At 49.1% G+C, this 144,179-nt stretch overlaps 1 protein-coding gene across 1 annotated transcript; it reads left to right on the top strand.

The window, feature by feature from the left end:
* Window positions 1-22,858: 22,858 nt before the first annotated feature.
* Window positions 22,859-123,659, top strand: LOC119107977 (gamma-aminobutyric acid type B receptor subunit 2). Its single transcript, XM_037231565.1, has 19 exons — window positions 22,859-22,933; window positions 23,414-23,629; window positions 31,146-31,289; window positions 39,779-39,949; window positions 50,339-50,443; window positions 64,846-64,911; window positions 77,802-77,882; window positions 92,877-93,107; window positions 96,975-97,035; window positions 97,352-97,592; window positions 99,011-99,146; window positions 101,023-101,139; window positions 108,278-108,439; window positions 110,782-110,885; window positions 111,476-111,668; window positions 118,358-118,437; window positions 120,490-120,646; window positions 123,086-123,282; window positions 123,521-123,659. The coding sequence occupies exons 1-19, from the start codon at window positions 22,859-22,861 to the stop codon at window positions 123,657-123,659; spliced, it is 2,676 nt and encodes an 891-aa protein (XP_037087460.1).
* The last annotated feature ends 20,520 nt before the right edge of the window (window positions 123,660-144,179 follow it).

Genomic DNA, 144,179 nt, shown 5'->3' with positions numbered 1-144,179 from the left:
CCTCTCCCCCCTCTCTCTCTCTCTCTACCTCGCTCTCTCTCTCCCTTCCTCTCTCTCTTGCTCTTCCTCTCCCTCCCTCTCTCTCTTTCCCTCTCCCCTTTCCTCCCTCCCCCTCCCCCTCTCTCTCCTCTCTTTCCCTCTCCCCTTTCCTCCCTCCCCCTCACATCTCTCTCTCTCTCGTTCTCTCTCTCTCTCCCTCGCTCTCTCTCTCTCCCCCCCCCCCTCTCTCTCGTTCTCTCTCTCTCCCCTCGCTCTCTCTCCCTTCCTCTCTCTCTCTCTCTCGTTCTCTCTCTCTCTCTCTCTCTCTCTCTCTCTCTCTCTCTCTCTCTCTCTCTCTCTCTATCTCTCTCTCTCTCTCTCTCTCTCTCTCTCTCTCTCTCTGCGCCGCCGCGCCGGGTCGGCCGGCTGAGCCCCGGGTCCCGGCCTAGTGTGTGTGCTCGGCTGCCGCGTGACGGAGGCGCGCTGCATTCGATCCGCGCTGGTAGACACACGGAGGGGCGCCGCCGAGGGGCACCACCGAGAGCGACCGCCACAGGCAGGTGGGTATCAGCCGCCGGTGTCGCCATCGACTAAGCGAGGTCGTTAACCGACTAAGCAAGATCATTAATGTGACGAGTGGTGATAAGACAATGTGAGAGTGGTGATGGGACCAGAGCATGGTTCAGGCATACACTACCACGCCGCGCGAACCTGATCTTTCTGGAAAATGTCGGGGAGCGTCGGGTGGATGATATGGGCCGCAGGAGACTACCGGCGTCAGTATATTTCATCAGCTTATTCCTACTGTGCATGGCGTATGCATTCACACGGGAAAACGTGACTCCACTAGGTGGATTGCAATAACATTTATTATATTATTCGTCATTTAATAGTTCCATTCCATTAAAATATCGTGTACCGGGTATGGAAACGGAATCCATTTGCATCAGCGCCTATGTTTACAGAAACAACGTGACTGAGTTGAAGAGCGATGGAAAAACTTGCTGTAGACTTTAATTATCTGCCTCCCGCCCCCCAAATAAAAAACAACTGAGTAACAACTGCATCGTTTATGAAAATTTCAACTGCCAAAGCAATCATCGCGAATGTGCAGGGCGTGCGTCCACTTCCGTGAGTTGACGCATTGGTCGGGAGGTCTTGGTTCACGTGACGATGAAGGAGGGTCGCATTTCTTTTATTGTGCGCAAGTCCTGTAAGCAGCCCTCATCAGATCAATCAGCACTCACCAACATCGTCTGAATGCGGGGTTCACCTTATCCAGGTATCTTATGATTCTCAGCGTAAATCACGGCCGGATACAGTACTTAGTATTCGGCTTTATATCCGAACATGATTTTGGACGCCCTAGAAGACGAATCGTGTCGACCATGGTTTAATGTTTGGAAACATTTCAAACAGCCCGCACTATACCCGAGTGCGAAGATATGGCCGCTCGACAGCAATTTGTACTAGACTACCATGGTTGATGTGGCGCCCTAGAAGCCCAATAGGAAGAGTGTTTTCGCTACCACATTGACGTCTTTATAATCTGCAGATGTCTTAACTCGACGCTGATTGGTTGAAAGATGCAGCGAGGCTGTTAACTGAACGCGGACTGGTTCGCATGGACACGGAGTCATGGAGCGCATGCAGACGCGGTATTTTCAAGCCCTGACCTACGCAATACTCGCGCAGAGAGGAACGACGGCAGTGCGGTAACGGATGTCTATTGAATTGCGGTTGTGGCTGGTAGGCTGAGGCGTTGTTGGGAAGGTTTCGCTTTCTTAAGGCATGGACGTGGAAACAGGGGGGGGGGGAGGGCAGGGGGCCACGCCCCCCACTTTTTGCGGGGGGGGGACAGCAGTGTTAGCTAGCCCGCCACTTTTCAGTTTAAGGCTGTCTTTGGCTTACGTTTAACATGTATCACTACACATATGGCACTACATTAAACACATCATATGTATATATATATATATATATATATATATATATATATATATATATATATATATATATATAAGCACTACATTAAACATATCAACCAATCTACGTAGTTCACCAGCTATCTTCCTCAAGATGCGTCATCGTTTTCGGTTTCTCATTGGCCGCCGCTCAATGTTACAACCGCAGGGCCGACGCCGCGCGGCCTATGGAGACTGTAACGCCGGGTATCGAGGCTGTTGTTGCCATGACTTGCGAGTGCGTATGTTCAAACCAAGTTACATAGTTTTTATCCGTCATAAATTCTGACTGAATCTTGAACATTTTAAGACGAACATGGATTAGCTGCGCTAATACAAATTTGGGAACCCCATTTCATCTATTATCTACGTTCCGGGAGTCCTCAATATCTCTGAAGAACACAAAAAGCATGAAACAGGGATCTATGTGACAACTTTTGGACCACCTGCGGCGATCAGGGATTTTGTTGCGTCAGTCAGGGTTTCTATGCTGATCCAAGGCCAACTGTGCGGGTCAGATGGTCTCCCGTGTCAGGGAGGTCTTCTGAACAATGTGATATGATATATCCTTCTTCTGGTCTCCGTATGGACCAGGAGATACTGCTCCCTGTCGCCAGAACGACAGCCAGAAGGCAATGCGATGGGGCGGAATGGCCATTCAGCCCCTGACCGGAAACGGCAATGTACCCCTGGTGTTCTACTTAATGGGCCCCTTACTCGGAAGGAAATGAGGGGTCTCATCATTGTTGAGTAGAGTAGGAGCCTCATTATTGCTGAGTGAAGTGGGTCGAAATGAGCCTAGAAAAAACAAGGCCATCCCATGTTTGCCTGAGAACGTTCATTTTTTAGAATGAATTAGTGAAACAAATAACATCAAAATGTTTGAACGTGCCCGCCCACAGCCTTGAGAGCAAGGACATCGACGACCTGGGCCGCAGCCTCGGCAAAACCGAATGGCTTCGGTTACTGCGAGTACCACCAGGCGGGCGTCGTATTAATTTGTCTTCTGGACGAGTTCATAATTACAGAAACACGAAGCATAGAGATTCTACCTTTACTATTCCTGTTCAACCACCAGATACCAGCCGCACTGCGCGGTGCTTTAAAGGCCAGTCCGTTCTTATGATCGGTTTAAAAATTGCACACGTGAAATATGAGCCCAGAGTGCCTGCTAGATGCAAAATTTAATGTCATGAAGCGTTTAAAAATGCTGCTTTCAGAAGCGTCATCATTTTCATCCACACGTTGGCCACAACCCAGTACTAGCTGCTGGGCCAACGCTGCGCGGCCTACGGAGACTGCAACGCCTGGGGTCGAGGTTTTTGTTTCTAAGATTTTCGGGTGCGCATGCTCAAAATTACGTCACATAACTTGTATTATTAATCGGTTAATGTGTTAAAAGGCAATTATTTCAGAAGTGTCATCGTTTTCGTCCACCGGTGGGCCAAGGCTACAAATAAGCCGCTGGCCTAACGCTCCGTGGACCATGGAGACTGGAACGCCTGGTGTGGAGATTTTTGTTGCTGCGATTTGAGGGCGCGCATGTTAAAAAAATGTGACATAAGTTGTATCACTAATCGATTTTGACGGAATAGTGAACATTTCCAGACAAGCATGGCTTGGCGACGTTAATACACATTGTTGACCACTGGATCTGCGATCAAATTTTTATCTTCAAATTTTGATCAGACATATCGATCTACTTAACCTTCGCGATGTCCTTAATGTCTGTAGAACCCAGATAAAAATTATGACAAAGGGTCTGCATTCTGTCGGTTTACAAAATTGTCTACGTTGAATGATGGGCAAAGAAATGTTCGTTGGCCCGATTCATACCTAAAGTAGGCAGATTCCCGGAGGCTATTTTTCTGCTGTGGTGTGCTGTGAGGGAAGATGATTCGGAGAAAGATTCTGTTACAGGTGTTCAGTAAATGTTTCACACACCAATTGGTAGTAATGCTGGTCCAGAAATATGCAACAAAGCAGCCATGCGATCAGTTCACAGTCAGGCATGTGGGAGACGGTCGGGCCAGGGCCTTGGCCGATGACGGTGGACGAGAGCAGGGTCCAGAAAAGAAACATATGACAGACAGGCCTTCATTATGTGGCTTTGTTCCTAAAAGAGGATCTCCAGTTTTACGGTTTTTGTTACATTGTTTTTGGTATTTCAAGCACCCATATTTGTTTCCGCCTAGAATACTGCGATAAGTCATATCTTTTGACAAGAAGCCAGCGAAATCAAGGCGCATGAATAATCTGTCACTGTGTAAGCCATCGATTGACTTTCGAAATTCTTACCAGCCTATGTCCAGGCCGTATTTTAGCATCTACCATGTGGAGGCAGATGCCTCCTTAATGACCCAAATGATTTCCCGCTAGTCGAATTTTGCCTCCCCAGAAACGACAATGTGAGAAGCTCATTGGCTTTATTTGCCGAATGGCGTAGACGCGTGTAATGGGCAAGATTGTACACCAGTAAGAAACAGCTTTAGATGTAGATCTAGCATAGCATAGCAACCATGACACTTGAATAAAGAATGATAGCAAACTCCATCTCTACCCCCCCCTCCCCCCGGTCATCGGGCTTGCTTTCCAGAAGTTCCTGAAGTACACCCTGATTTCGGCCCCCCCCCCACTTTTTGAGACGTTCCTACACCTATGTCCTAAGGCATGCAGAAACGACGTGAGTAAGTTGTAGCTTGCGTTTATTGAGCACATCGTCCCGTTTGGGACGTGTTAACGCCGGACGGCGTGCGTGTTTTGCCAAGGTTCGTGGCAGTCTGGCAACCTTCTTAATATGCTATGTAAACGCGACTCATGTTTGATGCGCATGGTATTGTGTCGGAAGCAAGAACAAAGGGAATTGCTACCAACTCTATCACTTAAAGGGGATGTTCCACATTTGTAAGGCGTTTTGAACTGAAACAACCATCTTGAGGACTTTTTGATGCAATTCACGGTCATGTCTTTTTTAAGACTCAAAACGCTTTTGTTGCTGAGTTACAGTCTACAGTCCGCAAAAGTGCGAAAAGGTTTATTGGGAACCTATTTCAAAGTTGTCTCGGCATTAATGACCTCATAGAAACGTCATGCGATCACGGTCATACTACAGGCTGTTTTCTGCTTATGATCAAAACAGCATGGCCGTTGGTACATTCGCAAAAGCGAAGATGCGGCACGTATGATACAATGCGTGGAAGATGATTGGCTATTATCAAGATTTCGCTACGGAATGCGTGTCGCGAACGTAAGCGTGAGCACTTTCGGGTTGCGCGGCATTCGTCGTGAATTTCTAGGCCACAGGTCAATGTTATAAAAAAAGAACGCGAAGGTCTGCAAAAAAGTGCGTCGCCCAAAAAACGAGCACTCTCCCGTAAGTTATAACCAAGAAGACACAACGGCAGATCTGTCTTTTGTCCCCCGCTGGCGTTTTTTTTCTTCTACTGACGTATTTCTTACAGACAGCTCGGTTAGCGCCTTGTGTAACGCAGTACAGAACCTTGCACGGGTTTATTGGTTGGCAAAACATTATAAAACTAGGGAAACACTACCATGATTGTATATGTATATATATATATATATATATACATAAATATATATATACATATATATACATAAATATATATATATATATTTTATATATATATATATATATATATATATATATATATATATATATATATATATATATATATATATGCATCACTAGATATTTCACACATGTTGTACCACAAATGTAAAATTGGAACAAAACAACTGTGCTCTACAGGTACAACCCCTTGAGCCGCATTACCATGAACCCCCGTTGGGACTTTGTTTTGAAAGGAGGTCATAGTGAAATGTTGTGTTGTGACTGAAAATCTGTGCGGTAATTGCGAAAAACCTTCAATTTGATAGTCACGCGAGTTGTGCAAGTGCGAGACAAAATTTATTAGATAAAAGAGTGTTAATTAATAATTTGACAAAAGAGTGTTAATTAATAATTTGACAAAAGAGTGTGAATCGGGGCTTGAACTTTGTGTGATCACTGATGGAGTGTGCCAGTGGCTTGTATTGATCTTGATGTGATGGGGAGTGCACGCGTGAGGTCTGTACTTCTGCGAGAGGACATTGTTTTGATATTTTTAACTCCACTGATTCCCAATAAAATGTGATATATTAATACCTGCCTCTACCTTTATGTTTGTGTTTGAACATGATAAAGGCCTGCTGGCAAACTAAGGGAAACCCTAGCACTTATGTTGCAGGGGTGTACAAAGGCAAGCTGGTATTTCAGTATGCTCTTGCCAATATTTTGAACCTATTGAGGTAAAACAACATGTATTTAATCCATTGCATGTCATTATATCAGCAATTCATTTTGGCAGTTGGGGCTGGTGTGTGCAGCTTATTAATGGACATGCTCAGTATAGTATCACATTATATGGCTTTGCAAAATTGTCTTTCCCTTTAGAATTCTGAACATATAGAGCTGTATCATTACTGATGCACATTGTGCTGTCTTCACATTTTTTATACAGCCGAGCATTGCTCGTTAGTCATCAATGACATAGCCACTGCAACTTGCGTGAGACGCTGGGTGCTGAGAAAGGTGGAAAAGCATTGCTGTTGGTGCTTTGGATAACACTTTATAACATGCTTATCATGAGCCTGGTATACACTGACAGCTTCATCACTGCGTTGCATTTTGCCCATCCAACGACAATTGCATGTACTTGTCATGTCTCCAGCCTTGTGCAAGGTCAGCATGCTTGCAGTGTCATTTCACCACGTGTAAAATTTTCCTGTTGTTTTTAGTAAACCATCCTGATGGCTGGAGCATGTTACATGACTGTGGAAGTGAAAGATGTGCTTGTACCTTTCTCGCCTACGTTTTGTGGATTATCAAAGCAGGCTGAGCAAGTGACACTACTTATTGGTTTCCTGCTTTGCTGAAAGTGGCTTGTATATTGTATCATGTGTTTTTAGTCAGTCATATGCCAGATGGGGAGCTAACACTAGAGAGCGTACTCCACCCATCTTTTCATGATGAAATTTATTATGAAAGCAGCGTGGATTGCAGTACAGAAACCATATCGTTGTTCATTATGTCATGCCACAGTACAGCATTGAAGAAGTGCCAAAATGAAGCTGTAAACCCGTGTCATTACACAATATACCACATTGGTGGATTACTTGATGTCAAGCCTATGAAACGGCAGCTTGTAATTTATGAATGACTGGTAACAACTGATTCAACAATGCCAAAGGATTATCAACAGGAAGAATGTCATTGCACCACAATAGTTATATCAGCGTTAACTTTTAATTGCATGAACAATCCTAAGCAAAAAAAAAACGTTATTGGTAGCCTAACCTTACCATGTTTACCAGAGCAACAGCAATGCTGTGGCAATCAATCCATAGCAAAGTTACAAATTTATTAAGTTTCGCATGACACTGCATTTCCAGTTACAAATAATGCAGAAAGTAACTACTGTGCACATCACATGATATCAATGTCAGGACTACAGCACTGTATGCAACGATGGGTCGGCAATAAAGTATTGGCAATCATCAACATAGCGGCAGCAGCAGCAGCACAGCATATCGCGCTATGATATTAATAATCTGCCATAAAAGCTGGCGATCGCTACGTTGCGTATGTCATACAGCCCTCCAAAGTTTTTCCTACGGCCAACAGCAAGACAAAAAATCCGCAAACAAGCCCCCCACTAATCCGCCACCCCACACAGCCCCCGCGACGAGGATGATCGGTTGGCGTCAGGTTTCGTGTGTTTCAAAGTATTCTTTAGGTCTGGTTGCCAGATGCTGCCGGTAATTGCTGTCGTCACAAAGTCATTCCATGACGCCATCGAACAATGACGCAATGGGTGCATCTTTACAAAATTTGAAATTGTGGTACTTAGGGTCACTTTTGAACCTTGAAAGCTTACCAACAGTTATAAGCCTTTCCCGTCATATCTGATACCTGCCTCATTACATTCAACTGTGGAACATTTCCTTTAAGCTTCGAGCAAAATTATGTGCAAATCGCTCCCGACACTTTGAACAAGGAGGCAACCTTTAGTTACCAGCAGGTGAAGTTTCGATGTTGCGCCGATTGGCGACCCTGTCAGAAGGCGCACCTGGGCGTTGCTCACGTGTCCCTTTCCAAAGTCCTGCGAGTGTACACACGAGTAATGTCAATGGGAGCCCAAAAGTTTGGGCGACCGAGACCCAATGCAAGCCCTTTTCATTTTTGGTCAGTCACAAATATGTGTTGGCAATTTTTCAGACGCACGTGTGATGAATGCCTTCTTTTTTAACATTTAAAATATAGTTACTGCCTATCGTTTAAATCAGTCATCATATCATCAAATCAGTCATAATGCGCCAGTTTCGTGCCCCACCAGTTATTCGACTCATAGCATACACTTCTCACTGTGACTGGTTTGAGACTCACAGCAACACCTGGTGAGTTCAAGTAGCAAAGTGTGGCACATGCTCATCAATCACTGGCACAGTTTAACATGAGTCATGTTGCCAAGCAAGGTCAGTATTAAAACGATGTCATCTGTAACTACAGAGCTGAAAAACTTTTGCATATTCCATGAACGAAACGTTATGCCGCTTCAGTCAAGCGTTACGGTAGGGCAACAAGTAGAAACTGCTGGACGTTTGGAATGTACAGCATTGTCCGCAGGTGCTGGTTTAGTACGTGTTAAGATATTGTTTCAGATGTAAACACACAAGCAAATTATGACGGCCATAACATAATAGGCCAATGCACTAGAGCACATCTGTCAGATGACGTGAGCTGACATTCATGAACATTTTAGATCACGTTTGCACAAGTAACAACTTAGCGTATGCCTACCAAACTTGAGTGTATCATGTTTCGAAAAAGAAGAAGGTGCAGATAACTGCCACTACAGCGGGCAGAGCTGTCAACACTAATTATTGTATTTCAGATATTTTTGCCTGTTTCTACCATACACTTAACTGACCTCTAACAGCGTAGAGCAACGGTTAACCCGGCTGACTCACGTCGCGATCCGTAGATGTTCGGGTACGGGAAAGCTCGCCTGCACCGCACGGATGGGGCTGCTTAAAGATTGGAGTTGAAGGCAAAAGGCAGGCAAAACAAGATTAAAGAACAGTTTAATTGGTTTCGTTGCTTAATACATCAGTGTTCAGTTTGATCAAAGTACGGAAGAATGGCTAAGAAAACAATTTTTATCCGTCCTTGGCACCAAACTTTTCAGAAATTGCACTTCATTTACTACATTTTTATTTCAGTAAATGGTAAGTATCAACAGCATTGCGGTTATTAACGTTATCTCATCTTTCCAGGTGAAAAGCTTCTCTGTATTTATGGTGAATGCGTTTATGAAGTAGCATTACGTATTGTGGCTCACAACAGATTTCGTGTGTCTTCACTTACTTTGCCTTTCTTTGTGTCGCATGGTAACTGAAGTAGTGCACAATATATATATACTGCGTACCGAATAATAGGTATGCTGGCTCAGTGACGGATTATGACTACAAGTTTTCCTATGTATGGCTTGCGTACTTTTTATGTACTCACTGCGTCATATTCATATCTTGCTTGTAGTGAACAGACATCTCGTCTTAGCTAGCCGAAGCCATTGACCTCTTGCACTGGAAACCTTACCGTTTTGAACAGGTTGTTAACCCCCCCCCCCCCATCCTACGAAAGTGATCCAAGCCCCCCGTCCCCAATGTGTTTTCCGAATGACTGTTGCTTGTCTCAGTGAGATGTTGAAACTTTGGACAGCTGAGTTTACGTTTTTTTTTTGCACATGATTTGAAGATTGACATATCCGACCTCAATGGCTTATGATATATGATGTATTTTTATATCATGTAGTTGACCTTCTACCCAAAGTGTCAAAACGCGTATTTCTTTCACGAAATGCCTTCAAAGAGGTTTTGTAGCGCGATATACTAAACTTAATTACCAGGAAGTTTATTATTAAGGTCTTGCTGCTTTTGAGAAAAAAACGAGGTATCCATAAAAAGTTAGATTGCAATTGGAAATGTTACCAGGCTTGACCTTTAAAATGTCACACGATTTAATCGTAATAACGCTTATCTCACGACTTTGGAAGGCTTCATAATATTGTAAGTTGAGAGTTTTACGCTGACCTTAATGTACCCTTCATATGCCAGGCAGAACTGAGTAAACGACAGTATCAAACAAGCATTGGTTGCATTGATAAATATGACCAATTCTGACTTTATAGCGCCGTCTGACCGGTACCTCATGGCATACTGATGTTGAACTAAAATCTGCATGTCTCGGCATTCAGCATCGCTCACATTTTATAATACCAAAAAGTCAGGAGCTTACCGAATGCTGAAAAAACAAAGGTCATCTTATTCATATAAACGATTCATAACACTGATATGGCTTAATGAGCTTTCCATATAGCTGGACCGGCCAGTGCAGCAGCAATCTTCACCCAGACTTAACAATAGCAATAGCCTTTGCATATATATATATATATATATATATATATATATATATATATATATATATATATATATATATGTGTATATATATATATATGTGTGTATACATATACAACAAAAAACACTTTTTTGTTTTTCGTTTCTCTTCCGAGTGTGGTGCGCAATAATCTAATGTAACAAATCTTAGCCGTACAATGTTTGCCTCCACGTTATCGCTGTATACGACGCATACAACGATTGCTCGCAGTGTGGCCGGTATGGCGCGGTTACTCATATGTCCGATAGGTCTGCTGTGCCCACTGTGCCACGAGGCCCACAAGATCTGTTCCGTCTGCGGCTCGTCCCCCGTCACCACCGAGAGCAGAGGCAGCGTTGGCGAACATGGACCCTAAGCCTCAGATAATGACCATAACGCTCAGGGCAGTAGAACACCGGGCACTCCGAAGTTTTGACTGGTACGTATCAAAACATACTACAAGCGTACCCAAATCGGGACCAAAACCAGATTTGGTAGGTTGTGCCACAAGCTGGCGATGCTGTGTCAGCGGCATCTTTGGTGTGGTTATGGCAATTAAGTGTAATCGCGTTTATCAACCGTAAGACGCGCTGAGTGTAGTAGGACTGGGGCTGTAGGATCGGGCTGCTTTTAAGCATTTTCACATGCATCTAGGTTGAACTGGTATACCTCATTTTGTTGCCAAATCACACAATCTCACAGCTTGCACATGATGACTCATTTTAAGCGTTCTGCGTTATAATTGATCACGAAGTGATTCAGTTACTGCACAGCGAGTCAGCTACGAAGAGTGTGGCATAGGCTACCGGCTGTTGAGTGCTGCGGGATCAGTGACTAGCCACCGTGTTCTCAGGTTTGTTTGGTGTTGATGCTGGAAACCTTGCTGTTTTTCATTGCGGGAGTACTTGCATTGCTGTGGTCCAACTGTGGTATTGAAATATTCAACATATATAAGCATAACATTGCTAAATTATCTGGGGAGCTGGTACCACCATAAAATAGCCCAAACAGCAATTATGTTAGTTCAGCACTGCTACATGATCCCGCAGGTGTTTTTTTTGAGAAACGAATGGTAATACAGGAAAATGGAGATGTATGCTATGATGCTGTATTGCTCAGACGTCTGTTATGATATTTCACCGAAGGAATTTATCATTATGCAATGGTAAGAGTACGTTATCCGACGTAACAGGAAAGATAAGTTGCAAAATGTGCGGCGTTGTCACCATAGTTCATACCAGACTTCAGACCCCCGCCCCCCCCCCCCCCCCCATCCCGGCCAGCCCATCCTCTCGGAGGACGCGGAGCGGGCGGCCAGCCACAGACGTGCGCTGTGCGCAGGCACACACGGATAATGGTTTGTCAGAACCAGACCAGGCGAGATTAGCGGCTCAGGTCTGTGGCCGGCGTGGCCGCGACAGACCATCAACTCCCGCGGACCTTTCGGCAACACGACGTAGCTCTATGTGGAGCACAGCCAGTGCGTGCGCGAGACGGGGATAGTGGGACCACAAGAACAGGGGTTGTGAATTTCGCCCGCTTTTTTGCTGACGGGATTTCTACAATCAGGTCCAGTCTGTGTCTGGCTAATCTAGAACCCCATCTCCCCCAAACCCTCTGTCCAAAATGCTTTCATCTCACCGATTCCATCCGTTTCAGGAACAAATTGACCATGTGAATCCCTGATGATCGGCTGTCACTTTACATAGTCTTACAACGTGTGAACTAAACGTGATACTTTTGGTGTGCCTTAATTTATTTAAGGATTTACTTTCATTGAACAAATGGTGTAATCTCAGTGGGTTCTAAGAATGCATTTGACTTCTCTGGAATATGGCTTGGCGTTAACAACAGACGCATGTGCATGACATTAGTAAGATATCCCAGTAGTATAGGCTCAAGTATTACATACACCACCGACATGGAAAAAAACACTAATCACACTTGGCTGAGATAACTTAATGACATCAGAACATTGCCTCTTTCTCCTTTTTTTACCTTTCAAGACTCGCAATAAGGCACAGCATGGATAAATGTGATAGGTCCGGTATCAGCAACAGTGTGAGCTCAGTTCCTCTGCAGTGATGCGAACCAATAAGAAAAAATACTGTTAAGCGGATTATCAGAAACTTGAGATCCCATTAAAATAATACAAGACCATGTACTTGTAGCATAAATTCGGTAGAAATGGGGTCGGTACCTAACTTGAACTATGATTCAGCAAGCGTATTTTCCTTCTTGGACACTTAATTGAAGGAATTAAGCTCATCGTTTAAACATTTTATGGGCTCAGAAGTTAAAAATGGTAATGTCAGGCAGGTGACGAAAACAAATACATTCGGCTACTAGACTTCCTCAGTTTAAGAGAAAACTCCTATGGCCAAAAACCATCACCAGCTCTACCACGTTTATTGATTGTGTGTATTTTCAACTTAAGTAGATATACAGGTAGTTATGTTGACACTTTTATCACGGATTTACACACCCATGCCCATTTATAGGCACTAAAGACCGGCCTTTTTACTGCACATTCAAAGGAGTATTTCACATTTGTATGATGTTTTGAACAGAACTTGCCACATTGAAGATTATTCGGCACAATTCACAGCCCAGTCCTTCTTAATGGGAGCGTTCCACATTTATATGAAGTCTTAAACCAAAATAGCCATATTGAAGGTCATTCGGTGCAGTTCACGGTCTTGCCCTTATAAAGGCCTAAACTCCCCTAGTTTCGGAATTACACGCTCGTGGAGATGTGAAGACTATTTCGGGAGCTACTTCAAGGTCACCCGAGTATCCATAATGCAATAATGAGGTTACCGCAGTCCTGCCATTCCACTAGCCATGCGGCGATCAAGGCCAATACAAATTTAACAGTCGAGTCGCTTATAGCTGGCGCTCGTGAGCAAGATTTTCAGATATAGCAGCTCTGAATTGGCTTCCGACCAATGTTGTACAAGGTGAGATGGCACAATCAAACAATGTCGCACTGAGGAACGTATTTACTAGTTTGAGAGGCCGTATTGTCTGTTGCAGTCTTTTCCACTTAAAAGTATATTCACGGTTATAAGTCAGTTTAATTCACCATATATGACATTTGCTTCAACATCTTCAAACGTGGAACATTTCCTTTAACGCGTAGGCCTCCTTATACACGTTTGACATATTCAGTTCAGAAATTCCATGTTTTCTCATTCGGCTATCACACTCAGGAATTCCAGCTAAGATAACTATAAACGCCGCCCTAAACTAGACGCGTTGCCACAACCCTGGCATAGCAAACCCCGTACAGGTTTGCGATGTTTTGTGGATTGCGGATGCCATGCCAGCTGGCAGGCGGCAAGCTCAGCATGGTGCTGAATCATAGCGAACACAAACCCAGTTCACGCAGTATTTACGTGTCTCTATCCCACCTGTCAACGTGGGAAGCATAATGAGCAGACATGATGCGCATCGTCCAGTAGAGAATCGTTCGCGACAAATAGAAAACTGTCAGCTGCACCGGTAACTTTCTTCAGCCCACGCCCCTGTGCAGAGCAAGACTAGGGTGTAAACGTACACCCCAGTACGCGCGCTGCCAACTGGCTGGTTGTGGCTAATTGGCCGGGACCTAGCGCATTTGCGTTGGCAGTGCTGATCCAATCAGAAACATCTTTACCGCAACAGTGCCGACCAATACTTAAAGGGAGAAACACGTATTTGCGGCAGGGGCAGATTGCGTAGTCCGAAATGGCTTGTATGGTAGACTATGTTTTGGAATCCAATGCAGCTTTAACTTGAATTTGTATTGATTTGGGGCGTTTCAGGTCGTTCAGACCATTTCATGTCTTGCAAATTACTTCAAACTAACAGTGCAACTCTACTAGTGACAACATAAATAAGAATACGTATCATTATGGATACTCACACTGCTTGACGCAGACGAGTAACTCGGAGAAAGTTGGAAAGAAGTTTGAGTTAATGTGGAGGTAGGATGGTGACGCGTTAGCTCTTTGTAGTGTGTATGCATCCCTTATAAGTGACCATGTTTAACGTATAATTATTTGATGTTTCGTTCAAAGCTATGATGAAATGGCTTTGCAGCATTGGAAGAAGAACGCTGTTTAAAGCTGAACCCATTGAAAGTTAAAACTGACAGGCTTGTATCTTATCAGCGTAAACACCGGTGGGAGTATCGAAGAGCTGGTGGACGGAAACGAAGTCAGCTTTAAGATTCGCGATCAAAGTTCGAGTGACAGTAGGAAGGCGGTGCTATATTTTGGAATAAGATGTTCGCAGAGAACTGTCCTTCGCGGAAGGTTGTGAAGAACATTGCAGCAGAAAAGCAAGCGTTGTAAAAGTCTCTAAACGCGTCGAAAGTCAGGTAAGCTTTTGTATGGAAGCAAAGTGATCGGAAGCGTCCAAAAAGGTGACGGTGGCCCGGCCTCACGTCACCGAGCCGCCGACCGAAGTGCGGCGTCGCGTCGCGGCTGCCGGCGGGCCGGTTCGCCAATGTGGCGGGTTACGCGGGAGTGGCACGCGACATGGAGGTCGAGCGAGGCGGCGACATGGTGGACTGCTGTCCACCTTCGTCGCAGTCACCCTGCTGGCAGCCTTGAGGCGCTTGCTGACCCGGCGGAAGGTTGATCGACCAGACAGACCCTGGTTCAAAATCAGTGGCGAGAGCACGAATTACCGAGAGGTCGGGTACGTCAACATCGCCGTGGAACTGGTCCGTCCACTGCCCGTCCAACGGTCGGTGAGCGCCGTGGCCTGCGCCAAACGTGACGAGGACGACGAGAATCCCGAGCTGGTAGCCGTTCTGATGCGGATCGACAAGGAGCTTGGGGACCTGCGCGACATCAACGGCATTACCGCCCAATTCTACCGGGGCGCTGACCTCAAGTTCGTCTTGATGGTGCTCGGTATGGTCGGAGCTGTGGGTGATTTTTTATGTCCGCACCTAACCGTCCACAAGACCAGAAAGCACACCGAACAGGGGAGCCGCGCATCATCGACCCCATTGTCGCCCTGAGCCAGACACCGAGGAATCGAAAATGAAGGCAGCAGATTGACAAGACATGAAGGGCTGCACGCTGCTAAGCCAAATCGCCACCCGCTGGGTCATTGCCGGCGAGATGCACCTGATGCTGTGTGCCTTCGGCCGGATATTCCTGAAGATGAACATCCACGTGACAAAATCTGGCAGGCCACCACAGCTGGAAGAGCAGCTGAAGAAGATCTTGAGACGGAAGGTCAAAATCAGCAACAACCTGCTCGTCTCAACTAGATTCGACCTGCAGCACCGAGACCTGTCCCTGAACACCCTGAACATGGGACTGCCTGTGGAGGAGTGTGAGCGGTAGTCCACTTACATGAGAGAAAATAGCTTTGAAATGTCAACAATTTATGTGGTGTCATAGGAAAAAAATTGGCAACTATCCCACTTCACGGATAATGTGACGTTATCCTAATGGGTGCTTTCAAGTAATGTATGGAGTGAAATTGCAGTAGCTGCTTTAAACACCCACTTTGATACATTCAGGGAATTTTCTGCGAACAGACACCTCAAAATTTCATTCATTACCATCTTTGCTACCCATCGTAATCATTGCACTAGTCATTGATAAGCTTCGCGAAAAACCACATGATTTAGATCTCTCCGTAAGGGCAAACGAATAACGGCGGTTCTAATCCACCCACGACAAAAGAAAGGTATGTCCACGTTTCTTCGTTTTTACTTGCATATCTCGCTACCGCGTGGTGGCTCGTCCGGCACGAGTGTCATGCAAAAACATCACACAACAATGTGGGAAATCTGGTTTTTCATTCAAGAAGATCATGGGTCGCTTATTACGCACCAGGCACAAACATCTGCGAAAAGGTTGGTATCCCTCAAAATGCTGGGTCCAGTCATGAAAATGCACCTGATGCGTGTACGAAAAGCGCGTAACATGTCTGAAGACCTGCGCGTGGAAGGCCGCGTGATTAAAGCGAGGCAATGACAGTAGTACCCATAGCTTTTTTCGGACAATCTAGGTAACTGTTCGGCGGTCCAGATAGCACGTCATGAACCTGGTAGGCGCCTTTCAACAACAGCCGTTTCAAAAAGCCGTGCCCCAACAAGTAAGTTGCCTTGGAATTTGTTAATCACTTTACATCACGCTGTTAGTTCTTCCCCAACAACAAAGTCGCCCCGACAGGAGGGGAAGGGTGGTGCGACGCCCCCCTCCCCTAAGGATTTCTGAGGATACAAGACCGACATATTTTGTTGGCTCGCTCACATTTTAAGTGGCCTCTGGGGCATTCATTGCGTGTATTTTTAGACCCGAAACGTGCCCCTTGCAATTTCGGTTTCGGAGTGGCAATGCCTTTTAAGAGCACTGCAAGACAGTCCAACCCGGCATGCGATGATTTTGTGAACCCCGCGCTGCGGTCTGGCACTTTTACAGTCACGAAGCCCTGCATGATAAATGAAGACACGAAACAGATAAAACTACGCACAGTTGCACTCATAATCGAACAAGAAATACGCTTCCTTTTCGTGCAATGTCTCTACGCGTCCTGGTTTCGTAAATATGAGCATGCAAGCTGAAATAGATTGATTTTCAGGCAAATTTTATCTTGGACCTGGTCTAGAAGGGTCAGTTAACAAAAAGACAATTCTTACCAATTGTAAGATCTCGACAATAACAGCTCACTTTTACATGTTTCTATCCGTCTTAATTTGCAAACGGCAGGAAATGGCATAATGCAAGCAAAAATGGCATAAATATGCACCTCAGAACCAATAGCGCCTCCAGCCACTCCCTTTCATAAGGAGTGTGCCATCAGACTTCAGCATCGCATCCATGGCTCATTTCAGAGGGAGGAAGGCCGGTCGCTTGTGACTGCTAAAGTGTCAACAGCCTTTTTAGTGTCTTGAAAAGGCGGTTTGGATAATCATAAGGCAATTTCTACCCTGATCGGATCATCTCGCCGGCTTACCCTAAACTGTCAATGCCTCTCGTCGCTGAGGGCAGTATGCTGAATCGCGGCACCGCCAACGAAGTAAACAAGGCCCAACAAATCAAATCCTAGGCAGGCAGTTATAACACTGCAATGCGAATGCCGCTTGTGAAGTCGCGGTGCATTGAAAGTCGCCGCTCACCTCATGTCAGTCACATCGTAACAACTGAAACACACCCTTGCGGCCAAATGAATCCCAATATCTAGACCTTTTTCAGCACTCTTTACTGTCTATTTGGGACCTTGTGAGTCGGCTTGTAAAAAATCGAGTTGGCCGACCCGCCGTGCCATGAGAAATACACTGCTTTGTTGCCGACCTGTTATCAAAGCGAGCGACCAACTGAAAACCATGGTGTAATTTTGTCCCTGGGTTGAGATGAAACCTAGAAAGGCATCATGTTGCCGTCGGGTACGGTAAAGGGACTCCACGAAAAGGTTTGCTCGTGTTGCGTGACGAAATATGTACGTGTATGGAGACCTCATTATAGTTTTTCAGATAATTCAGTTTTATTCGGTCGTGGCTGTCAGTTAAATTTCCTGCCCAAAATTTGTTGACGCCAAGCTTCCCCTGAATGAATACATTTTTTCGCCGGTCTTATCCACCAAGTTGGAAGATTTTACCACCTCTACTCGTATTCTTTCTGTCTGTGCTGGCGGTTTCTGTGTTCTGTACATTTAGCGAAAAGCGGGTACGCCAGCCGGTCGCCAGGCGCAGGCGGAGCAGCCAACGGAGCACGACCTGTCGCCGATCCGGCTCGGTGTCCAGCCGGTCCAGGCGCGCCATCACTAGGTCACACAAAGCAACAACGCAGTCTGGCCGGCGCAGCACGGCGTGCTGAACCGCTGTGTCCTCGTCGGTGAGCAACTGGCTGTGAAGCATCCGGTCCACCTGCAGACATGTCAGATTGAGACCCAGCCATCAGCGCACGCGCTTAGATGGCACCAGCGGCCCAGACAGCAGACGGGTAGGTGCTGTCACTGGCAGGCTGCTGGGTCTGACAGAGTACGCCCACCGACTATGGAGCAGCCAGGCGAAAGCTCTGTCTTCGGCCGCGTTCCGGATGACCAGGCCAACGGCGCGTGGGGACTAGCCAAAGGCACAGTTTTAATCGCGGCCCTCCAAACGCCTGTACACGCTTAAGCGCCTGACCGGACGTCCTTTAACAGCCCGTGGCCAGGCAATCTAGGTACTGCGAGTAAAATAATCTGTAGTTATGTATGGCTCCAACGCTTCGGTTTTGCTGTCATTCCCGGTCCTCTGCACCGCAGCGTCGGCGACGGGCGCAGGACACACGCGGTGGGCACCGGACTCACGACCGGCGACAAAATTGCCGCGCTAAGACGGGACATGATCCAAAACCTATCCACGCAAGGCGTGGTTCACCTTCATCTGTGTCGGGCAAGGAGGGGAGGAGGCTGATCTCCAGCAGCCCCAGGCCTCCCGACTGGGCAGACCGGACGTGACGGGCCGACGCTCTCCTCGTTGGCCGCCGTTTCCAGGTGCTGGGCGGCGTCGTTGGCGGTGATGTCGGCGGCTTCTGATAGCTCAGGTCGTAGCTGCGGCAGTGCGGCTCTCAGCAGTGCCCAGAGCCACACCTGTTGCGGGTGAGGGTGAGTGTGCGGGTACAGACGCACGGCCACCCTCAGCGCGAGCATTGCGCCGGGACCGTCGCCTCACGCCGACGGCAGGCACGTCTCCAGCAGAATCCGGTCGGCGGCCGACGCTGGGCGTCAGATCGCCCCGCAGGCCATAACCGCGTCGTCGCAGCACAGTCTCAGCAGGTCGCGTTTCTAAGGCTGACTTCAGATGAAAGCTCTTAAGCAGCTGTGTGAGTGCATTCTAGATGTCGTCGAAATGACGCAGAAGGCGGCAGGCGCGAGTGTGCGTGACCGGTTTGAGTCGGCGTTTAGAGCCAGTTCAGTACTGCCATGTACAGCCAGCACCAGGACGTAATGTGAGCGGAAACTGGCCTCCGACAGCCGGCCGCAGCCGGCGACCGCCTCCGGACAGCAGTCTGCCGCACTCGGCGCAGGCAGGCGTCGGGCATGGCGCGCCGATGGCCCTGTCGCTCGACCAGCGGGCTAGTGTTGTTCCAGGCGGCCGTATCGGCGGCGCAGCGGCCGCGTGTTATGACCAGCGCGTCGCTTCCCATCGCCAAAGCCTGCATGCACCCGATGTCGATGTGCTGCGTGTGGTGCAGCTCAGGCTGGGACCCGGCCCAGCGGGTCTTCACGTCCGGCCTGTTCTCTATCGGGGCCATCAGCAAGCAGCGTCACGTTTAGCGAGTGCTCACCGCGCCGCCGGCAGAGGCCGCTGACCACGAGTTGGCGCGGTTCCGCGGCCGCTCGCCGCGGTCACCATCACACACGCACACACGTACACGCACACACGCACGCGCACACACACACACACACACACACACGCACACGCACACACGCACGCGCACGCACACGCACACACACACACGCACACACACACACACACGCACACACACACACACACACACACACACACACACACACACACACACACACACACACACACACACACACACACACACACACACACACACACACACACACAGCGCAAGTCCATCCCTCTAGCTCGGTGCCAACACCGGGTGGCGTCCGGTTACGACCGATTCAGAGAAATTCTATGGTGAACGGGAGTGCGGGAGCCGCCACCGACCGCGAGGTACTCGGGCTCCGTCAGGATGACTTTGACTGATGCGGGGCTCCGTGGCGCACGCATTCTTCAGGTATTCGCGAATGGCCACAGTGCAAGTGTCACCCTCGGTCGATCGGCACCATGCCGCCCGCCGCTGGCCTTTCGTTTGTGACCGGTACTCCCCTCCCCGCTGTTTCGGAGCACGAGTACGGAGCACGGCCACTGCGAATGCGGTCGCAGGACGCAGCAGTGGCGGTGCTCTCACCGCTTCAGAACGCGGCGCCGGCGGGACTTTAGCCGCCCAGTCAAGTGCTCAGCGATCACTCTGACCGCTCCGCAGCGGCTGTTGAAGAGCGCCCTCGGATTGTTTTCCTGCTGGCCCGTTTACGCCTTGATGCACCAGATCTGCAGGAGATAAACGCGTCCGCCGCCGCCGACTGACTTCCACAGTGCTCTGGGGAGATCAGGACGTTTGTAATTAATTCGCAGCAGCGCCCTCCCATTGTGGTTCCCTGTAGTGCATCTGCTGAACCCTGCAAGACGCAGAGTCGTTTGGTACGTTTTAGTTTCTACACAGTACGTTTTATTTTCGAAGGAAAATTATGGTTTAATTGCAATAGCAGGCATGTCTCATCTGACGCAAGCATGGAAATGATGATGACCACCCGGTGTGACAATTGTTGGTTAATAAATGATATAACTACTGCACAATCCAACATATTATATAGTGCTGTGCTCAGTTATACAGATTGAGCACAGCACTATGATTGCTGCTGTGCTATAATTGGGGAGGCACCACAAAATCGCCAACCTTACCTGAAAATGGCTCTAGCATTGGGCAGGAAGTCCTCGTTCTTCTTGGATGGTGTGCACAAGCTAAAGGCGTTGCCAGTTCTCGTACAACTTTTCTGCTTCTCATCATGTTCCTGACTCTACCTTGATATAAGTTCACATTTGTCATCTCATAACAAAATTGCCAAAAAAAGGACCGCCCTTGTATTCATGTGTCTGTAAGTTACCCATCCCTTTGGAGCAGAATCAGCCATTTCATCTTGATTCCTGGTTTTGGGGAACAATTTTGTTGTGTCCTGTAGTAAAAAATTAAAGTAGGCACAGCATGGCAGTGTCAATTTTGAACATACTGTTCCACTTTTGTTGGCCCTCCAAATGAGAGCATTGTAAAAACTTAAAATTTTCCCCACAATTTATAGCACTCAAAGACCCCGACAAAAATAATGCAACACAATATCCGCGATATTCTAGCTCCATACAAGGTTTCAATAGCAAATCATAAAAAACTGCGAGTCTTCTGGTGAGCTGAGACTTCGGAAATGTCTTCCTAACTTTAAGAGAGACTTCTCCTTCGAACACCAACCAACTCCCATTTGAGCACCAAGGGATGCCATTACTACATAAATTGCCAGCCACCATCCTCTGTTTATGTGACCAAAAGTCTGACAGCAATATCAGCGCAGCGGACGATTAATTGAGGCAAGCAAGGTACCGATGAATTGAAAATTATCGCTGAATTGTGTACCACACGATCGCATGGAATCACGTCGCAAAGCAAATCATACCTTACAACACAATCAAACATCGATCCTCCTGTTTCATAACCAGCGCTCTCGCCAGCTTTCGTAACAAGATATCATAAGATACACGCAATGCTTTTTCCGCTTCATCCGCAGTGGATCGCATTCTTCGAGCTACCTTTTCATTTTCCTCAAAGATCGATTGAAAACGTGACCCACCTAGGCAGCTTACAATCTGGCCACTTTTGGGCTACGGTGGCCAGTGCAGACGCGCGGGGGCGGAAGAAGGCCCATGCTGGTTGTCAGAGTGGAAGTCAGGGTAGTTCGCGCAGCAAATTTTGCTGGACAAGTACTACGGAACAACACCTGAACATTTTAGTTGGGCAATGAAGAAAACATGCTATGAAACGAATTGTATCGCATTACTACACTTATCAGTAACACAAACCTGGGATCACCCATGAAAGTCACCTAGGTGGCTTATTCCGGTTGTGCGTTGTGAACAGGGTTTCGGACGCGTCATTGTCACACGCTCAGGTCGAGACAGTTCCGTTCCGCTGACTGGTGCAATAGTCTTCTTAAAGAGCTGCGTTCGCACTCGTTCAGCGCTTACAACCATCGATACCGTAGATGAGAAGAGTCATTTTATTAAATTATCGTTGTTCTAAGCCATAAATTAACTTTTCAATGCTACCAACAAATGAAGGCTGGTCGAAAAGCATGCAGGCGTTTTTTTGAAAACCAAAAAAGGGTCTGACGCCCTTTTAAAACAACCGAAGGTAATTCTATGATGAGAAGCCGCAGTTAGAGTAACCGAATGTAATTGCATAATTATAAACTAATATTAAGAGTGACATTAGGGCATATGCTACGTTGAACCACAACAATTTCGGTGTAAACAGTACACAGCACGTTGAGTGGGTTCCATCGCAAACTGTCGATGAAAAGCAACCATCACCACCTGTAATCTCCCTACAATGATGTTACGCAGCTCTCGAAGACAGACGACGATCGCGGCAATCTACCCGTCGTCCACAATGTGGTAAATGCATGTTGAAGTGTGACTGCCAAGCGCGCGCCTCACATCATCTCCTTGTGAGGGGTCACCACACCGCGTCACCGGTGGCGGCGGGCGGTGCGTGGTGGTGACGCCGGGCACCGCCTCTGTCTCGACTGCGCTACGTCCGTCACGGCCCGATGTTTGCCGGCGCTGCGGGTGTCGTTTGGCCCGGGATCGATGAACAGACGCGAGACGAATGCGACGTGGCTCTCGTGGGGCGGCAATGGCCGCGGCACAGGTGGACGCGCCGTGGTTTGCCGCCCCAGCGACCAGAGTCCGGCGCCAGAAGACTTGAATTCAAGTCACACTCGGCACCATGGCTCATTTAATGGCAACCGGCGTCATTCATTGCGTGGCAGTCGTCATCGGCTTTCAGCATACGTTATCCTATGTGGATCACCACATGCTCTCATCAGCAGCTGCGGCTCCTATCTATGGAGCGCCAGCGACTACGGCGGTGCATTAAACCTGCGGACGTAACATCCTCCGGGAATCAAACTCAGGATTCTCCCGCTAAAGTCCGCTGCGCTGCCAAACTGAGCAGATGTGATCACCCCTACCACTACCATATGCGTTTCGTCTCCTCTTCTCGTTAGGAATGACGGGCTCTCCATGTTGCAGGTGGGACTGAGGCCGGGCGACCTTCTCTTGGTATGGGCGGCCGCTATGACCGTGCCGCCGCCGCTGCTGCTGTTGCTGCCGTTGCGGCTGCTGCTGCTGACGCTGTTGCAGACCGCTGGGGGCGCCGCCGAGCTGGGCCGCCCACGACACCCGCTTTCCGTGCTCGGCCTGTTCGACCTGGACGCGCCGCGGTGCGCGACGGCTTGCGGTCGCGGCCCGCTGGAAGGGCGCGCCGATCTGGCGGCGGCGCGGCTGGCGCTGCAGCACGTCAACCGGCGCCGCCTGGTGCCCGGCTACCGGTTACGGCTGATCACCAACAACACCAAGGTAAGCAGCGCATCGAGGCACCGCCTAGTATCCGGCTACCGGCTACGGCTGATCACCAACAACACCAAGGTAAGCAGCGCATCGAGGCACCGCCTGGTACCCGGCTACCGGCTACGGCTGATCACCAACAACACCAAGGTAAGCAGCGCATCGAGGCACCGCCTGGTGCCCAGCTACCGGCTACGGCTGATCACCAATAACCCCAAGGTAAGCAGTTAAGCTCAGTTAAGCTAAGCTAGTGAGTGTTCCAGTCTTTCAGGCAAGAAGCCCTAGGTAGGGCATGCCAAGACCAAAAGATAAAGCAAAACTGCGTGGTCAAGGAGCTTCCTTTGCAAGAACATCAGAATACATCACAATTGAGAGAAATTTGTGTGGCAGCCACAATACTTGTTATGTATACCATACATTCCATGTCCATGCAAGTTGTATTCCAGACACTTTGAAAGTGAGACATGTGCAGCAGCATCGCCTGTAGTGCCTACCCTGGTTGGGGACATTATGTGCAATAAATGCTATCAAAATAGCACAGCATGACACAAGGATTATTCTCTAAAATTGAGTTCATTTGGATAACATAGCTGCACACATCTTGTGCATCGCTATGCCATACAGCAGCAGCTAGCCTGCATAAAATCATATCATAGAAACATACTCTCAATGATCAGCCATATAGAGAGCCTGTTCCCAATGACAAGTACAGCAGGCTGCTTATGATTGGATCCATGAATGGCCCTTTTTCAGTGTTCAATGATAGTTCGTGTTTACTTCACATGTTCCCTTAAGCTCTGAAGGCTAAGGTCTGACAGTCCCACCTTCAATGCCCAGGATATGCTTAATAAGCACAGGCATTATGTACTTACTATTCACATGATCTCGTCCACAATCGCTATGCAAAATAAAGCCTCCTTCAATGGAACATTTTAGGATGAACCTGAACAAGGAAGGAGCTGATGAATGGAAGAAAGCTTCCTTCACCGAATTTATCAATTATGGACAACATTGCCACCAAAACCAGCCCTACTTTCTGCCGTATCTCCACAAGCGCCACAAGCCCACACATATACACAAAACGTGTTTGCTCTGTTTATTACGTAGCCCGGAGACTTACAAACACAGCGCGGTCGATGGGCAAAAAAACGCGCAGCTGGTCGACACAACTAAATGGTGTTGCTGAAAAGTTGGTGCCGCACTACCATAGCCAGTCGACGAGAAATGGTCACACACAATCTTCTTGCGGACGGGGGAGCTGTCTCTCTCTCCTCTCCTCTCTCTCTCTCTCTCTTCTCTCCCTCTCTCTCTCTCTCTCTCTCTCTCTCTCTCTCTCTCTCTCTCTCTCTCTCTCTCTCTCTCTCTCTCTCTCTCTCTCTCTCTCTCTCTCTCTCTCTCCTCTCTCTCTCTCTCTCTCTCTCTTCTCTCTCTCTCTCTCTTCTCTCTCTCTCTCTCCTCTCTCTCTCTCTCTCTCTCTCTCTCTCTCTCTCTCTCTCTCTCTCTCTCTCTCTCTCTCTCTCTCTCTCTCTCTCTCTCTCTATCCTTGAGCACTGCCAAGCGTACTCTTCCTTTGTTCATGGTCGTCATTGGGGATTTAGAGCGCACTCAGCTGCCTCGGTTAGGTGGCGTCAACTGCCTCTCATCCTGGCGGAAACGCGGGCACCACGGGTGACCAAACCCCGCACCCAGACGCGTTAGCCACTGCACCGCCGGCACGTGTCCCTTTGCTTTCATATCCTGATAAGCGTTGCATTTCAACCAAAGCGTCATAATTGTAGCTGCAGATAATATCCCCCAAACAGTAAGCTTACGTGGCTGGTTTGATGTCGACCCAGGCAACTGAAAACTTATATATTATTTTGTCTTAATCGATGGCAGTTTGGGTGAAGGTTAACACATACTCAAAACATAAGACGTCTGTTTATGGCTGCTAGAATTATTTCAAGTTTGGTGGTCGTTGTCTTGGCAACGGGACGCACAAATCTACGCCACTGCCAAATGTACAAACTACGACAAAGGTCACGTGACGGCTTTGAGAAACTGGTTCAATGCGTAGTTTGTAAAATCGAAAGTACACATTAATACTTGGCGTAAGATTGTACTTCCGCTTTGAGAAACTGGCTATTGGCGGGGTTTATGTTCGTATGCGTTCTAATCAGGTCCGCGACGTGTTATATTTCATCAGTAACAGTCTACCTGTCCTATAAATTGTGAACAAAGTCTGCCCAAAACCTTCAAAACACAGACTTCTCGCAATTATATTCGTTTTAGACGGTTTAACGTTTCAAGCAGGCAAACAGCGCAATGCTTAATATGCTACAAAATGACCTATTTCGCGCGTCAAAATTTGTGTAGAGTATTCATTTCATTTCATGTGACATATACATATACATATATATATATATATATATATATATATATATATATATATATATATATCTCAATTAATGAGTCATCACCAGCGTAAGCTCCTCACTTGCGGTGGTGCCGATGTGCGCAAACAACATTCCTGATCAGCTGTCCCTGCGAGCTGACGAGGGATCCCTGATAACATCGGTGACGTATAGCCTATATCGTGTCCACCTTCGCTGACGCTGGGCCAAGTGTCTGGTAGCGTCTCCTTGATCTGGATGACCATGAAGCTACACGCCAATGTAGTTTCGACGACAATTCGTTCGGGTTAGGTAGTAAGTGACTGGGTGGCAGCTTACAAATTTTCTGCCGCTTATTTTGCTCGTTAGCTAAATTTTTCACAAGCACACATGTGCTACATTGGCTCAACCACGGAATACTGGGTTGTAGCTTATCAGAATATTTTCGCCCATATCCGACCTCTGTCTTTAATTGAGCCCAGAAAGGCCAATGCTTTGTTCAGTTGAGAGAATAAGCTAATGCTGCAGCTGAGTGAATATGTCGCCTAACCGTATGCGTGTGCATATGCGTGCCCTGCATAACCCTTTGTCTGTGTAAATGCCCATCGGGTACAAGCGTAGTTTCAACTACTGTGGTTTTTGCACTTGCAAGAACCATGGTAGTCTTCCGACCCCCAAATATATAACGGTTTTGTTCTCGGAGTATCGGTTTTGCTTTTTCAAAAACATTACCAAATACCAACCGCTCGATCCATCGGCCTTTTAACGCAGAGGACATTTGTAATGCATAAATTTGCAATAACAAGATTATGTCCCGCTTTCGTGTCACCATAGCTGGCGCTAGACTGCCAGCCCGTTTCATTGGAGGCGCTAGCAGCCGCAGCTCACCAACCGGTGCCGGAAGCAAGCGGCCGCCGGTCGGATGGCGGCTAATGGCCGGCGTTTCGTGACGCCGTGACTGTTGGCAGGCGGCGGGGTCCGGAGCTGTGTCGCACCTCATCCGTCAGGGCGGCCGCGCTGCGTGCCAACGAGCCGGGCGGGCTGCACCGGCGGACTGGGTTCTTCCCCCACCCCTGACCTATAACCACGGCCGGGTGGGGCGGGGGGGGGGGAGGGGGCGCCCCGGGACGTCGGCGGCGTGCCGGCCCACCCCGGCCTGCACCGAGCCGACGGCCCGGTGCCGAGTCACGCTGGTGGTGATGACGCTGGTAATGATGACACAGAGCAAACCTGTCTTTAAAGCCCCCATATCGATATAGGAGACGGGAAGGAAAATTAACTTACTATGCTCTGCCCATTCATTTGCGCCCAAGCGGCGCTCCTGGCATGTGATTAAGTGTGTGACGGGTCTGAGAGCGGTGGGCGCGTCTGCGGCTCTCCATTACCGCAGAACGGCTGCCAGCGGCCAAGGAGGTCGGCGGCATCCTGGGCGCAGTAAGCACCGAGCCGCATTGACGATTGGGCCGCGTCACGTGGTGGCTATGCTGACGCGCACCACTCATCACATCAGTCTCACTCCAAGCGGGCTGCGTCGCGCTGGCAACCTCTGCACACCATCGACCAACGACAATCACCAGCGGCTTCAGAGTGAAGGGTGGATCACGGCGCGTAACGGTGTGCGCAGGGGGATGGGGGGGGGGAGGGGTCGAAGACATGCTCGCGCGTAATGGCCACACTGCTAGATATGAACGTGGAGGAGGGGTTTGTAAGGGGCGCGAAAGATTAAGCTCCACTGTTATGTCATCGTCGGAGAACTAAGCAGCAAGCCTTGTGGTGCTTGGAAATATAACAGTCAATAGCACAGAAGCACGTTCTTCATCCGCGTTGTATTGGTTCCGGACAACCAATATCAACAAAAAGCGACCGTGGGAAATACAGCTCTTCAGATTGCAGAAATCTGCGGATCACGGATATATCCTCCAATTGCATGTATGAGATTCGAAAGCTCGCAAAGTCGTGGGTAAGCACCGGACCGGATTTTAAAATCGCGCTCACTGCGGCTAGGCTTTTCGCAGAGCAAATCCCTGGGGGGGAGGGGAGGGGAGCGTCAGTCTAATTCCGGGTAACATGAAAGCAAACTGTGCAAACATCGCCGATCTTGCTGTCATGCTGAAAATTGCACGCAAAATTGTATGTTCCAGTTGTTGCTTCTTGTAAGAATCAGATCTTCTTCAGAAGCAGCTATAACAACGCTATATGTTGCGGCTGTAAATGTCTCCAGAATTCTAAAAACATCCAGACGTCTCAGACGTCTTGTGCTACAAAGTGTCGTAAGTTGTTCAGTGTATTAGCGAGGAACATAAGTCACATACGTAAGATAGTAGTACTGGCCTTATTCTTCGGAAAAACCAGGAGAGTGGAGACATACTTAGGTTGATATTTCGGCAACACGCTTTTCTAGAAACAATAGCAGAAGTGCTATTCTATTCTTCTCATATTGTTTCGAGAAAGGCACGTTACCGAAATATCAACCTAACTGTGCCGCCATTCTCCTGCTTTTTCCGAGGAATAAGGCTAATACTATTGTCATATCTATGCTATAAAGTCTCTAGAGTCCCCAAAGGTCTAGGATAGAAAAAGCATGAGAGTACCTCTAAACCTCCTGGGAAAAAGCTCTCTCACCACATGCCATTTGTTCTGTCCGAACCTAAACTAGGCCTGGCTTCCGTAATACTATTCGATACTTCCTTTAAAAAGTCACCTTCAGTGCCTCACCAGCTGTCAGTTGCATCATAGAGTTCTGGGATCGCAAGGCGTTGCCCTACTTTGTAACTGGCTTGGCTGACGGTCGTACGATGTCGTACTCGCTTGTCATTGGTTCACTATCACATCATTTCTGTACCCTATGACCATGAACCATTTCCGAGGCGCATAGTATTAAAGCCGTGTCATTGGTGACATGTAGATTCATATTCTCTCCCTGGGATCAAAGACGCGAGACCGCTGTTGGTTGTGTGAGCGGACGCTGTGGTGTGAGTATTGGTGCGTGTGCGTGTTGTCTGTGGTGTGAGTTGTGTGTGTGTGTGTGTGTGTGTGTGTGTGTGTGTGTGTGTGTGTGTGTGTGTGTGTGTGTGTGTGTGTGTGTGTGTGTGTGTGTGTGTGTGTGTGTGTGTGTGTGTGTTGTGCGTGTGCGTGTGCGTGTGCGCGTGTGTGTGTCATTGGGGCTTTACGACGCACTCAGCTGTTGAGGCTATATGGCGTCGCCTGCCTCGCGCCCTGGCAGGAAGGGCGGGCACCGCGGGGAATCGAATCCCGTACCTCTAGTTTCCCATACGCGCAGTAGTTAACGCAGACGCGTTAACCACTACACTACCGGCACCCTGTGGTGTGAGTTGGTGGTGCGTGTTGGTGTGTGTACCTGACTGCAAAACAGGAACTGTAGTTTGACAAGATCTATTTTTGTTGGACTCGCGGGAAGGGTTGGCACGAGCAAAGTCTACACGAGTACAACTATCACGCAAGCAGTCAGATATCTGCCACAGCAGGTTTAGACCCTGGACCGCAGAATGGGGCCGGTTAGAATGTGAAGGTTCACGGCATTTCCGCACTGGCTCATTGTTTAAATGAGGCTGTGATATAAGAGGCCGCCACAGAATTTACCATCTACCAACATGTGTGCTCGTGTATTTGTCGTCTTTTGCGTGTTGACCTGTGCGCAGGCTGAACAGAGGGCAGTAAGAGCCTGATATTTTCACAGCGCGCATGTACGAGCTTGACGTACGGCCTGACGACTGGACGTGTGCATTGGTGGGCGCTTGGCGCTCATCGGGAGGTCCCTTTCTAAACCCACTGGGATACCATTAGCTGTCTACGTGATGGAAGGACATAAGCGGTAGCCAAGTCCCATTGTATTTAAAGTCTTAGTAAGCATGTCAAACAGATATGCTCTTTGTTGCGAGAGCAATGATAGCTCTTGAGATTCCCATTTGCAGGAGAACGCCGATTCACTTGAATAGCACCAATGCACGAAATTTTGGATTGCAGATCGAAGACGATCGTGGGTGGGGGAGTACATGGTTGAGTAGCTTACAAAGCAATACTGGACGCTATCAGAGATGCCGCGGCAGTGACTATTCGGCAAACTGTAAACTGTATACCAAGGCAGGAACTTACCGCTACCGAAGAATTGCGGCGGTGTTGAGATAGTTAGGGATACAACGCCGGAGGTGGAGGCAACATGACTGGCTTGGCATTTCCATCATATAGAGAAGCCGTGGTGATAGCCAACCGCTAACCCAGCGGAAGCCGCTGGTTGAGCTTTACCAGGGTTGATTTGCGCGTCGTAGAATATAACGAAACGAACGCCTTTAAACGGCAGCGCTCGTTTGCTTTGGCAGCACATTCCAAAACTTGTGATGAAGAATGCACTTCACAAATTTTGGGATGCTCCTGTTTCGTCATTCGGAACCTCCTGAACCGCCCCTGCCATTCTAATGTGTTGCATTTTATTATGTAGTTTTGTATTGCACTATTGCATGTTGTAACATTGCGTCCCTTGTGTCCGAGGAAAGTAACAGCTATTGCTGTAAACGCCAGGCGGTGTGCGTACCCGGGGCAAGGGGAGTATTGTAGTTGGAATATATTCCCAACTATAATAATCCCCTTAACATACTTACCAATCAGCGACGTGAACATCAAAGTTACACTTGCGGTGAAGTCGTGGGACACATATGGCGTAACGTGCTGGAACGCCGTCCAGAGATAAGGGTTCCAGTCCCGCTAGTTGGGCTAAATCTTCTGCACCATCTGGCGAACAATATCATCAGTCTGCAAAGCGAACATACAGTTCTAGGGCATGGAAGCTGGAGTAGCTACATAACGGCGTATTTTCAGAGGCAGAGAAACGCGTTTGCGGAGGCGATCCTGAGATACTGCTAGCATTCTCCGCCGCAGGTGTCAGGGAATTAACGTTATGTCTTCATTGCAGATACCAGACAGATTCCGTCAGTTATCACCAAATTCAACTTTTGAACGCACGCTTCAGGGCAAAATGTTCCGGAGCCTAGTCATGACCGTGTGAACCGCATGTCCTGCACAAATATATAACGCATGATTGACCAACAAGCAAGTAAAAATATCCGAACATGTTTCATGCTAACATTTCCGCACAGCACTGATAGGCTAAGTTAGCAGTGAAACACTCTTCTTGATTTCAGTGCAGCCCCGGGGTCGGGGTGGATGCTTTCTTCCACGCGCTGCACACTCGCCAGTCAAGCAAGATGATCGCGCTGCTAGGCACCGGCTGCTCAGAGGTGACCGAGCAGCTGGCCCAGATCGTGCCCTACTGGAACATACTGCAGGTCAGTAGCACGGCAGCCGAGGCGTCATGGTCTGGTGACGTCGTCGTACCTTGCACAACGTTGGTTGGAAGCCTACATTTCATTTGGGTTTGATCACCGCATGGCTTATGGAATGGCGGGATTTGAATGACGTCGTTGTGACGTCATGAATGCCAAAGTGACTTGAAATACTTTCCCTGATGTACATTTCCCCATTGTCGTGGGCGTGTAGCTCAGAACCTAGAGGAGCTTAGATCTGAAGAAGGCAGGATTGTGAACAGCACCAAAAGGTCTTCAGGGTGGATATTTCTGTTGAAAACCCATATCAATATGGAACACTTTCTTTAAGAAGAGTGTTTCACATGTGCATGGGGGTTTTTCTGGCTGTTCAGCTGAAAGTGCCATCTAGTTTAACCATCCCGTAGTTTGATGAAAAACTAGCAGCTAAATCCGTTTCGGCTTACTCTTTCCAATATTAGTTGGTGTCGGTAGCTAAGAAAGAAAAGATTCAAGAGAAATTGCCTGATTTCTGCCGTAAGCACACCAGATTGTGCCTCTGTGAATTGCGCCCCTTCCACTAGATCAGCCCAAATGTCCATTTACGGAGATTTTCGTGTGCCTACTCAACAGCTGAATGTGCTTCTAATAACACGCAATGTCTGCTTTCTTGTGCCCACTAAGGTAAACACATCATGTCGCAGCAGACATCGAACCCCGTGCTTGGTCTGGTCCGAAGAACATCGACGTTGATTGAAACAATTTAAACATTTCACAACGTTGGGCTAGAAATCCTGTACAACAAAGTTTTGTCCAGTGCTCCTTTCCAAGTACTTGTCAACCTGTGGCTTCATAATCCTGCTGGTCTACTGGCACGTAAAAGTAATGCAATAAGCACACCAACACTGCGTAGGTCTACTCTTTCGCGCCATGTAACACTTGGGTAGTGTCATCACAGGACAGATACAAATGACGCAGCTCAAATAACCATTGGTGGCTGAATGAAATGTCATAACGAAGAGCAATTTGTGCCACCATAAAGCTAATTGTCCTCTTTGTGTGGAAAGCCAGAACGTTACATCTTGCAAAATTAGTTCGAAAGACGCATCACTCACCTAAATAACTCCATGCCCGTGCTTTGATTTCGCACCCGTAACTACCCTTGAGTGTGTAAAACGAAACTTGCACGGCACCGATGTAAAGAAGATGATAAGCGTGCCGTCACACCATGGGCGTCCCCACTGCCGACCCTGTCAGTCAGTCGAGCCCCCCCCCCCCCCCCCCGGTTCGAATCTTCTAGACGCGCTGACAGTCTACATCTGCAGGAGTAACGCCCCAATTGAGAGCGCCCCGACAGCGCAGCGCGCCAACTGCCAGCGCACCAGCGGCTGATGGCTGATGGCTGATGGCTGATGGCTGATGGCTGATGGCCGATGGCTGCGAACGGCCTTAGTGACATCCCCGGTCGCCGATGGCTGCAGAGCGCCAAACGCGGCGGTAGATGCCCAATGATCGCATTAATCCGCCCTTCGGACATGCGATTGTATTAGCAAGGGGCAGAGTGCTGGCCCCGGCAGACATCAAAGGCCGGCATCTCGCCTCGGGCCGTCCGACTGACCTCCGCTGACCTCCGCTGACCTCTGCCGGGCGCGAGGCGAGTGGTCGCCCCCTGAAGCTGGAGGCTCTTGGCGTTAACCAGCAGGGGGCGGTGTGCGCTCCCCGGTCGAACATGTCCAGCTGGATGATCCAAAGCAACTTCCCCTAAGTCATCCCTCACGCCGTGAGATACTCCATCTCATAACAGCCATACTGGAACGGGCAATAATAAAATTCATGAATTTCCGTGTCTTTCGACTAGCAAAGTGCCAAGGCGTATCATTCGTCACTCTGACGTCATTCACAACGCAAAAGACATAGCCTCTAGACAGGCCAGTATTCAGCTCGCTGAAAACGCAGTGCTACGTGGAGAAAAACGCCTGGATAATGTGTCAGCCTGAGAGCGCATTCCATCCGCGGGTTCGTTGCCCTGCGAGGAATTTGTGGACAAAGAGAGCCAACCCGGCGGACGTAATCATGAGCTTCAAAACAGCACGAATGTAGTCACCCGACGGAACTTTTTGGACGATGAAGGCTATAGGAGTCTTCCATGGTCACAACGTGTCGTCTCCGAAGTTAGCAAACAACAAGAAGCAATGCCAGACCGTCGACCACCCCCCCCCCCCCCTCCCCCCCCCCTCTCCTCGCCGCTAGCGCTCAGGCAGCGATCAGCGAACAGGTTCTTCCGCTGAATCTACCAAGGGTGCCCGGTGGGATGACTTCATCCCAACGCAACAATGGAGAGGGTATCCAAAGGCAGAGAACATACCGATACAAAAGCGTGTAAGGGCGTGTAAAGCTCAGAACGCAAAAGTCCGGTCTCGGGCTGATGAGAATCAAAGTTGGTTTCAAATAGAAAGAAAGGAGAAAAGGTGTGCCATGGGGAAAGCCATCAATTGTCAGGCGGCAAAAGCGAAAGTAGGTGTCGAAGACTGTCTGAAAGTGACAAGAAAGCTAAATAGTTGCCCAGCTCACGCAATAAGATGTGCAGTATAATTTATGGAATATGGCTTAACGACTCTGCAGAGGGGCGGGAAAGGGTGGGGCGTATTCAGTTCCAAGCGTGCAAACCTCGGTCCTGCGTACCCTGCATGAATTCTAAAGGACACCTGGCACACATCTGCGACTTCTATCGTGACGATCAGGAGACGGCAAACTTGGGGATGGCGCGTCGGGCTCGTTTTGGCGATCCGTTTTCACACGCCGATCGAGTGGAAGTGCCCTGCCCATGTCCGGAAGGAACGCAAATGCAATGTGCATACAGCCACATGCGACTTTGGCAAGACAACCAAAACAGCTAAACGTCAGTAAGGCCTCAAAGGTTCAGTTTGGTGATCTTGTTGCCGCAGCGGCTAGATAATTTCGGACCACGCGGAATGACGTCGTCAGGCGCTGAACTGCGGCCGCGACTCCTGAGGCATACACGCGCAGCTGTGTGTCTCTTAACCGCGGCTGCGGCTCCTGAGGCCTACACACGCAGCTGTGTGTCCCTTAACTGCAGCTGCGGCTCCTGAGGCCTACACACGCAGCTGTGTGTCTCTTAACCGCGGCTGCGGCTCCTGAGGCCTACACACGCAGCTGTGTGTCCCTTAACTGCAGCTGCGGCTCCTGAGGCCTACACACGCAGCTGTGTGTCTCTTAACCGCGGCTGCGGCTCCTGAGGCCTACACACGCAGCTGTGTGTCCCTTAACTGCAGCTGCGGCTCCTGAGGCCTATACACGCAGCTGTGTGTCTCTTAACCGCGGCTGCGGCTCCTGAGGCCTACACACGCAGCTGTGTGTCCCTTAACCGCAGCTGCGGCTCCTGAGGCCTACACACGCAGCTGTGTGTCCCTTAACTGCAGCTGCGGCTCCTGAGGCCTACACACGCAGCTGTGTGTCCCTTAACTGCAGCTGCGGCTCCTGAGGCCTACACACGCAGCTGTGTGTCTCTTAACTGCGGCTGCGGTTCCTGAGGCCTACACACGCAGCTGTGTGTCTCTTAACTGCAGCTGCGGCTCCTGAGGCCTACACACGCAGCTGTGTGTCTCTTAACCACGGCTGCGGCTCCTGGGGCCTACACGGGCAGCTGTGTGTCTCTTAACCGCGGCTACGGCTCCTGAGGCCTACACACGCAGCTGTGTGTCCCTTAACTGCAGCTGCGGCTCCTGAGGCCTACACACGCAGCTGTGTGTCTCTTAACTGCAGCTGCGGCTCCTGAGGCCTACACACGCAGCTGTGTGTCTCTTAACTGCAGCTGCGGCTCCTGTGGCTCCTGGGGCCTGCACACGCAGTTGTGTGTCCCTTAACTGCAGCTGCGGCCCCTGGGGTCTGCACACGCAGCGCCTCTGGTGGATAGATTTACGGACTCAGCCGACCTTGATTTGTTGTTTGTTGGACGCAAATGGCGGCAGCGGCAAGAAAATAATCAAACGACTAAGGCAAACAGCACCCGTGCCCCGCCCCAGGACTTTGCTATTTCCTCCCTCTTGGTTCAGTGCTAGCAATCACAAAGCTGGCTTGAACTTTCGAGCCAGCCGGCTTTCGGACCTTTGCCAAAGCTGGGGACATTGCCGTTTGCCTGGTCTCCCTACACGGTCTTCACCATGTATTTTCCGCACATGCCTCAACTGTGCTCTCTCCAGCCTCCCCTATGTATTTTCCGCTCATGTCTCAACTGTGCTCTCTCCAGCCTACCCTAAACTAACAGCTTTTTAAGAAGCCTTCCAAAACAGCTTCGAAATGCTGATAAGTAATACTTATTTGATAGCGATTGGAAGTTAATGTATAACTAAATGACAGTGGAATTCCATTCATTATTCACATTGCTTCCATTCACAGTCTCAAAATATTTTTCTTCAAAAATGGCGTCTCAATTGTGTCTTATGTTTCTCTGGCTGTGACGCATCTAAGGGGAGGGGAGTGGGTACAATGGGCGACTGTCCACAACAAAGAAAAGTCATGCAAGAAAAACTATTATTTCCCCTGCAAAGTGCCACCCAAATGCTGGAATCAACTTTGTCAAAAGTACATGTTTTCTTTTTTACGGACGCCTTTGTTTTCAAATGATTGTTTCATTTGTTTCAGCATTGGTCAATAATCCACACTGATTGGTCAGTGGTGCATAGTGATTAAATCCAAATTTGTAATCCGCAGTCTGTATCTAATAAACTGTTGTCCTGACTGAGACACGTTCGCGCTATGTTAAGCTTACTGCTGTGTCCGAGGTAGTTACTCTCGCACGTTACGCGAGTGTTTTAAGAGCCGCTTTTGCATTGGTGTTTGTAAGACACGTCTTATTATGTTGACACCTGCCTCCCTAGTCGCCCAAAATGCTTCCCGTGTCGTGAAACTTTTTTAAACCAAGTAAACTATGAACATGCAAGGATGCACTCAACGGATTTTGTTATTCTGTGATAGCTGAAATACCCATGCAAATCATTTTTATACACGAACTGAGAGCAAGGGCGCCTTTATTTTGCGGCATCTAAACTAAATGAATTATTATCATAATGCTGTACAGCAACCTCAAGCCAAAATTTTGGCATTTTACTTCGCATTCAAATCCGTCTCACCAACCCAGCGCCATTTCAAACACAATTTTAAGATCACGATGATTCATCGAGGGGAACAGATTAAAGATCACTGACATGTCAGCTGTGTGAATCGGTTAATACTTCCTGAAGAGTTCAGACTGTAAAAATCATAAAAACCCCCGACACGATTCAAAGGGCGCCCTGCTGAAGAGGCGGACCCGATAGTCACTCCGCCGTCTCCGAGATGTGCATCCCCGCAAAGTGAGGACCGGACAGTCCTTCAGCCTTAGACATGGAAGGTCGGAACAGGCCCTGCGGTTGTAAATTAAATGATGTCCACAACTGTATGATTTATCGACGAGAACACGGTGCTCGGACAGGCCCCCCTTTTGCCCGGGGCCGGCTCAGCGGACAAGAGAACCAATTGCGGACAACCGAACTCACGACTTGTTGCTGAGAAAACCAATGGATTATGAAAGGTCGCAGCTTGATGCGTCATCAGATGTTCCGAAACCATCGGACCGCTTTGGTTTCAGAACGTGCGTCGCCCTCAGTTCCGAGGCAAGACATTTTGAGGAGAAACAAGCCAGACGGCCGAGGTATAGGCGGATGGGGGGTGGGTGGCTGGGGGGGGGGGGGGGCTAGGTGAAGGATGGGGGCCGCAGTCATTATTCCAAGCCTTTGTAGAGAAGCAAGTATCAAGTTTGCAATAGATGCCTTTAGTTCGCTTTCTCCTGGTGCGCAATGCTATCTGCCCATTCGTCCGTACCACGCATTAAAAAGGAAACCCAGTTTCGCGCTATGTTAGTTCCCAGCATCGTTTTCGTTGGAAAGACAGAATTCTAGGGCTGGAGGCGGTTTGAACCGAACGGCTGGGAAATTACTTGCCTTTTCACTTAGCATCTTGCAGTATGGCTCAGTCCGAGGTACGTCCTGAGGCAAAAATTGTGAAACGAGCTTCAGCGGAACTGCATCGGCAACACGCATAGCCAGAGACTTAATCAGGTTATTGCTGCTTCCCTCCCCCTCCCACACACGCACATACGCACGCACGCGCGCACGCACGCACGCACGCACGCACGTACATGAGACATGCGGTGTTGCTGTGGATGAAATGCCATTTGTTGCGCGGAAGTTATGTCGCCTGAGACCGTCCACAGGCGGGTGGCGCACTCCCGTGAGGCAAGTCCGTCAGTCATCTTCCTGTAGGGACGCCTGAAAAGGCTGGCGTGTCTCGATGACTTCCGAATTATCCCGCATATTAAAGGGTCCATCATGACAGTGCGCAACGGCGCAGGAGATGGCGCCGAGACGTGCGGAGGAGCGGCCCGGTCCGTCTCGACACGACCAGCCGTCCTTCGCCTGATACACCGTTCTTCCCACCGCTTATAATATCGGGCACGCGGCGTGAGGGATGTGATGTGTCACTTTCGTGGAAGATGGATGATGCGTGCAAGATTAGGCTGTTTTGACTACGATTTCATGCATCTGCTTTCTGATGGCAACAACATTTTGCATCCATTGGAGCTAGAATTAGCTCATGCATTTTACCATTAGGATTAACACACATGATAGTCACTAGGTCTGCGTTCATTACGTGACATATCCAGTTTTATTGTGACTGCCCCCCCCCCCAAGTTATGAAATTAATCATGAAAACAAGCGCTGCAGAGTTGGGAATGGCTGAGTAGTCTTTAGCCCGGTATCAAAACAGTGGAAGTCGGGTACGACAAGGTGTTTAGCTGTGTTGAATTATCCACTCGCTCAACAGCTGGAAATATGAGCCAACACGTTGAGAGACATTGTGGTGGTCCCTTTGCTGTGAGGAGAGAAAAAGCATCACTGCTTTTCTCAGCGTTGGCACACCTGTCATGTGAAGAAAACATGAATCATTTTTTCGTTCCATCTAAATCCTATGGTAATTTGGAGAACATCCACACAAAATGAATTCATGAGACACATGTATCGATGGAAATAAGTATTAGTTACTTACTTAGTTATAAGTATTAGTGGGTATATATATATATACATATATATATATATATATATATATATATATAAGTACAAGTATAAGTATATATGGCCAGGCCGGCATAAACAAAATCGACGAATTATCGTGTCGGCACCTGAAGATGTTTCTCTGCTTGCGGAATCTTTCATGTCAGCTTATTTCAGAACTGGAACGGCGTTTTTAACTGCCTCACGGTACTCAAAGTTTTGCCATCACTTCTTTTGGGTCCCGTGCTGGCCAAACTGGGAATCGTTGTCTCGTTTTGCCGTGAAGAGCGTTTCCTATCATCGGGGAAACGGTGCCGGTGGTGGGCCATAACCTGACCGGTGAACTTGAGTTGCTGATTGTTCGCGGTCCGCCGTTTGTTAAAGTTTTGGAATCTCAGCAATTTCACTAGTCGCCACGCAGTCACCAGTGAAACAAACACTTCTTATAGAGTCAGAACTGTTGTTACTGCGGTTGACTTGTGTTTGTTGTGTTCTGAACATGTCTTTGTTGATGCCCGCAGTGTTATTAATCCTTGTAACTTTTCATCGCGTTATTACAGATGACCTGATTGAACGACATTTTCGTGAGCAGCATGAAATGACACGCAATTTTTTTGAGGCTGTGTTTGTTTTGGTAAACGCCTAATGAAGCACATTGATTTGTCCTTAACGTTTGCTTCGCTGCCAGCAAGCCTCGTGACACTAGAGTGGAAATAAATTTGATGTTTTTACACAACACCTATTTCCTGGCAAGGACATTATCCCTAAAGCGCATTCTCAGTAAGCTGAAGCGAAGGGTTTTGTGGAACATCAAAGTGAATCACACTTCGTCGTCAGCTCGCACGTAACATGTCACTACGCACAAGCATATGTCTGCATCCAGTGTCGTTATAGGTGGTGGAAATGTTTTCTAGTTATTATTATGGCGTGGTCCAATTGGGAAGTTTTTTAATGACATTCCAGCAACGTTTTGCAGATAAGAGATTTGTAAGCAGGTTCTTCAGCATATTAGAATTTGTCCTAGAAGTCTTTCATTTTGTCAGCAAATTTTATGAGCGTTTGCTCCAATTGTGTTCGCGCTCTTGTCAATCATGAAAGGTTTTAGAAACTTTACTTTAAACCATAGTGTGCAGTTTCGGATGCATCGATTATGACACTTTGATTGGAAAATTGTGCCAGGTAGCTAGCCAAATTTTGGAAACTAGCAACTGCGCTCATGTTCTTACTTTTTAAGGTTCAAACTCGTATCCATATCCCATCCAAACTATTCCCAAACTTGGTACCCATTGCACGGATTCACCCTTATGGTTTGAGCACCCGCGGTTTCACCAGGCTAATGAAAGCCTCTAGTTCAATAGCCCGTGCCACCCCTCATGACCAGGTTGTTCATGTTTTTGCTGACAGATGTCGTTCGGCTCTTTCTCACCGGCGCTCAGCGACCGTACATCATTCCCTCTGTTCTTCCGCACGTCTCCGCCAGAGTCGGCCCACAACCCTGCACGACTGGCCTTCGTAGCGTACCACAAGTGGGACGCTGTCGCAACTCTCAGCCAAAACTCGGACGAACATACGCTGGTGAGTTCCTAAACGTTCGCCAACTTTTTGGTGCTGCGAACATGGTTTGTCTCAGGTAAGACACGTGACCCACCTCAGCCATTAAACTTAAATGTTTCCATCACCAGAGCGGACTTTAAGATGCACGTGCATAATAACGTGCTCAGAGACCTCTGTGTACTCAAGGTCTCTCATGGGGTGTTTTGGTTGCCTGGGCCACTTCTGCTCACTGTCGACCTGGCTGACATTTGAGGGGCTCGAAGTCGGCAGCGTTTCCCATCACTGCTCAGAGGCATCACTAGCCAGCCGGTGCCACTACGGGCACCAATGGGCACCTCTGATTGCTGAGGGGCCCTTCTGGCCATTTAAGTTCTCATCTGGCTACTCAGGACTTCTGACACGTTTGCCGGCCCGTTTGGTTCCCCAGTCCTTTAACAGTGCAATGGCTGCCTTCCAGACGCTCGGAATATTGCTAGCTACTCTAGGCGCTTTTGACCGCTCCTACTGCCCACGAATCGTCCTGGCTGCTTGTGGGCCCTTCTGATTGATCGAAGGCCGCCCCGAGCTCTCAGCGGCCCTCCGGACGCGTAGTGGTCGAGACAAACGTGCAAGGCTTTCTTTTTAGCCCCCTCTTGGATCCTAAATAACCGGTCTAGCCGATGATGGGGCCCCATGGCCGCCAAGGGGTCCCCCGGCCACTTGCATGCACCGAAAGCGGCTCAGGGGCCACTGGCTGCTCAGGGTATGGCCGGAGATCCCGCGGCGGCTAGGGATCCCACCACTAGGCCGCGGAACACCTCCTGGACCTCATGTTTCCATGTCTTGAGCCTAGGGCTCCGAGGACTCCCAAACGAGGCTCAGGGAATCCAAAGAGGGGTCCGTTATGCTGTGTAGTTGCCCGGCAGGCCAATGTGAAAGCGGCGTCTTATGCAGAGGTGTGTCCACAGCAAACCCCAGGAGCACACTGGTGCACCTCTCTGCGTCAAACACGCGACTTTCCACTTGGAAGTGAAGCGACCAATCGGGAATTAGCTGCCGTAGTGCCCACTGGGCAACAGCCAATCGCATGGCAGTGTCGGACTGGTCACTGAAGGGCCTTTGTAAGCGCCAGCGGTTGTAGACGGCGCCAGGCAGACGCCGCGGCGGTGGGTCACGCCCCGGTCACGCGGCACGGGTCACCAGGGTCCCGTTCTTGATTGGAAAATGCTGCCAGATGCCCCGCCCCTCCAGGTAACAACCCATGACGTTTCACAGCTACGTCATCTACGTGATGGAAGGCGCTTTAAGTAACTCCCAAAGATGGAGGCTGGCAAAATCAGCTGTTTCCCAACAAGCACATCTGACGCGCAGCAGAGATGATATTGACGATTCGGGACAGTCAAATGCAAATACTTCAGAGGTGTCTTTTTCACTACAGCCGCCTATACCATAGCGACTTAACATAACGAAAAAATTATACCCGGGGTAAGGCAGATCATCGCCCTCGATTCAGAAAGATGTTACATTAACTGAGGCGTTGCGCGACTTATGTTGCAGGGCCGATGATATGTATAGATATTGACCAGCGCGATTTATGTTGCAGGAGCCAGAAAGTGACTAACACAGTGGTGCACTCGCCAACGTAGCGGTTCTGGCTCTGCCAAAGCGCCAACGTCGCGTAAACAAAACAGAGCATTATGTTCACGACGCGGTTCCAGGATATTATAACTAAGATTTGAAATCGCAGTTTCCCATCTCGCGCTAAGTTTTTTTTTTAATTTCCGGGTTAAGCTGGCTCATTATGTCAATCATGGCCAGCGTAGAGGCAACCGGAAGCGTCCGTTGGAAGATGTGATGCCTGGGCTGCAATACCTTGCAAAGCCTGTGCCCCACCACTCCCTTGGCGACAGGTTTGGAACTTCAAAAGCTGGGTCACGCTAGTACCTGACAATATGTTACAAATATGTTACTACCGCGCGGTGACGCCATCGCGTGGCCAATAAGAGCGCGGCAACATGAAACCCTCGCAGGCTTTGCGGCACGCGCCGGCTCCCCGGGTGTGGTTGGGGCCATCGACGGATCCTTTATGTTCATGTATGCACCCAGCAAGGAGATAGCAGCTGCTCATAAGAAGCATAACCACCGCCAAGCAGTACATCTACTGGCTGCTTGTGATCACCGCGGCGCACTCACTGATGTTCTTGCAAGGTTCCTGGGATCCGCCCACGATTTTCATTTTTTTTTTTTTAGAAGGCCCCCTCCGCTGCGACCTCAGGGAGCATCGGCGGCAGCATCTCCCATCTAACGCACACCTCATGGAGGACAGAAGCTTCCCCTTTCCCGGAGATCATCGCCCCTTCCTGAGACAACGATCACCTCATCCTCACCCAGCGCCACTTCAACATGACCATACAAAAAACACGTGTCAAAATTGAACATGCTTTCAGCATGCCGAAAACAAACTGCAGCAGCTAAAGCATTTATAAGTGAACAACATGGGCAATGTGGCTGAGGTCATCATTGCATTGATCATTGCACCATGCATCAATCGCTGCATTGTGCATCATGAGCACTGTGTAGGGGATGACGCAGCGCCTGCAGAGCCCCACGAGGCAGATTCCGTGGAATGGACCGACGGAAGTGCGCTGCTGCTTTCGGTTCAATGCATTTGAGATAATGATAGTCCATAGCTTGATGTGTACAGAACAGATTACCTCAAAATTATGCATATGGCCTTTATCTTCAATAACAATGTTCAACTATGACAATTTTATACTTCTGTCTTGCACTTCCACATGCTTCAATACCACTAGCAATCAATCAATGCAATTCACTTCACATCCAGGCACCTATTAATAGGGTATGCTGAATTGCATACCGGTGTGTAATCTGTTCACATTAATTTTAGGCAATGTCACCGTGACAGACTGTTCAACATTGGAGTTCCAAAATTCCACCATCTCCATGTTGTTCACAATCTGTCAGGCATGTTGCAGGTCAGTGGAGAAGTGATATAGAAAAAAATGCAACCATACCGATAATACAATTTCCATACCAATAACAGTCATGCTTACAGGTCGCACAACAGCAAGTTTGTACAGTGTAGCTATAATTATTAACAAGTTAACCTATTCCAACGCATGCCAGTGCTGTCTGGTTATCCAAAATAATAAATCAGACCATGAAACAAACCATCTTGCATTCGAGGCATGCTTTCATTTATTTAATGCAGTAGAACCTGGGCAAAGGGGCTACCTAGCAACACATGTAGGTGTACATTTGTGATTCAATGATGAAGTAGGCAATGATGGCTGACACATTAGTGTACCTACTGCGCCTCGGCCAGTTATTCCGTGACCTTCAATCCCTGACGACATATCATTAAGGGAAAGCAAATTATGCTGACTAGTGCATTTTTCAGCCAACAGTTGAAACTACTGTTTGGCACTAGCGTAACTTATGAATAGCAGATCCAACGTGCTCGAAGAAACCCTCCATATTCAACGCACCCCAGCCGCAAATGCGTCATGGGTGTTGCTATGCGTTGCTATGTAAATAACCACTAGCTACCGCACTTACTTTGCCTCTCGGCCAAGTAGGGACTGGACTTGGGCCGTGACGTCATAGGTAAGTCGGTAGCTACGTCATACATGAACTGGGCGTACTCGAAGTTCGGAATGGGCTTCCATGTGGTCATGAAGAACGGGGCCCGGAAGGCGTATGGGCTGGACCGCCAGGCCGGCCGGACGCGCCCACAGCACGGTGGGTCCAGGCTGCTCGATGCAACAGCTTCTTACGAGATGCGCAGCGCGAGAACAAAATAACTTATTAAACAAAAAGGCTAAAATAAGGTTTCGTCTTTAAAATGGACCTTGACATAGTACCATAGCCCCTCTAGCTGTTCGAAAGGCTCCGTCGGCTCCCCCTCTGACCACTCAGGGCTCTCAGGGCTCAGGGCTCAGGGCTCAGAGCTCTCGGGGCTCAGGGCTCAGGGCTCAGGACTCTCAGGGCTCAGGGCTCAGGACCTCTCAGGGCTCAGGCTCAGGGCTCAGGGCTCAGGGCTCAGGCTGGTCAGGCTCAGGACTCTCAGGGCTCAGGGCTCAGGGCTCAGGGCTCAGGGCTCAGGGCTCAGAGCTCATCAGGCTCAGGACTCAGGGCCTCAGGACTCTCAGGGCTCAGGGCTCAGGGCTCAGGGCTCAGGGCTCAGGGCTCAGGACTCTCAGGGCTCAGGGCTCAGGGCTCAGGGCTCAGGGCTCAGGGCTCAGAGCTCTCGGGGCTCAGGGCTCAGGGCTCAGGGCTCAGGACTCAGGGCTCAGAGCTCTCAGGGCTCAGGACTCAGGCCTCAGGACTCTCAGGGCTCAGGGCTCAGGGCTCAGGGCTCAGGGCTCTCAAGGCTCAGGGCTCAGGGCTCGGGCCGTCAGGTATCTGCGAAACGGCATAGACTTGCCTCGTGCCTTTAGGTCCAATTTAACCCTGGCTGAAATACATGACGACTACAAGACTGGTGCCCTGCATCGACCAGGAGAATCTAGGCACGGTCACACGGAACACTGAGGTGCCACTTGCCGTTTGGAAATGCTAATGATACCCTTAGGCGGCCCAACTCTGGTCTGAATAGCTTGAAGTTGGACTCGAATGTTGCTTTTCAAAACAGTGCCGCTGATAATCACGTCTTTATTCAAATTTCCGCGCACCCTCGGCGCGGATTTTTTGTGATTTCCTGTGGGTTCTGTTAGAAAGATTAATGAACCCGTAGACGATTTAATTCCAGTCTGAGTAGCATAGTGATGAGAGAAATACAAAGGAGAGAAACAACAGGTACTCAGTTTGTTTTGACCACAAAGAGGCGCGACAAAAAAGGTGGGTCCCAGGAACATTACAGATGTGTTACGCCGATAGGAGGGGAGGGGGGGGGGGGAAGCAAAGTTTTGAAACCTAGAAACACACGTCGGCCGTTTGTTCAAAGGGCGACATGCACTCAACTAAAACAAAAATGCGCGTCTGCGGAGTGTCAACGTGAACAACGAAATTCGAGTTAAAGGTCCGCATGAAAACCGTGATGGAGTGGGATCGGGCCGGTGGTTATTCATTTGTGGCAAATTGGTGTAAACACGTATCAGATAATTGCTGCAGCATTGGCAAATGCTTAAGGTTATGCCAAAATGCTGTAACCCCAGATCGTCGAAGTGGGTGGCATGCTTCAAAGTTTCACCATGTGTGTATGCTAGTTTTTCACCAAAAGCTCCATGTCTTTTGAAAAAATTGACATCAGTGAACGTGTCTTGATGAAATGCCACCGAGGCGTCATTACAGATGTTTTACAGTGTGCGTCCTGAAATTGGGAGTGTGGGGCCTTTTCTGCTGAACTGGGCCCCAATGGCCCGGAGTCCCTGGATCCTGAACTCATCCCACCCTTCATTTTCCGGCACCGATATTTAGCTGCAGCTGTTATCTGTCCAGCCAGCCGCAACATGACAAAGCTCAAATATAACCCGTCTAATGTCTCAGCGGTACGAATTTATTCTGAAAAACTTTCAGAGACATTTTCTCACGACGCTCGCTCTCACGCGGTCGCCACCCGCCTCCTGATGTCCCGCCGCCTGCGCCTGGTGTCCCACCATCTACATCTGCAGTGGCCGATGCCGTTCAATTTGCGGAAACTTTGACCCCGGTCACAGCTATTTTGCTCCTAAGATTGCTCGTGAACAGGCCAATAATGTATGTAATTTGTTTCGCACGTCAATTCTGTGAAGGGATGGATGTTTTCAGGCAAACGTGGCCCGGCCTTTTCTTAATTGTGACCCCATTTGGATCCACACTTCTCGACGCTCATGAAAACTCTCACCCTTTTCAGGCAAGGGGTACGGTATCGTTCCCAAACGAGAGCTGAAGGGACATTCGGTCCCAGCGCAGGATGTATACCGGCTGCCATTCCGGCGACGCCGGGGGAGGGTTCGTTGATCGTTTCGGGGGCCCTTACAGACATCCATCATACATCTGTCCCTTCCCTGATGCGGGAGGCCCTCTGACCCGGGCAGTCGGCCCCAACCGATAAAGGAGCTCTTCTTGATGTAGCAAGAAACCCTTACCGCCATCAGCGGTCCAAAAATTGGCGTAGAGACTTGCAGTAGTGTGATTTGCTATGCAGGATGTGTAGGTTGCAGTATGTGATGTTAATGGTTTGCTTTGTGTGGTTATGGAATTATCAGTTTTTGCCATACCGAAACGGTGGTGAACATTTTCCACAATGAGAGATATTTCGTTTGCATGATCACGTTCACTTTCTGTTTTCAAGTGTGTCAGTTGCTCCACGAAACTTGCGAATCCCGCCAGCCTAAGAACACCCCTAGTTTATGCTTGAAGCGTGCGTAGCATAACGTAAACGTAATTTTGGTAGTTTCCGTATGGGACTGCGAAAGGAACTGTTTGTCAGAGATGGGGACGATATAGTGGCCCCTGGGGGCGGACGGCTTCATCCACGAAACCGAATGGATGCGGCGCACGCACAGACGTGTTTTAGGGTTGATATTCGCTGCCAGCTGAATAACAGCTCATTTTGGCGTCGCGACGAGCACGCAACGTCACTATAATTTGCTTTGTTACCGGTTTATGGGCTGGATGTCAAGCCATAATTGCATTATGGATGATGAGAGGCCAGATGGTGATGTTGATTAAGACACCGTAGGTAAGTAATAAGTAAGCGCATCAATTATGCTAATGATCACCGTGAGCCACCGCTCCGCATCGCCGTACGTGGCCAATACCTCTAGCAGCGTATTTTTCATCAGCATCATTTGCGCTCCACGCCAAGCGCACCCATGGTGCCCGTTTAAGTCAACTCGCCTTGACTTTGTTCTCCACTGATGAAGTCTGTAGTCAGCGTTATATACGCTTTTATTTTGTGCACATACATTTTTATGTCGTTGCTTGAGCATCATTGGGTCGCTACATCGCGGCTTTCATCGCTCTTTTGCGTAATTCATTTGCAGCCACATAGCAAAGATATATTTTGACAAGCAATTCATTAAGTTATTTTTACTCGAAGGGAGTCTTCCACATTTACGTGTTTAAACTGAGATTGCCACTTTCAAGATAATTATCCGCATCTCGCAATTATCTGTTTTGGACTTCAAATTCTCGCGTTTCTGAGAAAGAAGCTTGCAAACTTGTGCAAAGCACTTTGCGCCGCCCAATTTGACGTCACCCAGCGATGTATGACGACAGAGAAGCGCCACACTAATTCCGCCTCCTCAATAATCGCATTGTGCCCAGAGTCAAGCCAAATATGGCTTTTGAGATATTCGTGTCTGGAGGACGTCAGCACGGATAGTCGCATGAACGGACCGCAGTTGGCTTTCAACCAGCTTAAACGTGAAATGCACATTTCGAAAATGAACTGTGCTTTTGTACACAGTACAGGGATTCGGGAAGTGCTTCCTGCCATTTCCGACATGAGACTGGAAATTGGATGACTTAAAGGGAATTTCCCACATTTGTATGGGGTTTTGAGCTGAAATGGTTATCTTGAAGATAATTCGTTACAGTTCATAGCCCTGGCCTTTCTAAGGCCGAAACCCTTCTAGATTGTGAACTACGCACTCGCGGAGATGTGCAGACTATTTCGGAGAGAGTATTTCAAGGTCACCCAGGCATCCATAACGCCACAACAACGTCAGTCCAATCTTGTCATTGCATTTGTCATGCGGCGTTCAAGTGCAAGGAGTACATGTGCTCAAGCCGTTCAGATCCGGTGTCTGCGAGCACGATATCCATATATGGTGAACGTCAATTGGCTCTCAATTATTGCTGAGCAGCCTGTGCAAATTGCAAGCACAAGTCACGTTTTATGCCACATGATATAAGAAGTAAGACATTATTACTGGCTACTAAGGTGCTAAGTAAGACTTGTGATAGCATAACTCCAGAGTAGCGCCATAACACCGAGTATGTGAATACAAGTAACTTTTTAAACTCACGGACAAATATGCAAGAACATTACGAGAAAGGGCCGCGTGTCGATCACGTTTTCGCACAAAACGTGACCGACACTTGGCCGCTACATAAGATGAGAAGTCGAACATGGTTGCTAATAGAATAACTCAAGAATGGCACCATAACCAAGTATGTGAAGTGCCTGGATGGCGATTTCGCACGGATAGTTTGGCAGCACCTGATCGTTATACAAACGTTACTCGACGCAATCAGGCAACGACGCATTGAGGAGCTCGTCGACTTAAATGGAGAAAGGGTTTTGCTTTTGAACAATCGTTGCATTCAAAAGTGCACCAATAGTTAAAGCGAGTTTTTTGTGTCATATCTGATGTTTGTCTCAATAGGTTCAAATAAGGTGCATTCCCTTTACGCGGAAGAAACCAGGGCACATTTTGGCAGAAGTCTTTAGGTTGGAGTTGAATTGCTCACATCACTGCTTCTTGAAAAGTTCCACAATATCTGATCGTCTATCATTCCTTTATCACCATTGAGGCTGCTCCAAAACCTAAAACAACAAAATGGAAGCAGCACGGACATGTTCTTATTCATGCTAATTGCATAACAAGGACACGATTTGATCACATTCAGCATACATATTACCTTGACCTTCCTCATCTCTGACCGGTGCAAAAATATTGCAGCTTGATGGTGCGCTTTTGTGTGTGTGATACCGGGTAATTAACAAAGCATTAAAGTATTTAAATAACAAAGTTACACAAAGCGATTCACTCAGAAGCTTAGAAAGGATGTTCCACGTTGGAAGTTATTGAGGTCAGCATCATATATAATGGATAAAGCTCAATGGCAACCATTGACATGCTGTTAAAAGAAATTTTACACATGCATTCGAAAGCCAGCACCACATATGAGGAAATAAGCTCACCTATAGGTATTGGTATGCATGTATGTAGAAAAGACCGCTCAACCCGACACGATATGTCTTAGGAATGGAAAAAAAACAACAATGGATGCTGCCACTTGCCCCCAACATACTTAAGGTCTTCTTTGCTAAAAAAACAAAAAAAAACACAAGTTCTGGAAAAATCACTGTCTGTGAATCTGCTCATTCCCGCCTACTTTAATTAACATCAATGGATCTGTTATAGCGTTTAGCCTTCGGCATTGCTACCAAGGCATCGCGAACAAACATTTTGGCATGTGTTGGTCACAATAAGCAGGACTACTGTCCGATGTATTTTGTATGGCGCAACTTGGGCCCTTCCATGGGCCAACTTTTGGCTTAAGTCACAGCGTCTTATGTTCGAGACTTGTCTCAAAACCGGTCCTACAACCGGGCTTGGTCCCAAAGCTGAACAGTTTTGACCACCATCAGCGTGCTGTAGTTGGCGCATTCATCTACACCATGAAGTTGGTTTCATGTCTTCACCTACTCTGATCGCTGAAGTATGGCACAAGCTCTAAACCCATCCAAATTGGATGGATTTCATGGGTCCGAATGGTTTGCGCACGGGAACGGCTGACCCTCTGCACACACCAACTCACATTTTTGTCTGCACCATTGTTCGTTTTTTCCTCCCTCAGATATATTGGTGTCGTTTTGTTGCGCGCTGGTTCATCCAAACCTAGATCTGATTTGAACCTGTGGTCTTAAGCTTTTTGTTTTTTTTTAGAATTGTTTTCTTACGCCATGTTAGACGGGGGGGGGGGGGGAGGAATTCCAAGAGATGTAGCAATGTGGCATGCAGAATCCGTCTCATCAGACGGCTTACATGCCAATGCCTCACAATTTACGCAGCACAACTGGGGCATTTCACAACTCCATGAAGGCGTTACACTCTAAAGTCTTCAAAATCTTACAAGTACGTTTGAGATAGTCTCATGCCGCAAAGATGCTTGTGCGAATCATATCCTTCTCCGAGCGGCCAAAAAGTTGTTGCCTCGGGCGTTTTGGAGGGGTCACGCCGCAGGCCTGTCTTTGACGATTTAAAAGTTATCGCCAGATGATCCGAATCGATAAAAGTTTGACGTTAGTGAACTGATAAAAATGTAACGGAAATTACGGTGCTTTTAAAATTCCCATTTCGCTTGATGGTGATGGGGACGGTAACTCCGTATGTCTCGGTACTGGATGGAGATGCTAAGATGCGATAAACAACATTCGATTGAATGGGCGGTTTCAAGGAATAAACTGTCACAATGCTTGTGGTCTAGTCAAGTTTATTTGAGGTCGGTTTGTTGATAGATGTATTACGGTTATGGTTCACGCGCTTAGGGTGCATAGAAGTTCACGCGATATGGTGTCGAATTAATCAAAATGCACGCTGTTGTAAGCATTACAAACATTGTGGTGCATCACTGAGATAGTACCACGAGCCAGTTGATCAAGGTGGTGGAAGTCCAAGAGAAGCGCATTTTTATGAAAATTGCTCTGTCCGCACCAAAGAACGTTCCCCTTATTACCTGATGTACCGCTTCCAGGCGATCAACGACTTGGTCACCGAACTGGAAAACAATAACATCACGTTGCTGGCAACAGCGACATTCGACATCAACGACTACCAAGAACAGCTGCAAACACTCAAGGTGATGTGCACTCATTCTGTATCCTCCATTGTCGCTTGGATGTCTGTGTTTGAGAATATACGCTGAGCTTGTCACGGTATAGATATTCAGAAAACGTTCGCTCACTTGCTCTTTTCTTTTCATTTCTGGCGCTTGCTTCCTCACTTATCGTCAACTTTGCTTCGTTAAGCCCTTGCATGGCAGCATCTCGCTGCAAACCTGAGATCAATGTAGCACAATGTCCGTGCGCTCGAAACATGTGGAAAAGTGCTAGCAAAGTGTTTAGGAAAATTTTACCCCCATTTAATCGTGCAAGAGGGCCTCCTCCTGACGTTGATCATGGTCTGCGCCAAGAAATTCCACGACTATGATCTACACCTGTTTATTGCGGACGCATCCAAAGCAAAGCACCCCAACGCAATTCCCAGCAGCCCTGATCCCAGTTCTTCTACACAGTGTTCTCCATACCTGCGCATCGAGGGCAAATCACGCCCTGAACTTGATGGCACCGCAGTGGGGTCATAAATTATGACGTTGGTAATCTTTTGCTCTGAGATATGGACTGGTTGTGGCGACGACTTGGTGACTGTCGATAGGCTCATCGCTCCATAATCGACTGTGACAGACCTTTTGGGCAATGAGTGGTCGCTCTCTCCAACGTGTGATCAGGGAATGATTTTATTCGAAGTGGACCGATGCGACACATCTGGACCTCTTGAACCCACAGTTTCCTCATTATCCCCACTTATCCCGTTTGCTCGTTCTTGAAGTCTCGCGACAGAGGCTCCCTCCCTTTGAGAAATATATTTACGAGCGGTTTTCCATTAGGAATGACGCCCTATCACGTCTCTCTCTCTCTCTCCCTCTCTCTCTCTCTTTCTCTCTCTCTCTTTCTCTCTTTCTCTCTCCCCTTTCTCTCTATATCTCTCTTTTCGTCCCTATTTCTGTTTCTCTTTCCAATTAGTTAGTTATATCGGCATGCTCTTCTTACGTGTGTTGCCTGCAAATCTATTTCTGCCTCGTCTCTTATTTTTGCCTTGCCTCATCTTTCATGAGAGGTTCTTACTTTTAACATTCTCTTAAGAGAGTACTCTCCAGATCACCGGCATGTTCTCCGTTGACGATTTACTCTACAAAGTTGAGATCCATGGCACGTTGCATCATGTCCAAGGGCCTCCAGTTTTGTTATGGACCAATCTTTCCCCGAAACTGACATGCGTTTATTGACCTATATTGCCTTTGGTAGCCTTAAGTCCGCTCATAGATTGCCTTGAGGGACAGATCTTGTCAACATTTTTAGTTTTTTTGTCTTCAGGACAAATATTTAATTTTATAACCGACGCCGAGATTAGCTTCCCCTCCTGCAGCGGGCTAGTTTCGCCAAAAATACCATGTCTGGGGACAGACGCATGGGGAACCATACACAAATGCCAAAAAATTATCCCCAAATCTGACTTACGTCCTGTCTCAAAGTTGCGTGCGCGGAGGAAGCCCGCTCAACTGAATAGAAATCCCCACTGCAGTTCCTGGCGGAGTTAGGCATGGATGTCGCTCCCCACCCTCACTAACTGGGCCGTGGGGCTCCTCGGCGAGACTCGGACTTCTCCACACATTGGAGTGATCCACCAGCCGGGCTTGGCGCCTTGGCCGGGCGTCTTCACCAGCCGCTGGTCGTGCCACTCCCTAGAGACTCACAGCGGCAGCCAATTCACGATTTATGTCCCCCGGGGATCATCCTCGCCGCATTGGATCGTTAATGCTTTAATTTAGATTGAGCCCGCTTAGCATGGGCGTGTAAATATTTGATGGGTGCGCGGTTCTGCTGAGTGGGCGACGGATCGCAGAACGCACCTCTGGAGAGAGGTCCGAGTGGAACGGGCCGCTGCCACGTGCCTCGACTGCCGGAAATACGTGGCAAAAGTTTATGCGGTACGTGCCGGCATGAGTGGTGACATACCGGACGAGGTGACATACATGGGTGGTGACATACCGGACTCACGTGGGGTGCTGGATATGCAGTATATGATGCATTGAAAACGGGTTCACTTGGAAGTAAATCCAATTGCAGAAATTAACTTACAGAAATTTACACCACACAAAACGCTTGGCCGTAGAAGTGCCAAGTGGCAAAACGACTGGAAGAAATGAGATGGTATATTTCTGTTGGCGCGCATAAATCCCATTTAAACAAAAGGAAACCATTTTTAGTCGTTGCAAACCGCATTGCTTTAGTACCGTGTTAGTGTTCACGGCTTTTTGGAGGCGTTGCTAGCGCATTAAGCTGGCAGCTGTTGACTGCATAAGCTTGCTCTGGACACATTGATAACTGAGATGGACTGTTGGTTGTGTTTGGGGTGCGATAGCGCAGCAGTTAAGCCGCGCGTCTGAGGGGCCAGAGGAGCGGGTTTCCACCCCGCCGTGGCCGCCCTTCCTGCCAGGGTGGGAGGCAAGGGCTGCCATATGGCCTCAGCAGCTACGTGCGTCGATAGTCTCAACTGGCAGTTGTTGTGTTGAACAGTGGGTTTGACGTAAAACATTTAGATGCGCCTTGTAAGGTCGCTGACCTATGGTTTCAGCGAAGTCAATTTCTAGGAAATCGGTTATTCTGATGCGACAACGGAGTGTTAGACGAAGCCACACGTCTATGAGATGTTTTCTTAGGCAACACAAATATTGAATGAGCAAATTAAGTTGACCTAAGGTCAGGTATGAAGGTCAAACCAACGTCAAACCCAACCTGTTTTATTGTTTTAGGGCTTGCTGTATGGGAGAGTTGCTGGTACTCATTCCAAATTTATTGATAGCAGGAAACGCCTTACACATCTTCCATGGACTTCTCAGAGGTCAGAATAGGTCATTGACCTAAAATGAGCGAAGTCAAAATTTGTTTTTAAAAACATGCTCTCTAACGTTATCTTTGTCGCTTATTCAAGTGCAAAACTCAGAGCAGTCTTGTAGGATTGTTGCCACTATGACCTTTAAAAGGTCAAACAAGGTCACTGACCTTAAATGAACATGAGACCTTTTGCTTAGAAACGGTTATATAGGTTCTGTGGGCACTTAAGAGACCAACCTGAAATTTGACATTGTTTGACCTTATTTGACCCGAAGATCATGACCTAGGAACCTCAAAATTTGGACTAAGTGCGTTCACGTAGAGGTCAACACACCCTGTGAATTTGGTGTTTCTAGCTCTTTTAGTTTCCGAGATCTATGGGGGGTGGGGTCGAAATGACCCCCGAGCGAAGGGTATCCAGCCGGCCACCCGAGCGCGTGTTAATCCTGATCGTCGCCAGTGCCATCACAGCACCGCGCCCGAAGTGTCCCAAGTCCACATTGGCCGTCTGATATAACCCGAGGACTCTACCTGTATCTGATATCAAGTCGACCTAATGTAGACGGAAACGAAGAAAGGATGAATTTGTTATTATGATATGGTGGTGCGCACGGCCGAAAGGTTGGGTCGGAGCAAATATGGACTTCCTGAGTTTGTAAACAAACAGTACACGTACCGATATATAACAAATATCGTGGAAGGGTTGCTGGTCTACCGTCTAACCCAGGCCCGGCCAAAATTCACTTTTCCTACGGTTTTTGGAGTACAAGTCATAAGCGAACGCTTCAGCTACATAAAAGCTTGAGTGCCTGTTTATGCATGAAGTTGGCATCTTGCGTTCAAATTAAAAGTGTTGATCTCCCAAGATTAGTGACTTAAGTCAGGTGAAGGAGGCCAACCGTTATAAACTTTGAGCAGGCATACCTTTTTTGCGGGCCATTTGCCAGTGTTCAAAGTTACATTGCTATAGAACATGGTGGTTCCTACATTTTGTATAGTTTAAAAAATTTGAAACAGACGTCGTCATTGACCTGAATTCAGGTTCATGTTTGCTATGTTTTGCGAACAATGCTAATGTGTATGTATTTTTGTGTAATTTTGGTGTTTGAGTATGAGGACAAGAGTACTTGCAAAACCATCATATGACCCCAGAGCATAAGACCTTGGCCCAGTTCATAACCTGCTATTATGGGAGCCTTCTGTAAAACCAACTCTGAGCTCAAAATAGACAGTTTTACGAGGTAATTTTGGACGCAGTATTCGAAAACTCCAATGAAACGTAGTGATATCATTTTGAGGCAAAATGGGGTTACATTAGATCACGTGACAGATCATATAGTGATTTCAAGGTCACAAGAGGTCATCCAAGGTCAATGAACAATGTTGTCAGCAGTGGAGAGGCTTGAAGGACGAGTGCAACGCGTGTAGCCACCTCCTTGTCGTGTATATAAAGCTGATGACGTATAATTTCATGGACCAAGGACCTGTTCTCAGCTTGTTACAAATACATGACGAGCGTTGGCGGTACTATATGGACAACAGCTATGCGATATTGAGTACCTGTAGATGTGCAACACACTATTTCCTACTGTATGAAAGCATTACACTGGTCACATGGTCTCGGTTTAGCACTTAAACGTTCTGGTCTGGTGGCCTATTAATTTAACCTAAGTTGGCTTCTGATGACCTCTAGGTCAGACTGCAATGGTGTTGCTGCGTCTGGAATATTATTGTTTCACAGCTTCACTTCATAAATTAAACTTACTCACAAGCACCTTATGAAAACGCATAGTTTGCGAAGAATGTTGGCAGACCAACTTTTAACGGTGACCTTATCTGAACCGATCATTGTAGGGGTACAGAAATAGTCGAAATGGACACCTCACAGTCCTAACACTCATTTACGTGCCCTCAATGTCCGTCTTTCCTTATTCACATATATTTTAACTGCATCTACTACAACGACCATTTTTAACCTTTCGTTCCCTTTGGTGACCCCACATATGACTTAAGGTAATGATTCGGTTCGCATTTTTCATGATGTGATGAGACCTTCACAACAGTAGCCGTATTTTTCTCACACGGCGTCTGCAAGCTGAGGATCCCAAAGTGGAAGTCATTGTCCCTCCCCCTCGGCCGGGCGCAGGTTAAGAGTGCAGTCTATTAGCATTACTACCAAACAGACGGGTGTCTTGATCCTACAGATGAAACCTGGAATCACGGCTCGTGGCTCTTGATCTTGTCTCAAATTTTTCAAGAATTCCACAAGCAAATTTTATGTACACGCAGACATTACCTGAATTGTGCTGAACGCAAGGATATGAATCCTGTGCTTCCAGCTCCAGGCGACACCGTAGAAGACACCAATGCAGGTGTGTGAAAACTTCCAACAATACTTGTCAGAAAGCGCGTGCTTGGCTTATTTATAGCATCTTTGCTAGCGCTTTTCAACTTGCTATTTCAAGTGGAACACCCTGTAGCTACCAAGCGCAAGATTTCGCTGAGGCCAATCCACTGATGTCTCCCATCAACCTGTATTCGTTATGGATTTGGAATCATACGAAAGTCGCCTGGACCCTTTATCCTACTGTTTGCGCTATGCGATGCGACGAATCCAGCCGAGGGTTAAAGGAAGTGTGTGTGATGTTTTCGATTTTCCAAATACACGCCTAAGGGGAGTTTTGCATCTATATATGGCCAATTTTGGTGCCTAAATGTACGTTTGGGTCTTGCAACAGTTTTTTTATTTATTTATATCGATCACATTGATGGCTGTGCATGAACGAATGTAATGTTAAAAAGTGAAGCAATCAGCGGGCAGGAAAAGACGAATGCATTGGCTTATATGTGGCGAGTAACTGCGTGCCAGTGACATGGCCATTACCTTGGTTGCTGCGGTCTCGTGCGTATGGGGAGAGCGCTGGCGGTGTAGAACGGTACGCACTTGAAGATTCCTTGCGTAATTTGAAACGGAAAAACATCATAGGCTGAACATGCCAGGTATACCAGCGACGTTGCAGCGATCATTTCAGCGCAGGTACCTTGTTAAATTGAACGCTGAATTGGGTGCGCGTGCATTCGGAATTCAATCATTTATTTCAGGGTATAGGTATCTTAACCGCCTATAGCCGCTGCCAAAACAGCATAGAACAATCACATTTTCCTAGCGCCTAGTGCAGCCGATTGACACGACACAATACTTGCGCCACATCTTAGTATGAAGAAGGCCAACATGAATTAATCGCAGTGCTTTTCAAATGACCAGCTTTACCATACGTCGAACTCCGTGCACCCTCAGCCCTCAGCTGAATGTAAAAAAGGATGGCATGTCACATCACAATGGCCGCCGCCATCGCTGCGTCGCAAGCTACTGTCAGCGCTGACAAGATTTCCTCGAAAAGCCATCGGCTACCGCTAACAATACCTTTTCAATGATTTCGATGTGTTTAGTTGTGAATATTGCTTGTAGCTACCCGATCCCCTCGTTCCTCCATACAAACCAAGGCAAATTCAAGGGCTGTTACAAAGCTCGTCAGTGCAGGCGAATTGGTAGAAACCAATGACACCACAATTTTAACTAAAAATTCCTTCCCATCCCACGTCCATAGTCAAAAATCCCAACCTGACTAGACACACTCCATTTCATTTGGCTCATGGCTCATGTATGCAGGTTGCCCCGGACACACGGAACGTTACGGAGATAAGGACGAAACGGGGAATGAGGAAAAAAGGGCAGATGCTCTGGCCCCTGACCGTTCGTAGCAACATTCGCTGGCGCCCTCTCTGCCCCGCAAGACCATCCGTTGCGGACAGACAGCCCTGGAGTGGGTGTGCACGCCTTCGTTAGTCACCGTTGGTCGTCAGGGCCCCACCATGCGACGGAGCTTGCTGACCCAGCGCCACGCGGCACCTCCTGGCTCATTTCGAGCTGGTCCAGTCAGCACACGCGCCGCCCGGGCCCGGCTCCCCTCGGTCGGCATTCTTGCGTGGCGGAGACGGCCAGGCCGGTGTCAACAGATGCCGGCAGCGTCTGGCTGCGCCTCCCTTAGTGTCCGTCTGAAGCTGTAGCGGCATTGAGCGGGCGCAGAGTGCAACGCCAGATAATCATGCACCGCCTGAACGGCCGCACGTACCCTCGCAGACTTTTTTTAATGAAAAGCATGTGCGACCTGCCATCTCGTTCGCGAGAGTGCCGAATGCGTGCATTCGACAAAGCTCTAAAATCAGCTCCCAAATAGTCGCTAGAGCGAGCGCTCGCTGCAGGCTGGATAGCGTGCGGCCGCGATGTTGCCACCAGTCGCGGTCGAGCCGGGGCGTCGGACAGGCGGGCCGCGGTGCGGCGGTTCCGGCCCGGCGGTGCAGCGGCGCCGGCGTGCGCGGAGCTCGCGGCGCGTATCCACTCAGCGGACCGAGGTCAGCACTAGGCGCCGTCGTGGGCGGGTCAAAAGAAAACGATGAGACAGGGTTCGCCGGAGAGAGCCGGCCACCAGCGTCACAACCGCGCTGCGGCACGACAGCTAGTCGAGAGGCGGAAGCCGGGCAGCTGTGCGGCTCGCTGGGCATCGTCCGGCTGTTTACCGGACGGCGCAGCTGTCCGTTTGGTTTTGATAGACACTTATTTTAGTCGATGTTTGGTGATTTTATTCGGAATGCGTGAGGACGACAGGAAATCTGCTTGCAGCAGGAAATTTGAACCCTCTGTTTTTTTGTTGTCGCATGCTGCAGCGTGAGTCAGATTTCAGGAATGTCTTTCAGGTGATCTTTACAGCACTCATTAGAGGCATCGGTAGGCACATTTAGCGACGTCAGTGGCCAAATTTGTAACATCAATATAGTGCTCATATCTTTTATGGTCCACATTTTATGCACTAAATAGGGGCGATTCGCCATCCCCTCGGTTTTTCGGCAGTTTTTTTCTGGAAAGGTGTGGAGCGGGTCTTCAAAGTCCTTTGACTCTTCCTAACCATCCTTTGTACCTGTTGTATGTATAGTTAAGGTATGTGGCATGCGCATTGGTGGTTTCAAGGTTCGGTTATTGAATGGACCGCCATGGAAATTTGGTGATAAGTTGCCGTCACTAAATGGTGTTGCGTATGAATGGGGAGGGTGTTTCGATGGTGCGTACGAAAGCGAAACACGGGAGGGAAAGCGGCGATGTTGGGCAGCCTAGTGTCATACTTCAGTGCTGTTGCAAATCTTTCTGAAGTTAGAAAAGGCGTAAGAAAACCTACAACCAGATACTGTTCGCTTCCTCTCACAACAAGAAACAAGTTCCCTTTTTGTGTTGCATCTGTAGTCCAATTAGTGATCAAACGGATATCGTGTTTTTTAGACGCTCCGCTTTACTTGGTGCAACTATGGGGAGGGGGCACCCAGCGAGGTCAATGCGTAGCCAGGAGATATGTAGGTTGAACATTGTCTAAGATGGGGAAGTGGCTTATGAAGGAATCAAACGCTACGATGGTTTTCACTTCCCGGAAATACGCGCTCCGCTGCGATAGTAAGAGTTCGTGCTGTTTCCCGTTAAAGCAGCAGTTGCTCCGTGGGTGTCCTTAAATACATCAAAAATTAATACCAAAAACGTGTCAGAGCTGGAGTCAAGGATCAAACATGGGAGGTAACACACAGTACAAGCCAGACCAGCCCAAAACTTCGCTGGTCGCTGAGGCGTCTAAATGGAAGTGTTAGGGCATATAGATGGAAATATTTCCATTTTCTGTCGGTATTGACACAACCAACTGCTCTACACGGAGGCAAAGGCGTGTTCAGGTGGAGCGTACGGGCGCGACAGCCTTACCATCCATTTTAGGTCAGCACTACGGCGCTGTGAAAAGACTGAAGAAGAAAATGAGGAAAAATAGCAAAAAAAGGAAAAATATATGCACGATAAGAAAAAATGAACAGAGGCACTTCCAATGATGAGACTAAGGGCGTCTAATGTGGAACATGATACACTAAAATGATATCCCACCTTTCATATTTCACTTACACGCAGTAAGCATCAGGTAAAACAATAACTGCATAGACAAGACTAGCCAAGGTTTAACGGAAAGGAGAAAAGGGGTTGTTGCAGTGCCCAGAGATTGAAGCCCCCCAAAAGCGGACCGTCAGCCTTGGAAAACTGGATACGCCCATGATATAATTATCTACCTTAAATTCAGCCCTTCCTTTCCATCTCCCTGGCATGCCAGTCTTTTCGGGTTCCACTGTCATATATCGTATTTGTATGCCTATATTGTTTATTCCACTCCATGCCCTGGCTCCTCCATTGCACAACAGTATTTTACGCTATGCCGACTCGTTAACGCTATAGCAGCATACTATCGCATTTGTGTGCGTGAACTCAATAAGAACCCCGTTTTAAAAAGTTGTGTGCTCCCCATTTGTTTGGAGTCTGTAAACTATCATGCATTTGATATTGTATCACGTAGCCTTGACATATCAGACATGCCAACTGCCTCGGATCAAAGATACTAATAATTTGTGTTTATTGGTCCCGCTGTCCCTTTCAAATATGTTCCAGACTTCATCTTTTAAGACAGTATGTGTTGTGAGGGATCGTACTCAGTTTGGTTTTTGATTATCAGACAAGCAGTTCTGAAGGTATTAAGAGGTGCCAAATGAGCGGTAACACCCTTTCTGTACATGCTCCAAATAATAAAGACAGCAAGACATTAATCAGTCAGGATTCCTGTGCATAAATGATTGCACAGTCGTCCCAGGTGATGCGTATATTCAGCATTTATTTACCAGTTGACAACAAAAAATGTCCACAATATGCCATTAATGGTTCCCATGAACTTGGTTTGGTAAAGAATTGTACTTGTTTTGGTGAGTGGTGCGATCTTTAGAGCAGCAATGCCCATCGCACAGGGGGCCCAGAGACAGGCATTATTGCATGGTATCGAAGGAAAAGGTAAACGAACGCATATCCATCAAGAACTTGAGCTAGCTTTACAACCATGGAAATGCTCTTAACGTAGTCTATGGAGACAAAACAAAATGGTGTTCTCACCTTTTCTAAACGTTGCATACGGATTTGCAATACCTGTTGATCAATCAAGTCGGCATCGTTAGTGCAAATTTGATGTCTTTATCTGCTAAGGTCAGTAACCAATGTCAGGCCAATGAAGTCAACCCGTGACAATATTTGACTACACATATTTTTTTGTTGGTCATTTACCATATTTCAAACTCGTTTTAGTGATAGAAAATGACAGTTCCTAAAGTTTGTACATTTTGGATTTCTTAAAACAGGCGGGATCAGTGGCTTGAAGTCATATAAATTTTCGCTATTTCTCGTAAATAATGCAAATATGTACTGCTTTTGTGTAGTTTCGGTATTTTATGTCAGGAAAAGAGTATTAACTCACATGCGCAACCATCATATGACCACAGAGCACATGACCTTGGCACAGGCTGTGACCTAGATGTATGGGTGTCTTCTGCAAAACGCATGATGAACTGAAATTAGGCAGTTTATTACACATTTTTGCTCACAGAATTCAAACACACTAATGAAAACATGTTGTGGTAGCATTCTAATGTATAATGAGTTCACCGTAAATCACATGAGGACATGTGAAGTCATATCAGGCCACCCAAGGCGAATCACCTGTGCTGTCAATAGCGGAAAGACTAGATGAATGAATGCGACGTATGTTGCCACCTCCCTATGGTTTCAGTGAAGCTGATGAGGTAGAATTTCATATACCAACGTGCCTATTGCCAGTTTATTACAAATACATTGCCAAAGATCAAAGGGACTGTGTAAAATGTAGCCAACAGCTGTGCGATCTTGAGTATCTGTGGATGTACAGCACACTATTTTTGACCACAGAAAAACATTATGTTGGTCACGCAGACCTGGTTAGCACTTCAATTTTTTAGTTGGATGTTTTATATCATTGACCTATACTGACCTTTGATGATCTCTAGGTCAGACAACAATGATATTCCCCTGTCCGAAATACCTTTGTCCCAGAGCTACACACTAAACTCAGTTTTAGTCAGAAGGCTCAGTAAATCCAGACAGACTCGTAAGACTCAGAATCATCTTGTAAAAAAGTATCTTTTTGTAGGTTACTGGTAGACCATTTTTAAACATTTTCCTTTGACCTGGCCCTTATGGGGGAAGAGCAATGGTCGGAATTTTCCCCACAATCTTCACGCTGATTTCCGTGACCTCAATATTCATCTTGATGCGTTAACATAAGTATTAACTGCATCTGTCAGAACGACCTTTTTGAGCTTTCCTCACGTTTGGTGCCCTCTTATTTGATTTAGGGTCATAAGTTAAGTGCGCATTCTTCATGGTTCGACAAGACCTTCACAACGGTATCTTTCTTTTCTTGCACAGCGTTTAGGAGTTGGAGATCCCAGGAAGTCAACTTCCTCGCGGCCATGCGCGGTTATCTCAGATCCCGGCCAGGCGCGGCGGTCTCAGAGCCCCGACCGGCCTCAGTTGTCTCAGATCGCGGCCAGGCGCGGCGGTCTCAGACCCCCGACCGGCCTCAGTTGTCTCAGATCCCGGCCAGGCGCGGCGGTCTCAGACCCCCGACCGGCCTCAGTTGTCTCAGAGTCCAGCCAGGCGCGGCGGTCTCAGACCCCCGACCGGGCACAGTTGTCTCAGATCCCGGCCAGGCGCGGCGGTCTCAGACCCCCGACCGGGCACAGTTGTCTCAGGTCCCGGCCATGCGCAGTTGTCTCGGATCCCCGGCCATGCGCAGTTGTCTCGGATCCCCGGCCGGGCGCAGCTGTCTCAGATCCCGGCCATGCGCAGTTGTCTCGGATCCCGGCCATGCGCAGTTGTCTCAGATCCCGGCCATGCGCAGTTGTCTCGGATCCCCGGCCATGCGCAGTTGTCTCGGATCCCCGGCCATGCGCAGTTGTCTCGGATCCCCGGCCTGGCGCAGGTTAAGACTGATGGTGTGAAGCAGACAAATGGAGCTTCTGACACCAATCTGCAGCTTGATCTTGTTTGAACTTATATGACTCGAAGGTCACGACCTAGGGACCTCAAAATTTGACACAGATGCGTTCACGTGGAGCTCTATCTACGCTATGGGGTTAGAGTTTTATCTCTCTTAGTTTTTGAGACCTCACGCAGTCAAGTTATTTCCCGTCTCACGCACACACCCGAGTGCGTCGCATTAAACCAGCCACCTGGGCGCGTAAAGAATGTGACGATACGCCCATGAATTGCAATGTCTGCCCACACCGTTGCCGACAGCTTGCCCGCACCGTTTCCAGATGTTTTTGATTAGCAAACCTTCCCGAGAATAGTCACGTACACCTCCGACACTCATAATAGGATGAACGCAACGCAGCCGCACAGGCGTTCCCCCGCCCCACACGAGATCAGCCAGGTTCAATGTCTGACAGTCCTGCCTCTGCGCGAACCCAACAACTCCGAATGCAAGCAATCTGCGTTAAGGTTACAGCAACACTGCATCTGGCAAATAATTAGCGCCTAGTTCGATATATCGAGGTTTGAGAAGCCTTCAAGATCATGATGCCGGCACCGTCTGGATTGTAGTCGTCCGGCTTCTAATCATGCATTTTCGGAAGGGGGTACCGAACACAAGTGATTATCATTAACACCATAACACCAGGCCGGCCGGAAATGCGTTGATACCGACCGCTTTCATATAAGCACATACGGCAGACCAAAGACGCTTCGCCACACTTGATACGTGTTCGATGCATGCTTAAAAATTTTGATAACAACATGTTACCAGGTCTGTATGGCCGCATTGTTCGGATATTGCAACTCGCACACCGCGCGTTCCAAGTTATTCTACGGGCGTGTCAATCGTCACTGCTCTGACGGTGTCGTTAGTGTCACTCGTACTAGATACGAATGCCACGGATGAAAAAGTGCATTTTCTCGCCGACGAAATTTGGAGCCGGCTAGATTATCAACTCCAGCCAAATTAATCAGAAACTGTTAGAATATATTTATAAAAGGAATTAACAATAAAAATAAGGTCAGATGAAATGTAATGCGGGGTAACCATCAAACATTTTTGTGGCGGGAGTTCATTTGCACCAAGGTATCATTTGCTGGTTATCAAAAACTGAATGGTTGTTGTGATTAAACTAGCATAATTATTACATAAGGGCATACTTATTAACACAACCGGCCTATAGGCGTGCAGTTTCCTATTCAGCGGGGGGAGGGGGGGGGGGTTGACTATGCCTCCTAATCGTGGATGCATTTTCGCATTTTTAGTTATATCTGTTCTTCACCCTCTTTCATTAATCATCATCTTTAGGGTTCAGCCCCACAAACCTTACTCTGAGAAACTACGCCCCTGCTTCCAACTCGGAAGAGAAGGTTCGTCAAATCTGGGGAGGATACTATTTTAAGTGTTTTTCGAAGGCAGGCTCAGCCATTTTGTTCTGTGCCTCACCCCTCGCCCCTGCGTATTTTGCAAAGCCGCATCCCTGTAGCCCTGCATTTACCGATGGCATGGTTCTGCAAGCACCCGAAAACAATATCACGTTTGGTTTTGCGATGTCATTGTACAATCAGCTGGAAGCTTTGGGTATCTTCACGATCCTCGCGTAATCACTGGTATTACCGGTGCAGGGCTCGCACTTCTGAACATGATTCCAATTAGTCCTCTGTTAACCTCTGAAGCTACAGTTCGGGTATCCACCAACAAGCCTCCTAGATCGGCATGACTTTTAAACGCTTTTAATGGGAACACTCTCTATGGTAAATTCTTAGAAAAGCCGCGCAGCACCTTAAAAAACCGACAATGGACTATGTTCTTCTAGCCAATCACCTTCTTTCCATATGAAAAGAACCAACAGCACCACGCAGTCTTGCACTGAAAGCAGTTCATTACCGAGTGGCAAGCATTCGAGACCATCTGTCTCAAAACCCACGCACTTTAAAACGCGGCGTAGCATACTGATTACGTCTGTCGCAAGATGCGGTGGCCAGCCGCGATTCTTGCAGCTTGTTATAAGCCCACTTATTTGGTATTTTGTACTGTTTGGTGTTTAACGTGAACCTTGGCTAACAATTCAGTGGAAAGCACTGACCTGAGGGGCATTGGAAAAGCACTGTGTCACCACCGATCTGTGACGCCAGCACCGATTAAGTGTAACTTGTAGTATGTTTCTATCATCTGCTAAAACTATCCTTATTAAAGCTACCACGTTTGGCAATAGCTTACACCTCAACTGGCTCACACAACGGAACGTCAACGTTTCTACATGCGCTCTGCACAAGCTTACGCTGCAAAAGTCATCGAGTGCAGACCAACACAAAGCTTTCAGTTTCGTCTAACTGGGGTGATCTGTTGTTCTATGGACTGGTCCGGTGTAAGTAGTTTCCATTTTCGCAATTTTTTCTCCAACTGTCTCGCAAAAGTGTCCGTTTCTGTCATTGGTCATATCCGGGAATCAAGTTTTTCACCTGTGACCATTGCCACGGTCATCACCGTGTTGTCGGTGTCATTTCGTACCGTTGTCACGGTATTGCCTAGCATATGCCAGTGTCACTTTTACTGGCGTGTCATTTGTCACTGTTGTATCAATGTCGCCATTGTCATTTGTTTGAACTCTGTTGCAGGATCGAGATGTCCGAATCATCATCGGGAGTTTTGCTCCGTCAATAGCGCGCAGGATCTTTTGTGAGGTATGTTTGCAATACAAATTACAGCATAGCATTGCCTTGACCTTTGGCAATATATAACTAAGCCTTATGCTCAGCCTCAGCGACGTGTGTCAAACGACGAGGATTCGTGAAGCCGGTCTGCTTTTAGATGTATCCAGCTGTGCGGTCCTTGAATGGCTCGCGTTTCCGTTCCCTACCCAGTCTGTCACTCAGCGTGCTATTTCTCGTGATGCATATGGATCGTTTTGGTGCTTTCCCAGTTATGGCGTCTTCGGCAATTTGGTCACGTGGCGTGATCTGAACTGCGGCTTCCACCAATCATCGGTGTGCAGCCGCGGGAAAAAAGCGCCGGCGGCAGAAAAGTGGCGGCTGTTAGCTGGCTAACAAGACGCGCTCACGTGTTTCCGATTTCACGGGTTTGGATACGGCCGCTGGAGGCAGCGGTCGATCAAATTGCCCCCAGCAAGAGAGGAACCACCCAAACAACGGCGGTAGTTGCTTCAAACAAAGTCAAATCACATGGCTGATGGAGGGCGTTGAGCTCACGTGAACGGCTGTCTGCCAAAGTTATGCTGCCAGTGTCGCTACAGGCCGACTTGGGCTTACTGCCCATATACAATGCAGATTGGTACAGACAAAAGGGCATGCAGGTGGTGAGGCACATTAAGTCACTGCTTTGCCCATTTATAAGGAATGCACGACATCTTTCCATTATCGTAGAGGTTTCCTGGGCCGCAACCGAGATTCGCACGCGGGCCAACAAAAAGGATCAGAATATGTTAATCACTCGGCTGTTACGTCCATGAACACTTCCTTCCGCTTGCTTTTTGGGACGTTTCTTGATGCATGCTTGTTGACACAACCACGATAGATGACTACCAGACGAGATAGTGGTCATGATGCCAGCGTGCAGCAAACACGAGCATAGTTATATACTCAGATGTAAAATGTGGTCACTGACAATTTGGGCAGCTGGAAAATGCTATGGGCAAGTCTGCAATCCTCCATCCCTAGAATCCACACGTTTTTGATCACCCTCCGACTTCCAACATTTAAAGCTGTCTGGGGCGCGGCAAGGCCCGAGCCGACCAATCGGTATGCTGAGGAATGCGTATGACGTCATTTACAGGACTCGTGGGCCGTCACAAACGTTAGCCAATTTCCGTTCCTGCCAGGCTCCCGAGAACACATATTACGTATGCCTTAGATGACAACGCAGATCGTGCCGGGCATAGAGTCGGCCAAGTCATGGACTTCTGCTGGGGCATCGCGTAACGCCTGTCGCGTCTTTGTTGCGTGTGGGGTATGGTTGTGTGTGACAAAGCCTTTTGCTTAAGCGCGCGTTGCTAACGTATGTCCAATGTAAGGTGTGCAAAGTTGAACAAGTCCGAACACAGCCATCGAATCTCGAAAAAAACATTGGTCCGGGTATAGAGGTGACTGCGTACTTGTCACCAAACTTAATTTCATTTCGTTTCCTGATGCATATCGACAAATACTGCAAAGGCACTGCTCGAAAATGCTCCAAAGAGCTTAGAATATCGCATCTACTATTTATCTTGCGGATTAGCAGCGTGGTAGGGACAGTTGAATAATTTTGTGGGCACCAATTTCCCTTGCGGTCTCTGCAATATTCAACTGTAATATTCTTTAACCTCTTCGCATAATATGTTATGGAACATCTAACTCGAAAAATGTAGCCAACAGACCAGCTCATAAATCTATTTGTAATGCGGCACCGGCCAAGCACCAAGTGAGAAAACCGCTGGGTGGCTGGTATTTATATATATGTAGATTCATTTTATAGTTCACGGACCATCCGAGTGAGGGGGCATTGGCTTCACGACCTAAGTTGACCAGGCGGGTAACCGTCCAGAATACCTCCTCAGAGGCCAGCCGAGTGCTAATGTATTTGGTCCTGTTATCCTACAGAAGCGACATCTGGCTGGGTCGCTTGACGGGTGCCAAGGGAGGATCTAGCGCCCGAAGCAGCGTGCCTTTAAAGGGAGTGTCCCACTTTGGGGCATATTTTAAAAATACGCTGTGAAACTTTACGACCATTTACGTCTAATACACACATGGGGTAGTGCCACTGCTGCAGCACCAAAATATGATGGATGTTAATGTGAATCATCTTCGAGTCGAAAGTGCGCTGTCAAGGTTTTTTCACAGCACTGCACCTATTGCATTATTGGTAGCCCCATAGCATAGCCCGAGTAAACGTTAATTGCAGTTATCGTCATGACGACAGTCGTCATGACAACGGCAAAATCTACTAAGGGCCGTTGTAAGCTGTTACGGACTAGATGTACTACTTTTGAGCTGTTCTAACCCGCACTTTACGGACATGCCAGCTTAAAAGTGGCATCCCTGTTGGTATGAATAACTTAAATAGAAATGGAGTGTGCTAGAAACAAGTGCGTTTCGAAAAGGGCCACTGCGCCAAACGCCGTGGGGAAAAATCAAAGCCAAAATTTGCGCGATAATGTCGTCATGTTTAAATGTTGTTATCTAACTAGCGTGTTTTAAGGTTTCGCAGCCTTTATTACACAAATATTTTGACAACTAAGTGCATTGCAGGCATTAACACGCGCTCGTGTGGGGTCCAATCGATCCCCCGAAGATTTTTCCGGACTGGTTTCCGAAAGGCGCGGTGTAGCTGCGCCACATTGTGCATAGCTGTTCACAATTGAATCGCGGATCGTTTGATGTAAGCAATTTAGATGTACCTGATAAGGTCACTGACCTATGGCAGGTCAAAGTCAGGCCATGGTTTCAGCAAGGTCAATTTCTAGGTAATTGTTCAATCTGATACAATAACGGAGTGTTTGACGAAGCCGTACAATCTTTGAGATGCTTTATTAGGCAACGCAAGCATTGAATGAACAAATTAAGTTGACGTAAGGTCAGGTGTAAAGATCAGACCAAGGTCAAAACCAACCTGTTTTATTGCTCTAGGGCTTGCTGTATGGGGTATTTTCCGGTGCTCATTTTGAATTCATTGATAGCAGGAACCGCATCATACATCTTCAGTTGATTTCTTAGAGATCATAATAGGTCATTGACCTAAGTGGAACCAGATCGATTTTTTTTTAAAGAACATTCTGCCAAGCGTAATCTTTGTCCCTTATTCAAATGCAAAACTCAGGGCAGTCTTGTATGATTTTAGTCACCATGGCCTTAAAAAGTTCAAGCAAGGTCACTTACCTTAAATGAGGTTATGACATTTTGATTAGAAACAGTTATCCAGGTTCTGGGGGCTCTTTGGAGACCAACCTGAAATTTGACCTTGTTTGACCATGTTTGACGTTATTTGACCCGAAAGTCAAAATCTAGTGACCTCAAACTTTGACCTAGGTGAGTTTACGTACAGGTCAACACACCCTGAAAATTTGGTGTCTCCAGCCTTCTTAGTTCCCGAGATCTTAGGGGGTCATATTGACCCCCCATCCGAGCGAAAGGCATCTAGCCGGCCTCCCGGGCGCGTGTTTAAGTATGCATACGCTGGAAATAGCAAGGCAATGAGATGCATTAATTTTATGGTGGTGAGGAGGAAATCCAATGGGATTTCTCCGCAGGAGCGGTTACTTCAAATACAAATGACGATATATTCAGAAGGGTTTCGAGAAAACTGGTAGTGCTAATCGAATCAGACACGTCTCATCTAGCAGTAGGTTAAACGTGCAAACAAGGTGGCTGTATAAATGACGTGCAAATGAGCATGTACCAGACATGTTGCAATGACGACGTGATCCGAACAATTTTGTTGAGTTATGTCATGTAATATGTTGATTGGTCAGGACGAGGAGGAATGAACACAAAACATTCGGGGATTGGTGACGGGCAGGGCGACGTCCCAGCTCAGCAAGGAGAAATTGTTCGGGGTTTAGTCGGTGGGGTGGTTTAGGTCTGGCGTGGAGGAGGCATTTATTATTTTATGTTGATTTGCATGAGAGATTCGTTCTGCCTATTGAGATTGATAATTCACAGCAAGCTATTTCGACTTTTACAATGGCATGAGAAGCGGTGACGTGGAAGCTGCAGGTGGTGTTATGGGTTTGTGCCTACTGCAGTGTAGGAGTTTGATGGAGCTCCACAGGGCGTCGGCGATTGGATAGACAAGTTGGGGCCTGTTGTCGTATAAAAGGAGTTGAGAGCCAGTAATGCGTAATTACCTTGTGACTGACGGGAGGTGCTTTCGGCGTGTATCAGCAGCTGGATTAAGACTACAAGAAGAATAAGAAGAAAATAAAAATAACGTTGATAACGGCGTTTGCAGCAGATGTTTTGACGGCGTGCGAGCAGCTGGTAGCTCGCAGACTCAGGCCAAATAAGTCAGTGGATGTGTTTTGGGGCCATCTGTGTCGCCTGTCACGGCTGGACAAACACATTGAATAGATCATTTCTCGAATGTGCCCTTGAAGTGGGTTTGCCTGAGGAGATGTGGCACACGCTGAGGTTGGATTCCCCAGTGGAGTCACTGGAGCTATCACAGATTCCAGCACAAGCCATCGCCCTGGCGGCGGACGGTTCGGCGGTGGCTGCGGCGGCGCAGAGATGCCGTGAACAACGTGAATCGGGCGGTTGTTCGAGGCGAAGGGAGCAAACCATTTGTTTCAACTACAGGCGCCCTGGCCACCTCGCTAGACAGTGCGCGGGGAGGAGGAGCCGACGAGCCGGTTACATGTGGGGGCGGCATAGACATCTCGCTGCTAAGTGTCCGGGAAACAAAGAAAGAGAGGAAGCATCAGCGCCAGCCTCCTCTCCCGGCCGTGTGTAGACGGATTCCTGCCGCTCCGGTGCCTCTCAGTCAACGGCTGCGAGCGTATAGTGCTAATCAACACTGGATCTTCCCGAAGCATCGTACACGCCTCAGCCTGCGGTAGCTGGGGAAGGCAGCGGGAAAGCGTCTACACTGTGAGGGAAAAGTGGAGCAAGTGCAGCGGAGAGGAAGCAGTCCTCGTTCACTTACAAAATGACACGAAGTACGATGAATGAATGTCATAGAAGCTCTCGGTGGCGTGGCGGTCTTGCGAGCGACCCAGACTCGGTTCGGTGCCGAAGAGATAAGCGCTGTTGCGGCGACGGTGAAGATCGGCGGGTCAGATGTTATTGCTAGGCACGCAGAGCAGGACGTCAAATAGACCGTGGCCTGGAAGGGGCATAATGGAAAAGGGACGAAAGAATTGGCGAACGTGCTCGCAAAGCACCGAAATACAACGGCCACTGGAGACGAGTACGAAGGAGAAGCGAAGAGGGGGATGGATAGTGGCTGGCTGATGAAACGCTACAAACTGGCTGACGCAGCAAACTGACTGATGCCCTGCAACGAAAACGAGCACGGGCTAGTGCAGGAAACCATTCCGCTGATGGCGATCGTACAGCCCGACAAGAACAAGCTGCGGTCTGTGATGGACTGTCGAGGACTGAGCTCCCACGACGCCGTTCGCGCTGCAGGTGATAATGTGTGCGCTGGTAAGCCAGGTGAGTTGCGACAGATAGCAAAAACGGCCGCACTCATTGATCTACTTCCGCTAACCGCATCTGCAATTTCACTTTCACAGTTCATTGTGGACGTACAAGACCGTAGTTTTTAGTGGCAGCGCTTCTGCCCCACTCGACTCGGATCTTGGCTGAATGAAACGCCTCAGATTCTGAAGAAAGTGGTGGCCGCCGTGCCAGGCCGCGACAAAAAGTTCGCTGAAGCGACTACGCCTCCATACGTGGACGAAATTTTTGTGAGCAGTAGGCTAGCTCGCTGGTACCAAGTACGTCTAAGCGCACCTGTGTCAGAACGAGCTTGAGTGCAAGCCCGCAGAGCGTATGAGCGGTGGTGGGATTCTCTGACCCCGTGTTCGCGAGACAGGAGACTAGCTCAGCTGGACACGGGATGGCGAAGTGGGAAAGCCACTGCAAGCCTCAAAACATGTTTGTGGAGGATATTCGCTCACCACCGCCCCTGACTACGGTCTAAGGCGTCTGTTTGGTATGCTGGCATTAGGCCAAGATCTCGCCTACCGATACCAATTCTACTCGTACAAGCCGGGCCTGAATGCCTTTTGCCTGAATGCCTTTTTGCCATGTATGCGATGAAGATTCTGGATTCAATGCTTCAATCAAACCTCTTAGCGCCAGCGTACCGGCACCACCGTATGGCACCTTATACATGGACGTCGCCGAAGCTGGAAGGCGTTGGCGCAGATATGAGTTTTCTTTTGGCCCAGGGCAGGCTCACATTATCTTAACTGCCTTGCCAATATTGGAACCGTGTTCAAACGCAGTTCAGGACGTATCTAAAGCGGCATTTACTTCTCAACCGCAAAGTTACGCCTGACGTCCTGATACACCAGGCTCTCCGGATCATAACAATACTGCTCAGTTTCGTGACGCGGGTCCACGTTACTTTGCGCTACTACTGACTAAAATGGTGAAACCGTCTTTCCATATTCGCCAAAAGCTCGCCCATGTAAAAGTATATGATTCGCATGAATGGTGTGAAATCTCCCTCGGGACAGAGGTAAAAAAATGGTCCCGTCATGCGTGGCGTAACCTGTCGACCACGGCTGAATAAAAACGGTCACTGTTAATTTTCTACAACCCGTTTCAACTAAATGAATTTCCAGTCGATAAAGTTCATAACTCTGGTCTTTGACCTGGCATAATGGGTTTAACTAGGAACTTAGGAACATACAATATTTTATCAGTCGCAGAATTTGTTATGACCAATTCACTGGTGTTTTCCACCAGCTTCTACCAGTCTTAGTTCGCGAGCGGCAGAGAGCGGAGGGTCGCATTTACCCCTTATCAGTCTACGCTATGAAAGAGCCAATTAGGGCAAAAATTAATAACATTTTACCCATATTTTACCGGGGATAACCATTGTTTTCAATTGATCAAATGCATACAAAGTGTACAACAGTCAGGCTAATTTTATTGATGTAACGAGCTCTTCATATACGAGCTCTTATGTAATCATACACCTAAGCCAGTACTGTAGGTCTTTTTCCTCCTAGAATGACCAGGAGAAAGGAAAGATAGATATATTGATATTTTGGCTACGTGCCTTTTCAAAACGAACAGCATAAGACTGCTGGTATTCGTTTTGATAAGGGCATGTGGCCGAAATATCAATATATTTTTTTCCTTTCTGCTGGATATTTGACGAACAGTGAGGCTAAGAGTACTATTTTATTTATACACAAAATGCCCTATGCGAGTGGATTTAACAGCTTGCTCATGTAATCATGCATAATTTGAATGCCGTTATGGCTTTCACAAAAACACATGTCACGTGTTTGTTTTAATTAAGATGGCTGGTGACAAAGCTAGTGAAAATGGAGAGGACAAAATAGCGATAAAATGTAATCTTTGCTTCCAATGTTGCCATGAAAGACCTTAACAGCAGTATGTGCGTTGGCCATGTAAAGATGAAAAAATTGGCAGCTCACCACGAGCGTTCCTTAGACGCTCATGGCGTACTCGCCTCCGCATAAGTATCTTCAGTGCGAAAATATGCAACGTTTATGGTAAGCATTGCACTGGCAAGCGTCTTCATTTCGGAGTTTTAGTTCTTTTATCGTCTGCTGTAATATAAGTTAAAATCTCCGTTTCCAAAAAACAATTGGCTAGGGTAAGTGCTTTCCAATTACTTTGAAAGCTACCCTTGATAACCAGGTGTTCTATGGTTGTCATGGAAGTAGCCATGGGTGTGCCAGGCAAAGTTGATAAAGTTGTGCTAACAAGCTGATGTCATTTATGTTCTCTGTTTCAATGCATTTCATTCAAACCGTTTGACCCTATTTTTCAGTTGTTATGCATTCTGCAATGCCTTCAAAGGTGATGCAAAATTATGTTTGCTTTGTAAATGATTTTTTAGATTTCTCACAAGTCTACGTTTTGCTCATTACATTAGTCGTTTTATCATGCTGCACGGCTTATTTTCTCATATTCCACCTATTTGTCATGGCTTCTTAAGGTATGGTATGGGAGATCCTAGGAAAACATGTCTCACAATTTAGTTGGTAGGCCCTTACATCCACACCATATCAATCATCTGCATGACGCATGGTTTTCGCATTTGCACATGACAAATGGTCAGTTTTCCACTTGCCACTTTCCTAATTTCAATTTTATATTTGCCCCAATTCTGCTTTGTTTCCCCCCCCCCCCCCAATTTCAGACGGTACAAGTTGTTGCTACCATACCAATGTCAGGTGCTTTGCTGATGATGGGGCCATTTTGCGACCATGTGGAGCTAATTACGTTCATTACCATTGTGTGGTATTTTCAACCACCATGACCGCGTAGGTTGGCATATTTCATATTTGAGTACAAGTTGGGTGTCAATGATGATCTTAGAAGTGTACGTTTGCGATTGGTACAGGCACATATTGGTACACTGGTGCAGCAGCAGCGTAAGCATTTAGCCAGGCGTGCCTTTATGGAAGTTTGAATATGTGCGTTACTAAACCGCATACTATTCCGCTGACATATAACCTTTCAGCAACACAACCTTGCAACGAAGTTAGCACACAAGTAAGCAATTCCTGCCATTCCTGCCAGAACCTTCGAAAAGAGTCACTGTGATTAAGCCCATGGGAAAAACCAACGCCAAAATGCAAGGTTTCGCAGAATTTGGGTGTTAATGACTGCATTTATGCATGTATTTTTCACTACATAATGGGTTTAAACTGTCGTAGGTTGTGATGTGCATTTGCAAGGACCAATATCGATGGACAGAAAATAGGAAAAGCCTTATTCCTTGTAGAAACACCAGTAGAATGGAGTGATAGATGGGTCGATATTTCGGCAGCATGCCTTTGTGGAAACGACTTTCAGTAGTAAGTTCAACGTTGCCTGCCAATCCCGTTCGATTTTCAGTCGTTTTGTTTACGGCGAACCACGGTTTAAACAGGTTACCAAGATTCGGGGATTAAACAAGGAGCAATTGTCAGCCATTACTACGATACGGTTCATATGTAAGAAGAATCAGAATACGCGAAAAATGTGTGTACATGCAAACGAATTCAAGTGAACAGTCATCGCGCATCACGTTTCAAGCAAGCAAGCGATTTCAAGTGAACGGGCATTATGCACTACGCGTCAATTATGCATGCAAACGATTTCAATTAAAAAGGCATCGCACATCACGCGCCGGGCTTCTCTGATACATGAAACCGATTTTAAGCTAGCTTGCATTCGCATAATCGGACATGATGAGCTCTTGACGTTAACGTCTGGTCCCCAACTTTTTATAAGAATAGATTCACTTATTTTCGTGTGTGGATGGTCCTCTGCTCTGTAGATGACTTTGAACTCTAAAAGGGGCACAGGCCATAAAGGAGCCATACCTCACTGGCATTCAGCCTAAGCTTGTTTTGCCAAAAAAAGGTGATCAAAAGGGATATTCTCTGTTTTTTTTTAACGTCTGGCTGATGTTCATAATACCTCAAACGAATAGGGTGCAGGGACTCCCCTACACAGACCATGTCCCTTCCTTGTTTTCCACACAGTTAACACTTGCTTCGTAGACCACTTTTTTGCGTGTAAGCCCCTTGAAACCGAGACTTGCATAAATGAGAGGTTTTGCCCCCGGGCTCATAGACTTCGAGATAGAGGAGCGGTAATAAGCTGAAAAAGTATCTGGTAAAATCTTCTATCTCGAACCCTGCCGGCGGCAATATGTGTCATTAATGAAAGTCTGGGTTCAGGGGGCTTGCACACAAAAACGTGGTCTACGAAATTAAGTGCAAACTGTGTGAAAACATGGGAGAAACATAGTCTGGGGCGGAGAGTCTATGCGTCCCGTTGATTTTAGTCATTTAAGAACTACGAGACGCTAAAAACAAAACAGGGAGTGCCCCATTCGGTGAACATTTTTTGGCAAAGCACGCTCAGGCTGTAATCTAGGGAGACATGAGCCCCATGCCCTTTGTAGACCAAAAAGTCATCTACAGAGCATAAAACCATCCAGACAAGAAAATAAGTGAATCTGTTCTGATAAAAAGATGCCGACCGGACGTCAACTCAAAGGGGTCATCGTGGCCGATAATGCGAATGTGATAAGTGCCTTGATATGTGATGTATGCTGGCTTAAATTGTTTACATGTATGGATGCTGCTTGACGCAGGATGCGCGATGCCTGTTCACTTAAATTCTCCTGCATGTACGCGTATTTTTGACACGTTGTTAATCTTATATATGCGATGCATCGCAGTAATGGTTGGCTTTTACTCCTTGTTTAATCCCCTGAGTGTTGGTGACCTCTATAAACTGTAGATCGCGGTAAACAAAAGCTGAAAAAATCGAGTAGGATCAGCAGACATTTATGAACTCACTGCGGACGTTCGTTTCAGTAAAGGCATGTTGCCGAAATATCAACTAGTTTGTTTCTCCACTCCCTTGTTTTTTTCTACGAGGAATTCGCTGTTGCTACTGATTTATCTAAATAGTTTTAAGCTCTTGTTACATGTATTACACAAAACGTTTGACCAATCTGTGTGTTGAAGACGTCACATCAGATCCATGTTGGATTAAGTTAACAAATGGGAAGCATTGATTCCAGAGTGATAAACAAGAGGTTCAATGCATGCCTTTCGTCAAATCCAAATTTTTACTATTCAGAAGGGTTTCGGGAAAATCAGCGTCACTGACCAAATTGAACGCGTGTGACCTAGCTATGAGTGAAAAGCGGAAAAAGGTGGTATGCCACCTTTACCCAGTTGTTATTTCAATGCTGTTAAACTGTCAAAGTTGTACGTATCAAAATATTTGCACGTGATGCGTAGCGTTTTTTGTGGGTGGAAGGGGGGGGGGGCTGGTCAATATACATTGTTGCCCTCATGTCCTTGTGTAACGTAAAACATCGCTCCGATGCCCTCCCCCTCCCCTGCTCTATTTCCGCCGGCACTGGAGCTGGAACATATCTGTTGAAAGGGATTGGGTCACCGATCACGTGACAGGGGAAGGGAGGGGATAGCAACCCTACTTCCCGAAGCGGCTAATGCAAATCAGGCGCAATGGTCCCGAAGACTGGGCCAATCGTCTGCGATCGATGGATTGCCCTAGGCCGTTAGCGGGGAAGGGCGGCGAGTGTAGACGGTCAGAAAGACTCTGACGACGCCCCAGTGTGTGGACGGAGCGCCCGTACCATCCGAACAGAAGCGCTCGTACCATCGCTGTCGTACGGGCCTCGTTCCGAAGCACTTGAATGCAGTGGGATGCTTTTGAAGGAGATGGGTGCGTCAGCACAGTGAAAACAGTGTCAGAGCCATCCATCAGAGACATGCCACAATCTGACCAAGGCATATGGTTCATTTCCATGCGCAAAATTAAGATTTTTATTGTGACTCGGTGGCAGTGAAAACAGTGTCAGAGCCATCCATCAGAAACATGTCACAATCTCACCAAGGCATATAGTTCATTTCCATGGGCAAAATTATGATTTTTAGCGCGACTCGGCGACTTATCCACGCAGGGCAGACGGAGGCGTTGGGCGATGAGCGATGCTGGGCCTGGCTTCAATTCAGTGAGATAAGAGCTCCCCACTAATGACCTGTCCAACTATTCTTCAACGTTTTTGCTTCCAACAGTCTGAACAATGTCCCGATCAATCTTCTGGAGCGCTCTTTCCGAGGTCCACCCGCCTCGCGGCCGCGAGGACTCGCTGGTGCGCAGATGGTACCCGTTTGAGGATTGGGCTTCGGTCGTGGGGAGTCACTCCGCCGTTCCAGAGAAGTGAGCAGCGCACGTAGGCCAAATTGATTGGCCAGTGATGTTAAATTGAGAAAAAATGAGGTAATCATAATCGTGCTTGCATTTTTTCAGCCTCATCCGAAGCATTCCCAGGGTTTTCAGTCGCGATGACGGGTTAGTATAGCCAGCGAGTATAGGTGCATCATACACTCGATCACAACAAAAGAACTGTCCTTCATTCACCGTCCGCACATGGCATATAAAACCTGTTTACTGTAATGCGTAGTCGAAAGCATGAAATGACAGCACGAGCTGAGTTTCATGGTGGTTTAATTTTCAGGGACAAAACTGGTCATCAGTTGGACTGCAACAAGCATTTAGTGATGGGTTTCAGAGCGGCAGAAGCGGCAGATGAGCCAACCGCAATCTTTCTCTGTGGCGGTGCCGTTGTCACCAATTGTAACAGCGCATCGCGGTGTACTTTTGCGGTCCGCTGGTTACAAAATCATTTGTGTTCCGGTTGCCCCTTTAAATCGTTGCATGCTAACCTGATGTGGGCCTGAGAACCTCGCCGCCGCGCATGCTGTTGAAAAAAAAAAATGGCGCGGCATTGGTGAGAGAGATGGCTCATCCCTTAAGCGGTGGCATTCTACCGTTGTCCGAGAGGAAATCAACCATTTTAATGTTATCTGCTGACGTGCTGCGCATATGAAGCTAAAGTGAGATGGCTCGCTCAGCGATTTGTTTTCCCGACCGGACATAGAGAACGTCTGGCGCTCCGCTCTACTACCGTCGCTCTTCTATCATCGCCACTCTCTTCTAGTTTTCATTATTTTCGCCAACGCGTCAGCGTTAATAACGTACTATGCATGCATATCACCGCGATTTGTTTTCTCTCGAACTGACAGGCAGTTGCTCGGCTTTTATCAGGCTGGGGTGGTTTTCTTCAATGTCTGGCAAAGTTGCCTGCCATTTTTTCCAGCGGACCAGTTCGATCTCATATCCATGTGTACATGACAAGTCCTGACGTTCCATAGTTACCTGTGGGTGTCCCTGTGTCTGGCGGGCACCAATGTTCACATGTGTCCGCTGTCTTCCTGACGCCGCACCGCTGTCTTGGTGCTGATCGTGGCCTGCCGCCTCTGGTGATGTCCGGCCCCCTCCGTGGCCCTCCCAGAGCGTGTTCCGGCGCCTGAGCCCGCGGCTCTGCCCCGCAGGCGTACCGGCTGGGCATGTACGGCGACGACTACGCCTGGCTGCTGTACGGTGGCGTGGCGGAGCGCTGGTGGCGCCGGCCGGCCGACAGCGGCTGCCGACCGCACCAGCTGCGCGCCGCCACTGCCGGCCTCCTGCTGGTGGACAGCTTCAGCGAGACGCGCGCTGGCGCCCGGCCCGTCTCCGGTCTGGTGAGAGCTGATGTGGAGTCGAGAGAGGCTGGCACTGATGGCTTCCGGCCGGTCTCTGACTCGGTGAGAGCCGACGTGGAGCTGGGAGCGGCTGGCACCGCTGTCGCATGGCACGTCTCTGGCCCGGTGAGGGCCGACGTGAAGTCGAGAGCTGCTGGCACTGCTGGCGCCCGGTCCGTTTCCGGCCTGGTGGGAGCCGACGTGGAGCGGAGAGCGGCTGGTACCGCTGGCGCATAGCACGTCGGAACGTCACAGGCCTGTGGCCCCATCATGTCCGAGTGCCCTGAATTTGGGATGTACGCGTTTGTCATAACACGCGCCCGGGTGGCCGACTGGATACCCTTCGCCCGAGTTGGGGTGGAGGGTCCTTTAATGCCCTGATATCTCGAAAACTAAGCGCTAGAAACATCAAATTAATGGCTTGGATTGACCTGTACTTGAACTCACTTGCGTCAAAGTTGAGGTTCCTAGGTTGTGACCTTGGTGTCAAATAAGGTCAAACAAGGCCAAATTCCAGATTGGTGTCTCAAGTACCCCCGGAACCCCTTATGTAACAGCATTGCAACTGGATACCTGTGCTAAGCAAAAGGTCAACGAGGTCAGTGATCTTTTCGACCTCCATAAGCTTACGGTGACCAAATACCCACGAGATTGCTCCTCTTCTGCCATTCGAATAAGCATAAGGGATTGCGTTAGGAAGTATGCTTCCAAAAACACAGTGTTGACCTGGGTCATTTTAAACCATTTACCTACTCTGACCTGTAAAAAATGGACCACATGTTTGCCGCAGTCCCTCTCATTAATAAATTCGAAGTGAGCACCAGAAACTACCCCATAAGACCAAGCTGTCAAATAAAAAAGTAGGCTAGTTTTGATCATGTCCTGACCTTCTGACCTTCAGCCCCACGCCAGTGAGATTGAAGGTAATTCAAAATTGAATTGCTTTACTGCCTAAGAAACTACCTCAGATACGTATGGCTTTGCCTAGCACTCCGTCGTTGCATCACATTCACTGATTCTTCAGAAATGCCCTTCGCTGACGCACATGGCCAAGTCAGCGACCTGACAAACTGCATGTAATTTCTTACGGCAAAAGATCACCTGTTAAATTTTCTTCAGCCATGCAAAGTTTAGCGCTGCCAAGCCGTGCCATTCGGAAATAAGGATGGAAAACCTTCGAGGGAAGTCAATTTGACTCTCCCCCTTGAGTGCGTGATAATGTCAACTATAAAACGCTTAGATCCGGTGAGGTGTGTGCCTTTTTCTTAACACGCGCTCGGGTGGGGGGTAAATTGACTCCCCCGAAAGTTTTCCGGAATGGTTCCCAAAGACGCGGCGTACCTGCGCCAAATTGTGCATAGCTGTAGACAACTGAATAGCGGATCACTTGGTGTAACAAATTAGACGTCCCTTGTAAGGTTGTTGACCTATGGCTGGTCAAAGTCAGGCCACGTTTTCAGCGAAGTCAATTTCTAGGGAATCGTTCAGCCTAATGCAACAACGGAGTGTTAGACGAAGCCATACATCTCTAAGATACTTTATTGGGCAACATAAATGTTGAGTGAACAAATTACATCGACCTTAGGTCAGGTATGAAGGTCAGGCCGAAGTCAAAATAAGGCTGTTTTATTACTCTGGGGCTTGCTGTATGCGATAGTTTCTGGTGCTCATTTCGAATTTATTGGTAACAGGAACCGCATTACACATCTTTCGTGGATTATGGCTCCCATGGGAATTTGGACACCATGACCTTCAAAAGGTCAAACAAGGCCATGTCTTTAAATGACCATGCGACCTTTTGCTTAGAAACAGTTATCTAGGTTTTGGGGGCACTTTGAAGACTTACCGGAAATTTAACCTTGTTTGGCCCCATTTGACCCGAAGGTTATGACCTAGGAACTTCAAACTTTCACCAAAGTGAGTTTACGTACAGGTCAGCACCCCCTAAATTTGGTGTCTCTAGCTTTCTTAGTTCCGAGATCCCACGGAGGTGCAAACTGCCCCCCCCCCCCCCCGCCTCCACCGGAGTGAAGGTTATCCGGCCGGCCACCCGGACCCGTGCTAATATGGACTAGAAAGCGATAATATTCGTGTATCGCACTTTTAAAACAGGGGCGCCACACTCAGTGAATCTCAGGCAAAGCTTCAGCACGAAGCGCGTCATCGAGATCATGTGGAGCCAGCTTTTGGGGAGATAAAACGAACTCTTAACGCCTCACCACAACGCTACCTCATACTTAAGGGTGTTACTGCAGTGACAAAACCCCGCGTCATTTCGCAACTGACGCATCTGATGACAACCAGCCAAGTCGATAAAACTGATTAAGACATGATCCACACCTACACCACGAAATTGCTATGACGAGGACGTCTACCCAAGGTAGCCAAGGCGACGCTTTTCCAAATCATATAAGAAGGGGACTTAAGAGCGCAAATATTGTCACTGATATATCGGGCTTAGCAGGGCTGCGTGGATGGGTAAAATAGAAAGCGCCAGGGAGGCGCCATTCGCCAAAATATTGGCTGCTAGAATCCATCCATACGGCTAGAAGGTACACTGAAGTTCAACTACGGCCATGCATGGGTTGAACGGTTATCAAATGTTGCTGCAAAGGCTGCTAACGTTTTTCCCATCAAAAAGAAAGATGTGAGCAGCCAATATATCTGGCATAACATATATATATATATATATATATATATATATATATATATATATATATATATATATATATATATATATATAGCGGTGAATGGAAGTCCCATCATTCATGCAACCTTATATCCAAACGGCATTAAAACTATCGGGGATTTGGTGGATCATAGAAAGTGCGTACTGACTTACAAAGTATTAAGGGAAAAACATCCCGTAAGGTGTGCAAATTTATTGACATGCTTAGGGTGGGGCCGTGCCATGCCGAGACAGTGAAAGATTGTGTTGCGAGATGGAGATATACCTTTCATGTCTGACAAAAACTCCGCTAACTTTCCTGCGTCATTTAAAGGGAAGACAAAACAACAAAGCGACGCAAGTGGAAACATCTATACGTGTTAGGATAACAGAAGCATATTTCTACAGCACAAAATCGCTGGGCGGCAAAAAACATCAAGTTTGGTATTAAATGGGCAAACTTGCATGCTTCGTCTTTTGAGATGACCTTATCGATGACATTACAAACAATGCAGCGTAGGCTAATGCATAGATATTACCAAAATAGGAGGAACTTATTTTTAAGACGCGCAGCTACAGATCCGTTTTGCAACCAACCTGGTCAGGTGGATACACTAAGTCATCTATATGTGGCTTGCTATGATGCTGAGATATTTTTGGATGGACTATTTCTTAGAATGAATTAAAAACTCCTAGATGAGGAACAAGGAAGAGTAACGGAAGTCATAATATTGTTTGGAATGTTACGCCAAAACACAAGTGTGAACATGGTTGCGCTGTCAGCCAAACAGTTTATTGGAATTCAAAGATTGAGACGATGAGATTGCGTTAGAGCTAGTTGATACCTATATCGGCAAGAACCTGCAAAGCGAGAAGCAAAATGCCTTTCATAATGGTGAAAATGGGGACCGACACGAACTGAAACGCGTTAACTTGGAGAGCAGTATGCGGTGTCGGCCGCTTCATGTACCGACATTGCTGATCGCTGCATGCGTGTCAGTGTACGGGTACGGGCATGTGCGTCGAGCGGACGTACAATGCACCTCAAAAAGTATGGTATGCATGGCGTGACGCCTTGAATACCGATAAACAATCAGTTTTCAGTTCAGCAATGCCTGTGCGTGTATGCCACATTTGGATATCCTAAATCCTACCTCCTACCTCCTCCTACTTACACCTACCTAAAAACGATAGCAGTAACCTGCAACGGCATCATGCCGGCGTTATGCATTTCAAACGTGCATCACAAGCAAGCAACTGCGACGACGACATGATCGTGCAGTAACTGTAACCGCAGTTTCATGGTTGTGATGGATAGTTTAGGCATAGTTCACCACATTGTATCAGGAACTCATCATTTTGTTGCGCATATAAGTTTCAAACAGTAAATTTTACAGAGCTTCACCTCATACAAACGAAACCGGCCTATAACCTGGCGCGCGACTGCTGCCTGTAACACACATCCGCAGTGGCACGTGATGTCCAGCGCTCTTGGTAACACACCAAGGAGAGTTCGCGGGCTGTTGATCCGATTGCGGATGGAATTCATCGGTGTTTTTGTGTTTCTGTTGTTTGTCCTGCGTTTAGGTGGGTCACCAGCGTTGGATAGTGCCTGCGTGACGTGGCATCTGCGAATATGGTGTTGTGTAGTCGCTGGGGTGATAAGAGTAGCACGTCAGGCGGTTGTACCATCGTTAGCTGTCACGTTGTAGCTGAATCACCCAAGCCATGTGATTCCCTGTTTACAGTACTTAATTGTAATAACATTAGGCGTATGCTATTTCGTACTGCACGAAATATCTGTGCGTTGCAGCTGTAAAATGTCCATTGCACTCATTTTCGCGGCATTACGACGCCCTTACGCACCTGTGGGACAATCAGTTTTCCGATTGTGTGTGTCTCTTTCATGTTGCTTCATGTGACCAACATTCATCCCCTCGGCCAAACCCCGTTGTTGACCATCGGAGTCGCAAATTGGCACGGATGGTCTCCCGTGAATCCCGCGCGCACGTCCACCTTGCGGCCCCGGTCGGCGGATGGACGTCTAAACAGGTCGATGGACGCAGCGGACGTAGGAGATGAACGAGCGAACGAGCGTAGCTGGACAGGTGGTCCGAAATCCGAGTCCACCCGATCTGCTTGCTTGTTCACTTTTTTCTCTTCATCTTGATCAAGTTCAATCGAGCTCTCTTTCCTTACACCCGGCGCACAGCACTGCTCTAAACACCGCGCAGCGAAATGACGTTTGCTATTGGGCTCAGCTGGAGCCCCGCTTGGTCGTCTAGCACACGTCAGATGATAATTTCTTTCATGGAGGGGATGTTCGAACAATGCTAGTTGCTCTCCTTTCTCTCTCTACTACTCCGTTACATTTTTGGTAAGCGTTTTATGCATACCGGCTATCAAGTCGGCGGTGTGTTAAATGCTGTGGTGAAATCGCCAAAGAAGAAATGCAACTCTCTGGCTACATTAGCAATGTTCCACATTGGACGATATTGAATCAAACATCGGATATAACGAACTAAGCTGACGTATAAATATTTGTATACCTTTAAGTTGAAAAAATGCTCTAGACAACAATATTTATGTTAAGTAAAAATGTTTATCATTACGTCATTGCTTGATTGCATCATGGAGTGTTTGTATAACGCTGAGGCGCTGGCAAAATTGCCGTGCAAAATTGCCACCTTAGCAATCACGTATAGCTAGCAATAGAAAGAGCAATCAATTTACTCGGCGAGAGCTGACAGTGGCGGTGCTGTAAGTGTTTGGTGAGCAAAACTATCCTTATGCGCTCATGTATATGTCCTTGTTCTTGGTGTTTTTGCACATTACCGTGAGTTTCAGCTTTTTCCTTGCATTTACATATCCGGTTATGGCGTTATTCTTAAGTTATTCGGAGGCAGTTATTTGTCTGTAATAGCTAGCAGTGACCGAAACTTACTCAGCGTGCTCAACAGTGATTAAGAGCCAACTGACATCCACTTTATTTTGAAATCATGCTCACGGACACCAGATCTGAACGGCTCGATGTTGGAATTCTTCTTTATCTTGAACGGCACATGACCTATGGAGTGGCTGGATCTGAATGGCATTGCCATGGTGTCATGCATGCGTAAATGACCTTGAAATAGTCTGCACGAAATGGTCTGTATGTCTTTGCGGGCGTATAGCTCAGGAACTAGAGAGTTTTAGGCATTAAGAAGGAAGGAGCTGTGAACTGCGCCGAATGGTTAGTTCAGTTTGAATCTCAATACAAATATAGAAAACTCCCTTTGAATAAACTACATCAAATGGTCCAAGCACTGCATAATTCAACGACGTCTTTGTTGAGCTTTTGATGGATGCAGTACGCAGAAACTTAGAAAGGGCAGCGCGGAGATGCAGCATATTTGAAACACGGTAATGCCAACTGAGACCATCACCACCCTTGATCCACGTGAGCACGTTTTTGCTTAAATGTCTAGTGTCTAGATACGTGATAGTGTCATACTTGTAAAGCGCTTTTTAGATCTAATTTTCCGCATTGTAGTCTAGTCCACTCCACCAATCTAGAACCTATCTGACTGCCAATCACTTTTATTCATATCTCGAATACATAGCGGCTCATATGGTCGTAGCAAACATGATAATCTAATTTGCAACAATAAATAAAATTATCGCGAAGTAATCCGTGTAAGTTCATCAAATTTGAGCAAAATTAAGTAGAAATATGGTGAAAATGATTGTGTCACACTTAGTTTCAAATTTGCATGTCAGCCTTGAGTGAGGCTTACTCCGTGCGAGATTTTAGAAGTCGATTTCATCCTAACCGTTTCTTGTGCCATTCGAGTTTTTGACGCTGGAGTCATCAGTTTATTTTAAGTAAGCTAAGTAAGTCGTTTTGCTTGGCCGGTATTGAAATGCAATCCTGACGTTACCAGTAGTTTGCGTGCTTCGATCCCGTCCAATCCAGTCCACTAGTTTACCCACGATTGCGGGTAGGCTCAACCCGTGGCGAGTTTCAGCACGTTGCACCATTTGTCATCGAAAAAGCTGTCGCTTTGTCGCTTTGCTTTGTCTCTCGTCGCTTTCATACTTGCGAAGGAGTTTATCACCCAAGCCGTTTTGCAAGCTTTCAGTGACGCATGGTTAGGTCGCAGCAAACCGTACGGTAAGACGAGCCGCGGGAGACAGGAAATCTGAACGGGCATCCGGGCCGTCTAGAGGGCATCCGGGCCGTCTAGAGGGCATCCGGGCCGTCTAGAGGGCATCCGGGCCGTCTAGAGGGCATACGGGCATCCAGAGAGCAATCATACGAGCATCCAAACGGCAATCATACGGGCATCCAGAGGGCAATCATACGAGCATCCGGAGGGCAGTCATACGGGCATCCAGAGGGCAATCATACGAGCATCCAGAGCGCAATCATACGGGCATCCAAACGGCAATCATACGGGCATCCAGAGGGCAATCGTACGAGCATCCGGAGGGCAATCATACGGGCATCCAGAGGGCAATCATACGAGCATCCAGAGCGCAATCATACGGGCATCCAAACGGCAATCATACGGCCATCCAGAGGGCAATCGTACGAGCATCCGGAGGGCAATCATACGGGCATCCAGAGGGCGATCACACGGACATCCAGAGGGCGATCATACGGGCATCCAGAGGGCAATCATACGGGCATCCAGAGGGCAATCATACGGGCATCCAGAGGGCAATCATACGAGCATCCAGAGCGCAATCATACGGGCATCCAAACGGCAATCATACGGCCATCCAGAGGGCAATCGTACGAGCATCCGGAGGGCAATCATACGGGCATCCAGAGGGCGATCACACGGACATCCAGAGGGCGATCATACGGGCATCCAGAGGGCGATCATACGGGCATCCAGAGGGCAATCATACGAGCATCCGGAGGGCAATCATACGGGCATCCAAAGGGCGATCATGCGGACATCCAGAGGGCGATCATACGAACATCCAGAGGAAGAATTCGGTGTAACACGGCTGTCACCGACTGGCGGGCAGCTGAAGCGACGTTAACGTATCTCTCCATCAGTCGGCTGTGAGATAGTGCGGGCAAATGGGAGTTGACTGATGAAGACGCATGGGTGCATTTCGCAGCCATGCAGCCTTTTATTGGCTCTGATTACTTGCCTCGGGCAGCCTTGCCCCGGGACGCTGCTAGAGGGGAGAAGAGGCACGTTGTTGACCAAAAGACTGGCTTTGCGGTGCCCCCGTGGCCGTTGGGGCACCGTTGGGGCGGCGCCCGAATGCCCTCGTCGCGCCGACGACGACTCCATTGTGTTAACAGTAGGGTCCCTTTAATCAAAATACCTTGTCCACGTGAGTGCTAGTTAGCTTCTTTCTCTGAACAATAGTTCGCCCTCTCCGGCGTCCAGTCCCGTCGTCGCCCCGGATTGGGCAGACAGGTCCCTTATCTGAACACTGGCTCGTCCTCTCTGGCGTCCAGTCCCGTCGACGCCCCGGACTGGGCAGACAGGTCCCTTACCTGAACACTGGTTCGTCCTCTCTGGCGTCCAGTCCTGTCGACGCCCCGGACTGGGCAGACAGGTCCCTTACCTGAACACTGGCTCGTCCTCTCTGGCGTCCAGTCCCGTCGACGCCCCGGACTGGGCAGACAGGTCCCTTACCTGAACACTGGCTCGTCCTCTCTGGCGTCCAGTCCCGTCGACGCCCCGGACTGGGCAGACAGGTCCCTTACCTGAACACTGGCTCGTCCTCTCTGGCGTCCAGTCCTGTCGACGCCCCGGACTGGGCAGACAGGTCCCATGCCTGAACACTAACTTGTCCTCTCTGGCGTCCAGTCCCGTCGACGCCCCGGACTGGGCAGACAGGTCCCTTACCTGAACACTGGCTCGTCCTCTCTGGCGTCCAGTCCTGTCGACGCCCCGGACTGGGCAGACAGCTCCCTTACCTGAACACTGGCTCGTCCTCTCTGGCGTCCAGTCCCGTCGACGCCCCGGACTGGGCAGACAGCTCCCTTACCTGAACACTGGCTCGTCCTCTCTGGCGTCCAGTCCCGTCGACGCCCCGGACTGGGCAGACAGCTCCCTTACCTGAACACTGGCTCGTCCTCTCTGGCGTCCAGTCCCGTCGACGCCCCGGACTGGGCAGACAGCTCCCTTACCTGAACACTGGCTCGTCCTCTCTGGCGTCCAGTCCTGTCGAGGCCCCGGCCTGGGCAAACAGTTAGCTCCCCTCCCTTAACATTGGTTCGCCATCTCTTGCGTCCAGTTCTGTCGAGGCCCCGGCTGGGACACACAATATGAATCGCCGTCTGGATGTGAGTGGGAAGGAAAAGGACGAGTAGCTGCTTTAGTTTTGTAGCCTTGGTGGTCAGCGCAGAAGCTGGCAGCGGATGGACACTCACATAGAAAACGCATTCTTCTACCACTAACAAACAGTACCGGAAATGCGTCTCCATTAGGTGCAGAACTCGAAAACTATGCTGGACTGTCTCCCAACATCCCTTTTTGAGCCCACAGCCTGTCTCCAAAGCTCATTCAAGAAAACAGGCTCTTAAGATTAACTTCTGAACATTTTTAGATTGAATTATCTTCTTACACAGTATCTAAAAGGCGTATTCTCACAAATTCACCCCATTGTAAGCACGGTGTTTCTGGGCGCGTTTAACCACTGAGCTTCCTTGGACGTGAGGGAAGCAGGCGTTGGGATGCACCTCCCATGTCATTTGGGACAAATTCGCTTTGCAAACAGGACTCGGACACCGAAAATACCACAAGCAATATATTTACTCAAATTTATATTGCTTTGCCACCTGCTGCATGTTTCATACTCAGTCCACGATGTAAACGAAGCTGGGGTGTGCTATAAATACTGCTAGCAAAAGAAAACAGAGTTCCCTTACACCAATGATAGACATTCGTGACCTCCAAGACAACAGGAATATGAAGGCATGGCTGGTGTGAACCAAACCTACCTTCCCAATTACTGGCTGCCCACTTTTCTGTGGCGTCCATGCCTGCCATCTTCTTCCCGCACCAAACTCGCATTGTTTTAGCGCAACACGACTGGAGCCATGTTTGTTGACCGTGTGTCTCTTGAGGTTTTCCGCATACCTTCGAAAAGACATCCATCATATCCACACTTCACTTTTTTGACGTGATAGATATGGTATCCTGGGCTCATGCGTGTGGGCCTTCCACGAGTTTGATGCGCGGCTAATAAAAGCTGATCCTTATCGTCAATGGAGAAACGCGCGCGGGGGGACAAGATCTTCTATCTTCCAGTTCGATGCCCCTCTCCCAACGCTCCGACTTCCCGCCAAAGCACGCCGGGCAATGGCGCGCACACCTCACACACGCGCACATGTGGTCTAAGGATGTGCGCGATGAGGAGAACGCGCGATGAGCGGATGAGCACGACGAGCGCGCTGTGAACAAGAGCGTGTGACGCTATTATGTCGTCAATTGCCATATTTTCATCTAGTTATGTGCAGCGTCGTGACAACAATAAGTCACGTTTTCCCTTCTGTATACAATAAGGGGCTACATGAAACTTTGATAGCCCTTCCTTCTTTCAGATATCATTTGTTTTAAACTGAGGTCATAACACGCGATACCGTGGCATTATTTTCTCCGAAAAAAAATGAAACCGGATGCAGAATTCGTAAGGGTAAAAAAGTTTCAACCCCTTGCAACCGCTGTTACTGCTCCGTCCGAGCGTCCCCAGTCCTGTCTCCTACACAGCTTTCGCCATGTCGATGTGGACGAGTGGGGGGGAGGGGGGAGGGGGGGGGGTGGACAGAAGGGGGAGCGGGGCATGGCCATAGGAATGTGCGCGGGAACCGAACCGTCCGGATGTTTCCGCAAGGGAGCGGAGAAGCCATATGGGAAAGGCCCGGGCCAGGCCCGAAAATGCGTTGGGCGGTCGGGCCAGCGGAGCGCTCCGTCCGCACGTTAGCCAGGGGGTTGAGGACTCGGCCAAGACCGCGGGGCGGAGGAAGAGCTTTTTCAAGACGCTCCGGCGTCTCTTTGAACTTTTTACAGTGTCCCAGAATGGTCCCAGCTGGTGTTGCCAAGTAAGCAAGCGCTTCGACCTCTGATTAGGTGGTTGCCACAAGTTGCATCCTGTGATTTCGTTTAGTCGTAGACGCGAGAAATGAAGGGTCGAAATAAGCACCCCAAGTCGGTATTTTGTATTCAATTTCCTTGATGCCTCTACCCTCCAGATTGACACACTTGTGCATTCATCTTTCGTGACCTATAACGATACGCCACGCTGTATCGATGCCCGCCGAGGCGTTCTGTCCGGATTGTGGAAAAGCTCCACGGGTGTTTTCCGATCCCCGGTCGGGAATCACAGCCGTCCGCTATCCAAACAGGCTGCCGTGTGCATTGGGGAATGGATCCCCCCTCCCCCTTCCCCACCGATCTCTTATGCAATCCAACCTCGTAATCACGCGATGTGCTGGAGCGTCATGTTTACGGATACGCATATCAAGTCATTATTTTCTAATGAAAGCCGTCGGCGGCAGCAAAGCTACATCAGCAGAGGGGCAGAGAGATCAGAGCGTAGCGCCTTCTCCGAACATCCCCTCTTGGTTGACGTCAGGCCAGCACAGAGCTGCCACCAAACCTGTGACATCTTTTCCGCATCTGTCCTGCTGTGCTCCCCATCCCTGACCCACTTCCTTCGACAGTGTGGGCGGGCCCAGGTCTTCTATGCGCTGCGGGGGGTGCGGCCTTGCGTGCGTTGTCTCGTTGCCCCCCCCCCCCCTCCCCCCGTCTACAACGCAGCCCGGCTTATTACCGTCCGGAGGCGACGGCGCTGGCGCCGCCGCCGCCGGACCAAATGCTTGATCGATTCCGTGTTTGTGTCGCTCGGGAGCCACGGCCGACGGCGGTGCGTGGAGAGGGCGTCTGATAAAGGGGAGGGGCGGCCGGAGTGGCCACGGCAGGCGCTACGGGGCGTTCGTTCTGTCGCTGGCGCGGAGCGAGCTTAGCGTGCAGCCTGTCTGAGAATGGCCAGCTTCGTTCGGTCACGGACTGAGCTCAGCGTGCAGCCTGTCTGAGAATGGCCAGCTTCGCCCGGTCGCTGACTGAGCTCAACGTGCAGCCTGTCTGAGACTGGCCAGCTTCGTCCGGTAGCGGACTGAGCTCAGCGTGCAGCCTGTCTGGGAATGGCCAGCCTCGTTCGGTCACGGACTGAGCTCAGCGTGCAGCCTGTCTGAGACTGGCCAGCTTCGTCCGGTCGCTGACTGAGCCCAGCGTGCAGCCTGTCTGAGAATGGCCAGCTTCGTCCGGTCACGGACTGAGCTCAGCGTGCAGCCCGTCTGAGACTGGCCAGCTTCGTCCGGTCACGGACTGAGCTCAACGTGCAGCCTGTCGGAGCCCAGCTGCCTACCCTGGGCAGTTGCGCCAAACGCAGAGGCGCTGCTCTGCTCCCCGTGACCAGTGGTGTGGTCCACCCACCCGCATCTCACCACCGGACCGGGGACAGCGTGCTCGGTTAACTTCCAGACATTCGCTTCAGCCTTATCGGATGGCATATGACATACTGGCCTTGGGACTGTATGTATTGATGGTAGTGATCGCGCGCATTATGTTCGTCCCAGACCAGAGCGGGATAATAAGTGTGCAAACACGCTCCATGAGTGTGTTTGGATGTCATTGTAACAGCCAACCAAAACGGTACTTTCGTGTTGTGGGCGCTTATGCATCCTGGGTGTCTTTCCTTGACGTTAATAGCGCAATATGTATGCGGAGCTGTGCATAGTGCATGAGTCTTATGAACATCCAGTAGAAATTCAACGTCCTGTATGTGTCTCACTATTCTTGCTGTAACCGTTATAATCAAGTAAACTAAGGTGGATCTTGAACAGATCGCACGTCTTCCCCTGCTCAGCATAGGCATGACTTGGAAAGAAAACAGTATGAACTATTATTTGCTCCTTGTTTGGGAACAAAGGTCAGAAAATTTTCGAAGACGAAGATTCTTCATGTGGTGGTGAAATGTGTTCGCGTAATGAAATATCTGCCGCGACAACCAGCTCGCAGATACAGCTATGTCCCGCTCTAAGGAAGTGTTCCACATTCGTATGGGGTTTTTAACTGAAATAGCCACCTAGAGGATCGTCCGGTGCAGTTCATAGCCCTGCCCTTCTTAACGCCTAAGCCCTTCTAGCTTCTGAGCTATGCGTCCGCAAAGTTTTCCTGTTGTGGCACGTTTTGGATTTACGTCACGCGGACCACGGCGGTGATGGAGACTGTCAAGCCTCTGATGGCATCGGGGGCCCTCCAGCACCGTATCTGATGACACATTGAGCGACTGCGCCATGGCGGGCAGTTCGGCCGCCAGGCGCTTGTTTGGCGATGCATCAGCGGCTGTTGGCGCCCAGCGTCCGATTCAGAGACGAAGACAAATGTTAACTCGGCGCTAACAGACCGCCGCGCCGGCGTGGACAGTTCGAGAGCACAAGAAGCGCAGCCGTGTGTGCCGCGCGCGTCACCGGGCCGCCAGCTCAAAGTGCCCCGGCGGTCGCGGTGACCCCCGTCCTCCCCCTGGGGAGGAGGGTCACCCGTCGCCTCCCCCGACGTCGTGGCGGCCCGGCCGCGGCTCGGATGTGACCTGACAACACCGCCTGGGGGGACGCGAGACTGAGTCCCATTTCCGAAGCTTGGTTCCGGAAATTAGTCGGGCTATTTGTTGCCAGACTGGGTCCGGCCGGCGCCTCTTGGGGGGGGGGGGGATGGAGGGGGGAGGGGAAAGTAACGTTGAAAGGGAGCAGACGCGGGGAATGGCATTGACGTCCTCCGGAGAAGAGGGGAAAGGAGTACTAGGATTTGCAGAGTGCGCGCAGCCTTTCGTGGTCTGAGCACGAATTTTGGTTTCCACGGCAAATTTGGGTAAAATGTTAAGCTATTTGGGCACCATAGTAAGAGTGTACTACAATCAACCTTTTCTATGCTTGAGCGTCAGCTAGACATATGGAAACCAGCTCATAAAACAAACTGATGCGTCGATGATAAATTCAGTTTTGATTATTAAACTTAACGATGCTGATCCACGAACTGAGAAAAAGGAAATCTGCTTTCTATCAAGCATTCTTTGGCTGAATCCACACAGGTTCATTATACCTTGGACAAAATGCATCATGAATAAGTCGAATATGATTATTGATCATGCATGTTACTGATAAATTGTTCAAAAAAATGGTTTGTTATTTGATTAGATGCAAATTGACGGCACAATTATCATTTGGTGACAACAACGTTACCACAGTTGCACATGTTTAATGATTTATTGGTTCCTTAATTTTAAAAATACGTCAGCATTGTTCGTTAAAACATGGCATTGCACAGCGGCAGGCATGTCGTCAAGTTTCTGGACAAGCTGCCTGTGTGTTCGAGAGTTGGTGATTGATGGTCGGCGGCAGCCGGCTCCAGCTTGAGGCAGTGCGGTACGAAAAGGGGTGCCTTAGAGGCCTCAAAAATTATGTTACCCAGGGCGACAACAAAAATAGAATCGGAAAATGTTCTCAAACTGTATCAGATGAGTGTGACTGAACCATGATGGGTGTGTCTTTCGGCAAGTCATATGGGGTCTTGGTGGCCATATCAGCACTTTATTTGCCCCTCCTATGGCTTCAAATCTCAGAATGCAACGACAATGCGCAAAAACGGCTCTGAAGAGTCGTTATTAGACGGGTGCGGCTAAACAGGGACAGGTGTGACCTGCAGTATGTCATGCCAGGTTAAAGGGATGAAGGCCATTGTTGGGCTGACCCGTGCGGCTATATCAAAAACTTAAAAGGCCACACCTTTGGGAGAAAACGACGTCAGAAAGACCTCCCAAATCGGTAAGCTGTGCTCTATCGAGATTTAAATCGTGTGCCCTTTTTCAAAGTCAAATCTGGTCACAAGGGACAAAGCTGCCCCAGCTGCACCTGGTATCACTTGGCTTGGCAAAAACAGCCAGAACGGGGTATGCGTGATACGTGTTGGGCGCTCGGCGCTTGGACGGGGCTCCGCCGGGGGCATTTTAAGCCCGCTGTTGGCTGGCGTATGTCATCGCGAGGACGCACGAGGAAGCGAGAATGAGGAAAGCAGGGCGAATGACTGGACAGCGCTGAGAGAACGACACGCCATGAGCCGTGCCAGTCGATCCGGCCCAGGTTGGGAGGGCTGAAGGGACGCCCTGAGCCACTACCCTGCCGTTCTGACTGGCTCCTTGTCCGGCAGAGTTCGGGGGCGTTTCGGCGGGGGCTGCGGCGGCGTCGGGTGCCCGTCACCCGCACGGCCGCGCTGGCCTATGACGCTCTGTGGAGCGTGGCTCTGGCGCTCCGGCACACCCAGCGCGAGTGGCGCGCCCGCGGCCTCAGCCGCTCTCTCCACCAGTTCGACTACAGCCGGGCTGACACGGCTCGGGACCTGTTCCGCGCCACGCAGAGGCTCAACTTCACCGGCGTCTCGGTAAGCCCGCCGGTGCAGCGGCTCGACCACTCAGTTCAACTTCACCGGCGTGTCGGTAAGTTCGCCAGTGCAGCGGCTCGACCACTCAGTTCAACTTCACTGACGTCTCGGTAAGTTCGACAGTGTAGTGGTGTGACCACTCAGTTCAGCTTCACCGGCATCACAGTAAGTTCGTCAGTGCAGCGTATCGACCACTCAGTTCAACTTCACCGACGTCTCGGTAAGTTCGGCAGTGTAATGGTTAGACCACTCAGTTCAACTTGACAGCGGTTTCTGTGAATTTGACTGGGGATTTAAGTTTGGAATCTCGGTTAATTTGCGAGCATCTTAATTCTTCCATGCTAGCTGTGAGCTTACCAATACTTCCTCTCTCCTCTTTATTTACTTGCTCTCTCCCTCTTTGTTATTTAGTTCCCAAATTCGGGCTTCGAGGAGCCTCAGGGGGAGAGGGCTGATTCCTGTAGTGATAACTGGGCTGTTCTCTCCGTGGACAGCTCTGACCCCGACGGGATCGATGGCATGGCGACCGTGACGTCATAGCCTCGCACGTGATCAGCATGCATCGAGCAACTTCGCTGGATGAGCACCTTCGTTTCCGGAACCACCGGACTTAGGCGGGGCGTCATTGCCCGTAAAGTAAATCCGTGGATTTCCTCCGGCGTGAAATGTTCGAAGTGAGAGGTTGGCGCCTCCAAATTGGTGGATTGTTCTGGATGACTCTGAGGTGTGAAAAAGCCGTTTGTAAAAATATTGCTCTGAAATGTGTGTTGCTTAAAAGACGGTATAAAGAAGTCCCGGACTCTTTGGGACATTCGGCGCGATAACAGTAAAGCGAAGCTATAATCAGAAATTAGCGACATTCGAGACCAGAGCTGAAGGCATCAGACATGATGGAAAACAAGTTGAATCTGTCCTTAGAATGCGTGGGTTTAATGTTACGGTGATGAAACGAGCTGCGTTTTGTTTATTGTTTGCTTGAAATCTATAGCGGTGTGGGTATTTGGCCAGGTAACGATGAATCTTTCACCGGGACTCCGCCAAACATAACAGTGTTTAGCGGTTATTGTACGCGAGAAAAGGAGCGCGAGAAAGGAATATCGCAAAACCAGCTGATCGTTGTCTGACCATGGGGGCAAATGTGGCGCGATTACAGTTATGCCTGGTTGTGTCACAAGATTGCTTTCAAGACTGTGAGCACTACGCATGGTAGGAACTCCCTGCATTGCTTGTAACGCTATTTGCGTTTTATAAGGCTAAGCTTGAAACAGCTGATAATTACAGCCATATTTGCGTTACGCCACCATATAATACAACGGTTGAAATCGAAAGTGAAAGTAGCAAGGCGGCCGATTTTGTTGAATTGTTCACATTTTCTCCAGAAACCATGCCACATCACTCTGTTGGAGGCAAGGTTAAGACCAAGTAACCCCATCCGGTCGCATCTAATCCGCGTCCACCTATCAGCAACCATAGCTGCCATGGAATGGTCTTCCAGATGCCTCGATTGCTGTGTTGCATGGCGTCAGTACATATACAAGACGTGACATGACATGACATGACATGACATGTATGACACAGTTACCAGTGAAACCCGCCTGGCTTTGGTCGGACTGCGCCTGCTTGTCCTTCCCGTGATACCGCGTGCGATGACTTCGATAAACCCGCGCCCGAAGCTTTCCACGAACTCCAATATATTGGCTTCCATCCTTGGCGAGATATACCAGTTATATTCCACTGCCCGGAATGTGCCATAATGTGCTCGTTGCTGATCTGATGCGGTACACGTTATGTGGTGATGCCCAGAATGCATCACAATGTGCTCGGTGCTGATTTGATTCAGCGCTGAACCCATTGCGTAAAGAAAAGACGGCTCACGCGCTTTGAGAAGAAACGTGGGCGGGGTGAGAGTGGGGGGAGACCCGTCCAAATTTCTAATGTCACTCAAATAATCCGCTTACCTGCAGTTGAAAGGCTCTGGCGCGGCTCTCATGACATGACAACACAACACGCTCCGTCCCTCCCCCCCCCCCCCCCTCCCCTCCCACGCACACACCGAGTCTGTCCAGCCGGCTGCGTACACAAATGCAGACCCTGAATGAGGACGGCGCGGAGCCAGGCTGGGCCATGTCCTTACTTTGTTCTGTTGTATCATGCCGGCTCTCGTATTCCGCCTTGCTCTTGATCAGGCCCGCTCCCTTTGCTGAGTGTGGGAGGAGCGCTAGTCTTGCCACGGCTTGTTTACATCTCATTTGTAAATGGTGCATTCTCCATAGAACGCTGCGGCGCAAACGCTTAAATCACACCGCAGCAATTTCCAGCCGGCAACTCTCCAGCTTTCGTGTTTTCCCTTCGGAGGCTACCGTACGCTGGTATGGTGATGTGGTGCAGGGATAACCCCCGCTCCACGAGTATGAGCTGTAGCTGTGGCTGCTGGCGGCGTGGAAGCCTGGCTTGAAGCTTGATAAAGGTTTGCAGTCTTGTGAAAATCTGGATGACCATAGGCGGTGTCTGCGCCTCAAATATGCTGAAAGCGAGCCCGTGGTAGACCAACAAGAATTGATCTGTGAACATTGTAGCTGCTCAACTCAACGAGACATCGGCGTAGGGAAGCTGGCTAGGAAGAGCGGTGTGCAGAGAATTGTGCGATTCATCTTTTACTTATTTCATGACATGGAGGGAAGGTGGAGGAAAGTTTAAAATGATTTCTGACTGGGTTCTTTGGAACATGTGGCGTTCAATGAATACATGTAACAACAAAGCCAGAACAAGAACATCGTGGATAAGTGACTCGTCACTGATGTATATCGGTACTTTTCATAATCGGCAGATTATTTGCCGAAAGCCGGATCGTGAAATCAACATTTAAGGCGAGGGTGAACCTAAAAAAGGGACAAAAACGTGCTTTCAAGTTGGGAAAGGGTCGTTTGCGCTCCATTGATCTAGTTAGAAACTTATGTGCCACCTGAAATTGTCCTGAGTGGGTTCCCATTTTACGGCTGCCATACTAATTGTGTCAACGTAGTTATTGCACATTTAGTTACAATGGCGTGCGAGCTAACCAGCGTCCGCATTTTAGATCCTCTTGAAAGATGCCGTAGTCGGTCTCTGCTGGATCTGGTTTCGCAACTTCTGATGGTCCGTGTTCCGTTCTTCTTTGCAGAGTGTTCCGGCCTGCCTCTCGTTCTCACCCCATCCGGAGATTTCTGTCCCGTTCCCGTCCCTTCCCGAGATGTTTTGTTCTTCTGGTGGAGTCCCCCCCCCCCCTCTAAGTTTTCCGTCTCCTCCCGGCTGTGACTTGCCGTATCTCAATAAACCTTTTCCTGTCTTCGTCCCGAAATGCGCGACGTGTTCTCGTCCTGTTCCGAAAATGTTCTGTCCCGTTTCCCGCCTTTCTGCATATTCTCGTCACCGTTCTGTTTTCTCTCCGAAAACTTGTATGCCGTCCTGGCGTTTCCGAGGCGTTCTCTCCCGCTTCTCTTCATCTCCCCGGAAAGTCTGTTTCGTTCCCACCCCGCCGGGTCGTTCCCACTCTCCCGCTTCTCTTCGTCTCCCCGGGTGATCTGTTTCGCTCTCGTCCCGCCGCGCCGTTCTCACTCTCCCGCTTCTCTTCATCTTCCCGAAGTCTGGTTCGTTCCCATTGCACCGCGTCGTTCTCAGTCTCCCGCTTCTCTTCGTCCCCCCGGGTGGTCTGTTTCGTTCTCGTCCCGCCGCACCGTTCTCACTCTCCCGCTTCTCTTCGTCTCCCCGGTTGGTCTGTTTCGTTCTCGTCCCACCGTGCCGTTCTCAGTCTCCCGTTTTTCTTCGCCTCCCCGGGTCGTCTGTCTCGTTCTCGTCCCACCGCACCGTTATCAGCAGCGTATGTTTCAGGGACCAGTCAGCTTCAACGGGGCCGATCGCAGGGGTCTCAGCGCCTTCTATCAGCTACGAGGTGAGAGGGTCAAGTCGCCCGTGCGAAGCGGCAGCACCCGCACCTGAAGTGACCTTACGGCCTCGCGTTCAGTGGCTTGCTATGCTCTGACAAGCTATCTCTCTCCAGCGCTTTGCTGGGTTTTTCTGTGGCTGTGCTCAGGCAATATCGGATTTTTCAATTTGCGAACGGTCCGAGGGCTCAATTTCATTTCTGGTGATGGTATGTGACTTGCACCGAACAAGCATAGGGCATAAAGAGGACGACTCTGTCGCTGCCATCTAAATCGACGCGGGGTCGGTGCATCGGTGAGTTGCGACCGGGCTGTGACCGGCAGGCGGGAACCTCAGCCTGGTGGCGCTGTACGACCCGCGGCCGGCGGCGCTGGAGCTGCGCTGCGCCGCCTGCGCCGCCGTCTGGTGGCCGGGCGGCCAGGCGCCGGTGGCGCGCCGGCTGCTGGTGACGCGCGTGGTGACGGTGTCGCGCGCCGCCCTGCTGCCCATCGTTTGCCTGGCCTCGCTCGGCGTCCTGCTCTCCGGCGTCTTCTTCGCCTTCAACGTCTACTACAAGCACATGAAGTGGGTAGCGCGGTGCAGGGCGTGGAGATGAGAGGAGAGGGAAGACGCCAATGTCAGCTGTGCCGCCATTGAGACATTTCAACCGTGAACTAATTCACGGTGTTCCGTGCTGGGCATGGTTCTTCAAGAGAACAGGGTGATGATTTTCATTTCCCTTTGAAAAATCACTGATGACGAGATATTTACTGACGTAGCATATGCAGTCTCTACTGAACAGGTTTTTTCTGTTTTACTTTTACCAAAAACAAGCGGGATATTCCGACTCCCAAATGAGGCTTGCCCAGCCCAGGGTACAATTAACAAGGGAAAGCTTGCATATATTGTGCTATGTCTTGCTGTGGAACACTGCCATAAGCAAAGTACCACAGAGTGGACGCTAAGCAGGACGTCCATGGTTTTGAAATGTAGGTTTTAACGCCTATTAATCCCAGGTCATTGAAATATTGTTGCTCTTGCGGCTCTCTTTAGCCGCCGCGTCATAGATCACCACCTTTCTAAAAGTGTCACAACCATATGTTCACCTTCCATAGCACCCACGCGAAGGCCTTAACTTTGCAGACTTGTGACAGTGTAGAGACCTCCCCGCTACGCGAAAAAAGACGAGAACAAGTCTTTTCCGACAGCACAGTTGGTTAAAGTTGGCTGCTTGTCAGTTGGCTCAGCTGGTGTTAGGACTCATCCGCTCGCGGCGAAGCACTTAAGCACTCGCAATTTCCCGTAACTAGGACGGCCTGCGGCCGGTGGCAGCGGCCGCTCGAAAGGTCAGTCGACGTCAGGACTAGGACGGTCCAGGTCGAGCAGTACGACGCGCCAAGCTTTTGCTACAAAACTCTGCCTTTAACCTTTCGAATTTCACGATCGGATGGTGGGTCCAGGGCTCATGAAATTGTTATTCCTGGATCCGGAAATCCATCCAATGCAAAGGTTCAGACGAAATATGTAACAAAATGAACCGTGAACGCATTTCGCAACTTCATTCGTATACATTTGAAAAGGATGCTTTCAGCAAGTGCAGTTTTTTTTAATGATGAGATCATTACATCTAGACCGTTCCTTTACCCTTGCAGTCTCTAATGGAATTGTGTACGTTTGCAAGTCTCGCTGCACGCGGCGTTTACTGTATTGAGCTACTGCGATAGCTGGGACTTAAGCCGTCGCGGTCGTAAGCCCGCCAGAGCGCACGCAAAGCGACCTACAGTGTGGCGAGGTCATCATTATTATGAGAGGTTTGGGCTCTTTTTCAGGACAAGCTCTCCCATTCATCACGAAGCTTTGGAATTATTTGAATTGTCAGAAGAAGCTATAATAAAATACAATCCGGTCAGAAACCGGCGTTATCAAACAACTTGAGGCCTGCCGACGGGACACACGGCCCTCTCCTGCTTCTCTCTCACCCGCGTCGTTGGTCCGCTTCTCAGGCAGGTGAAGCTGTCCAGCCCGAAGCTGAACAGCATCACCGTGGTGGGCTGTATGCTGGTGTACGTGGCCGTGGTGCTGCTGGGCCTGGACTACGCCACCCTGTCCAGCACCGGACACTTCTCCATCGTCTGCACGGTACTGTGGCGCGGGTCTTGCGGACGGTCGGCCGAGTCTCGTGAGACGACCGGCCGTGTCTCGCGGGACGGTCGGCCGGTTCTCGTGAGACGATCGGCTGGGTCTCGTGGGCCGTCGGCCAGGTCTTGCGGGATCACCAGACCGCGCTACAGGCTGCTCTGCCTCGCGCGCCGGTGGACGTGCCCTGCTCGAGGGCTCTTTTAAACCGTGACTGTATGGGCAGAGAGATGTGTTGGCGGGCGATGAGGTGGCTTGAGTCAGTCTTTTAAATAACGATGTCAGTTGTGTTTGCATTGACATGTTACGCTGTGCGGTATCTCATTCTTATCTTCCCCTGACGCGTGCAGCATGGCCATCCTCCTGGTAGTTTTCCCTGCTCTGGCGTCGGAGCGTGGGACCGCCGCATTTGGCGATGACGGCCGTTTCAGGAAGTTACTCGAGCGAACCGATTGTTATGAAAGCGCAGCCTCAGCCAATAAATCCTCATGTCGCAAAACTTACACGTGTGCTCCACTGTCCGTGTCGGGAAGGGTTGGAGAGGGTGCAAGGTCCGACTCTGGCTCCGTAGTCACGCTACAGGCCATGGGATCCCGTACGACTGCAGGGTTTCCTGAAGTTTTATGTTGTTCTTTTTTGTTTACGTAGAACTTCTCCGAGTTCACAGACTGGCAAGGGTGTCGGCCTGAGGCGTCGTTCCATCACACAGAAGGTTCACGTGCGGTATAGCCTTATATTTAAATTTTTCCTGCATGCTTTGCTAATTCGAACCCAGTCCAACATCCCGACATTCTGGTGCAAAACTCAGGAGACTATGAAATGGCGACACCCGCGACACCCGGCCGATCATCCTACGACACCCAGCCGACCGCCCCGCGAGACCTGACCGACCATTCCAGCGTAATCCCCGTTCAGCGCTTCCCAGAATTCAAGGAATTGGTTTTGCGGTGCTTGCATGAATGACCGTGATGCGTGTCTTCGTCTCTGCGAAACCATTGCCTTTTAAAGATGGTGGTAAGCAAACAGTGCTAAGCGGAAAATATCAGCGAACGAGTGGTGGAGCTGAAATCTGCCCACTTCGTTTTCAACCAGCTGCGGCTCGCACCGCACAGCTTCCTCCGAGATGAGGGCGACGTGAATAGAGTTAAGCCGTGATTTCTCTTCCCTGTCAGTTTTTCTTTTGTGCGCGCCCGCCTTATCCGTGATATGACAGTCCCCGTCGCATTCAGAATTCCGCTACAGTAACTAATCCGGAAATCCTCTTAGGCGCTGAGTCAAGATTTATCTGTGATTAAATACAAACAAGTGAATTAATGATCTTGTTGACTCGACGCACCAGCAGGAGATTGTTCCAACACGTCTAATCCTTAATGAGATGACGCTGGATGGAATTGGATTTCTTCGTTCATGACAAATTGTATAAAGTTTATCTCCGTTTTAAATACAATGTGCCAGACCGTATCAGCACCAGGTTTCGCTCGTCACCAGGCGTTAAGAATTCTACTGGCAAAGCTGAGCGCACAGCACATCCAATATCGCCGCCTGCTGCTATCCTGAACATCCGATATTACCGCCTGCTGCTACTCTAAACGTTCCATATCACCACCTCTTGCTACTTTGAACGTCTGATATCGCCTCCTGCTGCTATCCTGAGCTTCCTTGTCCACACTACATTCGCAGTCCGTAAAAGCAGCACCTTGTGTTCCTGCCAGGCAATACCATGAATACCACAGCACCTTATCTTCCCGCCAGCCAATATCACTATTGGAACGTGATTATTTCTTCTTAAATAAACTGACGACACTCTTCTCTGCCCCAACCACTGTTTACCCACTTGAGATTATTCCCCTTCAGCAAACGCTGTCTTGCCCGCCCGCAGGCCCGGGTGTACCTTCTTAGCATCGGCTTTTCCCTGGCGTTCGGCGCCATGTTCGCCAAGACGTTCCGCGTGCACCAGATCTTCGTCGGCAGCCGGACTGGGGTCATCAAGAACAGGGTGAGCCGACAGCGGTCGTCCCGGCGCGGCGGCGCCTCTCGGGTTCAGGAGCCAGGACGGCCGGCTTTTCCTGATTTTTCCGGTCTTTCCTCGCGCGGCGCTTCTGTCGCTGGGTCCACTCGGTCAACAGTCGCATCGGTTTAGGTGCGGGCGTGGCATCTATTCACTGAGGTTGAGACAGAATTGAAAATTACTAGAGGTGTCAATTTTTAAATTGGTTTAAGGCTCAGGCGAAGTTGCTGATACAGCTTGTTGTTAAACCCTGATTTATCCCCAGATTCTGGCCACCGAAAGTGGCGTTCCCGATGTCAAGGATAGCTTTTTATTCTTATTTTTTTACAAGAATGTCAGCCGATGGAAGATTGCTATACGTAAGAGCGTTTTCACACTCCAAGCCGATGTGAAACTGCAGCTTCGTGAAGCGAAGAATTTGGTGAACCTCATAGAAACTACCGTTAAAATGCAGTCCGATGTGATCAGCGGAAATGAGTCTCGTTTGTCCGCTCAGATATTGTGCATCAAAAGTCGAGTATTGTGCATGTATTTGTTCTTTACATTTTTCCAAACTGAAGGCGTAGTAGGTACCGGCAGTATATATATATATATATATATATATATATATATATATATATATATATATATATATACATACATATATATGTATATATATATGTATATATATATATATATATATATATATATATATATATATATATATATATATATATATGCGCAGCAGGGGGCAGAGGGACAATTGCTCCTACCGGCAGACAGGCGGCAAGTGTATGTTTTTGATCCTCAAAACTTTTAGGAGACACCTTTTTCCAAACTAAAAGCATTGTAGCTACCCGTAGATTATCAAAACTTAGGTCAAGAAATTCCCTGCAAGTGAGCGCATGTTTTGTGGGTCATAAGGCCGCCTTTACGACTAGGGTATCTAGATTATTAGGCCCCACGTTTTGTTAAGGAGGCCCCTTTGCTGTCTCGGGAGGCCCCTTTTATGAACTAGGAGACCCCTGGTCTGGGTTAGGAAGCACCCTCTATACTTACGAGGCCGCATCTCTGAAACAGGAGACCCTTTCATGTGTCAAGTGGCCGCGGTTCCGGATCAGGATGACCTGCTTTGCGATAACGTGACTCCCTGGCTCGGGTCGGAGGCCCATTCGCTAATAGAAAGCATCCTGTTTTGAATTAGGGGGCCCACCATGCCTTTACTGGAGGTCCTTTACTGGAACAGGAGACATTGTTTTAGAACAGTGAAACCCTCTTTCTGAGCAATCGGAATGTCCATGTTCTGGCTTGTGTAATTTCGACATTTTTTGTACAAGGATAGGATACATGTAACAATTTGATAAAGAAACTTGGTACCTCTGCCCCTTGAGTACGAGACTCAGGAGACCTGCTTGTGAAGAAGCCCCATCTTGTCCTGGAGGCCCCTGGAAAATCCTGTTCCCCAACTGAAACCAGTGGCGCCACCCCTGGTCCGAGGTGCAAGGAGACAATTTTACGCAAACTGGCGTGGCCTGACACGCGTAGACTACTGAAGAATATGCACAATGTACATTTGCCGTGGAGAGGCACGAATGCATTAACACACGCTCGGATGGTGGTCAAATTGACCCACCGAGAGTTTTTCCAGAGTGGTTTCCGAACAGCGCGGCGTAGCCGCGCCAGATTTTACGGAACTATAGACAATTGAATAGCGGATCGTTTGGCATCACTTCAGTTGGCATCAGTTCAGATGCACCTTGTAAGGTCGCTGACCTATGGCAGGTCAAGGTCAGGCGAGGGTTTCAACGAAGACAATTTCTAGGGAATCCTTCAATCTGATCCAACAACGGAGTGTTAGACGAAGTCATACATCTCTGAGATGCTTTCTTAGGCAACACAATAGTTGAATGAGCGAATTACATCCACTTAGGGTCAGGTATGAAGGTCACACCAAGGTCAAAATCAACCTGTTTTGTTACTCTAGGGCTTGCTGTATGGGATAGTTTCTGGTGCTCATTTCGAGTTTATTGATAGCACGAACCGCATTATGCATTTTCCATGGACTTCTTAGAGGTCAGAATAGGTAATTGACCCAAAATGACCCAGGTCAACATTTTGTTTTAGGAACATACTGCCTAGCGTAACCTTTATCGCTCAGTAAAATGCAAAACTCAAAGCAATCTTGTATGATTTTGGCCACCTTGACCTTCAAAAGGTCAAACAAGGTCACTGACCTTGAACGATAATGTCATCTTTTGCTTGGAAACTGCTATCTAGGTTTTGGGGACTCTGGAGATCAACCTGGGGCTTGGCCTTGTTTGGCCTTTTTTGACCCAAAGATCATGATCTAGGAACCTGAAACTTTGACCTAAGTTAGCTTACGTACAGGTCAACAGACCCTGTAAATTTAGTGCATCTGGCTTTCTTAGTTCCCGACATCTCAGGGTTAAATTGCCCCCCCCCCCTACCCGAGCGAAGGTTATCCAGGCGGCCACCCGTGTTAAAGACAGAGGTGTGTGCATACAGCAGTTCCCCGTAGAATGCCCTAGTCATCTCCTTACCAAATCTATGGCCGGTATTTGTATGTCCGTGACTATATGCTGACAGTTAAAAATTGCAGACACTTAAGAATAAGAATATTGGGCACGGGCACGGACAAAACATTTTGTTTATTCGAAGCACGGTTTTTCGAACCGATCTCGTATTGTCTGGCACAGTTTTGCTGCTCGTTAACAGGCTTAGCATAGTTTAAGGAGCAGACGTCTCCTCTTTCCCGGCGTGTCAGGATTCGAACGTGAGGAGTGTTTGGGCATGCATGCATATAGACTTTCCGCACGAACGGTTGTGCTCGGTGACAGTTGTGCGCTCAATGCGTTTTGAATCGCTGCGCCACGTTGGTGTTGGCATGAGATCACCGCGCTCGGTACGCTGCCGGGACGCCGCACCTCACGCTCCCCAGCCACCCTGCCGGCACGAGGAGGGGGGGGGGGGGGGCAGCGTGACGTCAGCCGAGCTCAGGAGGGGGGCCGTCTGATCAGCGGTGATGGCCATTGAACGGGCGGGCTGCGGCTCGGTCAAGCTGGGACAACTTCCCTGATCGGGGAGGGGAGGGGGAGGGGTGAGGAGCCGGACGCTGCGGTGAACCCGATCTTCTCCCGGCCATGTCCAATGAAGTGGCTCTGGGGCCGACGCTGTACTTGCCCTCTTCGCTGGGATACTGCTGAGGCTGATACTGTACGCCCTTTCTCGCTGGGATACTGGTGAGGCTGGCATTGTACATGCCCTCCTCGCTGGGATACTGCTGAGGCCGGCACTGCACCTGCCCTCCTCACTGGGATACTGAAGCTGAGGCTGAGGCTGCAGCTGCCCTCCTCGCTGGGGTACTGCCGAGGCTGAGGTTGCACCTGTCCTCCTCGCTGGGATACTGCTGAGGCGGAGGTTGCACGTGCCCTCCTCGCTGGGGTACTGCTGAGGCTGAGGTTGCACCTGTCCTCCTCGCTGGGGTGCTGCTGAGGCGGGGGTTGTGCGTGCCCTCCTCGCTGGGGTGCTGCTTAAGCCGACACCGCACCGGACTGCCTCTCGGAAGCCACATGACCATCATGGGCAAGGCAAATTTTTAGGGAATGAATGCGCAACGGCCATTCTATTCTCCTCAAAAAGCCAGCGCGCAAACCAGCCTTTCTGCTGCTGCTAATCAAAGCTGCCGCTTTTCCGCGTCCACATGCCCACAAGGCACAGACCATCGAGCTCTCTGTGGGCTTGGCCGCCAGATAATGTGGTTCTTCCGGCCTTCAAACGTCCCACAACAGTGACCTTTAGCTAGTTATGTCAGAAATGAGCAAGCGTGGATTCAGAACACCGTCTTGAGAACAAGTACAGTCCTGGCATGGAGGGCAAAGTTTAAAAGACATTCTGATTTTTAAGCAAAGCAAAATACATTGAAGTTTGGTGCATGTCAGTCGTATCGCTTGCCTTTAAAGCTTTATTGAAAGTCAGAAATGTGTCATTTGTGTCGAACATGAGCTATCTTGAGTGGGGCCATGACATAATTTTTCTCCATCTGTCCCCCCCTTCAATCCGCCCTTAAAAATGAGCAGCTTTGCGCACTCAAATGATTTCAGCACTTCATACAGGCTTTCTGAAGTCCGTTGGAAATAATGTTATTACTTCCATTAAACTGAACATCGCCTATAATTCTGGGACAGAAAAAGAGCGAGTCACATAAGGGAGGGGCGGGTGGACGATAGTCATTTTCGATCATTTAGTTCCAGATCAGTTGTTATCCTGTGACAGGGAGAACGGAAGTCTTCCAAATTTAGGGGGCCGATACGCATTTTCGTTCTAATAACGCCTACGGTACATTTCTTTCCACTAACGTGAATGGGACTAATACAACATTTGCAAGAAGCTGATTGGCTTAGCCAGCTCCTCAGATCATCCGCGCCCTGGCCGGAGGGTTGCCTATGTGAATAACCACGATTTTCATCACAATCTCGGAAGTGGCCCGCGAGCCACCGGACAGGGTATCACATGTGCAGAAAACGGTGGCAGATATCAGCCTTGCTCCATATTTGCTACCGTTCTATACACAGAAGCGCGTCGACACGCGTCCGTGTATGCTTGACAGCTTGGTATAATTTTCAGTTGTAACGGAAAACATACCAAATTCACATCACGTCGATAACGATGCACCATGGTCTAGACAAAACTACCGGAAACAGCGCAAGGTAATAGCAAATAGTGCATACCAACTAGTTTAAGCATAACAAGATTGCAACAAATTACAAAACATTGGTCCGTTGGCGCGGATGAATGCTGCTAGATTAGGATAGGTTGGTCGGGTCGGGTCGGCTCGGGTTGAACTAGGCTGGGCTGGCTGGGCAGGTCAGGTCAGGTCTGGTCTGGCGAGGCGGCCGTTGCTTACCGAGGCCTGCTGCCGTCTGAATCGGGGAACACAATCTGTGGCGACTGGACTTTGTGGAGGCCAGTACGATGCGAGATGGTCGGCGCGCTATGCTTTCATTGACGTCATTTGGCTGGATAGCTTAGTGCCTCCCGGTGAAACTGTCCGCTCTTCGGCCTGCCATTCTCCGATTTTCATGTTCTTGTTGGCATGCGATGAGCCTACATGCTGGCGACTCGAAATTCTTCAAATAAAGTCTTTACCTTTGCGCGTTTGCACGACGATATTTTCTGCCCGGAGCATGGCCATTGTTAGGGTGTGCTGTGTGCATTATGGTAATTTAGATTGATCAAACAAGACAATGCCTGTCTTCGTGTCGGGAGTGCATGTGTTCAAGGTGGATTAAAAATCCCTGATCGTTAATCACACGCACGCAAATTGGCTCCGTCCGTATTATCAGATAACAACTGCCAAAACAGGTGGTGGCTGAAGTACCGGCTAAAGCTCTCTAATCGAGGCCAATTTCACAAGTACGATGTGTGGTCGACGTGTTGTCTCACATCCCAGTAACTTCGATCTTATTTTAAAACATTTACCATCACAAACGGGTGAACTATTTGGCTTCGCTTTCAATTTGTTAGTGTATGTACTTGCTGTACCGAATGTTTTCAACCTTTGTATATATTACAATTACATTTTTTCTTTAATTTCGCGTGTTTACGGCCGACGTGTGGGTAGCGATCAGTTGTCTTCGGTACGTTCATATTGGATCACAATCCATACCCTGTCTCGTATGGATTGTGTACCCTGTATATATGTGATCCCTGTATATATGCATATATGTGATCATACCCTGTACTGCACCGCACCAGCACTTCCCCTTTGAGGCCGCCCCTCGGCCGTCGCCGAAGCACGAGCGACGCACCTATTGCTGAATGGCGACGCCCGTGCGGCCGCCTACCTCTCCCACCCGCGCCTGGGATCGGCTGAATCAAACGATCGTAGCCGTCAGGCCCCGTCCCTGCGGTAATATCCGGCAAGGTCTTCCCCGTCCCGGGACACATTTGAAAGTTCTCCGGTGCGTAATGTGATTGAGTGTTTGGCGGCGCCGCCAAAGTTGGACGTGTGGTCTGGTGGACCTGGAAACAAGAGCCCGGCTCCGAGCCAGTAGTGCCTCCGGTGAGCCAAAAGTGACTCCAGTGAGCCCAAACCGGAACGCTGGAAGTTATGCAATAAGTCATAATTGTGTGACTGGTTCCGGGACTGCATATTACATTTACTAGGGTCATTGTCTGGGTGTATAATTTCACCTCCTATCGATTTTAGCGGACTAGAATTCCATGAAATGCGTCATACATTTGGTTTCTGTATAAAATTGTTTTGTAACTAATTGGCGGCGGGTTTACGACCAGCCCGGTCTCCAGTTCCAGGATGTTTGGAGTTCATTTTCGCACTGAGGTGTCGTGTAGTTAAATGCACTTTCGTGTTATCTTGGCATGTTAGGGTGAATTGCTTAACACAACTGCATGTTGATTTTTATTGTGATTGCTTTTAAGTCCAAGTGCCTGTTATTCCATGTGCAATATATTATTTTACGTTGTACTGCTGCCTGCGCCTTTTGTCCCATTTAATAGCCTTACAGAGTGCTTACCGGTCGCGTACCAAGGATTACCCCCAGGCGAAGGTGGAGAGAGTGGGAGCGACTGTTTAATGCCGGCTTTTCGATTGTGCAAACCAGAAACCAAGCGTTCATCCCTGTGTGGTGTAAGTCGTTTCTGATCCATCCAAAGGCCGTAGAGCTTGGATCGAATACAGCTTTTTATGTTTCATTTTACGTTGTAGACAATTATGAGCAACCCTTTGAGTCGTGGTTTATTCTAATGTGATGGAAACTCGGTTCTGGATGAGACAAGTTCAATAATGGTGGCAGCAGTAGCCACCTCTAACGAATGCAACTCGACAGCTCTGTCGTGGTTGTGAGACACGGCACCGCCCGCATTCCCCTCTGTTTGGCGCATGTAATAGTTTGTTGGCTATTATTTGTCTTTCATTCGATTAGTCTAGATCGATTGCATGCATGATATCTTTGTTTTTGAAATTCATGACTGTAACCCTTCGTTTAACTAACGCTGCACGTGCACGGTCTGGCTTCCTTAACAGGCTATCTTGGCACAATGGTACGAATCACAGCAGTCACACGCCTGACATATTCGGCGGGTTGCTGACTGCACCGTTGGTCGGCAGATGCTGCAGGACACGCAGCTGATGTCACTCATCCTGGTGCTGCTGCTGTTCGACTGCGTCATCGTCACCGTCTGGGTCACGTTCGACCCCATGCAACGGCAGCTACGCAACCTCACCATGGAGTATTCGGCTTGGGATAGAGGTGTAGCATACCTGCCCCAGGTGAGACTATCGCGGAGTACTCGGCTGGAGTCAGGGGTATGACATATTTGCCACAGGTGAGACTACTGTGGAGTACTGGGCTGGGATCAGGGATATGATATACCTGCCACAGGTGAGTCTACCGTGGAGTACTGGGCTGGAAACAGGGGTACGACTTACCTGCCACAGGTGAGACTACCGTGGAGTACTGGACTGGAATCAGGGGTATGACATACCTGCCACAGGTGAGACTACCGTGGAGTACTGGGCTGGAATCAGGGGTATGACATACCTGACACAGGTGAGACTACTGTGGAGTACTGGGCTGGAATCAGGGATATGACATACGTGCCACAGGTGAGACTACCGTGGAGAACTGAGCTGGAATCAGGGATATGACATACCCGCCACAGGTGAGACTACCGTGGAGTACTGGGCTGGAATCAGGGGTATGACATACCTGACACAGGTGAGACTCTGTGGAGTACTGGGCTGGAGTCAGGGGTATGACATACCTGCCACAAGCTGCCGCAGACGTACCTTCCAGCCAGACCCTACCCATTACCTTACCCATTACCATTGTTACTCATTCTGCTAAAAGACAGAGGCTGGTGCACACTTGTAACATGAGCTGTTTTATTACCCCAGAACCCTACAGATGAACTTACAACCACTTGCACTGACTATGGCTGTGTGAGACCCTCTCAGCTGTGTGAGACCCTCTCACCAAACGTAAGCTCTTCCAGACAGCTGCTCCCGTACTTTGATAGTTAGTTAATTAGTTATTGAGTTTCTAGCCTGTTTTTTTCCTGAGGCTCAGCCTGTTTTGTTCCTGAGCCCTCCCTCCTTAAGAATTTTGCAAGCTGCATCCCCCTAGCCCTACATCAATCGATTTGCATGGTTCTACAAGCACCTGAAGACGATATCAATTTTGGTTAGGTGATATCAACGTACGATCAGTCGGAAACGATGGCGACCTTCACCATCTTCGCATAATCATTACCGGCGCAGAACTCGCACTTCGTAACACGGTCTCAACGAAATTTAGTACGAAAGCCAAGAGATATGGGTATCAGCAGATGCACAGGACATTTTTGAAAGCTTTCTTGCCTGCATTTAACACCAGACACAATGTAATGGCAATCAAAAGTGATTTATGTTACGTCTGTTAACTGAGTCGTTCAGTAAATCTACCGTGCGGAGAGCAGTGTGCAGGACTTACGCCAGCGGCACTCGGCATTTTCCCCTTAAGTTGATGTTCCTCTCGGCGGCAGAAAGCCCTGGATGAATCCTTGACATGCGCCGCTCAAATATTCCCGTTAATCTCTGAAGCCATGGTTTGGGTGTCCACAAAAAAGAGCCTCCTGGATCAGCAAGGCTGTTCAATGCTATAACCATTTACGCCCTAAGTGGTAGATCCCTGCAAGAGGCGGACAGCGTCTTTAAAAAAACAACTGACAAATAACTGCGTATTTCAAGCCAGTGAGCTCATCACGACACAAACGCCACCAACGGCAGTCTACAGCCTTGCACTGAACCCGATTCACAGCTGCGTTGCGAGCAGCCGAGGCCAGCGGTCTCAAGTGGCGAGATGATTTAGAGCGCCACGCAGCACTGATGCCGTTCGTCTGAAGGTGCTAAGGTCACCGCGACTCTTACGACTGGTAGTAAACACAGTTATTTGGTTTTTATGCTATTTGGAATCCGAAGTGAATCTTGACTAAACAATCTGCGAAAGGTACTGATTTGAGCGTCATTGGAAAAACATTGTGTTGCCGCTGATCTCTGACGTCAGCACTGATATAATATGATAGCTTTTAGTATATTTCTGTCAGCTGTTACAAACTGTCCTGATTAGAGCTGCTTGAACAGGATATTGTTAAATGTGGATATAAGGTTGCTTTAACGGTTGTTTGTCAACATGTTGTTGCTCAACTTGCTCATGCAGCGAAACGTCAGTGCTTCGACATGTGCTCTACACAAGCTTACGCTGCAAGCGTTAGCGAGTACAGACCAATGTCAAACTTTGGGTATCGTCTAAATGAAATGCTCTGTTGTGATGTGGTTTGATCTGTTGCAATGCATCGCCAATTTCGCAAATATGTGACCAAATAGTTCGCAAAAGGTTCTGTCTTTGTTGCCGAGCATACCCCGTAAACCAGGGCTTATCCCCCTGCATCTGCATGCAAAATTGCCCCATAAGGCACCTTTGGATGGCAGCGCACTAGAAGATGACGAGAGGTCTTAATCGTGCAATGTGTGGACGGCAGGAACTACCGGCTTTCAAAGAATCGCATCACATAGTCAGGATCCAGGGCTCATTTCAACCACGCCTGCTTCTAGCCCCGCGCTCCCTCCCGCAGGTCGAAGTGTGCTACTCTCAGCACGAACACAAGTGGCTGGGCGCCCTGTACGCCTACAAAGGTCTGCTGCTCACAGTGGCGGTCTACATGGCCTGGGAGACCAGGTGAGTGGACCGCCACGCGGTGATTTGTATAGTAAGGGATCGCTCTCGAATTATAGCTTATCCTGCTTCAAGGTGACGCTCAATCCGGTCGCTAAAAGGTAGTGAGCGCTGTTTTATCCCGTGCATAAAACAACTTAACGTCGCACTGACGTCATCTTAAGCGTACTAATCTCCAGGGACAGCCTTTTGAGGCTTTTATCTTTGTGCGGTAATCTTATAGCCTATATAATGTAGGCTATAATCTTTCACCGTTTTGTCTCTCCCTCCCTCTCTCTCTCTCTCTCTCTCTCTCCTCTCTCTCTCCTCTCTCTCTCTCTCTCTCTCTCTCTCTCTCTCTCTCTCTCTCTCTCTCTCTCTCTCTCTCTCTCTCTCTCTCTCTCTCTCTCTCTCTCTCTCTCTCTCTCTCTCTCTCTCTCTCTCTCTCTCTCTCTCTCTCTCTCTCTCTCTCTCTCTCTCTCTCTCTCTCCCTCTCTTCCTCACACACATTTTCTGCCCTTACCCTTACCATTTGCACCACGTAGCGGTGTTCTGTAATATCGCTCACGGTCACGACATGATACATTCTCGCCTGGTGTCCTTGCTCGCTGCAGAGGTGTCAAGATACCGGCGCTCAACGACTCGCGCTACATCGGCCTCAGCGTGTACAACGTTGTCATCACCAGCGTCATCGTGGTTACCATGGCCAACGCCGTCTGGGAACGCGTTACGCTGGCCTTCGTGCTCATCACTTCGCTCATCATCATGTCCACCACTACCACACTCTGCCTGCTTTTTGTGCCAAAAGTGAGTTTCAGACACCCTCATCTTGTCCTGTATTTAGTGCGAACATTTTGATTGGAGGGATTTCTGCGATCAGAGCTTACGTTAGTTCGTGTTTGTTGTATACACCCCGATGCTATTATCCGATCCCAGATTTTGTGCAACGGCCAATTTTGTAACAAAGTTCTAGCGCGCCGCAACGCTCGACACAGTCTGTCCTGCAGCCTGACGTCGCCTAACCTTGAGCGACCACTGCCACCGGCCGGAGGCCGCACCAGGACTGAACGGATTGCGTGCGCCGAGGCGAGTCAAATTACCTGCCCTGTCGTGAGGCGAGCGCTTGAAGGGATTGAGCAAGGGCGGCGGGGGGGGGGGGGGGAGGGCACAGGACACAGGGGCATAGAATACATAGGGACACGGAAGGATAGACATCTGCGGGGGCACAAAGGGATAGACATCTGCGACGGCAAGCTGCAAATGGACATCGAACGACAAGCTGCAAAGTTCATATAGTGCATACAGGGTGCCTGTCGGCATGGACATAAGTTGCATCCATCCATGCATCGGCTGGGGGGGGGGGGGGGGGCAGGACGCTACCAGCTTTTTCTGGATTGACTTCAGTCCTCAGGCAATATCGGTCAAAATGTGCCTTGATGGCAATATCCTTGCTAAAAGCTGTACTGCGGGTCAGACATATCCCTTCATGGCTGCTGGTGTGCCCAGTTCTCCAGTATTTAGGACACGGTAAACAAACGGCGCAGGCGTGTCCCATAAAAGACAGCAAAAGTTGCCATGCTTCCAGTCGGCGCCAAGTGGCATGGCTCACTTTGGTAGATGACTTCGTCGTCGTTGATTCCGGATGCACGCTGAGTGCATTGGAATCCGGAGCTAATCGGAATACGTGACTTAATAACTTTCCTGTTTTGTAAGCTGTCGGCCTTTGCGAGGGGAAAAGCGTGGCCGTCGATGGCGTATGAATAAAGAGCATGTCGAAAGAGCCAGGGCCGTGCGACTCGCACCCGTGCCCTGTAAGATGCCGAACAGGCACCGACATCAGTTGAAAAAGGCCCCGGTTGGAGTTTTCGTGGCCCAGCCAATCTGCCTGGCCAGCAGTACCTCGAATGGCGAACCACTAACTATGCTGAAGTGACGTTTCTAGCGACGCTTCCAGAACTGCCTCGACAGCTAATAAAGTCAATGCGGTGGCGCATTTGTGCTGCAGTGTCAATCCGGCCCGCCGGCTGTCGTGTAGGTGCCGAGGACCATGCCTGGCTCAGGGCCGTGTTTTGCCGTCCGCCTGCCCACGCGCCGGCGCCCAAACCAGTTCTGGGCGCCGGCTCAACCTCCCCTGTATAAGGTGGGCGCGGCGCCGGCGGGCTGCAGTCCATCCGACCCTCTGGCTGAGCGTGATGGCTGCGCCCCGCGCGCTCGCGCCGCTGCGCTGCGCCCTGCTGCTGGCCGCCGCCGCCGGCCGGGCCTCTGCGCAGCTGTTTGACTGCAGCACGGCGGCCGGCCTTAGCGTGGTGGAGGGCGCCAGCGTGCCGGATGGCTGCGGCCGGCTGGTCTGCCTGCGAGGCGAGCTGGAGCGCGAGGGTTGCCAGCCGCAGCCGGCCGGCTGCCAGCTGGTCAGCCAGGACGGCGCGCGGCCCTACCCCGGCTGCTGCCCACGCTGGCGCTGCGGCACCGTACAACTAGGCGGCGGCACTGGCGCCAGCGCGGGGGAGGGCGGCGCCCGGGCCCCGCTGGGCGGAGGCGACGGGCGGATCCCGCTGAGCGGAGGCGGCCGGATCCCGCTGGGAGGAGGCGGCGGGTCGTGCGAAAACGGTGGCAGCCCCGTTGCAAACGGCCAGACGGTGCAGGGGAACGGCTGTCAGCGCCTGTCCTGCCAGAACGGCGTGCTGACCACACGCTTCTGCGCCGAGGTGCCCACCGGCTGCACGGTCATCAAGCGCGAGGTCAACAAACTCTTCCCCGACTGCTGCCCGGTGTGGTCTTGCGGCGGCTTCGGCAGCGGGGGTGGCACCAGCGGAGGCAGACTCGGTAGCGGCGGCGGCGGCAGCAGTGCGCGCAGCTCCGGCTCTTGTAAACACGACGGCCGGCAGGTGGCCAACGGTCAGTCTGTGTTCGGAAGCAGGTGCAGGAAGTTCAGCTGCAGCAGCGGTGTTCTGACCACCCACATGTGCAGCAGCGTGCCCGCCGGCTGTAATGTGGTCACCGTAGACCCGAGCAAACAGTTCCCTGACTGCTGTCCCACGTGGAGCTGCACGGGCTAATTCGTGGCAGCCTCCCCGCTGGAAGCTCTCGGCCCGAAGGCGAACTCGGCCGAAGACTCACATCTGCTGCTGGTGGTGCAGAAGACCCGTGCTGCGAATGGACCGTGCTTAAGTGGCAATATGTTCAATCGGTCTGTGCATTACGTGCGTAATTAGAAACGTAAATTACGTGCGTAATTTCATTTGGTTGAGCGTGCACTTTTGTTATGCTTTGTGTAATGTAGACATTTTTGCGCTAGTACCCTTAACATAAATATGAGTTTGTACCAGATTTGTACGGCACGAACAAATATGATAGACAGGATTTATTATTACGTGCGTAATTTTGATTGGTTGAGCGTGCACTTTTGTTATTCTTTGTGTAATGTAGGCATTTTTGTGCTAGCACTCTTAACATACATATGAGTTGGTGCCAGATTTATACGGCACGAACAGATATGATAGACAGGACTTAAACCAACCTTTTTTCATCATGCCTGTCAAAACAGGCGCCATACTTGACTTCGGACGTGTTTTTGTCTCATCTTCGCGGATCAACTTTTCATTCTACGTTTGCGGTCCCAAATCTTGAAGCACCGTGAACGAGAGATGGCGAATGGGTACAAAATGGTGAAATAAAGGCGTCTCCGACGTAAATTTTTTTGTTTTTTTTTATAACCCTCAGGACAAGCCATGTGGTTTGCTACTACCTATTTTTCATACATTTTATATGATTCAGCATCTTTTATGTTTCTTTGTGTTCAATTCTTTAGCTACCCCATCTTTCATGCAAATTATGCCTTGACTTATTTTGCCATCGTGAGACGAGCTAATGGGTACATATAACGCATTGAGATGGTACACAGTTTGTCAAGTGTAATACTCATTACATTCAGAAACACAGGAGAGTGTATTTCATCATTCAGTTTAAATCTGGCATGCAGACAGATATGGAAAGTGAATACAACGGCGTTGCTGTTGCCGTTGAAAAGCCAAATGTTCCAGCACAGGTCAGGGGTCGTACCACTAACCAGAACAAAATTGGGAATGAGCCCATGTCATAAGGCACATAGAAAGTTCGACTAGGAATTTTGGCAACAGCTCTTTCCCGGTGTTTTGTTCCTGAATCTCTCCCCCCCCCCCCCCCCCCCCGATCGACGGCCGTGGTCGCATCGCGTCGTGGGCTACCGACATCCACGTGTGTCCTTTTCCCCTGCTTTCCACCCCTTCCATCGGTGACATTTCTCGTCTGGCCGACGCCTGCGGGTCCGCCCAATTGCGAGGCAGCTCCCACCGGGAAAAAGCCATGCCATCCCGCATGCAGAGACGATTGACCACAGACGGCCGTCGGTGTCGCCTGGGCTCAGCCGGCCGGTGGGCGCCGGCCGCACTCCCCCCCTCTCCCCCCGTGACGTCGGTCCTGCCTGCCGTCGACGCCGACGGAGCCACCGCGGCGCCTCGCGCGGCACTTGAGTCGGCGGTCGGCCGCGACCTGGCGCTGCCCAGATTGACTCTGCTTTCGCCGACGGGCCCGAGTCCTGCTGTTGACTCACAGGCCGAGTCTGCGCTGTCGTCGCCGGATCGGAGATGAACCTGGATGGGGCCAGGCGCCGGTCGCAGCCACCCCAGCTACACTGCTCTGTGGCGTCCTCATAACCGACCGACTTGTGATTATTATTGGCATCTTCTCTGTGCTTCTTCGTCTCAAGCAGACATGTTGGTCACGAGAATGGCAGACAGTTGTGTTGAGACGGCTGGGGCGGCTCCGTGATGTCGTTTGTTACCACTCAGAGATATGATCTTTTAATTCCAACTTGTGCGAGGCAGACGGAGTTTAGATGACTCAGTCTGCTGCGATACAATTGCTGTAGTTTGTCATTCATGGTTGTATTTCGAACGCCCATATAAAAAAGCTCCACTTGAAACACTTGAACAGCGCGCATTGTGTGGAATGGGTTTGTTTCAAGAATGTGTCAATGGCTTTGTTCATCGATACTGTCGGAAACTGAGATCATATTATTCAAACCCAACATGTACAACGCTTTTAGTTTTGTCTCAATGTATCATGCTGAGTTATGGCGTGTTCTTCATATCATAAGACAAGTATCAGGGTGATCGCAGTTTTGTATTGCTTAGTCAGCGCAAAGCTCTCCACATTTATTGTTGGGGTGCTTACTCAACACTTATGGCTGGGGTACTTGCTCAACAGGGGAACTAATATTACTACAACTATATCTGTTGTATTATCTTCATCTGCTTTGATTGACTTGCTGTTACTACAGACAACTCTGTCATATGCAGCTCTTTATCCTTGGAAGAATTGGTATACAATCACACGGCAATGAGTGGCGGCACTTTTACGATGTAGTTTAAATCCTTTTTCAGTGTATGGATGTCATAACTTCTTCATATTATCAATGAATCGAAATGTACGTCTTACAAACCATACCCAATGGGCAGAGCACTGGTGATGACACTGAACAAGAAACTTTTACATTTGACTTTTTCCACGGATGGAGCTATATGTACACCTGCCAACTGGTGCAGCTTCAATTGTTACACAAACGAATAAGCATTTCCGAAAGCAGCGCAAAAAAGTGGATGAAAATGCCATGGCCTGTTTTAGCAATGCCCACGCAATGCGGAATATTTCATTTGTCTGCCCTCGTCCGTTTTTCTTCTTTTGATTTGTTTCTATGCTTCCCTTTCGTGCTCTCGTAAACATTTAAATCCCTAATTTGTCATATTAGATTTCCCATGTCGTGAAAATTATACCAAAGGACACCGTTTTAGTTACAAGTTGAGCCCATTTCGACGTCCTCTGCGTCTTTAAAGAAACGGGTCGCTCAACGACTTTAAACACGATCCTCGTTCTCAGAGCTCACAAATTAGCCATCGTGGGCTTTTTTCCAAAACATTCCAGCTGTCGACCGGTGCAATTTAACATTTACCACCGGAGTAAGACATGTCGGAGCCGTATATCCCGTACGCCTACAGCACCAGTGCTCCGTTTGTTCGCCGATGCCCAGCCGATGTGGCCCCACGCGGGCCCCAGCCGGGACTGGCTCCGGCTTCCTCGCTGGAGGTCCGGTCTCGAATCCTGGCGGAAGATGTCGCCGGTGGGCGGTTGCATGACCACCGTAATCGCTTTTGTCCATATAAGTGCCGCGTGACAACGTGAACTGCGCACCCAAACCCTGCGCTACGCAAAAGACTACGGCTACACGTGAGAAACAAGTGCGTCGGTCGGTATCCGTGGACTGAGATTCTTAAAACATTGGTGATCTGGACTGAAAGCAAAGGTCATCTAAGCTCAGACCGTGTGTCTGTCCGTCTGTCTGTCTGTCTGTTTGTCTGTCTGTCTGTCTGTCTGTCTGTCTGTCTGTCTGTCTGTCTGTCTGTCTGTCTGTCTGTCTGTCTGTCTGTCTGTCTGTCTGTCTGTATATCTGTCTGTCTGTCTGTGTTCCTGTCTGTCTATCAGTATCAGCAGTGTGTATGTCTATCTGTCTGTCTTTCTATCTGTCTATCTGCCTCCCTGTCTGTCTGCATGTCTCTGTAGGACAGATCTTTTTCAGACAGACGTTCGTTTTTGCAATTCTTTGGCCAGATGCACAGCACAGACGGCTGCGCGGATTACCGAGTAATTCGCACATACGATGAGCTCAACGTTTGTGGGGATCCACGACAAGTTCACGCTCGTCCATTGCTGGTGTCGGCCACGGCGTCGCAGGGGGGGGGGGCTTATTTTGTCATTTAGCTGACGCTTTCATATACGTATGAGTGACAAGTTGTGCGAAGGCCCCGCCGTCGACACACGCTGCTAAAAGCGTCAAGGAATAAATGTAAAAATAATGCAACAATGACCATGCTGTCCCCGTTCGCAAGTGACTATCAATTACTTTACTACTCAGCCTTATTAGCGGCCGCGGGACGCCGTCTCACGCCGAAGGACTCCAGACGGGCGGCGCCGACTCAGCTGCGACAGACGCTGGCGGCAAGCAGTGCAGCGCAGGTCGTTGATGACGGTAGCCGACCCTTGCGGTGCGTCCGCTAGAGGTGCCGCGGTCGGCCGTTGGCGGCGCTGCAGTCGGCCCCGGACAGCTGCCTCCGCTCTCGCCAGCAGTCGGTCTGTCCGAGTGCGTTTGGCGATCGGCTAGTGAGCCGCACACTGCGGCCTTGGCGCGGTCAGATGGCGGCTGTGTCGAAGGCGTCGTCCTCACCCACAGATGGAAATCTCATCAACCAAGCGTTCGCTGGCAAGACAAGTTTGGCGCGACCAGAATAGCGGCCCATCCATTTCGGCGCACTGACGCTGCGTTTATGGCGTGTGCGAACTGCACGCTGCATGCAACTGCACCCCGGCATGCGATGGTATGCGACGGGACGGCCAGCAGAGGTGCCGCGTCGCTGCAGTCGATGGGTGCGCTCTGCGTCATGTAACAGCGTTTCTCTGTTCGGCAGATCCATTCCATCATCTACCACGCCGACCAGGACCCGGTCACTGGCAGTCTGGGCCTCAGGGTGGAGAGCAACACCCGCAGGTGGGTGGCGCGCCCCCGCTATTGCACTGGCCCGGCCGCAACGGCACTTGTTCCCACCGTCATGGGACTGTTCCCAAGCTGCGAATGTGTCTGGGGTCAAGAAAACATATCCAGTCCACAAAAACGGTCCAGGCGGTGGACCCGTTTTACTAATGGGAAAGAGCCGGTTTCGGACTGACCCATCCGCGCATCTCCTGTGGGGCTGTTGCCTTGTGTCAGTGTCGCCGTGCTAGGCCCAGCGGTGGGGCCAGTGTCGCCTCACTTCACAGAGAAATCCACCAGTGTTACCCTGCTGGGCCCAGCGGCGGGGCTGGTGTCGCCTCACTTCACAGATAAATCCACCAGTGTTACCCTGCTGGGCCCAGGAGCTGGGCTGGTGTCGCCTTACTTCGCGGAGAGATGCACCAGTGTTGCCCTGCCGGGCCCAGGGACTGGGCCGGGGTCTCCTCCCTTCGCAGGAGAGATCCACCAGTGTTACCCTGCTGGGCCCAGGGGCTGGGCCGGGGTCTCCTCCCTTCGCGGAGAGATCCACCAGTGTTACCCTGCTGGGCCCAGGGGCTGGGCCGGGGTCTCCTCCCTTCGCGGAGAGATCCACCAGTGTTACCCTGCTGGGCCCAGGGGCTGGGCTGGTGTCGCCTTACTTCGCGGATAGATGCACCAGTGTTCGATGAGGTCCGCGATTCCTCGATCTATCCGCGTCGCGCTCCACAGTAGCCGCGCACATGTTTTTACATATTCTTGTTCTGCTTTTTAATCAGTTCATTTCATTCGGCATTGACAAGATGTGACTGAAAGGTATGGTGTGTTCAGTCTCGGTATTTTTCATCCCATCTCTTTCGAACAGAAGCCACTTGAAAACGTAGTTTCTTGCCTTATCCAGATATGCTTTCCTCAACGTTGCGTGCTACACTTTGATACTACGCGCTGAATGGCTCGATGGGCTAGGTTATCTGCCGCTAATAGAACGCAGCCTTCTCTGCTTGACTCGACTGATCCCAGATGGGGAAATCTCTCCCCCTCCTTCTGCCATCTTGTGAGCCGTAAAAGACGGAATAACAAAAAAACGCAAGAGATATGGATGTTATAGGAAACTACGTTGTATAAAAAACCAGGACCCGTGGTCGATATTTTCAAGGCAAATTGAGATATAAGTCAAAATTGAATGTTTGCATGGTTTGGCATGGCCTTCCTTGTTAATCTGCCCACGCTTGTTTGCTGTCATTGTGCTCAAATGTAATGTTATGAATTAACTAAGCCTTATTATTGGCGTGGCGTTCGATATACTGAGGATAATATACAGAGTTTGACTTCGTTCGCTTAAAAATCTGCGACCTATGATGCATGTCATGCATTGTGCTTGCTGGTGGTAAAATCGCAAGGATTTTTACCAATTTTTTAAATCGGATCTTACGAGCAGTGGTGTATATGTATATATATATATATATATATATATATATATATATATATATATATATGTGTGTGTGTGTGTATATATGTATATATACAATATACTTCAATATACTTCAATACTTCTTCAATATACAATATACTTCAAAATGTTACCATTGTCATCAGGAGCGTTCCCCTGGTGCAGACATACCAGGGAGGGCACTCAGGGGACACTAAGGGGACAATTAGGGGCACTTTCAATCTGAGGGAGGCCACGTTGTTGACTTCTGCGGCCTGTTACTCATCGTGCGTCCATCAGGGCACCCTGTATCTGTCGACGCGATCTCCTGCGTCTGCCCATTTGACCTGTTTGTGCGACCATCCATGTGAGCTGCTTCTGCGTCCATGCCGGCCTGCGTCTATCACGTATCCTTATTTATCACCGTGCGACGGTACGCAGTGCGTGATGTTACGTTAGGTATTAAGAGATAAGGACCAGCTAATTCTTGAAGAGCAGAAAAATTGAAAGCATTTACTTGTCATCTGTCACTCAGGCCGGTGAGGGACGACTCAAGGGAGATATATCTGTTTGAAGATTTTGTTTGCTTGAATGACATGTTTGGAGGACGGTGTTAGATCATCCGTTTATCATGTGCCACGCAGGCTACTGGTGGACGATCGTAAAGAGATCTACTACCGCGCAGAGGTGCAAAACCGCTGCTACCGGCGGGAAGTGATCCAGCTGGATCGTGAGATCACTGGACTGGAGCAGGAGCTGAGTGTGGCGCAGCGGTCGCCATCCAGCACGGGGTCATCAGAGGTCAGTGTGACGTCACCAGGGGCTAGCCTGATCTCTGTTTGAACTGTAAAGGGTTTCGGCTTGTCGTGACAAAGCGTGGATTGCCGTGACGATGCATCGCCTGTGATACTAAACCCAGCTGTGAGATCGATCATGGTATCATGATGAGACGTGCCTTGTGATAATGGACCCCGCCGTGAGATCGATCATGGTATCATGACGAGGCGTGGCTTGTGATACTGGACCCCGCCGTGAGATCGATCATGGTATCATGACGAGGCGTGCCTTGTGATACTGGGCCCGCTGTGGGAACGATCATGGTATCATGACGAAGTGTAGCTTGTAATGTCGGGCCCCGCTGTGAGATCGATTCTTTTGCGTGCGTGTCGCTGCACACTTGTTCCGTCCCTGGTATCAGTACCCCATGCTTGATAATGCGAGGAAGCCCACTACGGAATTCAATGGAGTTTTGAGTTACGGGGCACCCACCATTTTTATTAATGGATCTTTTATTCGGAAATTAACGTAGGGGCCACAGTCAGGTCAGTATGGCGTAAAGAAGGGCCACGGTCTGGTCAGGGTGGTGTGAAGAGGGGCCACGGTCTGGTCAGTGTGATATGAAGAGGGGCCACGGTCTGGTCAGTGTGATATGAAGAGGGGCCACGGTCTGGTCAGGGTGATATGAAGAGGGGCCACGGTCTGGTCAGTGTGATGTTAACATGCACCCGGATGACCGGCTGGATGCCCTTCGCTCGGAGGGGGTCAATTTGACCCCTAATATATCAGGAAATAAGAGGGCTAGAAACACCACATTCACAGCGTGTATTGGTCTTTACGTTAACTCTCTTACATCAAAGTTTAAAGTTCCTAGGTTGTGACCTTCGGGTCAAATAAAATAAGTGAAGGTCAAGCCCCAGGTTGGTCTCTTAAGTGTTCCCAGAACCTAGATACCTGTACTAAGAAAAAGATAGTCGATGCTCAATTATAATCAGGGACCTTGTTTCATCTTTTGGATGTCAGAGTGAGCAAATCGTACAAGACTGCTTGCTTTGAGTTTTGCACTCGAATAAGCGACAAAGATTACGTTAGGCAGTGTGTTCCTAAAAACAGAATGTTGGCCTGAGTCATTTTAGGTCAGTGACCTATTTTTACTATGAAAAATGCACCAAGGATGGATGAGGCGGTTCCTGTTACCAATAAATTCGAAATGAGCACCAGAAACGACCTCATATAGCAAGTCCTAGAGTAATAAAACAGCTTGGTTTTCGCCTTGATCTGACCTTTATACCTGATCCCAGATCAATGGGATGTGTTCAGATGGAACGAGTCTTTAGAAATTGACCTTGCTGAATCCATTACCTGACTTTGACCTGCGTAGGTCAGTGCCCTCACAAAGTACATCTACATTTTTGATACTAAACAATCCGCTATTCAATTTTCTACAGCTGTGCAAAATTTGGCGCGGCGTAGCCGTGCCCTTCGGAAATCATTCCGGAAAGCCTTCGGGGTCGATTTAACCCCGGTCCGAGCGCATGCTGAGAGGGGTCACGGTCAGGTCAGTGTGGTATGTACTGGTGGCGTGTGCAGTGCTGAAACAGTTTGCGAGCATTGCAATACTATTTGACTAGTGGGCGGGGGGGGGGGGGGCAACCAAGGGAACCGCGGGGTCTCTGGGTCCTGCTTATTCGGAAGGCATATATATATGCTTTTTAGATTCTGGTTTTTGGATGGGAACTCAAAGGTAGCATTGAAGGTATATAGAGACACTCTTTTACGCCCTTAAAACAAACGTTGCTAAAATTGTGCAGTGCCCGGCAATTTCAGCAACGTCAATGCTTAATACCATCAATATCTGATCGCAAGAATGTCTTTGTCGAACAAGTTGGCAGAAATTACGTAAGATGTCAAGTGTTTTAGCGAGGAGCATTATTCACATAGATAAGACAGTCGTATTGGCCTTATTCCTCGGAGAAAACCAGGGGAACGGAAATGTAGTTGGATTTCAGCAACATGCCTTTGTCGAAACAATAGCAGAAGTTTCGATAGCTGCTATTTCTTTTTGTTTTCGACTTCTGCTATTGTTTCGATAAAGGCATGTTGCCGAAATATCAACCCAACTATATTTCAATTTTCCTGGTTTTCTCCAAGGAAGAAGGCTAATGCTGCTGTCTTATCTAAGTTGGCAGAAATTTGGTAGAATATGCACGATGATAGTAGTGACCCCAAAAATACGCCTGCTGCTACCAAACCAAGCCCCCGTACTTAGATGCGGAAGTGGGCACTGTATTTGATCGTGCAAGGCTCAGATTTAATGGTGAATCACTGGCACAAGGAGGCACTTTGGTTCGTTATGATCTGCATGAATGTTTCAGCACACACATCTGCGATTCATTCAGCAAACCAATTTAGACATACCGGCCTCCTCACACGCCCGTACTGAGGGTTTCCCGGACCTTTCAGAGTGATCTCTCCGAGGTCTACACTTGTTCGGTGACGAGCCATCTGGCGGCTGACGACCAGGAGGCTGAGCTTCTCCTGATGCAGTTTCTGCCAAGGTCGGCAGCGGCGCCGCCTCCCCCGCCGCCGCCGTCTGGCCGCTCTCTCTGCGCCTCGCTGCCCGCTCTGCACCTGCCCGAGGGGTCGGCGCCGGCGGCGGCGTCGGTGTCGGCGTCGGCGTCGGCGTCGGCGTCGACAGTGGCGCGGATGCCCTGGTGCCCGCTGCGGCTGGCGGTGCACGGCAGCGATGCGCAGCTGTGGCCGACGGCCGCGCGTCCTGAGCGGCCCAGTCGACTGGACGTGCCCACCTACCGCGTCAGCGACCTGAGCGTCATCTCACCCGGCGCGCACTGCGCACCGCTGGAGGGGCGCGAACGGCGGCCCCAGCGACGCCCGCAGGAGGCAGCAGTCCAGCCAGCTGCGCGACGGCCTGCGGCGGCTGCAGCAGAGCAGCCTCAGTGACCGGTTTCCTGTGACGTACCGCATTCAGATCCGACCGCGGCGGACGGCCGATGCCACAAACGGTCGCCTGTATTAACGGCGTGCCGGCGTAGGAGCCCCTGCGCCGCAGCGAGCGCCTGGTGCCTGGCGAGCTGGAGGGGCCCGGCGGCGTACAGTAAGGAGTGCTCGTGCTGCGCACGTGGGGTTTCGTGTTGTGTGCATGGGTTTAAGCACGTGGTGAAGCAGCCGCGTGCTTAAAACGCACCTGGACGTGTGCGTTCATTAGGCAGACTGTGGGTCGTTGCAGTCGCAAGTCATCAAGAGCTGTGGGAGCGATGCGAACGCAGTCGGTACCATGTACGCCGTTGCAATTATGGGAAAGATGCTGGGTAGCTAGATAACTGATTACGGAGTGTGTGACGTGTCATATGAACGACATCGTTGCTGCTGAGATAGGAACTTAATAACGTCTGGCAAGATGAACACGCTATCAACGTCCCATACCTAAAAAACAGCCATGTGTGCATCTTGCAGTATCTTTTGCAATGTTTGCCAGAGCCTTTTGGGAGCACCCGTCATTTCCTGAATCAAAAGCAATGTTAGTTTTGTGGACTACCTCTTGGTGTTTACGACGTAGCAAGTCAAAGCATTCAGCCCAGGAGTTCTTGGCCTGCGTTTCGATACCGTATTTTAGAGAAATATTGCGCATTCAAACAGGTATTCATTGCACCACTTGAACTGTGTTTGTGCATTTCTTAGGGATGCCAATGTCCAGCGATGACGACAAAACCTTCGCATTTGCAAATATTTGTTGATCCTTATTCATGTCCATGCTTATTGTTATTGATTGCGAGATATTCGTACATATCTACACAATGCTTATCCGTTGGGTGGCGTACCTGTCCAAGAGCCTGACAATGATACAAATAATGTTTTCGGGGACTGTGGTACAACTTAAGAATACTGAGCATCTGTACCGGATCTCAAGAACTTAGTCTCCTGTTCTCGGCATGTGTTCAATGTAATAATACATATCGACTTGCCTGCGGCTATATTATTAAAGCCTTTGCCTTTTTCCTCATGTGTTTTGCATAACCTGAGCTTCATGCATTTTTTTCAAGTCATGCGTCAGCCAATGATACGCATGCGAAGTCAACAGTCTGTATACGCCATCGTCGTTTTTTTTACTTTTGCGAGCTTTGGTAAATCCATCCTCTTCCCACGTCACAAATCCTTCCTCTCGCCACGTGCCAACCTTATATGCCTTCTGAATTTCAGAATCGGTCTGATTCCACTTTGCAGCGACGCGAAGCCGGGAAAGTAACGCTGGCATGTTTCATTTAAATGCGGACAACTGCAGCAGGCCAGTTTTTGGTCTACTGCCATGACTTTTAGATGTGTATGCTTTACATGCAATTTATGCACGGAGGCCGGTAAATGGGTGCGAGCTTTTAAGCAAGCGTTTAACGTGTACATGCACCCTGGCACCGTGATCTATGATCGTCTGAGATCTCTTATACGGAGTCATTTACTGCGTATCCTGCCCTAATGGTAACATGTGATCGAATACCAAGGCATCCTCTACCAGCTTGTCTAGTACCCCCGGCGTCCTTTATAGCGGCTTAGAGAGTACAGCCAATGCGACACAGCACCGGGAAAGCGCTTGCGATATGCGGCTCCTAAACGAAAGGTTTTTGACCTCGGCTGCACCGATTCTATTGACACAAGTGGAATGGCAACGCCTGAAGTGAATGGACGAAGCGTCGCGTCATCAGAATTGATACAAAATCGCTGGTGAGCCGTCTTCGACGTGAGGGTGTGGCTGCAGAGTCGTCCAGGGCTGTTTTTTAGCCTGAAGATCTTGATTAGCTCGGTTTGTGGAACCAGAGTTCACGCGAGGCCGTGCTAGTTGAGTGAACCCTGACCTCACCTTTCGATCGCGAAATCCCAGTTTGGCAGCGACATGTTGTGGTGGAAGTTTAACGTGTCGTAATACCAGACAGTCCGCCCCGCTCTCTGAACTCATCTGACCTTGATCAGCTGCTGTCACCGGTCGCGAGCCATTCCAGCAAGGACCAAATAGCGGGCGACAAAGCGGGTGGGAACCCCAGAACGCGCCACGGATAGGTTCAGAGGCAAGTGCTCTAGCCGGCTGAGGTACGGGAGCGAGCGTATGTTGTACGTGATCTTATCGCGTAATTCCTGGTTAGCTGACTGTGTGCACTGGAAAGTTAGCTTTAAATGTCGCAGAGATTATGATGTCGTCGTGATGCGGAGCGGACATTTATAAAGCCGTTATTTCTCTTTCTCGCGAACAACGCGAACGGGCTCCTAATGCGATCCAGCAAAACAACGATCAGATCACAGTACTTCCGGGTTGAATTCTTACCAAAGCGGCATCCGTCCCAGAGCTGGATTTGTTTCCGCTGAATCTAGGTACAGGTCTGCTTCAAGGAGCCGAAGAGCTGTGCCACTGTCACCGGAAGAACCCCACTTTATGGGTCGGCTGGACGTTGTGGGGCCTAGTCGCCAACACGGCCGTGACTTGAGACCCGGTGGAGGTAGAATGACAGTCAAGCATGTCGTTTCACTTGGGTTCGTGTCCCGACTAGATGGCGGTCCTAGCCGACGGCGTCAGGTGCCGGCTAGTGCAACACGCGCACGTGCTCCATACTTTGAGGATATCAGAGTTCACGGGATGTCCTTCCATATACTTTAAAGTACGTACATGTGCACAAGATAAAACAACACAAGACAAAAGGCACGCGCGCTACCGCCCACCTTTCGCGGCGTTTATCGCTAGTCTCTGTCAGTCTCTGGCCACGTGTCCGCTAGCCAGTCTCGGGGCACGGGTGATCATCTCGATCTGCCCCGGTGGCGCCTCAGTCTCATGTAAGAGTCTAGTCTAGTCCAGTTTACAGTCTGGTCTACTCAGTCTAGATGTAAAATTAGTTTTTGTGTTTTTTCCAGTGCGAGCAAAAGGGGGATATTTGGTAACATCTATCATTTGGGCAATGGGATTCAAAAATGATTCATCCTTTTCATTCCCCTCGATGAAAAAACAGGTAACGCAAGCGGCGAATAATCGCACGCGTAGTGTATGTCGACTCAGCCAGTAATTTTGCAGGAAATAACATTTGCAATCAAAGTTGTTTTATCAGTTGGTATGACCGAGAATGGGTACACATCTGAACGCACGAGATGAGCGTCGCCCTGAGCTGGTGAACTGGCTGCCGCTAAAACTGACCAGTGGCAGGTTTAGGTATGTTGCGCCGAATTTGGAGCTAAAAATATCGCAAAATGTGCTCATGCTTTTAAGTTATTGAACCTTGATGCAATTTTGGCCCCTGTGGTGTGGTGGCTGTTGTGAATTATTGATCAAAATTATGATGTTATTGATAATATATGAGCCTTGTTTGTTCTCATCTGCATGCAAAACTGCATTAGCAACAAGCAGCAAGCTGTGCTAAGTTTCTAAGCACTGGCTGGCTTGTGACAACATATTGCACATTTTCTCCAAAGAATATAAACAAACAACTTAAGTTCAAGACAGTTAGATGATTCAAACTTGCTGTTAAAATATTACAAAGTCATTTACGTGGAAGCGGTTCGGCACGGATTCACTTGTTTTGCACTTGATTAACTTGTTCTCGTAAGGCGGACCGGACCGGACTAGATTGAGAAATCTGGGAAAAGCCGATCGGCGGGTGGATTGGATCTGGGGTAGCCATATTGGACTGCACTGGATCATGAACATTCGTTGCGGGAAACGCTCTTTTTCAGAATCTGCTGTCGCACATGCTTTCGATCTGTTCGCCAGCAGGAGATTCAGTCACAGCAGGCCTTGTGCCGGTGTCTCGTTGTGCGGCATGCTTTGCAGCAAACCGCAATTAGTTATAAAACGCTTTGGGGAAAATGTCCCATTGTCAAAATAGCTCACCAGTAGCATGCTTCTTTCTCACTCTAACTCTACCGTATACTCTTACCCAGATAAAAAACTTTGGTAACCCGCGCCTTCCTGTCCCATTGACCTTCTAGAACCGGTTAGCCTCTGACTGAGAACAGTAATGGGCCTCTCAGAGTTTCACAAACAGGTTCTCCTGTCCAGGAAAAGGAAAGGGACATTTGAAGCAAGCGCACAGCCATGGTTGTTTGCATGGTGAGCGTGCGTGCGTGCGATCTACCGCGCCCATTGACATGAGTGTATAAAAATGAGCAGCCGCAAAATAGTGATATACGTGCAGTGATTGAGGGGGAAACTTTCTCAGAGGGTCTTCGTTATGCTATGTGTCCCTACTGCCCTCATGAGCACTGTAGTTGCTACTAACACTGGTTACATGCCACACCATAGAAAAACAAATATTTGTTGAACACCGCTGACAAAAGTGGCGCAGTTAGAATTTTTGTGGGGGCGTGTGATGAGAACATGTCAAACCAATCTCTTTCATTTCCTGCCTTAAGCCAACTATGGCGTTCTTACACTCCATGCAAGATGTTTTACGCATCTGTGGCGCACATAAATGACTTTTTGAGTTAAAATTTTTGACCTGCGCCCTCTCCATCGCGAAATCCCGCACTTCCCAGTAAAGCTGCTGATCCAGATCCAAGTACGCATATTTTGCGGTAACCTATCCGCGTATTGGGGTACTAAAATCAGACCCCTCATGGACCGTAGGTACCTCAAGCGCATGCACCAGCGTATTGTGATCAATTTACTCCGCGTATATCGGTACTTACCATCTTTCCCCTTGGGTACTCGCGGAGCAGTCTTGTGCCCCCCTCTCCCCACAACTGAAATAATTCCTACGCGTTCATGTGATGCATAGTAGGGGGATCTAAACTGCGCACGTGACTATTCTGGCGAAGAAAAATGGCAGAGGTGGATATCGGAACACACGCATAACAATTGATGAAATACCGAGGCGGAGTGATGGAAAATGAGCTGTGGCTCAACAGAAAAAAAGACTTGCAGTTAAATGAGGTGATGACAGTGAAAATTACCCCAAAATGGGCCAGCAAACGGGTTTCTCACCAGAACTGGCACACTATCTCCTCAAAGACAGGACGCTGTCCGCAACTGAATACAAACCCAAACACCTAATTACATTTGCATCTGCAGTGATAAGCTGCGTACATACATAAAAATATAGCAATGCCCAAGTAGCTACTACCGCATGTGATATTTTTACCCCGGTCCGAAGGCAGGTACCGGGTTTCCTCAAGGACAAAGAAACAGCTGTTCGTGCACCGTCAGCTGCACGAACAGCTGAACGTGCACAGTCATTTCCTGCCCTTATACTTGAGGTGGCTTCCGCTGCATCCTGGCTAACAACCAGATCATGCATTGTTAGATTTGAGGGAACTTACATCTTCATTCTTTGTGGTCATTGTCTTTGTGGTCATCAATGTTGCATAAAAGCGCGACATTTATTTCCTTTTTCAGCGTGTAATATAATTTGCATGCTGATTGCATGACATTTTCAGCTAAACACATTGATTTATTCTGCAATCACAAGGCCACTGACGGACGTGTCTGTCCTGAAGCAAGACATATTTGTACCAACTGCTGGTAGCGGCAAGGTTGTTGTCCTTTATGATACCGGAACTTTAAGCAGGTATTCTTTAGACTGTCAGAAACACGGCCAGCATTATGACACACTCGCCTGCCCCCCCCCCCTTCCCGCTAACCCACGTGACACCCACAATGACTTGGCGCTTTTTGGCGTCGTCGCGGGCTCACTCGCCTGCCCCCCCCCCCCCCTTCCCCGCTAACCCACGTGACACCCACAATGACTTGGCGCTCTTTGACGTCGTCGCGGGCTCACTCACCTGCCCCCCCCCCCCCTCCCCCTTCCCCGCTAACCCACGTGACACCCACAATGACTTGGCGCTCTTTGGCGTCGTCGCGGGCTGTGGCTTTGTTCCCAGAATGTCGTGGCTGTCGCTTTGTTGCCAGGAAGTCGCGGGCGGCCGGCGAGGTCAGGGGGTTGGCCGGCGGTTGGACTCTTGTGTCCCGCCCGCAGCCCGTCCAACACGCTGGCCTGCTCCAGGTGCCGGCGGTCACCGCCGCCGGCCAGCAGCTTGCGCTCTCGCTGGTTGCGCCACTTCATGCGCCTGTTCTGGAACCAGATCTTCACCTGCCAGCAGCCGACCGGCATGGTGCGAACGCCGAGAGCACACAGATCGGCCCGGTGTGACACCGTGAGCACACAGATCAGCCCGGTGCCACACCGTGAGCACACAGATCGTTCTGGTGTGACACCGTGAGCACACAGATCGGCCCGGTGTGATGTCGTGAGCACACAGACCGGCCTGATACGACGCTGTGAGCACACAGATCGTCCAGGTGTGACACCGTGAGCACGCAGATCGTCCTGGTGTGACACCGTGAGCACACAGATCGGCCCAGTGTGACACCGTCAGCACACAGACCGGCCTGATACGACGCCGTGAGCACACAGATCGTCCTGGTGTGGCACAGTGAGCACGCAGATCAACCCCAGCGCAGCCGCTGCACTTGGCATGCACGCGTGTTTGTACCAAGTGTTTGATGCAGCTTAACGTTAATTACTACAGGAAATAGCGGAAAATACAAAACACTGAAATAAATGTTTTTTTATAAGGCACACTGATCGGGATTTAGAAAGAAAAACGCCCTGAAATATAGCGCATTCTCACGGACAGTGCCAACGTTGGTACGATCAAATAAATATGGTGCGCCAAACGTTGCGACCGTGTACCGTGGCCTTCGAATGTAACAGTTAGCACCACCAAGCTTGCGATCTAGCCTAATCAAATTCAAACATCTAAGGTCAGAGTCGGAGCCCACGGGTCCCCCACGGCCCACCTGAGAATCCAGAAGACCCAGCCGCTCCGCTAGTCGCACCCTCTCCGGCTTGCTGACGTATTTCTGGGCCTGGAAGCGCGCCTCCAGCGCCTGCCGCTGCTCGCCAGAGAACACGGCTCTTCGTAAGACGCCGTGACGGGTCTTGCCTGCGAGAGGGGCGCCGGGTGACCCTCTGCCGGAACACCACTCTACACCCCACCACAACACTGCTCTTCGTGGGACCTCGTGACAGGGCATGCCTGCGGGCCGGGCGCCGGGTCATCCTCTGCCAGAACACCACTCTACACCCCACCACAACACGGCTCTTCGTAAGGCCTCGTGTCGGGGCCTGTCTGCGAGTGGGGTGCCAGATCACTCTCTGTCAGAACACCACTCTATACCTCACCAGAACACGGCTCTTCGTAGGACCCCGTGACGGGGCATGCCTGCGGGCGGGGTGCCGGGTCATCCTCTACCGGAACACCACTCTACACCCCACCAGAACACGGCTCTTCGTCAGAGCTCGTGACAGGGCCTGCCTGCGGGCGGGATGCCAAGTCACTCTCTGTCGTTAGCCGCTTCCGGGCGTTGCTAACGCAGATGTTACACCGTTTCACCTCGAAAATTGCACTACACTTGCTGTGCGACCGTACACAAAGGATTGCAAGATCCAGAAGATCATTGCGTGACGTCGGACAGAAAATAACAAAGCAGCAGCTCCTAGTAGTAATGATCCCAGCTAGGTCACGCTGCCGAGTCACTGGCAGGCGGGAAATGGCAGCAAACGGAGCCAAAGCCACTATTGCTGACATTACCTTTGCGTAATGCAGCCCAGAGCGGCAGTGATTTGGCCAGCAATGGCATCATCTCACGAGGCCACAGCTGACCTCCCAGCCTTGAACGCACTGAAATCAGGCAAGGGCGCTTATTATAATGAAGCGATCGCAGAGCCTGGTATTGGAAACCAGCATCCCATTTCTCTCTGTGAAATACGCTATATATGTGTGGTACAATCACATAAAGCCTTTCAAATACTCCAATATCAGGTATGCCCTTGAGAAGCACCTTGAATGCAGCTAAACAACTGTAGGGCATGCACAACAATAATGAATGAATGCTCAATTCATGCATGAAAAGTCATGAAGTTGACACAACACGACTACACACCACGCGAAGGTAATCGAATTTGGTTGATGGAACTGGTCAGATCGGCCGGTCAGATACGGTACCACATGCAACGTCCCCTGTCCTTGGTTTTCCCTAGGGAACACTACTGACGGTAGCTAGAGTCAGCAGCCCTTGGCCCCTGCATTCCACGCCACGTTGTGTACATGTGTATCAAAACCAAGGAAATCGCCACTAGTCGACAATTTCCGAAGGTATCAAGCTGCGAGGTCCAAGCATGGATACAATTCTGCATGATCCCGAAAGCCACCAAAACTGGTACTGACGTGGGTTAGTAGTCAGGTTAGCTCAAAATTCCACTAAACGGCTATTGCACGTAGTAAGCATTGCTTAACAAAACACTAGGTGGTGCGGCTATGCTGATGATGTGACAGTGATTGTGGAGAGGATTGTGAAATCACTGGCGGAATGTGTGAGTGTGTTGCAACCATTCCAATCGACATCTGGGCTGGGAATAATGAAACTAGTCGTATGTCCCACGTGTGGGAAACGACGCGGGCAGCAAGGTTCCGACACTTCCCAGTTTGGGACCGAATGAAGCAAACCAGCAGTGGAAACTCGAAAACATGACTAGTTCAAGTGATGTAGACACACCAGCGTAAACCCGAATCACGAGAATCGCCTACGGAAGTGATGAGGCTTATATGTCTGACGATATAAAATGGCATACTCAAAAAGCATAGTCACGCAAATAAACGAAGCAGTTAACACGCCCTAAGCCCCCCCCCCCCCCCAAAAAAAAACAACAACAAGCTACTGGGCATGTATGTTCTCAACAGTCTAAGAATGCTTTCGGCGATGGAAACAACTGAAATGCGGTATAGAAATACACAATTGTAAACAATACTGTGGTCAAACAGACCTGTTCACCTGTGTATGGCAGACTCTAACCAGACGGCGGACAGTTTCTTATGCATACTGAAACACCATAATATGCGTTTTGTGATGCCTCCACCCGGAAGCTTCTGGGGCAGCATTAAATACAATTTGGGGTCTGCAAAAAAATGTCGAGGGACGAAGCATACGTAGGAACACAATTAACTCAATACTTAACAAGCGCACGCATAAGCTTTACTATCTTGCTGCTTACGTAGCCTGTGTTGTGCCATCGGAATAAACACGCCAGAACCACCAATCCCGACCCCAGTTTTCTGCGACATATCTGCTGGTGTCTCCAGGTTAAACCATGCCTTACAAAACTCAGGGAAAAGAAGGCTTTGAAGAGATCTTGCGCGATAATCCACAAAGTTAGACAGTTCCAGGTGGCATGTCGAAGCAAGCGTAGTTTACATGTATTCTTTTCCGCCTTTGGGAGTGATTTTTGTTAAGAGTGCAGATGGCTATTCGGGAAAAAGGCACACCTAAAAATTTTATGGAAAGGGAAAATATCAGGTACATCACCTCGCGACCTGAACTTTTTGAAAACCAGTTCAGTCCATCCAGTCCAATTTCTAAATGAGGTTTTACACCCCAAATATTTTTGTTTCCTAATCCAACGGCACGATTTCACCACCCTCGTCATCTACTGCAAAAAGAAGACGCGCTTTTGTGACTCGCCCGTGACCAGCTAGCATCGGTGGACACGGAAAAGGACGGACCGTCGCTCGAAGTGGGTTTTCCCACGATAGCGTCTTCACGCTTCGTTCGAAATAATCGAATTACTCAGCCGTCATTCACAGATTCTGGAAAACGAAGTCAACCAGCTTCGGGAGCATCAAGATGACGCTTCGATGGTGTTGTGCGTTACATGTTGTCGGTGCAAGAGCAGAAGTGAGTCCAATGATCGGATCGATCCCAGTGCTGCTTGTAACCGGCATGTATGCCGATAACTTGTCAACGATGAACACTTACTCGCGCTGGCGGTAACATGGACGTGCACGCCTTTCTGTCGCTTGGTGCGGTGTGTGTGTGTGTGTGTGTGTGTGTGTGTGTGTGTGTGTGTGTGTGTGTGTGTGTGTGTGTGTGTGTGTGTGTGTGTGTGTGTGTGTGTGTGTGTGTGTGTGTGTGTGTGTGTGTGTGTGTGTGGTGTGTGTGATAGAGAAAGGAAGAAGGAAAGAGAGAGGGAGAGAGAGAGGAGAGAGAGAGAGAGAGAGAGAGAGAGAGAGAGAGAGAGAGAGAGATATATATATATATATATATATATATATATATATATATATATCATGAAGAGAGCGGGTTTTCTCTTAGCAAGTTATAGTCGATTCAACGTCGTTATTTGTCGTCACTTCCTCGATTCAGTTACCCTTCAAGCACCATAAGATCGCCCAGCCTTACCTGTATTCAACGCGCTCTCGTCCCCCAGCGCCTCGCTCGAAGGCGGTCCAAGGATGGCGCTGATGCCGAACTTCAGTGCCGGCTGGGATGACTCACTGCTCGCCATCTTGTTTTTTGTCGGCCGGATGATGCCGGATGCGACGCTGGTCGGTCCTGCCAAGGTCAACGCTTGTCTTGGCCAGAACAGCGGGCCCCGAGGACCGACCAAGCAGTGCTCTGACGTCATCGGACACACCGTCCTCAGGCCGCTCCCCCACGGTACTTCCCGGGCGTCGGTGGCCGAGTTGACGTTCCGGGCGGGGCTGGATATCCCAGGCCATGCCTGCGGGGCCTGAGGAGTAGCCCGTGAGCTCATCAGGCGGCTGGGAATTCAGCTGCGGGATACACGTCGCGCTTATCACCCGATGCAGACCACCGCCGGTATCGGGCGGCACGGGCTGGGTGACCTGGACCTCTGCGCCTGCAGCGCGGTGGCGGCAGGAGTGTCGGTAGAGGCCGCGTTAAGCGCCTACGGATCCAGTGATGTCCCTCCCGCCTCTCCACCAATCGACGCGTCGTAGGCTGTTCGTGAACCCTGATTGGCTAGACGACAGATCGTTTACATCGTGGGAATAATTTTGGGCATCCAGAGATTAAGGGGCATTGGATAAACGCCTTTATGGTTTTCCTTCCTTCAAGCTTATAGAACAAGTGCGCTGAGCGCATTTAGCCTAAACTTCATTGAAGTACCCTGTTTTCATCTGAATAAAATGTTGGCTTGATAATATACCTGGCACCTTACCACAGACAAAGTTATATATATATATATATATATATATTTATATATATTTATATTTATATATATATATACACATATATATATATATTATATATATATACATATATATATATATATGTATATACATGTATATATATATATATATATATATATATATATATATATATATATCAGGATTATGAAAAGGGCTTGAAAGATAACACACCAATGTCAGCCAGCGCAGTCTGTCATCTTGGAGTTGAGTGTAGGATGAATTAACGTTACAACGGTGATATGAGCCACTTCCATATTTATCAAAACTCCTCCATCACGCACGGTGCTCACGCCTGCAGCTGTCCCCCGACTACTTACTCTGACACATCAGCCACGGATTGTTACGCCCACAGCTGGTCCTCAATTACTTTCTCCGGTACATCAGCCTCAGATACTCGCGCGCACAGCTGGTCCTCAGCTTCTTACTCTGGTACATCAGCCACGAATATTTGCGCACACAGCAGTCCTTGGCTGCCTACTCTGGTATATCAGCCACAGATGCAAGTTAGAGACGGTGTAGCTTGCAAGAACCGGAGCAATATGTGAAAAGCGGCACAAATGAGGAAAAAGTATCGCTTTCCTACGTGTGACTGACACATGTTGTATGGTGTTCAACCCAATTTAAATGGAATGCTCCACATTTAAAGATATTAAAGCAAGCATCAGATATAATAAAATAAGCTAACTCTTAACTATCAGCGTGCTTTTAAGTGGAAAACCTGGTCTAGACAACACGATTTGCCTGTTTGGTAAATATACCCCTCAAAACGTCATTGTTTGATCAAGTCATAGTATGTTGCGTAACACTAATTAAGATTAACACCAATTCAGTGCCGTTGTCTCTGGGAATCGCACTAACGAACGTCATATATGAACGCCTCGCCAATTGCAATTTTCTTGGCCTTGGTCGCCGCATAACTTATGGAATGAAAGAATATCAATGTCGTTATTATGATGTCATGAAAACCAACTTGACTTCGAAATACTCTCCTCGATATACCTTTCCCATTTTCTCGGGCGTGCAGCTCACAAACTAGAGGGGCTTAGGTCTTGGGAAGACCAGGATTGTGAACAGCACCGAAAAGTGTTCAAAGACTGCTATTCCGGTTCAGAATTCCACATAAATGTGGAATACTCCCTTTAAATTGAAAATATTTAACTCAAAATAATGCATCAGACCCGAGTGAAACAGATGTCATTCGAAATCGATGAGAAATTGTTCTATAAATACGGCGCACGAAGACCAAGTAAATTTGGAAAGAACAGGGCGCTTTGGGGCCATGCCACAATTTCGCCAGCTGGTGGGGTCTCAGAAACCACGTTGAGCGAACCGGGATTGCCGCAGAACACAAAAACATCCACGTAACGGTCATGGTGCGAAGAGGCAAACTGGCTAACGAGGAATTCTCCGAAAGCTGGACAGCTGTTGCTGATAGATGATACCAGTGCAAATGCGTATATAGCTTTTGTACCAACGAGCGCGCTCGAATTATTACAGGAGATAGAAAAAAACTGGAGTTTGCTAATATCCACAGTTTCCCTCGTACGAGTTTTAATTCGGTGTCGTTGGCTCAGATTGAAGCATTTATGCTACTGCTGTTTAGTTTACCCTTTAGTTGAACAGCACACCCAGAGGAATTTTTTTCGAAAACGTGGGATCCGCACGGTGAATTCGACAATCTCGCGCCTTATCGACTTCTGTGCGAGCTCCATTCGCTTTGCTTTCCCAACATGCAGGACAATTAAGTGATACCGTGACAGCAGGAATATGGCGATCCACAAATAAAAAATGGTTTAACGAACAGCGAATAGTGTCATGTATGATCCAAACGGCGGCCAGTCGAAAATTATGGGTTGCTGAGTACTTACTCTGGATCTGAGCCACTGCGGGCAGGCATGGAGTGTTTTGTTCACCTTGACGTGTGACGTGACGTGACGCAACGTGACGTGACGTGACGTGACGTGATATGACGTAGCGTGATGTGACGTGATGTGACGTAATATGATGTGGCGTGACGTGACGTGATGTAGCGGAACACCGACCCCTCGACGGACTGCTGTCCACACGTAGGTGTTCGTTCGGGTCGACATCCAGTTCAGCGCACCGGAACTGCACCGGTGTGACACGCAGTAGATACCGCCGTGCGCCGTGCTTTAGCATGAAGCCGTGTCTGTTCTCAGCCTCATGCTTTCTGTAGTGCATAAAAGTGAGGTGGAATTGCCACATGAGTCGCCTGCGGCATCCTGCAGCGTTTCAGCACGCTGCAGCGTCTCGCTTCGGTGAGATGTGGGGCGACCACCTCACGCGGGCGCCCGCTTCGTACGCCGTCCCAGTCATGGCTGAGAGAATCCAGTTAGGCCTGGATAGCACATATGTCACATGATGTATGATGTCACAAATTGAGATACATTGCACTATTGTCCCGCCTTGGTGACGCCATGTACAGCGTGATACGTCTGAGTCGGTTGAATGGCCAATTCACCCTTGACTCAGCTTTTATTCGTGCAAATTTTTCGCCTACGTTTTCCGTCGGGATATTTATCTACCCTTTACATACAAGTAAGAATATATCTCGGCATCAAACACCTGCCCGGCCATGAAAATGTTATGTGGTTGGGGGCGCGGAATGTCTTGGAACTTCATCCTGCCGAAGTTGTAATCATTTTTTTTGGATTTCATGTTTTTCGTTCAGAAGTGATTTTAGTGTCCCGGTACATATTATATGCCGCTGGTCGTGCGCCTCAGTATTTCCGCGTCAACGGAGGTCTAGGCCGACCAAGTGACAATGGTGAGGAGTGCTTGGAGGCGCTGCGCCACCCATCATCCTGTCCCATTCAGCCGTCCCAACGCGTCATATGGCTGTTTGATCTGCATTTCTCTTATGCAGGTGTCTGTATTCCTCTTGCGCCTCATCGACGTGGCACTAATATAATTACAAGTCGAGTATATGTACCGGGAATAAAGCATCGTGTTGGTGACCATGTGTGCGCTTTTTGGAGACATTTCTTCTGTTGGGCAAGTGGGTTTCAAAATTTGAGTATGGGGCGATTGCGTGTTTCCAAAATTTCAAAAAGTGGTAGATCTGTCGGCCACCGACATGTTCATATAAATGCATCCATCCATTAATCCATTAATGCATGCAAACCCACTTAAATGCCACTATATGCAAGTGCAAGAATAAACCAAGCGCTATCATATAGCATACACAGGCTCGTACCGTATTTTATCGAATAACACATAGCATACACGAAACATGCATGTTCAGGATAAGAGTATACACCTGCGAAAAACAAACATATGCACAACATATCTAACTACCAATTAGGTGTACACACAATCAAGCACACACGCATTGCGTGTATGCAAGCAGTTGGCGTCGGGTTTGCCGTTTGGCTGCCTGGCGGTGTCGCCCTGCCGGCTGCTGAGCCCTCCAGACCCTCCGGTGGCCGGCCCGACCCGGCCCACAGAACGCCCAGCAACCGGCACAGTGCAGCCAGCCATTGTCGCCCAGCCGGTCCACTTAACGCCTCAGTCAGCGATTCTGCGGGACAAGGGCGGCGCTGGGTCGCTGCCGAGCCGCGTATTCTGCTCCCGCCCGACTGCTCTCACGCCTCAGTAACAAATTATCAACGACACAAAGGTGCGATTTATCAAAAGGATTGTAGGAATTTAATCATGCTATTTACCTTTCACGAGCGACGCTTCCAAATTGGGCAGAAAACTCGACTGAGCTCTTCACACGCGGCCGTCAATTTGTCATTCGGCGCCATCAGACGCGGCCACCGCTCGATTTTTCTTGCGCTTAGATCACGAAAAAATGCGACTGTCATCGACTAGAGTGATTAGACAGCTGCTATGACTTTCGACATGTGAGCTGCCTAAATTCATGAATGGCCCAAATTTTTGCCTGGGTGGCCAAAAGCATGAAGAGTGGCAGGCAGCGAGGTGCAATCACGGGGAGGCATTCAAGGCCAAATCGGGGAAGGGTAGTCAGCGAGACAGGTGGGATTGTTGATTACTTTGTATACAGCGTGGAGAGGGCTAACATTAATCATTGTTCCTGCTTTAGCAGTTCCTCTGCCACGTCTGCGGCTGTCCGTAACCCGAACAGTCGCTCATGCTCAAGCGTAATCATTAGCTGACGGCGGGAGGGGGAGGGGGAGGGGGAGGGGAGCTCGATGTCCGGCCGGGCAGAATAAGTCTTCAATAAGCGCCTTCGTGGCTAATCACCGGTGCGCCAGCGTTTAGGTAACACTTGTTTGTCAGGCGCACAGCTTTCACAGACCTCGGCATGACTTACTATGCACAGAACTGTTTGAGTCTCAGTAATTTTGAACCAGAAATAGCCTCTAAATTCGGCCCGCTTGTGATTACATTTATGATGCGTATTGATATGATCTCTTGCGACTTGGCATTCAAATACTGACATGGAGCAGCTGCTATGGGTGCTAAAACATGCTGAGTTTTTCTGGTTTCTGGTGTCGTTCTTCACCCTCTGTTTTTTAGGGTGGACAATGGTCTAATAATATATTATTCAAGAACAAGGAATCAAAATTATCCTGGCTTAGGCAGCCGGGATTTATTTTTTTTTTTTTAGTCAAGGCATAGTCAACATTGGCCGTTCAATCAACATCGTTCCTATGCTACGAGGAAAAATACCAATTTTTCTAAAAATTTAACGTTCTTATCCACTCCTGGCTTGCCCAGCCGCTGAACTCACGTCAGACAAAAGTTTTTTTACGCAAAATTCTCGCAACTCCGACAGCTGCAATTCTGACAGCAACTTCATAGACCTTCATAGTTAAATGGGTAGTTGAAATTTGTACAGTATTCAAACGGGTGTCTCTATTACCCTCGAACTTAGAGGCAGTGCAGGATCATAATATGGTCGATAAGTGCATCATTAGAGACAGCGTTCCACCTTTATATGAAGTTTTGAGCTGAAATAGCCATGTTGAAGATAATTTGGTGCCGTTTACAACCCTGCGCTTCTTAACACCTAAATCTCTCCAGCTTCTGAGCTGCACGCCCGCAAAGATACGTATGTTATTCCGTGCGGACTATTTCAAGGTCATCCAGACATCAACGAAGTCTGTCATTTGCTTTTGTCATATTCTAACGTCATTTAAATCCTGCGATTGTATTGGCCATGCGGCGATCAATGCCAATTAAAAAATAATTGTCGTGTCGTGCATGGCTGGCATTCGTGGGCATGATTTCCGGAAATAACGGCCAGTAATTGGCCCTCAATCAATACTGTGCAAGAACGGTGCCGCAGTCAAACAATGGCGTGTTGAGGAGCCTATGCACTGAGCAGAGAAAGTGTGTTGCCCGGAGCAGTCCTTTCAACTTAAAAGCATACCAATATCATAATTGAATCTTTTTCATCATGCAGGATACTTGCTGCAATATCTTGAAATGTCAAACATTCCTTAACATAATGAGCGTACCGCTATCCTAGAATAAAAAGCGCATGGTTTCAGCTGACAGATGCTCATTAGGAAATGGTCTTTAAATGACAGCAACTATTTGCGAGTTGTAGTTGTAGGGATGGGACATGCTGACGATTTCACGCGTCTGTGGCGCGACTTTTCACTGTTTCAAGAGCACAAATTGCGGGCTGTCTAGGGTGATAGTTTCAGCTACCAGGCACTCACTTCCAAGTTATATGCAATAATCTTCATCTGGCAGTAAATCTTAGTTATCAAATCTATCAGCTGTGTAGTTTTTAAACTTACATTTCAAGCCTTCTTATTTATCAGCTGTATTGTTTGCAGTGGTCGTAACTGGCATCAGAGCATGCTGACCATATGATTTACCTATGGCGTGTGACTCAAAAAACATTTACTGGTGTGAAACTTATAAAGCTGTACTGTTCAGCGCTAGAGCTAACAACTAAGCAGAAGAAGAAATACAAAGCCAACTAGCCTGTTGGTCTAGTACTTGTGAAAAATCAGTGAGAGCCAGCTTCCAAGGTCAACTGTTCTCGAAGGAAAAAAAAAACAAGCACAAACGAGGATCCAGGCACCAGGCCCAAGGTCTGTTGAGACCAGTGGACACCAGGATCCTGGGTTTTGTTTTATCAAGAGAACAAGATGGAAATAGGATCCAGGGTTTTGCTTTGTTGAAGAAACAATGGAAGCCAAGATCCATGGCTCTGTGTTATAGGAACCAGAGGAAACCAAAATCCAGTGTTTTGTGTTGGCGAAGGAACTGATGGGAACCAGAATCCACTGTTTTTAAAGAGCCAGTGGATCTAAAGCTTTGTTTTGCCGACGGTTTCAGAGGGATCCGGGATCTAGCGATTTGTTTTGTTGGAGGAATCAGTGGGAGCCAGTAATCGAGCTTGCGATCCAAGTAAATGTCTGGTTTTGAGTTTGTATTTATGATATAGAGCTCCTCTAATGTCTTCCCGTTGCGCATAATCGGCAGATTGCTTAGTTGCCATCGCCCTCCGCCCCCCCCCCCCCCCCCCCCCCTCATGCGAAAACGCCGAGCATTGTCAAAACCGTCACTGCTCAGACACCAGAAAAGCTAAAGGCATATTCCTGGTATTAAAACACATTAATTGAACACACCAGATTTTACTAAAATCTTGGGCGCGATTACACATGCTGGAGAGGTAACCTTAGATGGTGGGAGGGGGGAGGGCTGATGTGACCCCTCCCCAAGGGCGGGGGATAGCAGACCCGCAATGAACTGGGCTATCCTTCACGCCCCTATTGTTTGCTTTCATAGCTTTAGAGTATGCCTAAATAACGTCAGTTCTGTTGGCGGATGCAAATTTTTCCTGGTGGAAGTGGCATCTGCTGTATGTCATCGTGATTTGTCATCGCATAGAGTGGCGGGAAATGCCGTTTGTATGGGCGCCGTATGGCCAGGCGGCCGGTGTGCCTTAAACACCAAAGCAGGAGCAATATTCGTGAGGCTCTTGGCTGTTGATTAGTGCTGTTCGCTGAGGAGTGTATCGCTAGCCGTGAGGTGTGTAATCGCCGCGTTTTGGGCAGGTGCTGTGTGACAGTGACTGTGTGGGCCTCGGGAACAGGCGTCCCGCTCACACAGCCGACCGGGTGACCGATGCCGATGTCCGATGTCTGCGACAGCCGATGTCTGCCCCGGAGATTAGTTGGACCACCTAACCGAGACCCCTAAACGTAAAATGGTAAAAATTGGATATGATTAGCGGAAATAAACACAATTTTACCACTTTGCCATTGAAAGGTACTCGCTTCAGTGCTTTTGCCATACAACCATTTCGCATTTTTGTCGTTTGGCCTTTTATGTTGCGTATTTGATGTTGTAACATGTGCTAACACATATCTAGGGCCCATAAATGCTGGGATCTTGGTAATGTCGCCAGCTGAACTTGAAATTTTCTCCGGGGGGAATTGTCCGACCTAATGCCTCGCAATTTCCTACGGCTTCCGCGCACTAGGCTGAAACAAGTTTTGACACCCTTGTAGGGGGTTACATGACATGTCAAAAAGTCCGCCCGTAGGGGGGTGCGTGCTCCCCAATGATGTCTTTCAGTTGCATTTGACTCTCCATATGACACCTTTGTCGAGAGTCAGAACGCCCCCCAGGGCAGTCAATTCTCTCTTGTGACCCCCCAAATGATCAACCTGACAGTGCATGTGACACCCCTCACGGAAGTCCGCTTTAGAATTGGCTTTACTTAAGGAGTCATGATGCCCGATGAGGGGGTAAGATAGTCAATTTCGGGAATTGTAATTGGTAAATAATCGGCTTTATGACCCTTCTCTCCATGCGTGCAGGACGAACTGGGGAGTCGTATCATCAGCGATGGGTAACAGGGAGTCACACCAGTCCTGCCGGACGCCACCAATCCGGGATGTGCTCGGCTGTTCGTAATTTGGCAGCAATTCGTAATGAGTTTAGCAGCAATTTGCCAACAGCACGCAGCCTGCGGTGATCCGAGGCAAACACCACGCACCAATTGTATCGAACAGTAAGCTATTGCTAACTCGGAGCATGCCGCGCCTCGAAATACAAAACAGTCGTAGACTCCTTATGAACTTGGTTATATTCTATCGAAATCGCTACCAATTCGCACTCACTCAGCATAACTACGTTGGACACCTAACGCCGCAGAGAACTGTCGGGACATTTGACCTGATGGCCTATCGGCACGCGCACACTTCTTAATTAATGCCCAATTGAAAAAGGTAATGTATTTGGTCATGCTGTATTGCAAACTTATTTAGACGACACCGTTTACTGCAAGTGTCTCATACACTGTGTAGGCACACCGTTCACTACACACACCGTAAACACACCACGCACTACGTGGGCAGTCACCGTAGGTGACATATGAGATAAATCAGTCCGGCTGGCGCACTTTGGCAAGTATCCAGGCGGAAGCTCATGTCTTTGACAGTCACCACCAACGAAAAGTCGTCCAGTCCTTTTCTGGCCGCGAAGATGGTGTGGTCTTTGGCCGGCAAACAGCAGTTCACGGTGGCGTGAGCTGTTGAAATTAATCGTCTCTGAAATTGACTTCACATGATCAGTATCGCGATATAAAGGAGCGAATATACCAACACGACATTCAACGACAGACGTATACCGTGCCGGAGCTGAAGAAATGCACCACGATCCATGTGGATGGTCATGTCTGGAATTAATACGTTGACATGCGCCAGGGTGAGGGTGTAGGAGCTTCACTTCAGTATATATATATATATATATATATATATATATATATCTATATAAATATATATAAATATATAATATATATATATATATATATATGTATATATACGTATATTTCCCCCTCTCACGACTGCCGCCAGAGTGGGCCGGCCTTTTGGGCACTCCTTTCCACGTCCAGACGACGATTGACCTCGAGGGCCATGGATTAGCCACCCATGGACCGGCGGAATCGCCCCGTCGAAAAAAAGAATGCTAGAGGCGACAGGAACATGATACATGGGCTGGAGCGGTATCAGGGAACAGAGCTAACACGGTAACGCGGGAGCCGGCGCGCGGTACGGCCGGAGCTGGTCCGCAGATTCAGGCGGGGCGGGTCTGGCGCTGCTGCCAGCCGCCCCGCAGGCGTGGCCAGCGACTGGCACGGAGGCACGGCTGGCGGCCGACTCGGTGGCGCTGCCGGCGGGACGGTCGGTGCTTGTGGCCGGGGCGGGTCCGGCGCCGACAGCAGCGAGCGCGGTCCGAGCAGAGGCAGCGGCCGCGGCTGTAGGACATGAGCGAGCCCCGCGCCCGCCGCCTGCGCGTCTGGGTCGGAGCTAGCGGGCTTGACGCGGTCGATCGAGACCACGTCTCGGCGGGAGCCGCAGGCTAGTGTCATCGTCTTGGCCACGTGACCCAGAACGGCCCGTCGTACCCGCAGGCCAGAAGCGGCTTCGCGGCGTCGCGGCGTAGGAGTACGTGCTCGGCGTCGTGCAGAGTGCGCGGGACGTGCGACTGCGAGCAGCTGGCCCGGGGTGGGACGGCGCGCAGCTGCTGCATGGCGCGGCACAGGTCGGCGGCGTAGGACGCT

This window comes from Pollicipes pollicipes, unplaced genomic scaffold, assembly GCF_011947565.3.
Source record: "Pollicipes pollicipes isolate AB1234 unplaced genomic scaffold, Ppol_2.1 Scaffold_6686;HRSCAF=7923_pilon_pilon_pilon, whole genome shotgun sequence".
In the NCBI taxonomy this organism is placed as follows: domain Eukaryota; kingdom Metazoa; phylum Arthropoda; class Thecostraca; order Pollicipedomorpha; family Pollicipedidae; genus Pollicipes; species Pollicipes pollicipes.
Note: the sequence above shows the minus strand (reverse complement) of the source record. Positions and strands in the feature narration are given on the sequence as shown.

Coding starts and splice junctions, on each gene's coding strand:
- LOC119107977 (XM_037231565.1), top strand. CDS start 22,859: ATGAACAGACGCGAGACGAATGCGACGTGGCTCTCGTGGGGCGGCAAT. Junction 93,108..96,974: donor TCAACTTCACCGGCGTCTCG/GTAAGCCCGCCG, acceptor CGTATGTTTCAG/GGACCAGTCAGCTTCAACGG. Junction 97,036..97,351: donor CGCCTTCTATCAGCTACGAG/GTGAGAGGGTCA, acceptor TGTGACCGGCAG/GCGGGAACCTCAGCCTGGTG.